Consider the following 144,179-nt stretch of genomic DNA (forward strand, 5'->3'; position numbering starts at 1 on the left):
TTTACTTAAAAAAATATTTTCTTTTGGCCATGCCACAGGGATGTGTGATCTTAGTTCCCTGACCAGGGATCGAACCCAGGCCCCCTGCATTGGAAGCCTGGAGCCTTAACCGCTGGACCACCAGGAAAGTCTCTACTCATGTGTGATTAATGAATGGTGAGACTCAGTAGCCAACACTTTAACCAAGTGATCAAACTCGGCATCAGTAATCATGGTCCAACCTGACACTTTGGCCTCCTGATTTGCTACCATATGAAAAACACATCATCTATAAAATATTCTTGCTAAAAAATGTTTAACTTTAGTCATATCAAGCCTCTAGGCTAACTTCCAGTTTATAGGAAATACAGGGGCTAAAGGAACAGTTAAATGACACTAGGACAAATCAATCAGACAAATCTAGAATGAAGGACATTGTATAAAACAACTGTCCTGTGATTTTCCAACAGGGATTGTCATCGCAAAATGAAAGGTACAAGGACTGTTTTAGATTAAGGGAGACTATGTAGGCTTAAACCAGTGGCAATGCATGAAGGTCAATTGAATGCTTGTTCAAAAAAAAAAAATTCAAAACAAAACTATAAAAAACATTCTTGGGACAATTTGAGAAACTTTAGATTCTAGATGTTGTTATGGTGTGGCAATGGGTTTAAAGGACATTATTCTAACTGTAGGAGATACATGCTAAAATGCTTAGGGGGAAAGTTGTTCAGACACACACTTTCAAATGACACAGAAAAAAAACTATAGTTAAAATACATATGGCTAAATCTTAATAATTGTTGAATCTAGGTTGAGGGCATATAGGTGTTCATTGTATTATTCCTTCAACTTTTCTGTATATTTGAAAATGTTCATAATAAAATGTGCAGAAAACAACTGGTCTTGAAGGCCTTCATCTCAGTAACATTTTGGCTTAAATTGCAAGTAATTTTTATTTGAATATTGTATCTGAATATGTTAGGGATAAGAAACACTTGGTACCTTGTTATGATTTGATTTGACTCAATGTAGCTCCTTGTTGAGACTATCTGCCTGAAGCATTGAAACTGAATTCATTATAACTGAGAAGTGCAGATGCAGAAGTACAGACACACCAAACCTTATAAATCACTGTTGGTCAATTGATATTTCAGCTACCTTATGAATGTGTCTCTTGCTAAGAAAGGCATTCATATACATGTTGCTATTTCAGCAACAAAAAGTATCTATTGGAAAATTATGCTTTGTTTATTCAGCCAATATTTATTGACTTACTACTACATGTCCAGACCTGTGTTGGCCTAAGGGAAACAACAGTAAATGAAAGGGGGCCACGGCTGTTGAAGATCCACAGCCATTGACTTCCAAGTGCACAAGGACAGAAGTAGCCTCATTCATGCTAATGCAGAATTCTCTAAAGATTTTGCTTGTGTACACCCTAAAGAATTATTACCTTCATTTGTTGATAAAAATTTTTCATTGTATGTTTAAATGGCAGCAAAGATGTAATTCTGGCATAAAATTGATATTTTAAAATTGTTTCATCACTTTTTTTCAAAAATGGTCCTAGTAAGTATACTTTCTTTACAATCTTTGTCTGGTAATCCCATATCTGAAGTCTTTGTAGGATGGTTTCTGTTATCTGTACGTTCTTATTTGTATACATATATATATATATATATATATATATATATATATATATATATATCCCAGATATGGGATTACTATATTGTATCTTCCAGGTACTTAGGGGTCCCAGTAGTTCAGGATCATTTTGAACTAAATTTATTGCTTGAGATTATTTGGTTACTGGCGTGTCATGAGTTTGAGGTGCAATCCATGCCAGGGTTGGTTCGTGGGTATAATTTAATAAGGCTCAGCAAAACCAAATTTTCCTAAAAGTTTCAGAGAGGGGTCTACTTTTGGTTCACTATTCCTCCTGAGATCGCAGTTCTGGAGGCCCTGGGGGAGAATCCTGGTAGGTCTCTTAACAGATGTTTCACCATGGGCAGGCTCTGGGCTTTGACAGTTGTTATTCTTGCTCCAGGAAGCTGTCAAAATTCAGGTTCAAAGTTTGCCTGTAATCAGCAGAGCAAAAGCAACTGCCTTGTTCCATTTATATCCCGTCCTTAGATTCCGGCCTGCTAGTTGCTTTACCATTTTTGTCAACTCTTCAGTGGTTTTACAAATATGTTAATATTTTATCAAGTATTTTCAACTGTTGGTCTAAATAACCTAGCCTGCTATATTCTTGGAAAGGGAAGTAAACATCATCATTTTTCTCAATACTTTAAATGAGAAGCTCTTCTAACCTGAGGTTTCTGCCTGGACTTGAAGGCAACCATGAACTCCTGGAAACTGTATGCAACATTTTGTGTTTATGCAGTTTTTCTGGGAAAAAAGCCCACAGATTTTGTCAGATAGTCAAAGGTGCTAATGACTGAGACTCCCCAGATCTGAGAACCACTGCTTTATAGTTCCATTAGCACGTAGCAATTTTAATTTTAAAAAATGATTTCAGAATAATTTCAGACTCACAGAAGAGTTGCAAGTACAGTCCAAAAAAACTCCGATATTGCCTTTACCCAGATTCACCAACTTTTAACATCTCTCTCTCTCTCTCTCTCACACACACACACACACACAGTCTTTTTCTAAACCATTTCACTACAAGCTTCAGACCTGATTCTACACCACCCCTAAATACTCTAATGTGCATTTCCCTAAACAAGGACCTCCCAAGAAGTCAGAAAATCAACACCGATACAACGCTACCATTCAAAGAACCTATTCAAATTTTAGTTTTGCCAACTGTCCCGCAAATTTCTTTCTTAGTTTTCATGTCTAGGATTCCTTCATACATTGCATTTAGTTGTCATGTCTCTTTGGCCTCCTCCAACCTGGAATAGTTCCTCAGTCTTCTTCAGTCTTCTTCATGTCCTTGAGAGTTTACGAGAATACAGCCCTTATATTCCGTAGGCTGACACTCAACTTGATTCCACTGGATGCTGCCTCATGCCCAGACTCAGGCATGCATTCCTGACAAACTTCAATTTTCTCATTATGTCAATCTGTCCCATCACTGGTGATGTAGACCTTGATCATCTACTCATGTTGATGTTTTCACTGTAAAACTACTATTTTTCTTTTTAACTGTTGGAAAATGTTCCAATAATATGCTAAAATCCTGTTCCTCATTGAAACTTCACCCATTCTTAGCCTCCACTGACAACTCCAGTCTGAACCACTAACAGGTTGGTAAGTGATTTTCTGTTTATATCATTCCTTTTACATTTATTGGTTGGCATTATACTGCAAAGGAAGAGCTTTTTTCTCTCCCTACTGATTTATATCATGATGAGCTCATGGATTCCTATTTTACTTAATAGGTTATAATCTGTTAATGTAATATTTATTTTCATGCTCAAATTGTCCTCAGCATGGCCAACGGGAGCCTCTTTGAGCCAGTTTCTTTATCCTTTTAGCATGGCCCTATCACTTTTTGAGCCTTTCCTTAATTTCTGCACAAGATGTTCTAGGCTTATCTTGTAGTTTTCCTGCTTCAGCCCTAAAATCTGACATTTCTTCAGAGTCTTCGTTCCTCTTTTTTTCCCATATAAATATTTTTTGAAACTTTCGAACTTTATTATTTTTTAGAGCAGTTTAAGGTTCACAGCAAAAGTGAGAGGGAGGTACAGAGGTTTCCATATACCCCTACATAGGCTCCCCATTATTAACATCCCCCATGGTATATTTGCTATGATTGATAGACACGTCATAATCACCCAAAGTCCACAGTTTGCATTACAGTTCACTCTTGGTCTATTATTATGGATCATACAGTCTTGCTTCCTTTTAGTGGAGCATGGTATTAGAAACCAAAATCTGTATACTCAGTGTGCTCATAGCTACTGAGGTATCACTGCATGTCTATCATCTCAGAGGACAGAACTAGGAAATGTATATAACATACACATAATATTAAACATTATATATTTCCTAGCATATATATTTAATATCTGATATATATTATATATGATATTTATAGACATACATATATAGTTGAGCCTCGAATAACACTGGTTTGAACTGCATGGGTCCACTTATACTCAGATATTTTTTCAATAAATACGTACTACAGTACTACACCATCTGAGGTTGGTTGAATCCAAGGATGTGGAACCACAGATATGAGGGCTGACTATAAAGTTATACTCAGCTTTTCAACTGAGCAGTGGGTCAGTGCCTCTAATCCCCACATTTTTCAAGGGTCAACTATATATATTTCTATATTTGTTTACATTTTTAAAAATGAGTTCCTAATGATACCTATATTTCCAATCCAACACCTCAGGGTTCTTTCTAGCCTTCCCATTTTCCATATTAGTATTTTCTCCAACAGTGGGAAATCTGGTCATCATTATTCAACATAATCAATTGTCGAACCACACCAGTCTTCTCTCTCTGCCACCCGCATGCCTCTCCCTTCAGCATCCATGTTCTTGCCCACATTACTGTTGTGTCTCATAGCAGGAAGGGAGGAGAAATGGAATAGAAAAATGGAAGGGAAGGGAAGATGAGATGAGAGGGAAAGGAAGATAGGAAGGAAGGAAAGAGTTTAATGTTAAGATAATGCCATAAACTGCCTTCAATTATTTATAGACGTTAATGTTAAGCTTATAGTAAGGCACTTTACTTAATTATCATACGTATACTTGGTCAGCAGCAATTCTGTGCAACTTCTGTGCAACTGTTGCAAAGCCTTGGGCTTCTATCTAAACATGGGCTCATGGTAAAAAGTTGAGAGTTTAGTGGCAGTGTTAAGAGTGTGGCTGCAAATGGCAAACAGGTGAGGTTTAACAATTAGAGGTCTGAAGATAAAGACAGACCTGTGCTTTAATTTTGGTTCCTCTTCTACATATGGCCAAAAGCAAGTTACTTATTAGCTGTCTCAGATTCTTCATCTGTGAAATGGCTACAATATTTGCTTTGCAAGATTGCTATTAACGTTCATTGGACATAATAGGGAGTTAGGTTAATTACTGTTATTGTTAGTTTGAGTTAGTGCTCAAAAAATTATACTGTTGTCTTCCCACACATCCCCTGTTGCTCCTTTGATTGTTATATGGAAATCCAGAATTATTAAGCTATAGTATCCTCATGGCACAGTGCACACACACACACACAGAGGCTGGAACCACATGTATGCTATACCTTTAAGTGTCTCTTTTGATCAAAATGACTTTTTCTCAGGTTGAAATTCTGTATGAATTCTAACTGGTTTCCTTGGATAAAAGTGTGGCAAATAAAAATATTTCTATATAATCTTGGTGTCCTTGTTTGAAAACAAAGAGAATTCTAATTATAATGCATATCTATTGTTTTGTCTTCCCTTTTCTTGTGGGAAATGTTCTTTCTGCACTTCCGTAATGTAGTTCAATGGCGGTGTACACGTTATGTTCTTACAGACCCTCATCATTTGGTTCAGGGATGGGCACTTAGCTGGACCAATGAACTGTCCTTCCCCAGGAATTGTTGAGACCAAAGATCATTGCCTTCAGCCTGTCTGATGGTGAGGCTGAAGATATGACCTTGAGAGCTAACAGGGGCCTTGTCCCCAGCCATGTGGAGGAAGCTGGTGGAACAACAAGAAGCTGATGTGCAGAGAGAAGCAGAGCAGAGGGATGGGGGCAGAGAGGGGACTCTGGTTCCAGCAATTCCTGGGGCCCACTGGACCACTACCCTTGTCACAGTTTGTTCATGTCGACAGTCCATTCCTCCCTTTTGTCTACTAGCTTAGTTGGTAACCAAGAGAGGTCTGACTGCCTTATGTATCTCAAAGGGTTTGTTGTGAGGACCAATGCCCGGCACATAGTAGGGATTCAACACATATTGGTTGCTTACTCTTAGGTTTAACCTCCAAATGAAAAATGAAAAAGGTTGGGGCAATTCTCAACTCTAGAAGTAACCTTCCTTTGAGCATCACAAAGGAAGACACAGAAAGACAAAACGAGGGAGCCCTCCACCCACACCGCATACACCCACATCCCTCCAATCCTAACCCAGGTCTACTGCCTGGAGGTTCACATACCTGCCCGGAAAGACCATCAGCACTTCATTCAGTAAATCTCGAAGTCTACCTCTCAGAATCCTTCCTGCTTTTGCTGTACAACCCCTGAGGCTGGGTCTGGTGGTCCTGAACTGTGACCCTGGTCTGAGTTGAGTGGTCTGCCACAGGCCTTACAGGGGATGTGAGTGCTCTGTCCTGTTGGGCGGGAGGGGTGGGGACTGGGGTATGAGCCTCCTTCAGATTCCATTCCTTGGGAGATAATATAGTCTAAACATATTTAAGAAAAAGCTTAAATATGCTCAGTTCTCAAGGTCAGCCCTTGAAATCAGCGGGCCTCCATTTTTGTTTTTTTTTTACTATCTTAACCTGACTTTCGGCAACTCAGGTTATTTATTTATTTATTATTTATTATTTTTTAATTTTGGCTGTGTTGGGTCTTCATTTCTGTGTGAGGGCTTTCTCCAGTTGCGGCAAGCAGGGGCCACTCTTCATCGCGGTGCGCGGGCCTCTCACTATCGCGGCCTCTCTTGTTGCGGAGCACAGGGTCCAGACGTGCAGGCTCAGTAGTTATGGCTCACGGGGCCTAGTTGCTCTGCGGCATGTGAGATCTTCCCAGACCAAGGCTCAAACCCGTGTCCCCTGCATTGGCAGGCAGATTCTCAACCACTGCGCCACGAGGGAAGCCCGGGTCTCCATTATTGTGTCAAGACTTTGAATTCTCTCCTACCTCGGGTAACATGAGTGACACTGGTCAAATCAGTGACATCAGTCCTCAAGGGCTGCTCTCTCTACAGAGGATTCCACTTCGTTATTTTTATTCTAAGTCTCATTCTGATTGATGAGGCTTGGGGGAGGGCGTCTTCCCAACTCCTTCACTCACACAGATGGAAAAGAGATTGCTAGCATTCCTGAATGTATCATGTATCTAATCTATATGCAAGTCATCTGCATATTCTTTAAAATAGATTTCCTTGGGATTAGAGACACCATTAGTTCTACTCAGGCGATTCTAAAAGTGGTGACCTTTCTAACTTGTTATTTTCTACATAGTTCTTCATTTAGACAAAAAGCCAGGGATTAAAGTGAGGAAAGGTGCTGTACTGATGGAAGCAGAGCTCAGTCCGAAGCAATTTAGCTCCGTCCAGATAAGCGTCCGACACGCAGTGTTATCAAGCCCTGTCTGTATCTGAACCGATTTCCCTTAGAGGAGAGTGTTGCAGCCTCCAGCCTAAGCAGGTTATTGAAGCAGTCCTTCCAGTCAAATGAAGAAGTTTCCCCGGGAGGGAGTGTGGTAGAGTTAGAGCTTGCCTTTTTAATTTCAGTGATATTTCAGTACTTCCTCAAAACGTGCATCAGAAGTGCCCGCGTGGGGAACAAAAATGCGTATCCCTGGGCCGACTCCAAACACGCGGCACCAGAATCTCGGGGCGGGAGGGAGGGGGACGCCGAACTTGTATTTTCACAGGCGCCCAGGTAACTAACTCTTCAGCTCTGAGACCCGCTTTTGTCTGCACCGTGCCCGGCCGGCGCTGGGCTCGCCACCTCGCCGTCAGGCGCTCGCTCCCGCTGCTCTCCCCCCTCAGCTCTGCGCCTTCTTTGTTGCCTCCCTCGGGGTCATTAGAACTCAGCTCCTTCTAAGGTTTCAGCCCCATTGCCCCGCGCAGCCCGCGGGACAAAGCCCGTGCGGCCCGCCACCCGCGAGAATTGCCACCCGCTGTCCGCGAGGGGCGCCGCAACGTCCCCACGGCCGCCACCCACCGAGCCAAGGAGCCACGGCCGCCGCGGCCGCCGACGGAAGTGACGGCACCTGTCGTTGACGCGCCCCGCCCCTTCCGCCTCCGCGCCCCACCCAGGCCTCTCCCCTCCGCCCTCCCCGCCCCTCCCCCTCCCCTCCCTCGCCCGCTTTCTGTCAGCCTTTCTCCCTCTCCCTGTCCCCCTCTCTCCTTCCTCTAGCTTCCTCTTTCGCACCTGAGCAACGCACCTGCCCGGGCCCGGCTCCGCTCCCTCCTCCCTTCCCCCCGCCCCGGCCGGAAGGCTCCGGCCTCCGCCGCGGGAGCTTGGCGGCTGCGTCACCGCCGCCCCCCCTCGCCGCCCCAGACAAGATGGACACCGCCGAGGAAGGTAAGTCGGCGGCGCCCGCGCCCTTGCTCTGGCGACCGGGTTCGGGCCGGGCCCGCGCCCAGTCCGCGGCGCTCGAGGCAGGCGGCGGGCGGAGCGGCGGGGGCGCCTCGGCTTGGGGCGGGCGCGTGGGGACGGCGGCGCGACCCGGCGGGCGGGATGAGGCGCCCGGGCCGTTTGCCCGCCGAGCGGCGGGCTCGAGGGGCGGCAGGGAGCAGGAGGTGACCCCTTGGCGCCCCCGGCCGTTTCTCGCCCGCGCGCGCGCGCGCGGAGCGCAGGACCCCTACCCGGGCCGGGGGCGTCGGGCTGCGGTGGCCGCGGCCGGCGTGGCTCCCCGCCCCCTCTGTCCCGCCAGTCCCGGGTGGGGGGGGGGGGACGGCGCCGTGGTCGCTGCACGAAGTCTGGGGGCGTTTTCCACGCCCTTTCCCACTCGGTTTTGTCTTTCTTTATGTCGCTTTGCCCCTCGCTCTCCGGGCCCGACCCTTTCACGATAAAACTTCTTTGTTGACTGAAACTTCGCGAAAAATACCCCGCCAGGTGACGGCCTGGTGGAGTGAACTGACTCCGTATTTAAAAACCTTGCCCTCTGCTTGCGTGGCCCCTAGTTGTTTGTTTACTAAGCGAGGCAGAGGCAGGGCCACCGGGGTTATTCGAAGCAGGAAGGCTCTTTGTTTCGGTGTAGTTTATTTTGTGCTTAGTCTCTGGCACCAATAAGCAGAGTTTTGTGTGTCTGTTTTGCTTTGTGAGTGCGTGTGTTTTGGATGTGGCTGTTCTGGAACAAGCTGACTCTTGTGAACTGAATACAGAAGTGAAGACATAACTGAACATCTGTGACTATTGAAACGCATTTGCTGATCCCGCGAAGGTAGTTAGGTTGTTTTTAAGCAGTTTTATCTTTTTGGAGTTTATCGAATAATTTCGTGAGTCTATAGAGGAAGTTCCTAATCGCTTTCCTGTTGTTGCGGTTATCGGTGAAGATACATTTATGCTTTGGGTTTATTATGTGGGGATATGATAAGCGTCTTGCAACCTTACAGGTTGTGATTTTGATGATTTTAGATGAAGATCGTTGGGGACTATCGTGGTGTGCAGTAATGGGTGATGAAAAGTTTGATGTCTGTATATGTGATGCGTGGAGGGGATCAATTTATCATTTTTTTTAAAGAAGTCTTTCTTTGGATAGGAAGAACCTCAACTGTAATGATATTTGCATGTTATACTTGACAGTTTACAAAGCATAGTTACATGCCTTCACATTTGATCTAAGATCCCTATGGAGTAGGAAGGTATTATCTTTTATAGGTGTGGAAGTTAGTTAGTTTAGTTATTTTAATAGTTTGTCCAAGTTTCACACCCTAGTAAGAGAAAGATTTGAACCTAGGTATCCTGATTACACAGTTTTCCTTTCATTATGGCTCAGTTGTTTTTATTATGTGCTGTGAGTGAAAGGTAATCACCACAGGAGACTCCTTTGGAAAAAATAGTAAAGTGAAACTGCTGAGGAGGTTAGGAATTACTTTCTTTTGACAGGTGGTCCTAGTGTGTAAATTTCCATCTACATCCATACATCCTTTTGGATTCAAATTTTAATGACTCAGTCTAGTAATGCATGTGTTTATTGATTTATCAATTGATATATACTGGCATGTTTTATTAAATTCCCATTCTTTGAGCTTAGGCACTTAGTAATTGCATACACTTATGGTATGATAGTGGAGATTCATGAATTGCAGAATCGCAAAGCTGGAATCATGAAAGAAATATTTTCTGAGTGCTTCTAGTGCACTGCCCACCCCCCTCAGTCAGGGTGAGGTACAAATGATATTTATTTACTGACTTGAACACTGTTCTCTATTGAAATAACTGACACTTACTGAGGACTTGATGGACGGCATGTACTTCACTAAACATTTTATACACATCTCATTTAACTCTCCTAAGACTGTTAAGTAGGCACCATTCCCTTTTTACAGATGAGGAAACTGAGGGTTAGTATGGTTAAATAACTTGCCCAAGGTCATACAGGTAACAGATGTCAGAGGCAAGATTCCAACTCAGGTCTGTCAGACTCCGTGGTTAAATTTATAAGTGGATACCCAGTGTCCAGTGTTGAGATGACTGTATTTTTGTCACTCCCTTTATAAGAGGAATCATCTACATAATTTGACAAAGCTTTACTTTGCATTTGTTTTATGACACTGTTAGTCATGAAATGAAAGTGAATTTTAATACTGCTAATGCCTAATTTTGCAAAATTCCAAATTGGAAGTCTTCTGAAATTTTCAAAGTTAATGTAAATTTAACTTGAAAAAATGCTGGAAGGAAAGGGAGGATTACAGAAGATTTCAGGATAAAATGACAAAGTGAAGACACCGAAAAGCTTGGAAACTTCTGTTTGCTAAATGAGTTATTACAGGTTATTTCTTCAATTAAAAAATGCAATTAGGTTTTTGATTATAAAAGAAACTTTTTTTTTTTGGTAGGAGACTTGGAAAATATGGCTAAATATAAAGAAAATAAAAATTTTTAAAATCTTTAAATTTTATCACTTGTTAAAAACACTGATGATGTTGTTTACTTATCTGTTTTTTAATATGTTAATCTGAGCAAACAGAAATCTGAAATACCAACCTGCAAAGAGATTGTTAAGCTCTTCCATCTCTTAAAAATTGCCTGTTGCTTTCCTCTAATGGTACCATATATGATGTTACCATATATGATGTTAGAATGCTCAGAATGCTTCATATTTGTAGTAAACAAGACTGAATTCTATTAGAAAATTGGTTGTTTGCCAGATGGATTTTGACCCTTCATATTTTGTGTTTGCTAGGTATTAAAGATCTCTAAAGTGTTCAGTGTATTGTTTTATTTTTGTAAAATCAACAGTTCTATAATCCATTCTCATAATACAGCCATGCCTTGTTTTATTGTGTTCATTTTATTGAGCTTTGCAGATATTAATTTGTTTTTACAAATTGAGAGTTTGTGGCAACCCTGCATTGAGTAAGTCTGTAGGTGCCATTTTTCCTGAAGCATTTGCTCACTTCATGTCTCTGTGTCACATCTTAGTAATTCTTTTAAATATTTCAGATTTTTTCATTATTATTATATTTGTTATGGTGATCTGTGATTTACTGTTGTAATTGTTTTGGGACACCATGAACTGTGCCCACAAAGACAGTGAACTTAATAGATAAATGTGTGTATTCTCACTGCCCCACCAACTTCTGTTCCTGTCTCTTTTTTTCTCCTTGGGGCCTCCCTATTCCCTGAGGCTCAACAATATTTAAATTAGGCCATTTAATAACTGTAATGATCTCTAAGTATTCAAGTGAAAGGAAGAGTCTCATGTCTCTCACTTTAAATCAAAAGTTAGAGATAAGTAAGATTAGTGAGGAAAGCATGTTGAAATCCGAGATAGGCTGAAAGCTAGGCCTCTTGCACCAGTTAGCCAAGTTGTGAATGTAAGGGAAAAGTTCTTGAGGAAAGTTAAAAGTGTTCCTGCAGTGAACACATGGATGATAAGAAACAGCCATATTGCTTATATAGAGAAAGTTTTAGTTGTCTGGAGAGAAGATCAAACCAGCCACAACAGTCCCTAAAGCCAAAGCCTAATCCAGAGCAAGGCTCTAACTCTCTTCAGTTCTGAGAAGGCTGAGAAAGTTGAGGAACCTGCACAAGAAAAGTTTAAAGCTAGCAGAGCTTGGTTCATGAGGTTTAAGGAAAGAAGTTGTCTCCATAACACCAAAGTGCAAAGTGAAGGAGCAAATACTGACGTAGAAGCTGCAGCAAGTTATCCAGAAGATCCAGCTGAGATAATTCTTGGTGGTCACACTGAAAAACAGATTTTCGGTGTAGATGAAACAGCCTTATATTTGAAGCAGATGCCACCTAGGACTTTCAGAGCTAGAGAGGAGACGTCAATGCCTGGCTTCAGACCTTCAAAGGACAGGCTGATTCTTGCTGGAGCTAATGTAGCTAGTGACTTGAAGCTGAAGCCATTGCTCATTTACCATTCCAAAAATCCTAGGGTGCTTAAGAATTATTTTTAATCTACTCTGCCTGTGTTCGGTAGATGGAACAACAAAGCCTAGATGACAGCACATCTGTTTACAACATGGTTTACTGAATATCTTAAACCCACTGTTGAGACCTACTGCTCAGAAAAAAAGAAGGTTCCTTTCAAAATATTATTGCTTATTGACAATGTACCTGGTCACCCAAGAGCTGTGATGGAGATGTACAACAAGATGAGTGTTGTTTTCATGCCTGCAAACACAACACCCATTCTGTAGCCCATGGATCAAGAAGTAATTTCAACTTTCAAGTCTTATTATTTAGGAAATGCATTTCATAAGGCCATAGCTGCCATAGATAATGATTCCTCTGATGGATCTGGACAAAGTAAATTGAAAACATTCTGGAAAGGATTCACCATGCTAGATGCCATTAAGAACATTTGTGATTCTAACACAACATTGTAAATCAACTATACTTTAATAAAAAAAATAAAATTTAAAAAAAGAACATTTGTAATTCATGGGAAGAGGCAAAAATGTCAACATTAATAGGGGTTTGGAAGTTGCTTCCAACTGTCATGGATGATTTTGAGGGGTTCAGGACTTCAGTGGAGGAAGTAACTGCAGATGTGGTATAAATAGCAAGAAAAATAGAAGTGGAGCCTGGAGATGTGACTGAATTCTGTAATCTCATGATAAAATTTTAACAGATGAGGAGTTGCTTTTTATGGATGAGCAAAGAAAGTGGTTTCTTGAGACAGAATCTGCTCCTAGTGAAGATGAAATGAAAAGTTGTTCAAATGACAACAAAGCATTTAGAATATGATGTAAACTTAGTTGGTAAGGCAGGGGCAGGGTGTAAGAGGATTGACTCCGATTTTGAAAGAAGTTCTGTTAGGTAAACTGCTCTGTATCATCAAATATTTGAACTTCAGAGCTTGAGGAGATCTTAGATCTTCCTCATTTTATCGACTAGGAATCTGATCCTGCAAAGCACTGATATTTTTCAGTTTAAAAAAAAAAATCTGTTCTTTGCTCAAGGATATACATTTTTTAAAAGTAAAAGCACTGCAACATTGGAGTAAATGTTGCAAGTATTGATGTATGAAACTCTCATTAAGATATTAAACGTTTTGCCATAGTAGGGTGCTCTCATTTCAGCCCAGTGATATATAGAGCTGATGTTTTTCATTTTTCTAAATTACTGCTCACAGTAGCAGAATGTAGTATAAAATCTTAGCAACCTATTTTTATGGACTGCCAAAACAATTGTTCTTTATGCTTTATGAGTCATATTCATTGGGAAGGGATGAAGCTGAACTTTATCATAGTTGATCATGTTCTATATCTATTATGGTAAAACCTTGAGGTGACTTAGATTTGGAAGTAATGAGTTAAAAGGATAGGAAGTTGTCAGAACCAGACAGCTAGTTACTGTCTTTCTAGAACCACATGGTCTTTCATCTCTGCTTCCAGTAATGCCTGCTTCATTCTTCTTGCCACAGATCAACTTTCACTGCTTTGGCATGCTTACGGGCAAGCATACATGCACTTATTTGACAAGTGTTTATTGAGCACTTGTTAACTAGCTAGGCAATATTTTATGCACTTGGGCTAGGCTGGTAACAAAATAGACAAAATCCCTTCTTTCATAGAACCTACATTCTTGTTTTTGGCTTGGTAGAGGAGGAGGGGAGGACAGAAAATAAACATGTAGTAAATTATGTGGCATGATGAGATGGTTATACGTGCTGTGGAGAACAGTTAGTTGGGAGGGAACAAGATGGGTGAGAAAAGGATGAGATGAAGGTGGATTACAAAGGGGCATGAGTTAATTTTGGTGGTGATGGATATGTTCATTATCTTGATTGTGGTGACAGTTTTACCAGTGTCAAGCGTATCAGGTGATAACCTCTAAGTAAGCGTATTTTATTGCATGTCCATTATTCCTCAGTAAAACTGTTTTTTAAAATCCATTGTCTTTTACTCATGCATGGCTTTGTAACCTCATGTATTGATTATTTGGTAGCTGTTGGATCAAGTTATGCAAATCTTCCAAATCTTGACACATTTTCCTGTGTAACATAAAAGTCACATTCATTAATGTCACCACGTATCTCAAAAAGGCTTTAGGTATTGGAGAAGCTGTCGTTCTTATTGTGGTGGATGTAGGTTTTCTAAAATCCTAATATTTGCTTGAAAGTTTTATTTTTGTCAGTGGCAGCAAATATTGTCAGTGTTTTCCTTGGTTCTTAGGCTCACTTCATTCTTTTGTGACACAATGCCTGCCGAATACCCAAATCTGTCTGAATAACTGTTGTTTGTCATTTTGTTGTTGTTTTGTTTTTTTCCATAGTAAAAATGGTGTTTCGTGGGGGGTGGGGGTGGGGGTGGGGAAGCAGTTAGTTCAGCTGGTAACTCCAAAGAGTAATACAAGTGCTTTTTCTTGAGACAAACACTGCTGTTGAGCCTGAGTCCAGGAGTGAGTCCACACTCTCTGTATTTTTCACCTAAAATTTCCACTTGGTTCTTCTTTGAATCTTCTTTTTCCTTGGCACTTTGGATCCAGTGAGGAGACAGAAAACACAGTAACTTAACTAGAGGAAGTTGAAAGAATTGTTAACCTATGATTAGAATAATTATATAATTATAAAGTTGTAAGGACTACTGTAAAGTGTACTGTGGGCCTGAGGGAAAATGCCCAAGTAAGGACAGACTGGGGAGGGGTGAGGGCCCCTCCTCACAGCTGTGGTTCAGACCTCATTGGAGAAGTATGGAGTTGTCCAAGCCAGAGCTAGTCCACAGTTTCTGGGTGAGCAGGAAACAACCCTCCAGGGTGGATGCAGGAGGCTCAAGGTTGATGGGTAGGCATGCAGACAGAGTTAGGGTACCACTGTGGGCTCAAGGCCTGGAGTGTGTTGAGCTGTTATCAGTAGGGCTGTGAGAAGTTGGGTACTAAAGCAAACCTACTGACAGGGCAGCGGGAGCAAGGAGGGCTCCAGTCCTCCTGTGTGGTCCCTTCAGCACCCTCTACCGACAAATTTATTTTTAAAAACTCTTTAAAAGAGTCCAATCTCTTATCAGTGAACAGGTGGTACTGAAGGATAAATTTGGACCTGAGAGGAAATATTCAGTACATTGATACTTGGCACACTCCTGCTAAAACTTGGGAGTTATTGCCTGTGCTGCTGAATTTGCATTTGCCCACTGCTGGCAAAATCCTCACCACGAACTCTAACTACTGCAGGAGTCCACAGTACCTGCAGTTAGTTGCCACTGCTGTTTTTAGAGCCAGAAGTAGGAAATGGCTTTACACCTTCCCACCATCTTATGATCCCACAGAAGAGCTTCTCATTGAAAGCATGTAACTCAAGCCTAGTCAGCAAGGCAGATGTAGTTTTCAGGCTTCCAGGAGCAATAGTATAGGTGAATGTTAGTTTTGTAATGATCAGTAATCTGGAGAGATAAGAAATAACTAAGCTTTGGGATATATGGAGAATTGGGATATATGGAGAATTGGAATTTAAATGTATGCTTTCAAGGCCTAATTACCAAATCCATGGTAAAAAAAAAATAGGTATACTTTCACAGTCAAAATGGAAGTGTTTTTCACAGAATTTTAGCAGTTAAAATTTTCTTGTAATTGTAAAAGTAGCAATGAAACAGTAGAAACTTTGGGAAAACGGGAAGGAAATCACGCATGTTCTCATCTAACCAATATAATGGCTATCATTTTTTGTATTTTCTGTTTTAGGCTGTTTTGTGTTTTTTCCCTAGTTCTAAGGACAGTGTGTATTCATTTTTTTATTCCTGCTTTGTTTACTTAACATTATGCAGATTTCCATATTGTCATATAACTGTTAATATTTGCTATTTTTAAGGGACTATAGACATTTGTGTAGTAAATGTACCACAATTTATGTAGCCACACTTCTGGTTTTAGCTATATAGGTTATCCACAGATATTTTGAATAATACTTCTTAATAATGTATTTTCAATATTTGTTTACTGTAATCGTAGCTACTAATTATAAAATTTTTGTTAATCAGCTATTAAAAATCCTTTGTTACTGCAACCAGGTGAATCAAGGTCAACATTAACAGTCATAAAAATCATGTTGATAATGTACCGTTCCTATTCTGTGACGAAATGGCACTTTACCTATGTGATTTTCCTCCCCAGAACCCATAGCCCCACTCTAATCATGAGCAAAAACATCAAACCAATTCTGGGGACTTCCCTGGTGGTGCAGTGGTTAAGAATCTGCCTGCCAATGCAGGGGACAGGGGTTCGAGCCCTGGTCTGGAAGGATCCCATATGCCACGGAGCAACTGTGCCTGTGAGCCACAACTACTGAGCCCACGAGCCACAACTACTGAAGCCTGCGTGCCTGGAGCCCGTGCTCCGCAACAAAGATAAACCACCGCAATGAGAAGCCTGCACACCACAACAAAGAGTAACCCCTGCTCACCGCAACTAGAGAAAGCCCTCGTGCAGCAACGAAGATGCAATGCACACAAAAAATAAATTAATTTAAAAAAAAATCAAAGTCATCAAAAACAAGGAAAGTGTGAGACACTGCCAGAGCCAAGAGACGACTAAGGAGACGTGACAACTAAATGTAATGTGGATTCTGGAACAGAAAATGACATTAGGTAAAGATCAAGGAAATCTGAATAAACCGTTGATTTTAGTTAATGATAGTGTGTCATTATGGCTTCATTAAGTGTAGTAGAACTACCATCCTAATGTAGGATGTTAATAAGAGGGGATACTGGGTACTGTGTACGGGGGAGCATTGTACTGTCTCCTCACATTTTCTGTAAGTGTAATCTGTTCTAAAAAATAAAGTGTGTTAAACCCTTTGTTTATTAAATTATCACTACAGCAGAAGGAAAGTGGAAACATTTTGAAACCTTACGTGAAACAATTTTCAGGATAGACAGTGGCTTAAGAGTTAAGATGTACCCAAAGCTTTAAGAGTTGTTTTGCATTTTTTCTCATAGTAGATACTTAGAATATATTTGGTGAACTGGATTTTTGGCTAAGAAAACTAACGGATGGGCTAGCCTTGAATGGGTGTTGACTTCCACAGCTGGCACCAACTTGATAACCTCTCACACTATTGGGTGTTCCCCCTCCCTTTCATCTCATGGGCTGTCTCCATATTCAGTCACTAAGGACTTGAAGGTTTCATTCAAAAAAAACTTTACTGAGCTAGGTACTGTGCTAGGAACTTCTAAAAGGTATGCTTTGTGAAGATATTAAGTATTCAAATAAAGCAACAAAAGTTGCCATAGGAGTTAACAGAAGAAATTTACCCTTGAAAACCAGGAAGAGCTTTGCGTTATTGTTCTAGGTAAGTTTGCATTCATAACCAGCAGAGTGCATTGATTTTACTTTGGCCTGAGCAAGATTTGTAATTTTACTGCATGTAAATTTGGTGGAGCCTTACTCCACCACAGAACATTATTTCATTTTTAGTGAAGGGCCTCAGGCTGCACCTTTTGTAGACTGCACTCTCCTTTTGTACCCTTGGCCTTGTTATTCTCTTGAGGTTTTGGGTAGTGGGATTGATCCTAGTAAACAAAATAGATTATTTTTTCTTTGACTCCCCCCCCCTTTTCTCCATTGAGGCATTTTATTTGCACATTGTTATATACTCCTAGGAAAAAAAATTACAGGATTTCTCTCCTATGTGTTTTTGTCTTGTTTCTTCATGGTTGTCCTGCCAGCTGAGGTTGTCAGTACAGTGAAACCAAGCTAGAAGAATGGAAGTAGGTTATTTTGACATTTTCCTAGATTTTTGAGTTGCACTTCAAATCTGGGCCTGATCACTCCATGCTTGTTTAACTTGCCTTTGAGGTTCACAATAATTTTCCCAGCTCTGTGATCATCAGTGATTTGAAATTTGGCAATGTAAGCATGCTTCATCATTACAATTAGAAACCAGATGATTTTGAAGCATAGCCTGACAAGAACCTGGCATTTGTCTCTCTTTTCAGCATTGTTAATGCTCTTGAGAGCATCAGCCAGGTCATTCATGCACACCATTGCGGTAGCACGGAAAGATGGTGAAAAGAGTTTTCTTTGACTTTCTGTGTTGGTGGTGGTTGTGCTTGTTTTAGTTTTTGTTTTGTGAAGCAGCTAAGATCTTTTATAAAACAGGATAGGCTAATTTATGTCTTAGTCACAAAATTCCCCCAAACCTGAGCAACAGAAGGTTGCTTTAAGTTTCTCACTGACATCACCTCCAGTGTGGCTGGGGAGAGATTCTCCTGCTAATAATGCTGGTCACTTGGAGATCTAGATTGGAGACCATGGCTTAGCACATGATTCCACAATTGTTCAGGCAAGAAAATGCAGTGTGATGGATTGTGTTTATTGGTGCCCAAAGACTTCTATCCAGAAGTGATGGCACATCACTATAACTCATATTTCATTGACTAAAGCAAGTCACATGTTCAGGTATAATTTCAGAGGTGACAGGGAAGTGCAGTACTGCCACATACCCAGAAAGTAGAATGCCAAAAATATTTGATGACCAATGCTGATGATTTCCACAGTCTCTAGCAACATTAATTCCTACCTGGTCGGATGAAATAAATGTGCTCATTGGGGTATATTTCAATCTACAACTTCATTAGAACACATTTTAGAGAGGGAACTAATTTTTTTTCATGTCGTTACCTTTTCTCATTTGTTCTTTTTCTCTATGTCTGTTTAGACACTAGTACTGTAGAAAACTTGATTTTATTAAAATTAAAGTGTATTTAAAGTCTTCCTTATTTAATGTCTCTGAGTTTTTGACAAGTGCATATAGTCATGTAGCCACCACAATCAAAATATAGAATAGTTCTTTCACTCCCCAAAATAACTTCGTGTCTTTTTATGGTCAGCTCCACCCCCAGACCTGGCAACCACTGATCTGTTTCTGTCTGTATAGTTTTGTTTTTTCCAGAATGTCATAAGTGGAATTAAACAGTATGTAGCTGTTTGAGTCTGGCTTCTTTCAGCTTAACATAATGCATTTAAGATATAGTCACATTGTTGCCTGTATCAGCAGTTTGTTCATTTTTATTGCTGAGTAGTATTCTATTGTAGGGATGTGCCACAGTTATCCATTCCCCAGTTGTGGAATGCTTGGGTTGGTTGTTTCCGGTCTGGGAGAATTATGAATGAAATTCACATAGGTTTTTGTGCAAACATAAGTTTTCATTTTACTAGGTTAATACCTAGGAATAGGATTGCTGGATGTATGGTAAGAGTATATATGTTTTTATTTTTGTTATTTTAATAGGTATGTAGTGGTAATCTTACTGTGGTTTAAGCTTTGTTGTTAATGTAAAATTTACATAACAAAATTTACCATTCTAACCATTTTTAAGTGTCTGATTCAGTGGCATTAAATATAAGCACATTGTTGTACAGTCATCAGCATCTTAACTTTGTTTTTAATTTGCATTTCCTTAATGAGTCAGCATTGTTTCCATTTGTAGACCTTCTTTGCTGAAGTATCTGTTCAAATCCTTTGCTGAATTTTTTTGGACTATCTTCTTATTGTTAAGAGCGAATTAGTAAGCTGGACGAAGAATTTGAATAGATAGTTCACAAAGAGAACATGGCAAAATGTGGAAATATCCAGCTTCACTAGTAATAAAACTACTTCTTACTTAGCTGTTGTACTAGTTAGTTTTACCCTTATATTTCAGTAATGTGTTTCATTAGAGGGAGCAAATCTACTGTTCAAAAGGAAGAAAATTATAAATTTGGAGCGGTAGATAGTAGATATATATAAGATATTGACATTAAATTATGAAAAAATAAAACATTCAAGGAAACTTGATCACATAAACAGGTTGTGTATGATAACGTCAAAAAGTTGTCTTTTGGAATTGGGGGTTAGGTTTTAAATCCTCATTTCCTTATTAACTTGCTTGATAATATAGTTGGGCTAGGATTAGAAATAGAGTTTGCTAATCTTAAGTCTACTCCCCACTTGTTCTTGACTGTTAGAGGTGATGGTAGGGTCGAATTTTTTTCTTGTACTGTTTGGCTGGGGTACAGCAGTAGTTACTGTCTCAAGTTTTCTGTCTTGCTGAGTTGCCCTTCCCTGGTCCTTTGGCTAGAGAGAGAGCAAGCTTTTGGGGGGAATTTTTTTTGTCTGTTCTCATTGGTGTTTCTACCTTGCCAGCTTCTCCACCTCAGCCTCCAGTCCAGGATACTTGAGGCAAAACACAAATCCAGAGAACTCACTGCCTTGTGGTTCCTTGGCGTCCCAGCTTCTTTTGCTGATCTGCCTTCTCTTCACCTTTTAGAGTCTTCTTATGTTTGTTTTGTATTATAATATCCGGGGTTTTTAGCTGTCCTTGGCAGGAGGAGTAGGCAGAAAACTCCTACTATTTCATCTTGGTGTAGAATCTTCATTCGTCTTTTAGTCTTTATTGCTGCCTTTCTCTAGAGCGAACCTTTATCCTTATTTTCTAAATGATATGTGTTTTACATGTTTCTGAATTTTTTTACATGTGGAATTATATAGGAGTAGGTACTCTTTGTGTCTGGGGTTCTTTATCACTCAACATCATTTTGTGAGATAAATCCAAATTGTGGTTTGTGGTTTTGGTTGGTTTATTGTTTTTGCCATGAAGTATTAAATTATGTGAATATACCAAAATTTATTTATCCAAATTTATTTGCCAAATTTAGGCAATTCGGGTGGTTTCCATTTTGGAGGCATTATTATGAATAGAGCTGCTATGAACATTCTTGTACATGTCTTTGAACATAAGTATATAGGAAACTATTAATTTTAAGTAAGATATTAGCAAAATACTACAGAAATATATACAGTTGATCCTTCAGCAACTGGTTTGAGCTACTTGGGTCCACTTATATGCGGATCTTTTCCAGTACTTATATGGTGTTGGCCCCTGTCCCATTCGTGGGTGTCACATCTGTAAATTCAACCAACTGCAGATCAGAATTTTCATCTGAATTTGCTTGAATCCGTGGATGTGGACAGAACCTGCAGATGTGGAGGGCCAACTATGAGACTTGAGTGCCCTGGAGTTTTGGGATACATGGGGGCTCTTGGAAGCAATCCATCCATGGATGCCTAGGTACACCTGCACTATAGGCAACATACACTTATAAAATAAGGAAAGAACTTCTTTCCCCCAACCCTGATCCCCACAACGTAGCAACTGTTAATAGTTTCTTATGTATTCTTCCAGAATAAATGTTTAACTATGACCTTTATATACCTGTGCCTTGTTTCAGATTTTTCTCCTGGAATATAGATTGGCAGGGAAGAACCTTCCATTGCTTCTACTCCATACGCACGGACTAGCTAAGGAAATTGAGTTGAGGATATAGAGCAATGGCAGTTGCAGCCTATCTCTTAGGTAGCTTTTCCTGACCTCCATTTCCCTGATAAGGAGTGGATAAGCCACACCGAATCAGGTGTGGCTCAGGGCCTGCTAAACAGCTGAGTGTTTGCCTTGAAGAGTTTTATAGCTGAGGCTTATCACCATTCTGGTTGATTTATAGCAACAATCTTTGCCTTTCCATTTAGGGAAATATTTATACATAAAGTACTCTTGAGCAAAACTCAGTCACAACTTCATCATGTGGGGAAACACAAGAGTCAGTACTGCAAAAGAGATTTGTGATGTTGTTTCTCGGACCAGATTCTGTATTAGAGTCATTTAGATGAAATGGTTTTAATAGAAATGGGTTGTGGGTTGCATAGCAGTAGGCTTTTAGGAATGTTGAGGCAGATTATTTAGATCTTATTTTGCTTTCTTTCCCTGATGAAGATATAGCCAGTGAAAGTTTTAACACATTTTGAAAAACATGGTCAGTGCAATAGGAAAATTGCTAACATGAGTTTTCACATTTGTGTGTGTATGTTAAATAAACCACATGCAAAGACCTCCTGCTAAAGAACTTCACTGATAAGATTGGACTTGGTGGGCTTCCCTGGTGGCACAGTGGTTAAGAATCCGCCTGCCAGTGCAGGGGACACGGGTTTGAGCCCTGGTCTGGGAAGATCCCACATGCCGCCAAGCAACTAAGCCTGTGCGCCACAACTACTGAGGCTGTGCTCTAGAGCCCGTGCTCCCTAGCAAGAGAAGCCGCCGCAATGAGAAGCCCGTGCACTGCAACAGAGAGTAGCCCCCACTCACCGCAGCTAGAGAAAGACAGTGTGCAGCAACAAAGACCCAACGCAGCCATAAATAAATAAATAAACAAACAAACAAATAGGACTTGGTAGTGTTAGTAAAGTGAAAGTTCAGCTATGATATTTACAAATTGCATGTTAACCTTTGATTGTTTTTTTTAAAGTTTCATTATACAAAATTTCAAACTCTCACAAATAGATTAATGTAATAAACTTCCGTATAACCAGCATCTGGATTCAACAGATACAAGCATATGGTTGATAATTCTTTTATCTCAATTCTTTTATCTCTTGCCTCCCCACACTTCTGCTGGATTGTTTTAAAGGAAATCCCAGATACGATATCTTTTCATCCATGAATACTTACGTATTCTAAGAGATAATTTTTTTTAAACAAATAACCACAATACCAGTATCATACTTACTGTCTTTATCCTCCAAGTTTTAAAGTAACAATCAATATTATTACTATTAACATGATGATTACTGAATTCTCTTTAGGATTTCTTTATAGTTCCTTCTGTCTTTGGATATAGCCTACTTGAGGATATATTACCATGTTTTAAAGTCTAAAGTAATTATTTTCTGTGATTAAGCTTGATATACACAGGTTCATTTGATTTGTTTTTGGTTTATTTTGCATTTTGATTATTATATGATTTCCACTTTTATTATTATGTAAAAGATATCCATGTAAAACAAAGTGATTCAGAAGTCTAATGTTCCCTTCCCTTTTCCTTTTATAATCAGTGGAGCTTGTGAAGTCCCTGATACAATAATGATAATTGTATGCATATGTGTATTTTGAGAGAGCCATAGTTATTCTCTGATTTTTTTCAGATGTTCTGTGAGCAAAATCTATCTATCTCTCAGCATACCTAAACATACCACTACGATAGAGCAGTGGTTCTCAAACTCTTTTGGTCTCAGGATCCCTGTAAATTCTTCTAAAAGATTCAGAAGAGCTTTTAATTGCCGTATAAGAGAATAAAAAAATTTAGAAATATTTATTCACTTAACACACTCATTATGTGTTAATATAAAATTTTTTTCATGAAAATAACTGTATATTCCAAACCCAAAATATTGGTGAGAAGAGTGGATTTGTTTTATATTTACATACCTCTTAAATGTCTCGTTTAATGGGAGGCAGCTGCATTCAAACAGGTGTCTCATGTAGCCTCTGGAAAACTCCACTGTACACTGGCAAGACAATGAGAGTAAAACACTATTAGTGTTATGGTGAAAATAGTTTTGACCTTGCAGGGCAAGGTGAGTCCAGTCCTGTACTTTAGACTGTCGAGCAGAGCTCTGGGCCTTGATTTAGATTTGTTGTGTTTGCTTAGTTTTCTGTTTATTGGTTCGTCCTTCAGAAGGATGGAGTCTTCTGAAGATCAGTGTCTGGTCGTATTCACGTGTTTCTCTGTCCTGCTAGTGGAAGTGCTGTCTCTCCAGTCCCACCCAACCCCACCTTCCCCTCGCGGCCGTGCTATGGGAGTGTGGGGAGACGTTGTGTCTCTTGCGGGTGGGCACATCCCTCAGCCTCCCGCTGTGATGTCCTTGCCGCGGCTCCCTGCGCCACACAGGGCTAGGTCACCTTGTGGGGCTGGTCCCTGTCTAGGAGGCACCCGGCTGGCATCGGCCGATCAGCCGTTCACACCCATGTTGATACTGTTTCCGGTGTTTGTTCCTGCATCCCGCTAGCCCAGGTGTGCCCACAAAGGCTGTCCCTGCCCCACCCCAGTCCATCGCCGCATAACTTGTGGCTGACCAGTCATCATGTTGGTGGAGGGTGACGTGGTGACCCTCATTCGTGTAAGCCCAGTGGTGTCTCTTGCCGCTTTCCTCTGCACTGTGTCTTGCTTACGGGACACCTCTTGCCGCGCTTTGGCTACTGCGCCCTACTTTCTACTCCCGCAGCTGCCTGAGAGCTGGCCGGGGAGACAGGATGAGGGGGAAACCACTTTGCCCTATGACTGCAGCTGCCTCCCCACACTCGCACTCAAACCCACCCTGAGTGGTTGATCCTGCCGTAGCACATGCCTGTCGCTAAAGTTAATCCACGGCCGTCTAAGCACTCTGGCTTAGACACCCTGATGTTGAGAATGACTTTGAGCGCTTATTTGGCTCCTACCTGCAGAACTGTGGTAATTCTAGAACTAATCCATGCCCATGGGCATCAGCAGCTCTGCTCTGATGATTCTAGATGACCAGGATTGCACGTTCTGTGGCCCTATTAGGGAGCCATTTTGCGTACCATGGCAACCACCGTGACTGGGAATTCGGGTGATGGGAAATCTGGATTCGATTCCATACAGGAAGCCTGGTAATCGACTACTCCAACCTAGGAAGGTAACAGATTTGCCACTCACGACCTGAGGGTGGGGAGGCAGTGATGAAAAACAACACTGGACACTTTCGAGGTCTGGTAATCGGAATGAGTCCACTTAAAATCCTTTAAGGCAGATCTGTTGTGTGGCAAATCTGGTACTGGCAGCTGAGGTAATCCCCAGCTTCAGTGGCAGGGTATTGAATTCGGTGCAGTTAAAATGCTGTGTGATCTGCCGTGCGGGTCTGCGGATGGGGAGCCGCCGTTCCTATCCCTACCCCCTACCTCTCAGTGCCCTCCTGGCTTCTAGCCGAGTCTCCGTGGGCTGAAGTGTGCACTTGAAGAAATTAAAGTACTCCAAGCAGGCGCGAGCTGCCTGCACACTGCTGCTGGAAATCCTGGAATGGGAGCATGGTTCTGTTTTATTTGTGTTGGAATTTGATTGTGGAGGCCCATTAGACGGGATGGCTGGGTTGCTCATACTGCACCGCTAGAGCTCAAAGTCTTAGATTGATGTAAGACTGACCAGAGTGAAAGCTTTTGCCATGGATGTTTTCATTACTTAAGGATGAAGGTGAAAATGGGAGGTTTGAAGAGATTCTGATCCCATGTTGTCTGACCATAAACAATGCCAACTGCCCTCGTTATTTCCGGTAATGTGCCGGCAGCTTATTGCTGGCAGCTTACGGGAAACTGAAGTCCTTCGGATGGTGGTAGCTGGAGTGTCTGGTTCCAGAGCTGAAATTTGAAGGCACAGCGGTGTGGTCTGCGCTTAATTTGACTCAAGCTGGACAACCCTACGCGACTCCATCACAGACAGGATTGGCACTTTGATAGCTCTTACGTGGGTGGTGGTGCATGGCCTTTCTGTGGTGCTGGAGTGATTTGTCTGGCTCCTTGATAACCGGGGAGACTAGTGCGCTCACCACTTAGGTTACCCCCAGTGCTTGATATCCCTAACTTCGACAAATATTGCTTAGCCACCCAGGATTGAGCAATCACAAGTCTGTGACGCTCTTAAGGGGCTGTAACTGCGCCACGCTTCTCAGCATGTGCGTATCCCAGTCTGACAGGTGCTGGGGATTCATTATTAAATCCATTAGTGCTGGGCTCTGGGTTGCAGTTATTCCTCATTAATGAGGAATTCCCTGTAAGAGAGTAGATCAGAAGCTTGCATTAAGTCCCTGCCCGTTGTTCATACTGCCCATCGCCCCTCAGATTGCCCACTTGGGGTTGGCATTTGGTCTTGGTGGATTGCTGAGAAGATGGTCTAAATGAAAATCGCAACCAGGTATCGGTAGGTGGTCCTGCAGAAAGACCGCGTTAAGGACCGAGCAAGCGAGCTTGAGGGATAACTTTCGGCCATCTGTATCTCACCCGCCACCCCAGGCAAGACTGACGCTAGTGCCATGAGAATCACTTGGGGCGGGGGTGGAGGGAGTGAAGGAAGAGCTGCTGCCCTTGGGTGGCCGACCCGTAGCCCTGAGCTTCCGTAGTTTCTGCTTAAGATGGTCTCTGGCTCGCCTCTCTCTGGCCTTCGTGGTCTTGGGGTGCCCCCTCCACACGCTATTGTGTGTGTGTCTGTTCCTGTCTGTCTCTCCCTCTAGGGCCGCTCTGCTGTTTTGATGTGTTTTTGTGAAATTTAAACTTCACAAAAAGGACCAGACTTAGGACTTTAGACTTTAAACTGTTAGGACAGGAATGGTGAAGTGATTTTGCATATTTCTATCTATAATCTGTTAGTTATGAGAAAGTACAGTTTCAAGTAAACCACAGTTTCCGTTATTTTCAATTTTGATTTATTTACAGAGCTCTCATACAAAGGGACAGTTGACCTTTTATATAATAGAAAATTTTTAAGTTTCAGATATACTAGATTATCATCCTGTTCACACTTTTTAGTTTTCCATGATGTTGATTAATGTTTTACCTAGTGATAGAGTCTTGCTTTAGCATGCAGTATTTTAGTTTTTGGTGGCCTATTATTTTTTTAAAAGTTATAACCAAAGATAATTCAATTTTTCTTTTTCATTAATAGACATATGTAGAGTGTGTCGGTCAGAAGGAACACCTGAGAAACCTCTTTATCATCCTTGTGTGTGTACTGGCAGTATTAAGTTTATCCATCAAGAATGGTGAGTCATCCTTTTAGAAAATTTTTATGTCTGAGCTTTTCTGTCATCTATATAAGGGATACTGTTTCAGTGAACTTTCTCTGTAACTAGTTATTTCTTTAAAATATTTTTTGTGAAAATTTGGAAATTACCCATATTTCTTATTACCATGCCATGTCATTTTGGTATATTGTCTTTCAGATGCACGTGAGTACCCATTTGTTTATTTCTACCATGGAGAGCTTATGTTTGTGGGAAGTGTTATGGTGTTGTAGTTTTGCTTGGCATGATTATAGTTTACATTTAGGAAATGCTTTGTGTAAGGTAATAACTCAGTGCTTGTATACATTTTAACTCATTTAATCCTTACAACAAAACTGCAAGGTGGAGTATGATTATGATTTTATGATTATTCAGATGAGGGAACTGAAGCATTGAAAGGTTAAGTAACTTGTTCTATGTCACACAGCCAGCCAATTAGTGATAGACCTAGCCACCAGGTAGCAGTATCCTTAGACCAATATTAGAACTGATGTTGATGCTTGGAGGTTCTTCTATATTCAGTTATCTTTGAGGACGTTACAATTTACTTTGATTAGTTAATTGTTCAGTTAATTGAAACTGCTTTTTAATAGAGGAAATACATGTCATTTTTATCTTTATCTGTTATAATTCTGTACTCTTAGAGGGCATTAATGATAAAAAGTTTAGGACTTTCTAAATTTAAAATTGTAAAAGTTCTGTGATATGTAAAATTTTAGTAAAGCAATATTAGTTTTCAATGAAACCTTAAAAGTTTTTTTGTTATAAACACTATACTTATGAATGTATTTGTAATTGCAGCTTAGTTCAGTGGCTGAAACACAGTCGAAAAGAATACTGTGAATTATGCAAGCACAGATTTGCTTTCACACCAAGTAAGTTCTTTCGAAGTTTTCACTGCATTTCTAGGTTATAACTGGCCACATAAAGGTGTTTAAACAGTTTTAAAGCAACTGTGTTCAGCTTAATTTGTCTTTTATGGTAATAGAAAGTATTGCTATAACATTTTGGAAAATATTTTTAAAAACTACACGTCAGCTTTTAATACACCACACGTCAGCTTTTAACACACCACACGCACGTGATTTAATTTGTGGGATATTTCTTTTTTTTTTAGACAAGTTCAAACGTGTACAAAGGTATAATGAGCCTGTATGTATCCATCACTCAGTTTCATCCATTTTCAACTCATAGCCTTTACATGTCATTCCCTATGCTCTTGTTCTCACCTCTCCATCCTTATTAAAGCAAATCCCATCATTTATGATTTCATCTGTACATATTTTAGCATGTATCTCTAAAGAGTAATGGTTTTTTAAAAAAAATACAGCTATAATATCATTATTTACCCAGAAAAACTATTGATGCCTTGAATTTGTCAAATATCCCATCCGTGTTCAAATTTGGGACATCTTTTGAGTTTAAATTATGTTGGTTGGAATAATAATAAAGACAAATACTAAAGACAAATAATAAAGACAACTCACTTTTTTAAAATAAGACTTTTTAAGCTCAGTATTTTGTAGGCTTTGGTAAATGTTTTGCAGATCTTTAAAATTCTAATTGTATTTATAACCCCTTTACCTATTGATTGATACTTAATATTGTTCATCTTAAATAAGTAGAGGTTTATACTGGCAGGTTATCAATAATTTGAAGCACATTTTCATTCTCAGATCCTAGTATATTGCTCTCCCCTCCCAGAGATTTTTTTATGCTTTAGTTTTTGTTTGTTTTAAGCATCTTGAGCTGCTGAGTGTAAATTCTGTAAATTATTGTTAGTTTTACCTTGTCTTTATGTGATGAGTGTATATAATTAAAATCATTACAGTTTCACTTTTGAAGCTTTGTATTCATAGTGCTCAAAAAATGTCAATTCTGTTATTTTGTAATCTTTAATTTTCTGTAGGGCATAAAAACTGTACAGCTTAAGGTTTATTGCAAACTGCAAGACTAAATAATTGAATATCTTCATGAAGTTCGATTGATAAGAAATACTCATGTGAGCTTCTTTATTCTGAGGCCAATAAAAGCTTGTGTTTGTACCTTTTAGTTTTCATTTGACATCATGTGCTCTGTTTATCTTTTTCAAAAACTCTGTTTTCTGGTTTAATGACTTGCTCCTGTATATCAAAAATCCTCTAAAGTACTGATCTTTGTGGGTATGTTGTAAAAAGTTGCTGTTTGTTACTTGTTCACTCCTTTGTGTCTGTAGCTGTGAACAGTTTTGTAATAGTGCTCTCATAAATTTCACATCACTGATTTTAAAACTTTATTTATCATAGCTCTTTGTTTTGGCCTTACTGGAGAAAGAGGCCTTTGTTCCTTCTGTATGTTTTTTCGGAGAAACCTGTGGTAGAGCAGTGGTTTTCACTGGAACCGTTTACAAAAGAAATCTTTCTAAAATGTGTGTACATAGGTTCTGGTACCAATTCCAACATGTGTGTGGGGTGGTTTTCCCTACATCAGTGAGCAGTTCTGCAGGACACCAGCTGGGCGTCCTACAGTTTAACCCACTTCTCATACTGTCTGCTCCAAGATAGCATTCCATTCCACAGGTTGAGGGCTCCGTCCTTAAAGGACTGGCGTCCCTCAACCCCCTGCAGATGCTAGTCGCAAACCCAGGCTGTTACTTTTGCTTTTGCCTTTCTGACCAACTGACTTTAAATCAGGGGTTCCCAGTGACCCCTTCATTGATTTAATTTGCTAGAGTGGCTCATAGAACTCAGAGAAACATTTTACTTATTAGATCGTCAGTTTATTATCAGGAACAGCCAGATTGAAGAGATGCATAAGGTAGGGTATGTGGGAAGGGAAACTGCACCATTTTCCCCAGATCTACTTGTTTTCACCAGAGGGAAGCTCTCTGAACCTGAGGCCTTACGGGTTTTTATGAAGGCCTCATTACATAGGCTTGATTGATTAAATCGTTGACTGTTGGCCATTGGTTCTACCTTCAGTCCCTCGCTCCTCCCCAGAGGTCTGAAGGGTGGAACTGAAAATTCCAACCCTCTAATTACTTGGTTGGCTCCCTTGGAAAACCCGTGCCATACTCTTTCTCCCCACCCCTGCCCCAGACAGGTTCAAAAGTCATCTCATTAACATAACAAAAGACACCTTTATGGCTTACGTTGCATAGAAAATTCCTAGAGTTTCAGGAGCTGTGAGCCAGGAACTGTGGACGAAGACCAAATGTATATGAGAAATATATTTTGGTCATTTGAATGACCAGATATGTATTTCTTATAAATCACAATATGACCTGTGGCAGAACCTCTTTTTCTGAGTATTGAACCACACTTTGCAGAGAAGTGGGAAGACCTTAATTTACCATTTGGGATGTTGATTATTGTGCTAAAATGGGGTGGGGAGTGGCTAACAGACGTCAGCGGGCTGTTGGCTCTTACAGGAAGTGGCTCTGCTGCAGATTGTTGTGCATTTTGAGTGCTATTTCTGAGACTGGCATGGGGGAGGGTTCTTTCTTGATGACATCTGTCAGCTTCACCTTTTGCTCCTTTTTGCTTTATGTGATCTTTTATAATTTGAGAAACCAGATAATTATAGTGTTTGAATGCTGAAATATGTGTAAATTAGCATTACATAAAGTTCCTGGCTATGAGTGAGGGATGTGTACTTCTCTTGAATATTTTTTCCTGCTCAGAGGCCTGTTTCATTGGCTTCTACATTTCTTATGTGATTTGCTCTCATAAATGACTTCTGGGTAAATGTAGTATTTTATTGCAATTATTTGATTCATTTTTCTTATAGGAAAAAATATTTAAGTGCAATTGCAAATGTTGAAAGTTAAGATAGTGCTACCTGCCTAGAATATAACCTATTTGAATCTTCATGAAATTATGTGAACGTTTTCCCCTTATAGTTTATTCCCCAGATATGCCTTCGCGGCTTCCAATCCAAGACATATTTGCTGGACTGGTTACAAGTATTGGCACTGCAATACGATATTGGTTTCATTATACACTTGTGGCCTTTGCATGGTTGGGAGTTGTTCCTCTTACAGCATGTGAGTATTCATTCTTCTGTGGCTGGAGTTATTTAAACATTGCACAACTATTTAATATTATAAAGTAATATGGCATCATAGTTTTGTTCGAATGATACTTAATTATTTGATATTATAATGTCATGTATTAGGAAAACCTCATTTAAGAAATATTATTCAGCTGAATAAAAACCATTTTTTAACAGGTCAGTTTCTTGAATGAATGTGGGAAAGAAAAACACAGCATACAGAGGCTAATAATGAAAGTTCATGAAAGAATTGAAAAAGCAAAATCAAACCATAATTAGAAGGAAATTGAATTTTATTCCTTGAAGTTTATTAGAGCTTTCAAGGATGACAAAAGATGGGTTCTTTTGAGATTTTTTTTTATCCCCTTTTAAAAAACACATATCTAATGGTGCTGAATAATTGGGAAGCGTGTCTTTCAAATATAGGAGGCTCTTTGGGAGATTGGTATACTAACTCTTAGTTGATTCTTTTTAGGTTCTTTGTGTTCTTAAAGACATGGAAAGGGGTCGATAGTATATGGTGCCAGAGTATATAGATAGGATTCTTTAAAGTTAGCCACAAACAATATTTTTAAATAAGTATAATAATATCCTCATGTCTCCTTAAAATAAAGTAAAATAAACTCGATCAGTTATAAAAATGAAAATCTTACGAAAGTAGCAGAATAGGTACTATTCACTTGAAGAGTGAATTAGTGAGCTAGAAGATTGAGCAAAGAGTTCTCCAGGATGTAACTCAGAGACAGGAAGTTGCAAGTATGAGGGAAAAAATTTGAGAGATGGAGGCTACATCCGATTGTTTCAGTATCTGTCTAGTAAGTAGTTCCAGAGGGTAAAAGAGATTGAAAGAGAGAGAACTGACTGTGATAAAGGAAAAAGACAATCCTAGACACATTGTGAAGTTTTCCAATGCTGAATAGGGTGGTATATAGATGTTATGCTTTCAGATTATCCTACAAAATCATGAAAATCAGACTGGCATCAGACTTAAAGTCAGCAACATTGAATGTTAGAAGACAGCAGAATAGTCAACACATGGCAAAATTTTTGAACCCAAAATCTTATTATTCTCAGATAGAAGGACAAAATACAGACATTTCAATAGATGCAAGGACTTAGAAAGCTTACTACCTCAAATCATTTATGAAAAAAGTGTTTGAGAATATATTTTACTAAAACGAGCAAGGAATCAAAGACAGGGAAAGGTGTGAGCTCCAGAGAAAAAGAAACAAGTGCTTCTTATAGCTAAATCATAATTGTTGTTAGTCTACAATAATTAATAATTTTTTAGGTATCAATTGGAAACTAAAATTCTAGATGATCTTAACGAGAGAAATTGTGAGGGGAGGATAGAATTGAGAGCTTTTTAGGTTGTCTTATTTGTGGTGAAATTATAGATGCTTTAGATAAAACAGGAAAATACAGTGTAATTATGCATTAAAAATACAGGAGTAACCAAGTAGAGTCCAGAACTGGCAAAGGTGATAAACAGCAAAGGTGCCACTGTTGCTGTTCAGGGGAGGAAAGATGGTCTTTTCAATAAATGGTACAGCATCAGCTGGACGGGCATGTGGAGCAAGTGACCCATACCATTACCGCCCACCTGACACAAGTTAACTTTAGATGGTCGTAAACCTGAATGTGAACATTAAAACCAAAAAACTGCTAAAAGAAAGTATAGGCGAACAACCATAAAAGAAAATACTGAGAAATTTGACTTAATTAAAATTAAGAACTTTAATTCATGCTCAGATAGCTTTGAGAGAGAAAGGCAAGCTACAGAGTGAGAGACGGTATTTGCAATACACATATCCAGCAAAGGACTTGTATCCAGGATATATAAAGAACTATATAAATCAGTAAGAAAAAGGAAGACAGGCCAATTAAAAAGTAGAACAGCAGATTTGAACAGGTGTTTCTGGAAAGAAGATTAAATAGCCAATACACACGTGAAAAGGTGCTCAGTATCATTAGTCACCAGGGAAATGCACAAGAAGATGCTGCTATGTACTCAGAAGAATGGCTGAAATTAAAAGAAAAGACAGTGCCAAATCCTCCTTAGGATGTGGAGCATCTGCAACATGCATACATTGATAGTAAGAGTATTATAGTATAGCCACTTTGGGAAGCTGTTTGATGTTATCTATCAGTGGTAAATATTATAAATACCTTATGATCCAGTAGTTCTGTTTCTGGGGATGTTGCTAACAGGAATAAGGACCTTGTGTCCACTAAAAGACGTGTGTAATGGTGTCGTCACTGCAGCTTTGATAATAGTAGTTTAAAACTGGAACCAACCAAACAACTATCAGCAGTAGAATGGATACAGTGTGGCTTATCCCTATAATGGAATACTACGTAGTGGTGAAAAAGGAGCTGGCTGACGCAACATAGAATAACATGGATAAACTTCACTTCTTTGAGAAAAAGAAGCCAGGCACAAAAGAGTATGGATTGTGGGATTGCATTTATGTGAAATTTTAAAATAGGCCAAATTGATCTATGATGATAGAGATCACAATAGTGGTTACCTTTTGCTGGAGATATTGACTGAAAAGGGTCTTGAAGGAGCCTTCTGGGGAGCTAGAAATGTTGAGAATCTTATCTGGCTGACAGTTACTCGGATATATACAAATATAAAAATTCACCCAGACACACTTAATATTTATGTAAATTTTATCTTAATAAAAAAGTAACAAAACTTAAATTTAAGTAACTGTTAGGAGAATAGAAATAAGATGATGAGTTTTCATCCTAGGGAGTGGGAATAGGTAGCAGTGAGTAAAATTTGTAAAGTCTGACAAAAGACAGGAAAGACAAGAAGGGAGGGCTGAGGAAGGGGAGTAAAAGAGAAGAAAAGATAAGATTGCAATATCTGTGATCATAGGGTGTAGATAGAGCCTCATAACTGTGTATGTATAAAAGTGTTCCGCTACAAGAGATAAGTACGAAACAGCCCAGGTTAATGCTAGAGGGATTTGTTAACAAAGGCTGACAAAACGCAGGAACAGTATTCGCCAGCCAGATATTATTCAAGATGAAACACTTTAAATGAGGAACAGCATTTTATTTCATATTAATAAAAGGCATAGTCCACTAAGAAAACTTAAGAATTTCTATGCACCAGCAAACAGGACTTAGAAATATGTAAAACATTCATAGTTATAGTGGAAGACTAACACTTCTCTGAAATCAGTAGATCAAGTAGTCAAAAATTAAGTAAGGACTTTGAGGATTTAAGTAACAGGTAACAAGCTTGATTTCTGTTCTGAATTGTTTACACACACACAATTAAAATCTAAATTATGTCACCCACTACACATTCTGTAACTTCTTTCTTTAAGTTAGCAATGTACCCGTGGCTGTCTTTTCCTGTAGCAATGTGTTGAGCTACCTTATTTTTAAGCACGCTAGTAAGGAGGACTTTAATTTATGAGTCTGTTTTCTTATCTACAGACAATTGGCTGTTTGTCACTTTTACTTGTTACAAGCATACTTGCTTTGAATGTTTTATACATATATGTAAGTAATTCCTGTCACAGAAAATCTTTTCCTGTCTTTCCATTTTGACTTGGCATTTGAGAACAGCCATTGAAGTCACTAAATTTTTGGTACAAGGCTATATAGGAAATGCTTAAACTAATACACAAGTACTGGTTTGAAAGAAAACCTCAGCTTTTGGGCCTCATTTCCAAATCTGTTTCTGCCTTTTCTGACTAAGAGGATGAGGGGATGGCTGTGTATTTGCCCTTACTTCATCTTTTCCCTTCATGGCCAGATTTAAGATTTTGTCCTTTTGAGGACCCTTGAATCTGTTTGTCAAAAATTGGTTGTTAGTTTGCTTCATAGCATTGAAGCATGTACTCTACTGAAAAGTCCTCAGTGTCAAAAATGTGTATCCCCAAAACTTTATTTTCATGAGCAGACTCAATGAATTTTAGAATTCTAGGTTAAAGAAAATACTCTGTATTATAATTTTGGAGATCTTTTCTTGAGATTGGTCCCCCCGCCCCCTTCAAACATCTAAGCTCATTTAATAAAAACAAGTAAGTAAATCTAGAGAGAATCAAAACTTTAAACATTGTGTAACATTTATTCTTTACTGTCACTAGTTTTAATGCTTGACTTTTTTTTTTTTAACTTTAGTATTATGAGGCTCAACCTTGCAAAGACTAAATGTTTATTTCAGTGGCATTCGCAGTGTTCCACTTTATCTGTTTAGTTGAGCGACTGTATGAGTTACGATGAGAGTTGTGACTGTATACCTTCATGCCCTTTCTTGGTAGGTCGCATCTACAAGTGCTTGTTTACTGGCTCTGTGAGCTCCCTGCTGACACTGCCACTAGACATGCTGTCCACGTAAGTATTGAACCTCGTGGTGGTGGAAGGCTGCACATTGTGAATGGTGCTCATTTTTTCTTCTGCATACTTGTGTTTGTTGTAATTTGAAAAGTCCTTCTATTCCAAGGACAAATAATACCTTATGTTTGTTACCTATTCTAAAGTTACAGCTACAGTGGAAGTAGCTGACATATATAAATGATGTTTTAAAACATACCCATCTTAAAGGACAGTTTGGTAACGGTGGGACAGCTAGTTAAATAAGCTGTCGTGTAGTGCAAGAAATGTACTGTTCCATATAGTGATACGCTGGGCGTTCATTTAAACATGTGTTTAAACAACACAGACATTTGAGTCGAATTTCTTTTTAAAATGTTTTTTGTGATTGTTAGGAGATGGACTGTAAAAACTTGTTCACTGTGGTGGTTTTACTGTATTTTAATTTGACATAAAGCTTTGTAATTGCGGTTTCTTGGGAAAGACATATATGTGTTTTCAAAATTATTGATGTTAGAAATGCTGTAAATGATAAACTGTATCAAGATCATTAGAATATTAAGCTTGCAAAAGATTGCACCTCTGTTTGCTAAAATCTTCTTTTGTACCCAATTGACCTTAGGTTTCTGATCCCTATGTCAGTAAGGGCAAAGAACAATATAAGACTGTCTTTTAGGACAGAAGCATGCGGAATATATTATAAAAATAAGCCAAATGGCAATAGAAGAGAGCAGGAGAGCATGTTACATTTCTGATAGAAAAGAAATCGAGGAGGTCTTTTAAGTCTCTTTTGTCTGCATCATTATTTTGAATCGTGGCTGAAAATACTTAGAAATATTAGATGTGTTTGCAACTTGTTTTTCCTGCTTGCTAGTTTTACCTTTTTTGGATAGAACAGGCAAGTTATTTAATTTATGTGTTTCTTTGGCAGTATAGGGAATAGATAAGATAAAAGGTTTTGAACTTGAACTTTATTTACATTACAACAGCTTTCGAAGTAATGTTTATAAGTAGACAAGGATCTTGAAAATAGGGCACTAATGGCTGTGGCCCTCATAAAAAGGAGAAGCAGTAATTTGACACACTTGAGAATTTAGAAATAGTGTAATAAGGTAGCCCTTTGTATGAAAATATTGACTTTCTGTGAAATGATTCAGTGAAACAAATAGGACAGCGTTACTATTTTTGGACATCAGATTTTTATATCAGCCATCCAGAACACAGTCTTAGTATAGAGGCAAGAAAAATCAGTCTTGGCTGAAGTGTCATTCATATGTCTCCATGTATATGATGTAGCTCACCTCCGGCTTTCATTTAGGAATCGTATACGAAATAAACGCACATATTAGAAGTAGCGAGGGAGATCAGAAAAAAGCAAGGGGTGACTGCTAAGAGTGATGGAAGTTATATTTTAATATCTATGAACGAATAAAAGAACCGTTCTAAACAGGGCAGTCTTGTTCCATTTAGTGTGAGGCTAGAGTTGTATTTATCATTGTAATTTTTGAGAGAGCAGTGTAGCAGCCAGTCAGTATCTCAGTTGTTTAGAAGAGGTGACTTGAGGTCCCATCTGTGCTGTTCAGTAAAGTGGGGGTGTGTTACTTCTTTAATGGTTTCTGTTTTAAGTGGCTAAATATGTTAATGTTTACCAAAGCTTAAATTGGTAGGCTTTGGCTTTGTGAAAAACAGGTGTTTATGGAAGCCATGTCAGTGAAAATTTAGTATTTTAGTCTCAAGTAAGGCAGTATTTTACTTGCCTACCACCTTTACTTCTTGTTGGCGGAACCATTAAACATCTGGTTTTTTGGCAAGTGTGATCACTTAGGTGATGCAAAGATGTAGCTGGTTGTAACAGAAGGAACCCTGACATTGGAATTTAAAAGTTGCTGCATCTGCAACTTTTTGGTGACCTTGGGCAAATCACTGGACAGTTCTGAACCCCTGTTTCCTCATCTGTAAAATGAGGAAGATCATGCCTCAGGGATTTGGGCGGGCTGTTCAAAGATTAAATTCACAAATACATGTAAAAACTATATGTATTTTGAGCACTATGTTAATACATAGCAAAATTATCACCAAAACTCAGAGCTGTTGCTTGCCTTATGTTGGCAGGCTCTCCTTTTCTCTGTGACCTGATTGGTTAGTGGGCCACACCTGAGTTGCCTTCATGAGCTTCCTCATTGACATGGGAAGAATGCTGAAAGCTTGGTGGGAATAGTGGAAAGAAATTGTAAGCGTGGGTTGCTTTTATAATCTCATGCTGCCTTTTAGAATTTGAAGAATTGAGCCAGTTTTTCTGAAAGCACTTATAAGTAAATCACTTATTTTTTCTGAGTAATGTTTCATTTTTCTCTATAGAATCCATTTTCTGAAATTTTACTTAAAATTTCTTAATATCTTAGCAGCTGCTACATATTCTGTAGCTCAGTTCCTCAGCATCTCTAGGCACAGTCTATCAGTTAACTATTGCTGCAAAACATGCTGTCCCTAAAACTTAGTGGCTTAAAACAACAAACATTTTATTTGCTCATAATTCTGGGAGTTAGCAGTTTGGGCTGGGCTCAGCTGATCCATTTATCTGTTGGGCTCGCCTCCATTATGCATATGTGTCACTGGGGTTGGGTAGTCTAAGATGGGGTACCTTGGCTCTTCCATATGGCTTCTCATCTTCAGAAGGCTAGTGGGGCTTCTTTACATGGTGGCCTCAGGGCAGCATTCTAAAGGGGTGAGAGTGGAAGCTTACCTGAAAGCTCTCTTCTAGGCTTTAGAACTCAGGAAATTCGCTTCTGGTCCAGACAGTTCACAAATCAGCCCAGATTCAAGGTGTGAGGGAAAAGGAAAGGATTCTACAGTTTGTCACCATTTAAAAATCTACAATAAACTCTACAATAAGCAGTTGCTGTTCTTATTGCTGATGACAAGGAAGGAGTAGAGAAGGGGGTATTTTAGTCCCAACCTATCAAAATTTTAATGGTCTGGAGGGGTCCTTAGCAAGGGGGTGATTAGTATTCCTCTTTTGATTAAGGTATATTCCAGATAACATCTGAGGGCCACATTAGTTCAGTTTGGAGCTACCAGGCCGAGGTCTCCCAAATTGACCCTTCCTTAAGTTCTCCATGGAGGGAAAAATGTCTATTATGGTGGTGAATTTTCCAAAGGCTACCAAGATTCTTGAGTTACCTTTGAATTACTCTGAAATCAGACATAGACCAGGGAAGGATATGCTCCTTCAGAGAGGAAAAGAACAAAGAGGTCTTCAGTATTATTATACTGCGTGTATTTTCATGTGAACCATACTTGATCTGTCTGGATTTGTTGAGAAACTAATACTTTTGGTGTATTTGCAGTTGGCATCAAAATTTAATCTGCGTTCTAAATGAGGCATTTGTAAAATGTACCACAGGCTCCTTTGCCTCACGCATTGTGTACTGTGTATTTCTCAGCCTTCCTTTATGTTGTCTTTAGGCCTTTCTAGAGGCCCTTCTCCACCTTTCTGATTTGCTGATTCTGTTCATTTACATGGGTTTAAGTATCAGCTAACTAAGTTGGTTCAACTTGTGTATAAAATAAGGATGAGGATATTCTTAGTAAGGGTTGGACAGAGTCATGTATCTTTAGGAAATTACATGTATTTAATACTTGACCTTTGTCAAGTATTTGGCTACTTTCAGTTTTTTGCTTGCTGCCTTCCTTTTTCTCAGCTATGTTCAAAGAGAGGCTGGATAGCCAATTTATATAGTTCTGATGTTATTCTTTGCTTTCTATAATATGAACACATATAATACAAATATATAAATAAACATGTTTGGCCAGCTTATAAGATAGATAAATTGCCACCATCCTCAGAAATAATTCTTTTTGAGAGACTGATTTTTCCCCAGAAAGTTATGACTGACTTTTCTTGTTCTTTCTGAGATTTTTATGTAAAATGAATGTTGTTACCTTTGGTTTCTTAATTTTAAGTGTTCTTTGGAGTAATTCTATGTACTTTTTTTTTTTTTTTAATAGGGACAATTTGTTGGCGGATTGTTTGCAGGGTTGTTTTGTGGTGACGTGCACATTGTGTGCGTTCATCAGCCTGGTGTGGCTGCGAGAGCAGATAGTCCACGGGGGAGCCCCGATCTGGCTGGAGCATGCTGCTCCGCCCTTCAACGCTGCTGGGCATCACCAAAATGAGGTAGCTCCCTCTATCCCCAAATTCATTTTATTTGGGTAGGACATAAGAATTATTGTCACCCTCTAAGACCCAAACCCTTGACTCCCGTGTCCCTCATTGCAAAGCAGGACAGTGACAACGTTTGGGAGAAGATTAAAGGAGATGTGAAAAATCAAAAGAGTGCTGTTGTTACTTTGCCTCTTAGTTTTCTAGCAAGACTGGGAACAGTACTGGGGGTATACTGCATGCTCTTTCATTCCCTTTGCCTGGGTTAACAGCTTACCGCCGGCCTGGCAGTTAATATACAAACCTCCTGCGTGGGCTTCTGACGTGCTGCATAACATTAAGCAAGCCCCCTTACCCTCTTTGTTCATTAGTTTCTTCATGTGTAAAATGCCTCACCTTTGTTGCTTTTAGTAGAAACATTACCAAAAGTAGAAAAATTGGAGTACTGTTGATAACAGTCTTGTACAGTTTTACTTTTTATTTATGAGATGACATGCTTAGATACAAGAGTGTCTGCTAGAGACATTAAGAAGAGGAAGATATGATAAATGATTTTTATTATCTTGTTTACTGAGAAATTATAGGGCTGAAAATGTAAAAAAGAACCCAAACTGGCTACTCACAATACAAAAACAATTTGCCCTTTGTAAAATTTTATTATGAAAAAATTGACTATAAAATTCAAAATAATACTTAACGATACTTAACGACTTAATTTTTCAATTAAGGACCTTTGGCTTTTTTTAGTGTGAAGATTGATTTCATCAAATTCTGCCATACCCTTTTTTCTACAGAATTAAGAGTACAACTTCGCCTTTGAAAACCACACATATGAAAAATGGGACTATTAAGCAAGTTTTTACCTAGTGTTAATACTTTCATCATTGTACCTCATATTTTGAAGCATTTTAATACAGTTCTTTTAGAATCTTCATTAACTCCATAGGATTTCAGTGTTTTAATTAACTACAACTAGGTCTTTGCATTTGGTAGGTAGCAGAATTCAGGAAGAGCCAGAGAAGGGTGCGTGTGGAAACTGATAAAGTTCATATGGACAGGCTTACCCTCCTGAGCAGAAATGAGAAACCTTTCCTCAAGTGTGAACTGAGAATTAAGTTATAAATCAGTATGTGTGTAAACAGATACATAAATATATTTTCATCCCTGAAGTGGTCAGTAAAGACAAGAGATGCCTTATAAAGAAGGATTACGGAATGATGTATTCAAGATAGCCAGATTTGTTAACCTGTTTCCTGTAATGCTTTGTGAAATGTTCATCTCTAAATTATATTGAATGAATATGTACACTGTTAAATGAGTTTATGTTCTTATATACCAAGTTGATCCAAATTCAGATACATTTAGAAGAAATGCCCTTGAGAGGTGGGGTTTTTCTGGAATTTTAATAGAGTTTGTGTCTGTTTGCTAGTTTTGTTTTTTTTTAGAAGGGAGGGTGCTATTTGAAAATAGAGCAAAACTGAGGCAAGTTAGCCAAATTTCTGGTCTCCTCTGTTATTTTAGGCTCCAGCAGGAGGAAATGGTGCTGAAAATGTTGCCCCCGACCAGCCTGCTAACCCACCAGCTGAGAACGCAGTGGTGGGGGAAAACCCTGCAGCCCAGGATGACCAGGCAGAAGAGGAGGAGGAGGAGAATGAGGAGGAGGACGACGCGGGCGGGGAAGATGCAGCTGATGCCAACAATGGGGCACAGGGTAATGGCCGCCGGCCTGTGCTCAGCCTTCCTTCACGACCATGAGTCCATTCCCAGCTCACCTTGGGGAGCATTGGAGTTTTCAAAATTTAATGGGTTTGAAGTTCTGTTTCTAACCTGTTTTTACTTTATTTTGGCAGACTTGCATTTATGGATATACATATGCATACTTTTTTTTTTTTCTATGAAGCAGGGCACATTTTGAGTTTTACAGTTGTACTTTAGGGACTCCCCTAGTGGTTCAGTGGTTAAGACTCCGAGCTTCCACTGCAGGGGGCATGGGTTCAATCCCTCTTTGGGGAACTAAGATCCCACAGTGCCGCATGGTGCGGCCATAAAATAAAATAAGATTAGATGAGATAAAATAAAATTCTACTTTACACAGGACTTTTTATAGGATGGATGGGAAGAAATTATTTGTAAGTTGGAATAGATCCTGTTTTTTTAAAATGGAACTTGATACAGTTTTATCTTATTCCTTTGCCATTTTTATTGAGTCAGTACAACTTTTATTATCAAAGAAGAATTCTTGAAGTGTACTCTGCAGGCCAGATAGCACCCAAAGAAACCAGTTTCTCATTTTCTGGCAGTATAACTCCAGAGTGGTAAAGAACTTCTGAGACCAGCCTGCCAGTCAGCTGTCAGTAGTTTCACCACCTTCTTTTCTTTCCTCTGGCCCCAGAGTTTTCCTGTCAAGCGCTGCACTGTCTCTGGGTCCACTTATCACTGCTGATACCTGAGTGTTTCTTGTGTGCCAGGCACTCAAACACCAGGTCCCTGCCGTCATGGAGTTTCTGGTCTAGTGACGAAGTAGAAATATCCAAGTGAACAAGTTTGTCATTACACATTGTGGTAAATGTGCACGTTGCTCTGAGGATGCTACTGAGGAGAGACCTATTTTAAATAAGGTTCCGCAGGTAGCTCAGAGTAAGTGATATTGGAGCTGAGACGTGAAGGATGAAAAGAAGCCAGTTGTGTAATGGGAGCAGGGGGCCTTTGCAGGGAGAGGTGGGTATATGTTCAAAGGCTCTGGGACTGTGGCTCCTGTACCCTAGTGCTGACCCTTGTTTCCTTCTGTTTGTCTAATGCAGTAGGCCCTGCCTGGTCTTCCTTCTTCCATTCTTGCTCCACATAGTGTTTGTACTGCTCTCTGCCCTTAAAATCTGTCAGTGATCTCCCCATTATGTTAAAGAACAAAACAGAATTCAGGCTTCACATTCCTCTTGTATGATCTGATCCCTGTCTGTCTGTCATACTGCATCTTCTGCCACCCTCTCCTCCTCACCCAGAGAATTCTAGTCCCCTGGCTTCTTCACTTTTCTCAAATCCACCATATTCATTCTTGATTTAGAGCTGTTGAATGCCTCTGTTTCACATAACCCTGCTTATTTTCTTTCTAGCACTTATCACAATCTAGAATCATCTTATTTTATATGTTGTATTTATTTATGTTTTTTAAAAATTGCCTAACAAGCAAATACTCAGTTTGGAAATATTTTAAGTGTGGTTTACCTTCTCAACAACAGTTATAAAACACCAAATTAAAAGAGTATATTTATTTATAATTCAAGTTCTATCAGTAATCTCTAAACTACAATTATATTTCCAGACGACATGAACTGGAATGCTTTAGAGTGGGACCGAGCTGCAGAAGAGCTTACATGGGAAAGAGTGAGTAAGACTTCTTTCTATCAAGTATCCTAGTGTTTTAATCCTAATGTATATCTTAAAGTTGACCATATTTAGATGTATACACTAATTTTCCAGTTACATTTAATGAAAACAATTACCAGAACTTTAATTTCTAGGGAAAATTAAGTAATGTATTATTTGTGATGAAAATATTAAAAATATTATGATAAAGGTCTATTGATACCTTTTTCTATCTTCTGGCCTTTAATACAAACCTTGCTCCACTTACAAAATCTTTAACTTGAAATTGTGGACTTTTGAAAATGAAGTAACAATTTAAATTTAAGTATTATTCTGATGCTTCAGTTGACAAAGTAATACTGTTGTATCATGAAATCTTGACTGGCTCCATATCTACTGAGTTGAAACCCAAGATAGAAAATTTTAACTTTATAATCATATAATTTGGATTAAAAGAAGATACAAAATATAAAACTCCCAAGAACAGAAGTTTTTCACTCTCTGAAAATGATAGGCTGTATTGGAAAGTAGTGGGTAAATATTATGTTTAAAAATATTAAAAGGAAAATGAGCTTTTTTCATAAATAGAATAAAAAATCCTGTTGCATCTTAAATTAATGCATATTATTTATTTTAGATGCTAGGACTTGATGGATCACTCGTTTTTCTGGTAAGTAAAGCTAATCTTTTTTTTTTTTAATTAATTTATTTTTTGCTGCGTTGGATCTTCATTGCTGTGCGTGGGCTTTTTCTAGTTGCGGCGGCAGGGGCTGCTCTTCGTTGCAGTGCGTGGACTTCTCACTGCGGTGGCTTCTCTGGTTGCGGAGCATGGGCTCTAGGCCTGAGGGCTTCAGTAGTTGTGGCACACAGGCTCAGTAGTTGTGGCTCATGGGCTCTAGAGCGCAGGCTCAGTAGTTGTGGCACACGGGCTTAGTTGCTCTGCGGCATGTGGGATCTTCCCGGACCAGGGCTCGAACCCGCATCCCCTGCATTGGCAGGCAGATTCTTAACCACTGCGCCACCAGGGAAGTGCAAGCTAATCTTTTTTAATAACAGAATTGCGACTTAATTATTTGTCTTAGTGATTCAGTGATTTCAGGTTTACAGTATGTTCTGGCTTTTTATATTAAAGGTCAGAATGCCCTGTGATTTTTGATTACTTAATATGTTGAAGAAAGTCTGTTTTGTGCATTGAAAATAACTGGCAAAGCATAAAGGTAATATTATTTACAAAGGAAATTATTAAACATATTTGATTTTTAGAAAATGAAATTCAAAGTTGATGGTAGTTAAGAATACTTGGCTTTCTTTTAAAGTCCCACCTTATGGGACTTCCCTGGTGGCGCCGTGGTTAAGAATCCACCTGCCATTGCAGGGGACACAGGTTCAATCCCTGGTCCGGGAAGATCCCATGTGCCGTGGAGCAACTAAGCCCGTGCGCCACAACTACTGAGCCTGTGCTCTAGAGTCCATGAGCCACAACTACTGAGCCCGTGTGCCACAACTACTGAAGCCTGCACGCCTAGAGCCCATACTCCGCAACAAGAGAAGCCCGCGCACCACAACGAAGAGTAGCCCCCGCTCACCACAACTAGAGAAAGCCCTCACACAGCAACGAAGACCCAATGCAGCCAAAAATAAATAAATAAAATAAATAATAAAAATTTTTTAAAAATGATTAAAAAAAAAGTCCCACCTTGCAATGTTTAATGCCAGAACTGGTGAAAACAGCGCAGTTTTACACTATTCACAGAGAGAACCCCCTGTTTGTTGTGCCTCTCCTATCTTTACCTTAATAATAAAGAGTACAACTGTAAGGTGAAGAACAGTTCTTTAATTAACTTGTTCTTTAAGGAGAAATGATGCTCTTCTCAGGTTCTGTAATACAAAATCACTTGCCATTTGGGATTTTTAAATAGCTTTAGGTATCAAGATGACTTTGGCTGCAGGTAGCCAAACCCCAGCTGACCAAACCAGTAACACAGGAGGAAGTCCAGAGGCAGGATGGGCTTCAGGTGTGCTTGATCCAGGGGCTCAGCAATGTCATTGAAGAGTCAGATAATTTCCATCTGTCTCCTCTGCTTTCCACAGTGTTGGCTTCCTCTTCAGGCTGGCTCCTCAGGCCAGAATAGGAAGTTGAGGTTAGTAGTGTGAGGATTTTGAGGAATGTATTTGATGATAATTCACAGATTAGTAAGAATGTGATATTAGTGAGCTCGTATTCAAGGCTTGAGTATGGTCAGTGTAGAGGGTATTATTTGGCTGTATACTCATTTCTGTACTTTATCAGTCCCTCATAGATGAGTGATAGAAGTCGTTGAGGCAGTGGTGTTAATTCAAATCCATTCTAATTTTTAGAAAAAAACCACAGGATGACTTCATGCATTTGTTACAAATTATTTAATATGTACCATGTGCCAGCTGTGATAGTTACTGGATGATTCAGAAATGAATGAAATAGGGTACCTGTTCTCAAAGACTCTTTATAGTTTAGTAGAGAGAAATGAACATGTAAACAAGGAACTTTAGGTAAAGACTGACAAACAGTGTGTATAGGACACGAGAGGCATAGAAGAGGGCTTAGTCAGGCCTTTCTTAGTAGAGGGGAGTTGTCAGCAGGGAATTTTTATAGAAGATAACTAGAGGTTGAGGCACAAAAGATATTGAGGATAAGGACAGTTTGGGAGCCCTTAAGGCAGAGAAGCTGAAAAATTCAAGTGATATGAGCCCACATGCTAAGTAGGAATGTACAGTAGTAGTCCTCTCTTAAACAGACTTATCATCCTCTTGCCACTTGGATTTGTGGCAAATTGGGAACCTGATTAGAATAATCTTTCTAAAAAGAAAATCTTACCGTGTTAAGATTCATGAAAATATTCCTCCATGGCCCCCTTGGAAGGATCATTTAACTTGATTGTAGGGGGAGGTAGTGGGCCTGGGCAAACAGGCTTGGGTGTCCCGATAGTGTGGAGCGTGACTGAGCACATGCGGAGGAATAGATGGGTGGGCCTCATGTTGGAGGCGGTAGTACATAAGCGTGGAGTGTGGACAGGTGAGAGCGCATATTCTGAGACTTGAACAAAGAAAGCCATGGGGACAGAAGGGACCAGAGAAGATCAAGTGACCTTAAGGCATGAGAACACACTGGTCACTGAAAGAAGTGCTGTGCAGTTTACATTGATGTGTTGTTCAGAAGTAATGTGGTTTTCAAATTTTTCTGTACTTAGAATTTTTTAGTGTCATATGACTTAAACCTGGCGATTATTTATGAGAATCTGTATAGTTTGTGATAGATTATTAATTTCTGAAGAGGAAATGTTTATGGATTGATTTCTTTGATTTTTTTTTCATGTGGACATTATGAACTTTAAGTTTCATTAGGTTTAGTTTTATGAGCTGTCTAATGAAAAATGAAGTTACACATAATTTCTGAACAAAATCTCAAAATTATAGTAAAAATATCAGTCTTATAACTAAATAAATGGATTAAACATAAATAGGAGATGAATATGTTTTATTAATGCTCTTTTCCTTTAGGAACATGTCTTCTGGGTGGTGTCTTTAAACACACTGTTCATTCTTGTTTTTGGTAAGTGGCGTTTATGCTTTTATTTATGGTATTATGGTAGGAGTTTAGTTTTCTAGGAGTCTTGTTACAGGTTTTGTTTTGTTTTTAAACTTAGGAATATATGAAACAGTTTTAGACAGTCATCTGGTATAGGAAGACACCAGGTATACAGTTACTTTCTTTCCTAAGCAACATTGACTACGGTTATTTACCAACTTTGCTTCTGTTGCGCACTTCTGTCTCTCTTTGTAGAAGCCAATTTTAGACTGACTTGAGACTATATAATATTCCACATCTGGAATTAATTTCGTGCTGATTATCTGTGTGTTCTTCCCTATGGCAGAAGATCTTGTTTTCATCTGTTAAAATCCTGACCAAGGCCTTACCAGAGACCTTGGCTTGGGATCTGTCGCAGAGATGGATATAGGCTTGAGGAAAGTGTAATTCCCCTCAGAACCAGATTCCAGCAAAGTTTACTTCCAAACACTTTAACAACTGTAGCTATGCGGATTCTGTGACAACACTAAGAGTCCCTCCCATTGGGAGTCATGAGAGTAAGGAAGGCAGGGTTGAGATGTAGCTGACAGGTTTTTCTGCTTTGGGGAAAGGTAAGGGAAACAGTTGAGTAAACCAAGATTTTAGAATTCAGTTCCTCAAGGTGGAGTCTGATAGAATTGGGTTATTGTTAGACTGTACTATTGGTGTCTCATAGAGAGACCTCAGGCCGCAGATCTCTGTATAGGGAATATCTTTGAGAAATTCCTTCCTTAGTGCATATGAATTACTCCTAAGAAGGAGGACTATTTTCCAAGTTTCTTCCACCAAATTCCAAGTTATTTGCTCTGTGTTAGGGACTAGAAAGCAGTGTTTTCATCAGGAAACAGTTGTCTTCAATAGGAAGCCATGTGGTCAAAGAAGAGACTGAATAAATAGATCAAGGATGAGACAAAAAAAATTGTTTTCTGAATATTATCTATAAAAGAGCAAAAGAAATTTATCTGTATCTTGTTGAAACACAATATCTTTTAAAAGTTCCATTCATTCTTAATTTTTAGTAGATATTTAAGATGGTGCAAATTAACAGGAAGCCCATTCTTTGTTGTTTTCCCTTGCATATGGGGGTGAAAATGTGTCTGCAGATTATTCTGCATTTGTTTCTCATTATGTAAAATAATTGATATATAGAGTGTGAAACTCTTGATTTTGACCAAATTTTCTTTGAGAGGAAAAAATGATCTATATAGACTTTAGTCTTTGTTCTTGCAAGAAAAACTTAGTGCTAAATTAATGTTTAAAGGAATAAGTCACCTTTAAAGCATGAATTATAGAAATAAGAACTTTTGTTTATATAAAGCAAATCTCAACTAAGTAAATTTTTCTAATCCAACTTCCTAAGCTTATACTATGAAAAAAATTTTTTTTGTCTTAGTATGCACATTATACTTAGGATCTTTTGAAATGAAACATGAAGTTTTCCTCTTTTTAGGAAAACTTCCTCTTTTTTTCAGGAATATGCTTTTCCTTTTAGATGAACATAGTCATTGGGATTAAGCAACACTCATGTTTCTTTCCTACTTGGGTTGCTTTACTGCAGTTTCCACTGGCATTCTTGGACCTTTGTGGTCATGTATTATACTTTGCAGAAATAAAACCTTACAGTGCTGCTGTCTCAGTAGAAGGGAACAATCCTAAGAAACTGATCTTAATTTCAGGGTACCTATCTAGTAGTTTCTGTGTAATGGGATAGAAATTGATTGTTAAAATTGGTGCTTTAGGTTAATATTTATATATATAAATAGAGTTGAAATTTGAAAGTTTGCCTTTCCCAAGGGCCTGCTTGAGTTGTCCTCAGAGTTGGGTGTGAGAATAAAATAGGAAAAATTCTGCATATAGTTATTTCGCACGCTTTAAAATTTGCCTGTGCTTCATAATACACATAATGTATTAATAAAATAGTATATGTGTATAATTTATAAAGAAATTCAAGTGTATTGGGAATACCTGTTAAAAAAATTTTCTATTTATGAATACTTGGTCAAAAAGGTTTGGCAGCCAGATCCCTGTAGATTCACTCTGACTTTTGTCTTTATGATTGAGTCTCCCTTTCACCTTTCCTAATAATCTGTACTGTTCCGTTATTTTTGCCATAAAAAAGGTAATTAAATTTTATTAACTGAGAATGAATTACAGTTATATTAACATGGAAAGAAAGACTTGAGGAAAAGAGACTATCAAAATTCTTAATATGAACATTTTAAGGCTATTTTCTTTTTCTTTTAAACATCTTTATTGGAATATAATTGGTTTACATTGTTGTGTTAGTTTCTACTTTATAACAAAGTGAATCAGCTATACATATACATATATCCCCATATCTCCTCTCTCTTGCATCTCCCTCCCACCCTCCCTATCCCACCTTCTAGGTGGACACAAAGCACCGAGCTGATCTCCCTATGCTATGTGGCTGCTTCCCACTAGCTATTTTACATTTGGTAGTGTGTATATGTCCATGCCACTCTCTCACTTCATCCCAGCTTACCCTTCCCCCTCCCCGGTTCCTCAAGTCTATTCTCTACATCTGCGTCTTTATTCCTGTCTTAAGGCTATTTTCTTATTTAACCAGAATATCATGACACTTTACAAAATTACCAGAATTTAATATTACCTAATAATAGATCATATTAAAAATTCTAGATTGTCTCCTTAAATATCATTTTATAGTTGCTTTGTTTGAATGAGAATTCAAATAAGGTCTACCTGTTACCTTTTTTTTTCAGTTTTGGAAAAAAAATTCATTGAATTGCACTAAAGTTCATCTGTTTTTAAAACAGAGCTGAGAATAGTCAAGGAGATTTTGAAAGAAGTATATTGAGGGAGGTTTACCTTACTCAGATATTGAAATTGTTTTAAACCTACAGTAATTAAAAAAATTTTTTTTTATTGTTTTATAATTTTTAAAGGTTACTTTCCATTTACAGTTACTACAAAATATTGGCTGTATTCCCCTTGTTGTACAGTAGTACATCCTTGAGCCTGTCTTACACCTGGTAGTTTACTGTTACTTTTGGTTCTTAAGTCTTAAGTTTTTCTGATCTAGAATATTTTTTATTTGCTCCCCTCATCTACCCCTACCCTATTTTGCCATTGATTTGTTGATGACACTAGGTCAGCTGTCTTCTACATGTCTCACTTTCTACTTTCTTCCGATGACGTCCTGTTGATTCTGTTACCTTGTTCCTTTGTCTCCATATTTCTTTTAAACTGGAAGTTAAATCTGAGGCCTGATTAGATTCAGGTTCAGTACTTCTGGGACAGAATTTTCACTGGTCATGCTTTGCCTATTATTATGACATATCAGGAGGTACATGATGTCTGGTTATCCACCTTTGTCTGTGGTTCAGGTGATAGTATCTTGAAGCCTCTATTGTTAGGTTTCATTTTTCCCTTTAAACATCAGAAAGTAATCTGTGGGAGGTGGTATTTTAGTATTATGCAGATATCTAGTGTTCCATCAGCATTTTACCGAATATGTTTATTATCCATTGATACTTGCCTGAATTAATTTATTTTTATTAGGCATTACAAAATGGTGATTTTCAAATTCTGTCATTTTTATGCATTTATTGGCTGGCTTTTCTGTAAAGAAGAGCTTGATCTTATCAGCTAGAACTATTTACTTAACCTGAATTTGTTTGTTTGGAAGAAGCAGGACAGATGTGCAGTTTTTTTCCTTAAATTATTAGTTTTCAGGATAAGGAATTGATGTTCTAACAACTTTCCTTAGTGATAAAAGTGTTTTCTATTATGTTGCTTTTTTCCTTTTGTGGTTTTTGTTTTTGGCTTTCCCTTTTTTGAGTATTATGAACTCATGAATTTGTATGTATTCAGTGTGTTTTCATCAGTTTTTTGTTTGTTTGTTTGTTTTTTGGATGCTCATATCTTCTTCACTGTATGTATTCAGTGTGTTTTCATCAGTTTTGGGATTTTTTTGTGGTTTTTTTTTTGGATGCTCATATCTTCTTCTCTTCCCACAGGCCTGTGAGACTGTTTTCACAATAGTTCTTGTGTCCTTTCACCATGAGTTTATTAGGAGCTTGGTAACTTTTTTGTTCTCCGGTTGTAGAGAATGTCACAGACAGTACTTTTTTTTTTTTTTTTTTTTTTTTTTTTTAGTGGTACGCGGGCCTCTCACTGCTGCGGCCTCTCCCGTTGCGGAGCACAGGCTCCGGACGTGCAGGCTCAGCGGCCATGGCTCACGGGCCCAGCCGCTCCACGGCATGTGGGATCCTCCCGGACCGGGGCACGAACCCGCGTCCCCTGCATTGGCAGGCGGACTCCCAACCACTGCGCCACCAGGGAAGCCCGACAGTACATTTTTGGTTCTGAGATCTTGCATTTCTCCAAGAAGCCGTTGTTCCTTTTAGTGGGGTTGGTAGTAAGAGTGTTCGTTGTTTTGATTTTGAAGTTTTCATTGAGTTTTCCCCCCCTTTTAGCATTTTGCCCGTACCACATTGGCCACTTCTCCCTTGTTGGTTTGGGATTTGAAGAACACGTGAGTATGATACTTTTGCAAACTTAATTTTATTAATTACCCCAAATTTGATATATGTTGACTAAGTAATAATATTGTAAAGAGTTACTTCATTTCTCAGTCTGCCTTATACAAAGGAATAGTTATCCAGCATCATCTCGTTCACCTCTTCTAAGCCAGAAGTGGCCTAAGACATAGTAGGACATGTTGCCAGCTGTGGAAGATGTTCTCTGAGCACCATGATGCACTGTCTTCCTTCCCGTTGGGCAGGCCAGAGACATACTGTGGGAAAGTTTTCTTACAGGCTGATTTTTGACCTGCTCTGTTAGCCTATGTGCTCCTTTCTCTCCCTTTTCCCTAGTTGCCCCATAGTGAATTCAGAAAGGTAATGATATATTAATTTTTTAAAATGTTGATCTGTGTTGGAATGATGGACTGTGGTGTTTTCTAAAGAAATTTGCTTTAATTTTGACATTTTATTGCGGGTTTTCAAAATTAGATAAATATTTGGATGGACAACTACTACTATTTTGGGGGGTCCCCAGAAATATTTAGTCTTTTAAGAAAAGCTGACATAGCTGGAATATTCTGGTCAATTTGTATATGTGAATCCTGAGAGATCACATTCTGAAGTTTCTGAAATGGCAAAGAGACATGTTCTGATATTTAATAGAGATCTCCAAATTCTCACTAGTTAAATGCAAGAACTTGGAAAGTTCAGATAAATGCTTTGATAAATTTTGACTTTATAAACTATCATCACTTGCTACCTGAAATTCAGGAACCAAAAGGTGATGGTATCTTGGGCAGTATATGTCACTATCCAAACTCTTAACTCTTTGAAAGTTGATAATGAAACAGATTTGGCGAGCAAGGGAAACTGAAACATTGTGGTTAGGAGATAGGGTGGCTAAGATGTACCTTGGCCAGAGGACGGCTTGGACTCTGTGCTGCTCTTTTCAGTGCTCAGCCTTTAGCAGGTCCACTTCAGAATGGACTGAAGTGCAGATGGTTACAACTTTTTTCTTATTTTTGTAAAATTTAATTCACTCTACTCTTATTATTTTGTCTGTTTGAGTGAAGTGTTATTTTTTCATTTTACCTCATCTTTTCGTAATAAATAGCAGTCCATGGGAGAATCTGGTTTGCAGAGGTGTCATCCAGAGGGGATTTTATAGTTGTTTTTTAGTTACAAATTCCTGAGATAGTTCACATTTAGTCTACTTGGATTGTTTAATAAACATTGTTAAACTGGGGTGTAGGCCATGTGGTGAAATTACATTTTGTTTATTTATTTTCTTATTTCTAGGTCCAAGCATCCCATTTTGAAGGCCTAATCACGACCATAGTTGGGTATATACTTCTAGCAATAACACTGATAATTTGTCATGTATCCTTTAATGAACCAGCTTAGTGTTCAGTAATGTTATTGTGCTTACCCAAGGGTTGTTCTTATTAATGACAAAACTATTTCTCTCTACTTGTCTTTTTAGTAGAAGTTGTAGGTATTTGTAGTGAGGATGAGAGCAGAAAAAATATGGAATAAATTCTCTCTGTCAAATAATATTAACTTAACCTAAATAGTTACCTGTTTCACTGTATCCTTTTTTTAATTAAAAAAAATTTTTTATTGAAGTATAGTTGATTTACAATGTGTTCATTTCTGCTGTACAGCAGTGATTCAGTTATACATATGTATACATTCTTTTTTTAAATATTCTTTTCCATTATGGTTTATCATAGGATATTGAATATGTTTCTCTGTGCTATATACAGTAGGACCTTGTTTTTCTGTATCTTTCTTTAAATGTTCAGGTTTTCCTTGACTACATGCTGTAGGGCTTGGCAACTCTTGTTAAATTTCATAGGTCTCGTCGCTTGCTGGGAGTCTGCTATATTGTTGTGAAGGTAATTCCTGTTATAACTTAAGACTGGAAATGATTTCTCCCATTTGAGTGATGTTGATGACCTTTGTTTTTACTTAAGGTCTCTTTGCTAGTGGTGGTAGAAATTGGAGTGTTCCCTCTCATTTGTGGCTGGTGGCTGGATATTTGTTCCCTGGTGAGTTTATTATTCATTGTCATACAATCTGATAATTTAAAGGCTTTTTAAAAAGTGGTCTTTAGGGTGTGTTCCTTTAATGTAAAGTCAATATTTGATAATAGTTTGTTTTTTCGGAGAATGTATCATTGTAGAGTCTTAATGTTGCTAATTTTTCCTGAATAACTGATTTTTGTGAGGCTCTGTGCACATTTCTGATGTTAGAGTATTTTGACTGGAACCTTCCTGATAACCAGTGGAGAGTTCTTTTCCTCGTTTAACTCTTTTGAGTTTTATGAAGATGCCAAGACGTTGTGTATAAAAAGAGTAATTCGAGGGAGGTCCTGGTGGTCTATTGGTTAGGACTGGGTGCTTTCACTGCTGTGGCCTGAGTTCAGTCCTTGGTTGGGGAACTCCCGCAGGCAGCACCATGCAGTGCAAAAAAAAAAAACCGAAAAAGAGTAATCTGAAAAGAAGACTGCTTTTGTAATAATTAATTCACCCTAACCATTTGTTTTAACTAAAGTGTTTAGTCTTGATTAAAATCTTTAATGACTGTCAGTGATCATCAGTTTTTTCTTTTCTTTTTTAATTAATTAATTTACTTTTGGCTGCATTGGGTCTTCGTTGCTGCACGTGGGCTTTCTCTAGTTGCAGAGAGCAGTGCTACTCTTGGTTGTGGTGCGTGGGCTTCTCATTGTGGTGGCTTCTCTTGTTGCACAGCACAAGAGGGTGGGCTTCAGTAGTTGTGGCACGTGGGCTCAGTAGTTGCAGAGCACAGTCTCCGTCCATAGTTGTGGCGCACAGGTTTAGTTACTCTGTGGCATGTGGGATCTTCCCGGACCAGGGATCGAACCCATGTCCCCTGCATTGGCAGGCGGTTTCTTAACCACTGTGCCACCAGGGAAGTCCACTTTTTTACTTTTCAAAAAAATTTAAATGTAGAAAAGCTGCCTTTGGTTCTGAAGTAACATTTTCTCCCATACCTTACTATTAAAACTTGTCATGAATTCATACCTGTAACCAAGAAAGCAAAGTATTATGTTAACCAAAAATGGTTCTTTCACAATAGCAATATTGGTAAAGTTCTTATTCACCAACTGGTTTATCAGTATTGCCTCTGTAAAATTTCTGAAGTGTCATATACGTCTTTGAAATGGTATCCAACCTATATCATTTGTATTTCTGTGATACGATGAAATGGCTTTAAGAGAACTGTAATTCTAGAAACATCAGAACCTACATGCATAGTGATTCATTCACTTCGTAGAATATGAAGATATTAATTCAGCAGATGTAAGCAGTACAAATCTCTCTCGTGTACTGTTTTGATTTAGGAAATGTTTGATGCTACTCTGAAAGATCGAGAACTGAGCTTTCAGTCGGCTCCAGGTACTACCATGTTTCTGCATTGGCTGGTGGGAATGGTATATGTGTTCTACTTTGCCTCCTTCATTCTGTTACTGAGAGAGGTAAGTTCTACAGGGAAGTTCCAACACTGTACATTTACGAAAAGGACTTTTGCCTTAACCATAAGTCCTGCCTTAAAGGCTATGATGGTTTCCTAGCTAAATCATTTTCTCTGTTATTTTATTCTAAGAGGGAACAGCTAATAGCCTAGTTTGGCTCAATTGCTTTAAACTGTTTTTTAGTAATTTGTCTCAAAAATTGACAAGTTTTATTATTTCTGTCTAATTAGTTTTGAGTTTGAAAGAGGAATAGACTGAGGGATAAAAATTAAATTAAAACACTTGTTTTACTTGGTATTTTAACCATCCTCAAATACATATTCTTGGAACTTTATGTGATGTGAGCCTGTCTTGGACTTCATCCAGGGACATTTAATGCTGGAAATACCCAAAGGGTATGGTTTTGCAGGATCAAATATGTAAAGTGGTCTTGAAGCAGACACCTAAAGTATAGAATTATAGTGAGGGTCCTTTATGATTCTGGTTCACTCACCAGATGGGTACTTTTACTAATCCTGTTTTCAGAATGCAGTCCTTACTGATTCGGGGGCAGTGAAAATAGGGTCAGTATTTGACTAGTATACATCTCATGCTTAGTCATCTGCTACAAAATGAAGTATAAAACTTGAGTAATTCTGATAAGTGTACTTTCCTCTGTGCATTCTTTCCCCAAATAGTACTGCATGCTCACTCTGTGCCAGACACTGTGATGTATGCTGGGGTAATAGTGAGAAACAGAGACACAGTCTCCACTCTCCTTGATTTTTGCATCCTGGGAAGGGATACAGCCATGGAACAAGTCAGCTTACTCCATTGAGAGTGGTGATGGAGATATGCAGGGCCCAAAGGAGCAGGCTGACGACTAATCCAGTGTGAATGGAACACAGAAGCACAAACGCTTAATGCAGTTCTTGGTTACTTTGCTCTTTGAGAGATTTGAGGAGCTGGGGATGAGCCTGGGGGCCAAAATATTCTCCTGAATCATATAGTATAAGTTCAGTAAATTCTGTTTGCAAACAAAGCTTGTATCCTTGTTTTGAAATTAGTGATTGAGACTACATTAATAATGTGTTTTTTAATTGTAATTATACCTGACCTTTAAATTGCGTTGTTCAGTGATTATTTTATACTGAATTTTTTCATTTTATCAATGTGGTGGTTTTTTGTTGATACAGAATTCTAGTATTTTAGAGTTAGATTGAACCTTAAAGCTCACATATCATAACCCCTTTGTTTGGAAGGTGGAGAAATAGAATTTGGGCAGATGAGATGCTTTTTATACAGGGTAGCTCAGTGAGTGTGAGCCACCCAGAACTAATCCCCAGACCCATTCATTGCCCATCGCCCATAGCCTTTAGGGTTGATGCTTCCTACTGAGCAAGGGGGAAAGATGTAGATGGTAAAATGAAGATACTGAGAAACTGAAAGTTTTTTAATTAATGTAACTCCTTTCGGGAAGTGTGAGACTGAAATCACATCTTCCGTTTAGGACACTTATAAATTGTAACCTAATCCTTTCCAGATTATACAATATAGTGATAATTTTTATAAAAATACTTATTTTTCGAGACTTCCCTGGCGGTCCAGTGGTTAAGACTCTGTGCCGCCACTGCAGGAGGCATAGGTTCTATCCCTGATGAGGGAACTAAGATCCCTCTTGCCACGTGGCGAGGCCAAAAAACCAAACAAACAAAACTTATTTTTCATCTTGGAGATCTAGATTTCTTGACAAATTGTACTTAAATTTTTCCACTGAATGGTTAAAAGCATCAAAGGACATCAAACACAGGATAGTTTTAATAAAGATTCTGATTTAGGAATTTCTTTTCCCAGGAAAACTATATGAATTTTCTAGGGCCCATTTTATAAGATGCCAAAATAATTTTAAGAGCTTATTTCTCTATTAATGTTTTAGCTCATATGCAGAGCCTGAAGACATTGGTAAGTATTTATAGCATTTAAAATATATTTGCAGGTACTTCGACCTGGTGTCTTATGGTTTCTAAGGAATTTGAATGATCCAGATTTTAATCCAGTACAAGAAATGATTCACTTGCCTATTTATAGGCATCTCCGAAGATTTATTTTGTCAGTGGTAAGCATACTTTTTTTTGTTTTTGAAGTAAAATGGGCTACCCTTTAGATTTTTTTTTTTTTTTTTGGTCAGGAGGACTGGTAGAGTAGATTGAATTAAGTTTATCTAAGCCTGTGGAAGTTGGTTATCAAATAGCTGTTTTATTGGTTACTTTGATAAAAATAAAATGTAAGTAAAGAAAAATGCCTTTTGGTTCTTTAGTAGTATAATTGATTGCCAAATTATGGGTCTCTGAATTACATTTAATTTGCATTGAAGCAATGGAGACTTGTTAATAGCTTCTAAATTAAACTCTTAACAGAAGCAACTCAAAGTTTCTTCCCTGCCTGGAAGAAGAAATTACCTAGTTAAATCTAAGTTTTTCCAAGATAAAATTCTAAAAGCAATGATGTGTGTTCTTTGGAAACTTTTGTAGCCATTAGTATGGGTCATGTCTTATTGTTACAGGTGGTTTATTAAGATGCAGGCAATTTTGATCCTTCATTATGAGTTTCTAGCTCTCTTTTCACATACCATGCAGTGATTATCCTTTGTGGCTCCTGTTTGAGCCTTCGTGTCCTAGAGAGAGAGAGGAGCAGCTGTCCCAGGTATGCAGTCTCCACATAGAGTGAGCCAAGTATAGTGTGCTGAATGAGAACACTCAGTGGCCTGGGCGCGTATAGACTTGGATGGTGTGTTGGATGTGTACGTTCAGAAGTCTGCCTGTCTCTCAGATTTACAGTGATTACAGCGGTCCCCTGCCCTTTTTCTTGCTGCAGATTGTCTTTGGCTCCATTGTACTCCTGATGCTTTGGCTACCTATACGGATAATTAAGAGTCTGCTGCCTAATTTTCTTCCGTACAATGTCATGCTCTATAGGTAAGTTGTTGAAATTCGGAAGCTTTACTAATTTAACTCTGGTAGGGATTTGATATTCAGAGTACCTTTATTTAAAACATTCATTTCTTACAGATATTAGAAATCATCTGATAACTAAATTTTGCCATGTTCTAAATCACATAATTGTTAGTTTAGCAGTTACATGTTCCAAAGAAGGACTGACTTTTCTGCAAATGAAGTGTGCCTTTGATTAGCATTGTAATGTTTAACATTCCTAATGAGAGATACCTAGTAGCATCATCTTTGTATGAAAAGCACATCATAAGTAATGTAGCCATAGATATACATTTAATTGTAGATTAAAATAGGCTGTATGGCTTATAAATGGAAAATCTTTTTTTGATTTAAAGACTTAAGTAACCTGGAAACCTAGTCTCCACCATTCCTCCTATAATCCCTTTTTCAGTGATTTGCCTCATCCCTTCCATCACCTAAATATGCCAGGCAAATTGGATTTCTTCCTCAAATTTACTTGTAATTTGTCTTTAAATCTTGTCAGTTCTAATTCTTTTTACAGTCTCTTGTCTAATTCAATGTGATTTACCACTTAATACCTTAGTTTAGGCCTTCCTGTTTTTTTCCCATTTATAATCCATCCTTAACACACCTGCCTCTTCCTCCATAATGTACACGATAATATCTGGGTCATTTAGAATGACATCCAAGGCTCGGCATCTCACACTGCCTTTCGAGCATCTTGTCCAGCATTGTCTGACTTGAATTCTCCTCTCCAGCCACGCTCAGCCTCCATTGAGTCTCCCCATAAATGCCTAGCTGCTCCTGGTCTTTCCCTCTCTGTTTGGAATGACATTCTTCCCCATGTTTGCCTGGCATGCTTCTGCGGTCTTTTCGTCAAAATCCAAATCGAGGTTTTATTCTGAGTTTTTCCCTACCTAGAGAAAGTCGGTTCTCCCTCCTTATGTATTTGGGTCGTCACAGTGAGAACCGGGAAGCACGGTTTCTGGCTTTATATATTGTTGGCGTAGACCCATTTTTTGGTAGTTCTTTATACCTAGAATTTTAGCTAAGTTTTTGTAACAGTGTTTAGTCTGTTCTTCCACTCAGCAAAATTGAGGGCCCATTATATAACAGGTTCTTTTCTATGTACAAGGGATGTAACAGTGAACAAAACAGAATCAAGAAAAATCTGTGCCCTTGTGGAGCTTATATTTCACTTGGGGAGACAGCCAATAAAATAGATAAAATACATAATATGTCAAAGGGTCGTAAGTGCTATGGGAAAATACGAAGCAAGGAAGTGACTAGTGAGGACCTGAGGAGGTGACAGGTGAGGAAGGCCCTGAAGGAGGAGGGGATGAGGGAGGGAGCCATGTGAACCCCTGAAGGCAGAGTGTCCTTGCAGGGGAGGTGGGCACATGCAGTGGCCTGAGGTCTGTTTGAGGAGCAGCAGGGAGACCAGTTTGGCTGCAGTAAAAGGAGGAGAAAAGTAGTTGGCTGTGAGGTCAGAGAGGTCATGGAAAGCCAGGTCCTAGAGAGCCTTGTAAGCCATTGTAAGTAAGCATTTTGGCTTTAACTTGAGTGATTTGGGGGGTTCTTGGAAAGGTTGAGCTGAAGAGTGGTCTGACAGAAGTTTCACAGGAATCACTCTGGAGGCTGTGACAAGAGCCAGGGTTGGGACGGCCAGGGCCGGAGCAGGAGGGCAGCTAGGGGTAATGCCGTGATCCCCGTGGGAGGCGACGGTGGCTGAGAGGGAGGAAGTGGCAGTGGAGTCATGAGAAGTGGTTAGATTCAGGGTATCAGGGTATAGTCAGTAGGATTCTCTGGCTTGTTTGAATGTTGGGTGAAGAAAGGCAGTCAGGGATCTAAGTATCTGTCCTGAGCACCTGGAAGGATGGAGTTGCCATTTACTAGGATGAGGAAGATTGCGGAAGAGCAGGATTTAAGGGGAAGAGTGGGAATTTGATATTGAACATGATCAACTTAAGATGTCTTGTGTGTACTGTGAAACGTTGAGTTGGCACTTTGGATGTATAAGTTAGGAATTAGGGAAGATGTCTGAGCAGTATATAGAAATTTACAGAAAGGTGCTATTCGAAGCCCCAGGAGGTCGCATTCAGCGTGTCTCGGAAAGGTGTTCATGGAGAAAGTGTTCTGAGGAGCAGTGAGCGACCAGTTGTGTAATACGCTACTAAGCCGGCACATGAGGTGAGGACCAAGACCTGACCGCCACTTTAACAACACGAAGGTCATTGCAACCCTTGTCGGGAGCAGTTTTTGGTTGAGGGATGTTCCTTGTTCTTCAAGGAAGAATGGATATGAGGTGATAAAGACAGTGAGTTCATTTGACTCTTCAAGAAGTTTTGCTGTCATTCCATTAAATGTCTAATATGATGTCTAACAGTTATAAGGGAAAATCGAATTCACATTGTAAAATATGGCTTTTCGTAACTCTCAGTGATGCTCCAGTGAGTGAACTGTCCCTTGAGCTGCTTCTGCTTCAAGTTGTCTTACCAGCGTTACTTGAACAGGGACACACGCGGCAGTGGCTGAAGGGACTGGTGCGAGCGTGGACTGTTACTGCTGGATACTTGCTGTAAGTACAGGCAGGTGACTCGTACGTGTGTCATTTGTGTCAGTTTAATAACCTTTCTGAAAAAGTATGCCCCACTCAGGAAAAGTTAGTTTTAATAAGAGACAATTTAGTGTTATCTGCAGGTGTATTGTTTAAAGCTTATTAAAGTTTTAAATTTTTCTTATTTTTCTAATCATTGTGTATCCTTTTATGGAGAAATGTGTACATGTTTTTACCCTCTCACAGAGGGTTGCTGCTGGCCCAGGTTCTTTCATTTCATTACACAGGGTAAAAATAAAATACTTTTCAGTGCATTAAAAACAAACCAAGTTACCCTTATTTTAGAAGTCCTAACCTGATAAGTGAGCTAGCTCTTCTCAGATTTGGTTTCTCAGTCATTTAGTCAGCAGGATGCATTTAAGTTTTTTCAAGCTTCATATATTATATACTTATTTAGAAGTTTAATCTCGGTAGTTTAAACATTTTTTCAGAAAATATGTGGCATCCTGTAGATACCTTAATGTGAAATATAGGCATACTTTCTTTTATTGTGCTTCACAGATACTGTATTTTTTACAAATTGAAGGTTTGTGGCAACCTTGCATTGTCAGATAATTGTTAGCATTTTTTAGCAATAAAGTATTTTTAAATTAAGGCATATACATTGTTTTTAAAGACATAATGCTACTGCACACTTAATAAATGACAGTATAGTATAAACATAACTTTTGTATGCACTCGGAAACCACAAAACTTGATTGCAATGCAATACTGGCTTTATTGCAGTGGTCTGCAACTAGATCCACAGTATCTCCAAGGGATGCCTATATGCATTTGGTTGTATTTGAACATTTATCCTTCTCTAACAGCTCAGTGCCCTACCGTGAGCCCTCTCCTTCCCCCCATCTCATTTGTGCCTTAACTGATTTGTGGCTTGATATTTTAGTCGAGCTGCGTGTCACAGCAGACACAGTAGTCATCTACAGAGAAAAAAAGAAGTTGATAGTTTTTTCTCTAAAATTCTTCACGTAGAGTATCTTGGACATTGCACATTTTTTTTTTTTTTCAGTTACTGATTCTTCTCAGATACTGGCTGAAGAAAACGTAAAATAGATTGAATGGGTATTTTGTAGGCTAATTAACTTTATGTTTGGGAAGGTCTAATTTAAAGCACGCAGCAACATTTAGAGCTGATTGAGATAATAGCAGTGCTGTGCATAGATTCTACTCATACATTTTCTCCCCTAAGTAATAATTATCAAGAAAGTAAGTCTCGCGTCTCACGTCTTCTGTTTTATTCTGATCTGAGGTGAGCATTTTCACTGATGCAATTTTTACACAGGGATCTTCATTCCTATTTGTTGGGAGACCAGGAAGAAAATGAGAACAGTGCAAACCAACAAGCTAACAATAACCAGCACGCTCGAAATAACAACGCCCTCCCCGTGGTGGGGGAGGGCCTGCATGCAGCCCACCAAGCCATCCTCCAGCAGGGCGGGCCTGTTGGCTTCCAGCCTTACCGCCGGCCCCCGCATTTCCCACTCAGGGTAGGTGCTGCCCCGACTTAGCAGGGATCGAGCTTTCCAGCTTCTGTTGAGGAGTTTTTCTGCTGTTATCGGCGCTGTTAGTATATGGTCCTCTGTGTAGATGCATCTTGCAGTCTTCCTGACAAGAACCCACATTTTAGGCCTCTCATTCTGCAACACATAATATATGTAAATGTCGGATAAGCTGATGGAATTTTAGATGTAAGCCGTGGAGTTGGGAGTCCATGTGCTGTTGGTCCCTGCTGTTGGAAAGGAACAAGATAGAAGACCCTAGATCAAATAAGAAGTTGCCATTCCTGATTCATTTCACCTGTGTGTCAGGAACTGGAGGGGGTATTTTAGTGTTTTCCTCTCTTTAATCCTTGTAGTATTAATCCCAATGCTGCAAGGTATGAGTAGTAATCTCTTGTTTACATCTGATAAAACTGAAGACCAGATTAGTTAAGGAAGTACTTGGCTCAGCAAGACTTACCCCAAACTTCACCAAAACTGTTCCTGTCAAGGGTCACTAGTGACCTTCATGGGGTTAGATTCAATGGCCAGGTGTTAGTCCTCACGTCACCTGCTATATTAGTAGCGTGTCATATGATTGCTCACTTCTTGCTCCGCAAAACACTTTTTTGAAATTTGTTCAGGAAGCTTCGTGGAGGAGGAGTTGATACCTTTAAGTCTTTAAAGTTTGGGGTCAGGCAGATTAAAAAATGGGAAGTGGGAAGGGCATTCCAGCCCTGTGTCAGGACAAGAGGCAGGTTAGCCATGGTAGGTATGGAACCTGCAGGGAGGTGAATGTGTGGAGTGGGGGGTGGGAGGTGCAGGCGAGTTGCAAGAGCTGGGGAGGGAGCTCTCAGAGATGGGGGTGGAGCTGTGAGACTTGAGGCTTTCGGATTGACAAAAGGTATTTTCTAAGCAGAAGGTACTTCTGGCCTAGATTAGAGAGAGAATCACTAAGGGATTTCTCTGGCAGCGAAAGCTGACCAAGGCTCCAGCCCCCTCTCGGAGTGTTATCATCGTCAGTGCTTTCCAGTCTTCCTGCTGGAGCTCTGCCCTTTGGGCTTAGTCAGTCAGGTCAAGGCAAGCAGCACCCTGTCTTTCTGTCCGGGGTAGCCACTTCCCTCTTGTCTCAGTGTATTTCCTTTTTATCTGCACTTCTCAGTATAGGAGCCACCAGCTATAGCTACAACGGCTGTTTACTTTTAAACTTAATTAAAAATAAATACAGTTTGTAAATATGTGGTGTGATGGATGTGTTAATTACCTTGATGGTGGGAATCCCTTCACGGTGTATACATATATCAAGTCACATTGAACACTTTAAATATATTACAGTTTTATTTGTCATTTATACCTCAATGAAACTGAAAAAAGAAAAGAAGGTACATTTCTTGTAGACAACACACACACTCAAAGTAAGTAGAATTTAAAATTCCGTTACTCATTCATGGTGACCCCATGTCAAGTGCTTAGTGGCCACTTGTGCCAGTGGTTCCTGTGTCGGGCAGTGCAGGAGTAGACATGTCCATTATCATAGAAAGTTCTAATTGGATAGCACTGTTAGGGAATAAGCTTTCCTTTCATGAGAAGTTGTTTTTGAGAATTTGATAAAAATAAGCAAATATTGTTAGTTTTAATTAATAGTGGGGGAAAATTTAAGCTGATTATGTTTTTTTGTTTGTTTGTTTTGGTTTTTTTTGCGGTACGCGGGCCTCTCACTGTTGTGGCCTCTCCCGTTGCGGAGCACAGGCTCCGGACGCGCAGGCTCAGCGGCCATGGCTCACAGGCCCAGCCGCTCTGCGGCATGTGGGATCTTCCCAGACCGGGGCACGAACCCGTGTCCCCTGCATCGGCAGGTGGACTCTCAACCACTGTGCCACCAGGGAAGCCCTAAGCTGATTATGTTTTATTTTTGTGCTCTCTGATTCAAAATATATTGGTACTTGCTGATGTATCTGATTATATGAAAGTGGGCACAGTTTCCTTTCGGCCAAAATTATAGTTAATATTACCTAAAATGAAAATTTCCTTTTTATGTGAAATGGAAGGGATCCTGGAAATACAAATATAGGCAGATCGTTTTTTACTGGGAGAATTATGTTGATTCTTTGAGGAGTGTCATAAAATGCATTGAGCACAGATGAATTCTGTTTATGCACTGCTGTGTTTTGCCTTGCAGATATTTTTGTTGATTGTCTTCATGTGTATAACCTTACTGATCGCCAGCCTCATCTGCCTTACTCTACCAGGTATGAGGTTATCCTAGCTCTCTGCTAATGACATCATGAAAAGATGCTTTGTTTTAAAAGGGTATGTCTTGCTGACATGTGATCTTCCATCACATATAAACTTGAAGTAGTTATCCCCATTTTTATTGAATATGGGATACTGTTCTCTATAGGGCTCTGCGTTTCATTGGACTCATTTGTATCGGAGCAGAGGGGGACAGAGTCAATATACAATTTATGATTAATTTTTGGAAGTAAAGTACTTGTGGTCACTCATTTTATATAGACGTTTTCTTATTGCAGTGTGGGTTCTCAAAAAGTTGTCTGGGATTTGCTTCAAAGCGTTCTGGGGGTGGGGAAGTAGGCAAAACTATAGAAGATGTTAAGATTGGCTGTGAATTGATAATTTTTGAAACTGGGTGATTGAGTACAAAGGATTTTATTATAGAATTTTCTCTGCCTGGGTATATGTTGAAATTTTTCATGAACTTTTTTTTATAAAAAATTTTTCAGCATTTTAAAATAAAAATGTATGCATAAAAAAAAAGTCATCTGTGTGGCTTAAGTCATTTTTTTCAAGCTAGTGTTTTGATGTTAATTATGTTTGCCTTCATTATGTAGTTATCTTTCCAATCCACTGCATGCTATTGCTAGAGACCTTTATGAAGCCAGGCTATTTCCCTTTATCACCTGGTAATCATAAGTACTAATCGCTAAATTTCAGCTAAACAGGGTTTCTTCATCTAACAAGTAAGAAGCTGTCGATGAATATAGTAGTTTGTCATCTTCTGCAGAGGTCAGGGGTAGATGGGGGTGGAGTCCAAAGCCAGTGACAAAGTGTCAGAAACAACTTGCTGCCCCCTCCCCCCGCCGCCTCCTAGCTAGTGTTATAGCAAGCCAGAAGATTCTGAATCATACTGATACGTGTTAGCCACTTAAATAATCAAGTGAAGATAATTTTCAGGTCTTATCAAGCCTGTACATGTTATTGAGTTAGTGTCTTGATTATAGCACTAACTCAGTATAACTTTATAAATCAAATTTGTATTAAATACTTGAGTTTTCCCATGAGGGCTAAGGCTGGGGAAGAGCAGCTAGTTAATTTCAAGTGAGGTTTCTTAAAAAAAAAAGAATAGTTTCTAATTTGTAAGAGTTGTGATTCACCTTAAACTGGTAAAAATAAAGTTGTGTTGTTTTTCACTGTTTCTGCACAATGATTTTTGACCGTGAGAACTTTGCTCTTAAGTTCACTACTCAGACCTCAGCTGTTAAAAAGACAAAGTCTAGTTAACTATTGGGTGCAGTGTAGTAAACATTGTTGAGAAAACTCAGCTTTTGAACTTTGGACAGCTTTACATTTGTGATTTTTATGTTCCATTTTCATGTTTTTATCAGAAATAGTAAAAAGTTAACAAAAGAAGGAAACCTAGTTTTAGTGCTTGAATTTGGCAATACAGGTACATTAATTTCGTTAAAGATTGTTAAGTAAATATTTCCCTGTTAATCCAGTCCCACCATCTAGTGGAAGGAATGCAGTTATGTTTAATCATAGAAATGCTTTTGTCATAGTACACATTTAAGGTGGTGAGGATGCTGTTTTCCCCATAGGTTACTTTATTGTAGCTGCATTTTAGCTAATGTTAAGTTACTGCAAACTAGAAACTAACCCTGACCTCTCAAAAACACTTTAGAAGTATGTGAAGTATGGAATGAAAAGCAGCCTTTAAATTTTTTTTTTCTATTTTATTTTTGGCTGCGTTGCATCTTCATTGTTACGCACAGGCTTTTCTCTAGTTGTGGCGAGGGGGGGGCTACTCTTCGTTGCGGTGCGCAGGCTTCTCATTGTGGTGGCCTCTCTTGTTGCAGAGCACGGGTTCCAGTAGTTGTGCCACATGGGCTCTAGAGCACAGGCTCAGTAGTTGTGGTGCATAGGCTTAGTTGCTCCGCGGCATGTGGGATCTTCCCGGACCAGGGCTCGAACCTGTGTCCCCTGCATTGGCAGGCGGATTCCCAACCACTGTGCCACCAGGGAAGCCTTAAATTTTTAAAAACCAACCGAAAAAGAACAACAAAGAATCTTGGAGTAGAAATATGTATATATAGAATGCTAGACGTTTTTACTGAATTATCAGTGGTATTTTTATATCTTTAACATGCACGTGTGTTTATTTCATGTAGATAAATACTTAACATGTATTTGTCTTCAAAAAATGAGTTATCTTCATATCCAAGCTGTCTGTGAGATTGCAAAGAAGTGTGTAACGTTATCAGCACTGTGGCTTGTAAACCTGACTGTTGGGGTGGTTTAGCTTGACTGGAGGCAGTGTGCGTCCGCGGTCAAGAGCATGAGCTCTGTCCTGTAGACAGGAGTTCACATTCAGCCTCCGCCCTTGTGTGACCTTGCTTGGGCAAGGTTCTGTTGCTGAGCCTCGGTTTCTTAGTCTTCAGAGTGGAGGTCATTGCTGCTTGCAGGGTTGTTGGGAGGATTAATGAGAAAATGTATGGAACATGTTCAGCACAGCCACTAGCTCCTTTTAGACATTGAAAGGTAACAGGTAAGTACTGTATTAAGGAGAAAAAGACACTGGAAATGGAGTCTTCCTTTTTTCTCCAGCCTTATTAAGATAAGTAACCATGTAAAGAAAGTTACTATATAAATGATCTTGACTGGTAGTTAGATTTTTGTGGGTACATTGTGGAGTTTATTTGTAATAACTCTTTGTGTGAGGCAGTCCCTTAGACAACTTTCACATGTTTCCTAAGTTTCATTATATTTAGATCTTAATTTTTTTCCTAAGAAAAACTAGTGTGGTATTTTGTTAATGTGCCCACTTCTGATTAAATAAGCTTAGTTTTCTATCTTAATGAATGACCCAATTGAAAGAAAGTTACTCTAAATTATTTGTAATGTTCCTAAATGTTAAAAGTATTGACAACACAAATAATAGAAAGTAAATTTTCCATTTTTGGCCTGTTATGTGCATAATGATTTCATTTGATAATACAGACAATAAAAATAACACCCCCCTCAAGTGGTTTCAGTCCCCAAAGAACAAGTAATTGGCCTGGCAAGTCAGAATGCATGTCACAGGAGAGCTCATCCCCAGTGACTTACTGTGGTCTGGTTGTATCTTAGTCAAATAATTACATTCTTTTGAATTTGGGGGGTTTTGTTTTTATTTTGTTGGTTTGCTTTTAACAAAGACACTGATATATCAAAATATGATGTCTCTTTAATAATGACTTAAAATGACTAAAATTTTTGAAAATACTAGTAGTACAACATTGACATCAAGATTAGAGTTCTCTTTACATGACTACATGTGTAATATATCAGCTTTTCTATTTTCAGTATTTGCTGGCCGTTGGTTAATGTCATTTTGGACGGGGACTGCCAAAATCCATGAGCTCTACACAGCTGCTTGTGGTCTCTATGTTTGTTGGCTAACCATCAGGGCGGTGACAGTGCTGGTGGCATGGATGCCACAGGGACGCAGAGTGATCTTCCAGAAGGTTAAGGAGTGGTCCCTTATGGTAGGTTTTCCTAATACAGACTGATCTTGTCTGACAGGAGTAGTGAATATTTTTCCAGTAATTTCTTTTAATCTTTTCACTTTTGTTTCTTCACTGTGTTGATAGAGTCAAGAGAGTTGAGTTTTTTGAATTAGAAAGAGTGTTCCTTTAAGACAGTAGTTTTCTGGTTCATTCTGAGAAATATAGTCAGATGTATTTGAGGGTTAAAAGAAAATCATGCTATTAAATGATCCGGTAAGGCCCTTGAGTAATAAGATATTCTGTAGAAATTAAAATCAATTTGTTTAAGTAGAAATTTCCTTTAATGATATTTTTTCTAAAATCTGATTGAAAAAAGATTTTTTAATACATCAAATGTTGACTTCAGGATTAAGTCAGTGTTTTTCACATAAATGGGAAATTGTGTGGTAATTTACTGATTGATCATAATGTTGGCTATGACTGGTAAATATGTTGAGGTCACTGCTTTATGCCTTTTCATTTGTATAATTAACTCTGGTTTTGTATCTGAATTTATATCTTGATTTCACTGAAAGTTTAATAGCTGTTTAATATTAATGTTGAAAGAAAAACATAGGAGATTCATTGTATATTAAGAATGGAGGGAGTTGATTGCTGTGTAATCCATAAGATGAGACACTTACCTATATTTAAAATACAGAAACTAGCTAGTACCACTTTTCATTTGATATTCTTCCATATCATGTTGCCATGTGAAGAAGTAGGTACTGCCTCAATGCACACCATTTTTAATCTCTTGCTGTTGAAATGAATGTGCTTACTGAGGCTCCCTTAAGAAAAAGGGACATCAAGGCCACTTTAAAAACTGATTTCTTTGTCAGGATTTCATAGTGGCTCTTGCATGTTATCTCTTCTCTTTGTGTCTACTTTATTTTCATTTTGCCACTTTGTCCAAATTCTAGAGCTGTGTTAATAGAATAGCCCTGTGGCTAATGGCTACCATATTGCACAACACAGATACAGGACATTTCTGTCATCATAGTAAGCTCTGTTGGACTGTACTGTTTTCAGGGGAGCTAATTTGATCAACTTGGTAATTACCTTAACTGGGGTTATGCAGAGCCCTTCAACTATACCAGTCCATCTCAGGGGTCACAGATCAGCCTGTGGGTGGACCACCACTGGATCAGGGGCCTGGGACAACCAGTAGCTTTTCATGGACAAACAAAAGCCTACTCCTGAGACTGAGATTGAGAAAAGCAGCAAAGCCACCTGATTAATATATGTAATAAAATGAATTTCCTATAATTTTGTAGCAGTAATGCATAGTAATTTCATGTTTTTGTTATAGCTTGAGTTTTTATAGTTACACATTCAGATTTCATTTAAACGTGTAACATAAAATGTAAGTTGTTTAAGGTATATATTCGTTCTGTTAGGCATCAGGTCAAAGAAGAGTAAATTTCCACATGAGATAAAGAGCTTGGCTTAAAAGTCATAGAGTCTCTAATGACAAGGCTTTTCATTCCCTGATAGATAATGAAGACCGTGATAGTTGCAGTGCTGCTGGCTGGAGTCGTCCCGCTTCTTCTGGGGCTTCTGTTTGAGCTGGTTATTGTTGCCCCCCTGAGGGTTCCTTTGGATCAGACTCCTCTTTTTTACCCATGGCAGGTAAGTGTGTATCTTTTGCTCATGATATTTCTTTATGTATTTGGAATCAGAAAAATTCTTAATTGTTTAAAGTGATTTTAAGCAGTTTGTTTAGGAAGATTCCTTACTTTTTTCTATTGTAGGAACTCATAAAATCGATTAGATAATGCATTTTAGCTTTTGAAATATGCAGGTCATGCAACACCTTTAAAATACCTTACTTTATAGGTTTAAAATGTCACTATAGGCTTCACCAGTGTGTAAAGATACAAACTAATGTGTTGAACTTTTCACTTTTAGGTAGGGTGAGATACCTTGCTCCTTTTGGCTTTGAGACTCGAAGTAATAACTTACCCTTTTGAAAAATTGCAGCATTTTTTCCCACAAAGTCACAGGCTTATTAAAAAGAGCATTCTGAGGGAACCTATGCAGGTCACAGCAAAGGCCTTAAAATGCTCACAGAAAAAGAAATTTAACTTTTCTGTCATACTTAGAGCCTGAAGTTAATGTCATAGACCTCAAGTTTTTAAGAGATGTTAGGAGAAAGAGCTAGGTATTGACTTCAGTCATTCAAAGGCTTTTCAGCCTTGTTTTAAAAATCTCCTTTTAGTAGATTATGATGAATTTTTCAGAAATGAAAATTGTCCTCTACTTTCCAGATGAAGAACCCCCATAAACTTCATCTAACAGCAAATATTTACTTGAATTCTTTAATGTACATCCAAACCCTGTACTGTATAACTGAGATGGAAATGAGACTAATGCAGGAACTTCTTGGGGACCTTAAAGGCTGGTGGGAAAGATGGTTACTGTGCTGTGATTGGGGCAAGCACAAGAAGCACTGCATCGTGTGGGAGAGGCATCTACCCAGCTTGGGGGCTTCAGGTGCGGTCTTCTGCAGGAGATAATGTCTAGGACAGCACGATAGAGTGCGGAGGAGTGGGTGAGAAAGGAAGAAGTGTATTCCAGGAGGGAGCGAGTGGGCAGACTTTGAAGTGAGACAGAGCATACGACATAGGGGACCTCCTCTCATCCGGTGTGCTCATAGATTAGAATCAGAGTGAAAAGGAGCAAGAAAGGGGAATCGTTAAGCATATATGACGCCTTTCTGTAGGAGCTGCATTGCAGTGTAGTCTAATAGCATCAGTGATTGAAGTAAGGCTGTTTTTCACAGAATAATGCCCGCAATAAAGGTAGAAGAATTAACAATTAATTAGGAAAGTTACTGTTTTGCAATAATTAACAAAATAATTGATTCTAAGGATTGTCAATGGATTCTGAACCTATCAGGTGAAAGTCGATGGTTCTTTAGCTACTGTGCTGCAATAGCAAGTTACCTTGCAGCTCCAGCTTACCGGCATAAAACAACCATTTATTTTGTCCACAGAATCTGTGGATCAGATATTAAGACAGGGTATATTGGCTTGTGTCTGTTTCATGTTATCTGGAGTCTCATCTGGGAAGGCTCAGTGGCTGAGTGTGATCTGACAGCCTTATTAGCTGGCATCATTTGGAGACGTCATCACTCATGTGTGAGAGTTGGTGCTGGTTATTGGTTGCACCGTATCTGGGCTATTGGCTGGAGCCCCTGGATGTACTTGAGCTTTTTTACAGCTTGGTAGCCTCAAGGCACTTGGGCTTCTTACAAACAAGGCAGACTTGCATCACTTTTTATGACCTTTTCTCAGAAGTCCTGCAGCGTTGCTCTTCACTACATTCTGCTGGGTATGAGCAAGTCACAGTTTGGCCTGGATTTAAGGGAAGGGGATATAGACCCCTACCACTCCACGGGAGAAGGATTTGCAGTCATGTTTTGATGCCACTACAGTGCAGAAGTGGTTGTTTGCATGGTGACAAAGTGTCACCTTACAGATTACTTGCTACCTCAGAGGGAAACACAACTTTATAGGGGAGGGGTCAGGCAGATGCTACCGTAACCCAAGAGATCACTGCAGATGTGGCAAACAGATGGCATACGCCTCCTGAGGTTGTGCAGTACGCGGCACTGAAAACGAGCAAAACAGCCCCTGGGGTCCAGGAGCTAGGCCTCCTGCTGAATGTGAACAATTGACAGAACATCAGCATCACACAAGGCCACTCTGTGACCAAGATGGATCAAGACAAACTCAAGACCCCTCCATAATCATGTCTGAACGCAGGCAAAACATGAGTATTGTTCAAACCACAAAAATGCCCCAACATGCCAGTACCCTGGCTGACATGATTGGCTGCTCCTTTGTTTGCTACTACAGTTTGATTAGCCTCAGCCTGTCCCTTCTTCTGGATAAGATTTATTAAGATACCCAATTATAGATTACCTGTACTTTCTACTTAGCATCTGGAATAGAGCAAAGCCCTGCTTCCTTAAATCCTCCCCAAATCACCTCACACAAGCCAGGAAACTGTAATAAGCCTTTTCTAACACTCTTACTAAGGGCTCCAACTTCCCCATACTGTTTGTTCTCCCTCACTGCATTGAGTAGTGATGCAGCTTGTTCACTTATACCTGTGTTCCTGGTGGTCTTGACAGTGCCCAACATTGTGACCTTGGAGAATTATTTGAAATTATTCAATTTTAAGAATGCTTATATGTTATGACTCATCAGTTTTCACTTTTCAGAATATCCTGCAAAGAAACATTTACATGTGTGCAGGAGACATGAACAGGGTTCTTCTATTATATAATTTTTTACCATGTCAAAAATATTAGAAGCAACCCAGATGTCCATCAATAGAGAATGACTAAATAAAATGTGATATATCTTTGCTTTTGAATCCAGTGCCGCAGTTAAAAAGAAGGAAGTAGAGCTGTGTATTTCTTCGCTTGTTTGTATTTTTGTTTTGCTATATGTTTTGATATAGATAGCTCTCAGACGTGGTTTTTTTTTTTTTTTTTTTTTGCGGTACGCGAGCCTCTCACTGTTATGGCCTCTCCCGTTGGGAAGCACAGGCTCCGGACGCACAGGCTCAGCGGCCATGGCTCACGGGCCCAGCCGCTCCCAGGCATGTGGGATCTTCCCGGACTGGGGCACGAACCCGTGTCCCCTGCATCAGCAGGCAGACTCTCAACCACTGCGCCACCAGGGAAGCCCTCACGTGTTTTTGAGTAGGGGAAAAACACAACTTGCAAACAGAGTGTGCAGCATGGTATCCTTAATATTCTGGATAAAATCCCAAAGTTTGAGAGAACAGCTTGCTTTTTGTCCATCCCTGACTCGAAGCTGCTTGCCTTTCCTGCGTCAAGTGACTACAGACCTATGGGAGGCTGGACTCTTTTTTAATTCTAGCAGAGGAGCTAGTGTGGTATGTCTTCTTTTGTGGGAAAGGACTGGAAAGCAGTGGATCTTGAAAGAGCTGGAACCTCAGTGATCTGTGGACCTCCTCAGGTGAACATTAACCTCACTTGGGTGCCTTCTGGACTCCCAAAGGCCAAGAGAAAGCTGAGTTGGTGGTTGAATCTTCCCTGCTTGTGAGCCTGGAAAGATAGAGAAAAAAGCAAGGAGGATTTCTCCATGTTCTTATTTGGGAATTGTTGGCTTGCTATCCCAGAGGTCTAACAGGCTAAAGATCCTTTTGCAGCCCTTTAGGATATTCTCAATCCGAGCCTCTGAACCACATTGAGCCAACAGAGAAAAATAACACATGTTTTATGTAAGGGGGGCCCAGCAGCCACAGAAAGGAAGGCCAGGCAGAGCCATCAGAACACATGCCCGGTGATGGAGAACTGCTTGCAGAGCCGTGAGCATCCAAATAGAAGAATAAAAACACAGGGGTATGTGGGCATGCACACACAATAGCAGCCATAAAACAGAGTGAAATCGTCGTGATGTTACATAGCGTGGATTTCAAACAAATTCAGTAAATGAATTAAAGATGTGGCTAGTCAGATTGGAGGCCTGGAAGACTGATGCACAGAGCAAAACTGAAGAATAGGAAATTGAGGGGAGAGGAAGAGTCTTGGAGGTTACACCCAGGAGACTTAATATAGCCATAATAAGGGTTCTGCAATGCAAAAATATGAGGCAACATTGAAACAAAAATAGGAGACAGCATTGAAACAAAAATAGACATTTTTAACTAAATTGAAGAAAGAACTGATCTGTAGGTTGAAGGACATCATCAGGTTTGGTGAAAAGAAAATTGATGAGAAAAATGCATATTTGGGCACATCTTGGTAAAATTTCTGAATTAAATCACAAGCTTCAAAAAAAAGCATACTAGCAGTGGACTTTGCAGCACTGAAACCATAAGGTAGAAGGGCATTTAGAGACCATTGAGATAAAAGGGACAAAACCCAACCTTCCTATACCTAGAAAAAACGTCATTCACCCATTCGTCTGTCAGGATGAAGAGTGATATTTGAGATTATGCAAGAATTCAGTGCATGCATCAGCCTCCCACCCTATTTGAAGATGTTTTGGAAGACCAACCAACCAAACCAGAAAATCGGAACAGAACAGTATGAGCCAAATCCATATAAAACTGATACACATATTTCCTTTGGGACATACATGTATAGACATAGATCGGTGCATAAGGAAACAAACGTGGAAGGTACATACCAAATGTTAGCAGTGGTTATTGCTGGGGAGGGATCAGGATTTGGGCTGGTGGTCACAGAGGACTCCAGCCTTCTCTGGAAAGGTTTCAGTTTAATGTAAGAATAGATTTAAATGTTACTTGATACTTTTAAAACATACATGTATATATATATTTTTAAGATAAACAGAACCAGTTATGAAGGACGTTGTGTGCTGTGTTCAGGGTTGTAAGCACGGAGGTCTCCTTAAATGATCTGACTTGCACTTTAAGAGATCACTTAGGCAGTGGGAGTGGTGATCCCTTTGGCTGCCTGGTGGATAGTGAGGTGGGCAGGCCAGAGGCACAGCGGGGAGCTTGGCGTGACTGGGGAGGTCCTAGTAACAGCTCAGCAGAACTGCGAGCACACCCGGCTGGAAGCGCTCTGAGCCTTCAGGAGCCCAACTGGAAAAACAGCCCAAGGATGGTTTGATGAAATAAAGTCAGGGCACTGTTTTATTTATTTGCTTGTTCAGATCTCCATTAAACACTTTTCTTAGTTCTCTTGGGAAAATAATGTAGTTGTTTTTTTTTTTTTTTTTTTTTTTGAAAGACACAAGAATGAGTTTTGATAGAAACATTGAACTTGAGCTGTTGGGGAAAAAATTCCCTGGATTTTCCAGCGTATTTATTCTTCTGTGAAATCGTTACTAATCCAACAGAGTTTTTGTTTTGAAGTTAATAATGCAAGAAATAGCCTCTGTGCTGGGTTTATTGTTAAAAACAAACAAAAATCTGTTAAATGATTTTTATTATCCTAGGATTGGGCACTTGGAGTCCTGCATGCCAAAATCATTGCAGCTATAACATTGATGGGTCCTCAGTGGTGGCTGAAAACTGTAATTGAGCAGGTAAGCAAGTTTGGCTTATGGGACTCTTATTTTCCACGTTCCCACTTTTCTAAGTTTTATACATTTTCTTTAATGAGCATATGTAACTTTTTTTTTTTCTTTAAGGAGAAAGGCAGTTTACTCTTACACCATGAATTTTCATCAGCTACTCTTATCACTTCCCTTATCTGAAAGTTAACCAGTAGCTTAAAGTGCCTAGAACCCTGACTAAAGTAAAGGCAAAATTTAGCATATGTGCTTTTTTTTAGAGCAGGAGTTCTGATGAAGGCTTGGTAGTCAGTTTTGTAAGCCTGTAGTAAGGAAAAGAGGTTATTGTTCAAGGCAATAAATAAAGAAAATGGCAGGAAAAAAATAGATTTAAAAAAGCAGAGCTCTTTGGGAATATTTTAGCTATGTAACACCTAAGACAGTTTTGTGTTATGGAGCTATCATATAATGTGGTCATTGAGGTGATCACCTTGAAAAAAATAGATGGTACTTCTGTACTTTGGTAATAAGGCTAGGAAGTAGGATAATTCATTTTAGGAAGATTTCTTCCAAAGTAACCAACATAGTAGATTTTGGTACTTATTTCTTTTAAGTTTTAGTTACCTAAAGAATGGACTTATGGACAACCCTCTTGTCCTTAGGGCAGCATCAAATTAATAAGGTGTTACAGTTTTGTAGCACTGAAGGTATACCTCCTTTTGATGTATAGGAAATACAGTAGTTCTCAGCCCAGTATGCACAAGAAACTCACCCAACAATTTCTGTACTTGGAGATTTGTGAGGGTGGGGAGAGCCAGGGAATTGGTGTGTGTTTGCATGCATCTCTCAAGTGCGGGCTGATTCTGAAGTGAGATGGATTGCGGGCTGCGTGGCAGCATGTCCATTCACGATAGGAGTACAGACCAGTCCACTCTAGAGTTTCCAGATGAGACTCTGACCCTTGTGGAGAATAAGCATGAAGTTACACCTGGGGGCTGTGAAACACTGTTGATCTCTATAATATTTTGCTCTCTGATGCATTCTTTCTCATACATGTGTCTAAGTTTAAGTAAAATGATTGAGAAACACCGGGATGCCTTGCTGCATTAATTTAAATGCATTTGGGTTAAAAGGATTTTGGTGGGCCAGAGGGGACCTGTGGAGCGGTAAGCCTGTTGTCATTCACCTTGAAATGCTCTGGCCCACTTCTGAGGGACCTGGGGATTGGAGTTGCACCACACTGTGTGACTATGGGCCAGGAGAGGTTGAAGTGCTGGGGGAAAAACACAAACAACGCTCTGCTGTTTCGTCCCCTTCTGTATACCATCTTTATTTTCCATTATTCCCAAGATTTCCCCACTTCCATCCATTCTTTCCTCTGCAGTCCTATCCCGTAGAACTTTCTAGATGAGATGAAATATTTTAGAAATTCTTAAATTTAAAAAAAATTCACTGTAGAATTCTTTCATACTAAATTGTTCCATAAAATACCTTTCGATTTGTTGAAATTTAATTTATACAGGCTTTTTAGAAACATGCTTCCTGTTTATAATGTTTTCTTATATTCAGATAAAATGAATGCAATCTTGAGTAGTAACACAGGTCACTCTTAAACAATTTATGTATGAAGTTACTTCAAGTTGTGTAGTCTTCAACTAATATTATTGGATGCCATCTGGTATCGTATAGCACAAGGCTAGTGTAATTATTATTCTAGATTAGCATCTTATTATTTCATCTCTTAGCAGAGTTAACTGCAAAGTGTAAGGAAGTAAATGCATTTCTTTAAAAACTTATGGATACCATACTTATGTTTGTGTTCCAGAATTTGCCTTGACTTCTGAAAAAATAACAAGTTTGAATCTTTTGGGCTGGTAGATCCAGCTCCCTGTGCTTGAATTCAGCAGATTGCTCTGTTAACCTGGAGGAATTTGTCTTGTATCCTTATTCTCATTTTTTACCTCTATGTTTCAGGTTTACGCAAATGGCATCCGGAACATTGACCTTCAGTATATCATTCGGAAACTGGCAGCGCCAGTGATCTCTGTGCTCTTGCTTTCCCTGTGTGTACCTTATGTCATCGCGTCCGGCGTCGTTCCTTTACTTGGTGGGTAATGCTGGCTGAGGGCTTCAGAGAGCACCTTTATTCACATCATTACATTCTTGTCACTTATGGTATCAAAGGTTGCCTGGCTCCAAATGCTTTATTGTAAATATAAATCCAGCTAAAACAGTGATTTTAAAAGATGGTTTTTCTTAGATTTCACTAGTTAGGGCAAGATGAGGATCATAAAACGCTTTGGTACAGTTTTTTTCCCTAGGCAGGTGAGAAAGTATTGACATTTAAAAAAATATCCTTTAGCGTAAAAGAAAAACCAAAGAGGAGAAGCTAATTTGTGACACTTTAACATCTAGATATTATCAGCTATGTACTGAAGAATCCTCACACGACCTTAAAGCCAGCAATGTGTTCAGAATTATAAGCACAAAGTTTTCCCCTCCAAATCTTTTGCTTCTATTGAATTCCCTCTGTCAGTTACTAGCATTATCATCCAACAAGGTGTATAAGTCAGAAACCTTGAAGGTCATCCGTGTCACCTGAGGCTCTCTGCTCTTCATACTCAGCTGGGTTCCAAGTGCCTCTGATCTGACCTCTGGAACCCATTCTCTCATCTTTGGAGCCCTTGCCTGCAGCTCACGTTGAGATGAACATCAGCTCTCACCTTAACCTCAACCTCAGCAGCCTCTCGTCTGGTTGCCTTGTTTTGAACTCTACATCGCTAATTCATTCTCCACACTGCGGCCACGATGACCTTTCAGAAGAATAAATCTCGTTCATACCTTTTTGGTGAACATCCTTTTGTTGGTTCCTCTGTGCCTTTAGAACACAGTCCAGCTCCTCGGGATAGTTCACGAGGCTCTTCCTCTAGCTGGGGCTGGCTCCAGCTTGACGGCACTCCTTGCCTCACTCCACTTCATACAGGATGAGTTTCAGTTAAGCGCCCCTCCCCTCTTCTTAGGAAAAGGACATACTTTCATTCCACTGTCAGCCTTTATACACTTAGAGTTTTTCTTTTTTGGTTTTCCAGGTGTTACTGCGGAAATGCAAAATTTGGTCCACCGGCGGATTTATCCATTTTTACTGATGGTCGTGGTGTTGATGGGAATCTTGTCCTTCCAGGTCCGCCAGTTTAAGCGCCTTTATGAACATATTAAAAATGACAAGTAAGTCTAGACTTCATTTGTCTAGCTGCTTTTTGTTAAGATGTCTCATTTCTTAATTATTGTGTCTATTGTGATAAATCACAGGAGGGAAAAGTGCTCAGATTCTGGACGTATTTTGAGGTAGAATTGACAGGATTTGCTAACAGATTGGATGTAGAATGTGAAAAAGGGGGTTATCAGGACTTGGTTGGGTCAAGCAACTGGAAATACAGAGTTGTCATCTACGGAGATGAAAAAGACTGGGAGAAACCGGTTTGGGGAGGAAGAGTTCTTAATGTCCATTTGGAATAATTTTCAGTCTGTTTTCAAATGTTTTGGTCTGACAATATATTAAATAGTTTTAGATAAAAATAAGAAGCCTGCTTTAGGAATTAGCAGTGCCTGCCTAAGCCCTTCTTGCAGCCAAGGGCCATTGGGTTACTCTGACCATTGCTGAGAGAAGCTGTGAGGTTACTGCAGAAGCGTTGTGGCGCCCTCTGTTTTGAGGAAACTCTGCGACCTGACCTCTGAGAAATTGAGAACAGCCAAGGAAAACACCTTCTGGGGTAGCAGCCATTTGACCCTCCATGTCCTAATGGAAGGCTGAGTCCTCTTCTGCTTTAATGGCGCCTCACAGGAAGTAAGTTTGTAACTACCCATCCTGGTTTGCCCGGGAGAGTCCCAGTTTACACAGGCTGCCTGCGTGTCATTACTAACAGCGCCCCCTTTTACTCGTGAGTGCCGGCTTTGGGCGACAGATTATATGGTCACCTCATTTACTCTGAGGGCTCTTTAAGAGTAATATGTTTAAGAATGAAATTTAGAGAGTGTTCAGGGCTTCTCCAAAGCACTTACTGATGGTAATAAACACTAGAAGGCTTAGGCAGGCTGAGTATTAAGTTCTGTCAACCACGAAAGAATGGGGAGGGGCTTTCAGCGATGAAAGCCCTTTTCCCTCACTTCGCTTGTTTTGGCGGCACAGTCAGTCCGGCACCAGCGCAAAAGAGACACACCCTTGGGAGCTGCCTGCAGCCCAGTGCACTCTATTATCTTTCCCCACCGTTGCTTCGTTGCTTCGTGCAGAAAACCGTTGAACTCGGGCTCGACAGAGGGCGTGTCTTGTTCACCATTATACATCCACAGTGTATCTGCCACAGGGCTTGATCCCGAGGAGGTGCCAAGTGTGCGTGTGTGCGTGTGCGCTGTGGGCATGAGAGGCTGCTGGGGTAATAGAACTGGCTATGGGTTCAGAGTCTCGTTTTTCTGCCCCTGAGTTACTTTTCGGTTTGGGGCAAGTTTACCTTCCTTTTCTCTCTGTGCTTGCTATCTTGATGTGGTTTGTGATTACATGTGTGTCAGGTAGTGCCATGTGTATTATCATGTCAGATATTGCTCAGTTGTCATTGTTCAAAGAGTTTACAAATTCCTCACAAGTTGAAAAAACACCGGTTGGTTGGGGGACAGTGGGATAAGGAATGATTAACTTCAGGAAGAGAATCAAGAAGACAAAAAGAAAAGGGGTGAAACAGTGAGCTTGTGATGAAGAAGCAGTAGGGTTAGTGGAATGTTTTAAAAAGTGAAATGTTAAGCTTCTTGGCGTAAATTGCCAGAGTACCTCATGAGACCTGTTTGTCAACAGAAAAGTGATAGATGAAAGTCAGGGTGGAGGAAGTCACGGGGAAAAATAAAAGTTGCCACACGGAGCCCTCCACACATGCCAGGCCTTTGTTACCGAGGCTTTTGCCTGCTTTCTGTTTCTTACAGCAATCATAGGACTATTGTTCTCATTTTATTGAAGAGCAAACTGAGCCTCAGAGACCCCAGCTCCCTGGCAGCCCTGTCACGTGCTGGCCTCACTCTCCTCCTCTTACACAGATGTGTAAAGTCCTGCCGGGCACGTCTTGGTCTGCACTGCTGCCTCCAAGTGGGTCCCCGTGCCCGCTTGAAACCATCACCCACACCGCCCCCGCCCCCCGCAGCTTGTTGCCATCAGCGTTGTCACCCACTGTTCTCCCGGGTCAGTCTCCAGGCCCTTCGCCCACGGTCACTGCAGCCCACCACTACTGCTCCCCCCAGCTCCTGCTGGCATCATGGGGACGCTGTGTCCTGGTGGAGGACCTCCAGCCCTGTCATCCCATCCACAGGCACTTCTGTCTCCGTTTCTGCAGTCCTGCTCCCTTTGCCATCACCTCTCATAGGTTAGGAGCACTTAATACTCTTTCTTGGACCATAACCTCGTACCTTCTGTCAGTCACTTGCATACAGTCATTTCTGTGCCCTCTTCCTTTGACCTCCTTGAAATCTTTGTCCTTTGATTTCTCCTTTTCTTTAGAACTAGAGCTTTTCAGGTTTTACTCTCCTCCCTACCCAGCTTTCTGATTATCATATTTCCAGTCCATTTCTTCAGATCTGTCCACTTACCTGTTTTGTAAAATATGATCCATAACAGATAAATCCCCTGAATAAGTTTCTTCTACCTTACCTACCTCTGGCCTCCAAGAGTCAGTTTATGAGGGCCCCTCACCTATGGACCAGAGCCTGTACTCCACTGCATAGCATCTGAGGCCTTCTGACATGTGCTGCTCTCATGTCTTCCCATAAATCCATACCTTTGCTATGAGATGCCTGCTTTTGTGCTGTTTGCCAGTATTCATTCTAGACTCCCCTTCTACCTACCTAACTACTGAAGGGTTTTAAGTGGGAGTGAAGTGATCTGATTTACATTTTAAAAAATGTATCACTGGCTGCTCTAAGGAAGAATGTTTTAGTAAGTAAGATCACATAAGAGAGTAACCACCCTGTTTTTAACAACCTAGGTACCTTGTGGGCCAACGCCTCGTGAACTATGAACGGAAATCTGGCAAACAAGGCACATCTCCGCCGCCTCCACAGTCATCCCAAGAATAAAGTGGTTGTCTCAACTACGTTGACCTTCCCCCGCCTTTACGTGTCCTTTTTTGTGGACTTCTCTCTGGAGATTTTCCCCAGTGATCTCTCAGCGTTGTTTTTAAGTTAAGGGTATTTGACTTGGGTTTTCAGCATTCAGCAAGCAGCAGTGCGAGGCTCTGCTGCCCTTCCTGCATCTTCTGACATCATTGCTGTCTGAGGTCTGTATATGTGTAAATAGAAGTTCCGGGATACCCTAAAACCTTGGATTAAACAGAATGTGCATTGTACATCTTTAAACAAAATGTATATTAATTTATTAAATCTAGTTGTCACTTTATTTTGGACCTGCTGTGATCTTGACAGGAAATGTGCCACAGAGCCATAGTGCAGAGGCAAGACTTCTTAATGACGTCTTTTGGAATGCAATGTCCTGGTGTTCCTAGCAGTTCTTATTAAGTGAACTGTACATTCTGTCTTGGCTGTTCAGACCTTACCAAGAACATAAAAGGAAATAAGTAGAAATCAACAGTGGAGTGTCTGTGGTAAGAAAACATGAACTTGTGCTTCACTGTCAATCGTTTTTGGAAGTTATTTTGTATAACACCAAAGCTGTTGTACATTTTCTACTGCCTGATTTTTTTTCATGTGTCTGTGTTTGTAATATTGTATAGTATCTTGTGCTAGGTGAGGAAATTATTTTTAATTTTGATAATTTAATATTCCTAGTGATCAGCATCAGGAGTTGGGTTTTGTGTTTGTTAGGGACGTGTCTATACTTAGAGAAAAGAAGAAGTCCAAAAGAAGATTTTTCCTTAGATCCTCCAGCCCCCTTTTCCCACACACAGCTGTCTTTTCGTCAGCAGTGGCCAAAGTCATGGAAGATCATAAATCTTACAGGATAACATCACCAGTGATACTGCATCTTCCTGGAATAAGGACATACTGAAATGTTTTGTCAAATGTAGATGGGATTTGTGGTCTTAGATTGACAGCGTTAGAGAAGACGGGTTAGAACCCCTGGTCCTGCTGGTTAGTGCATCATTGGGTGAGGATTAGGGGCAGTGCATTTCTCCAAAGTTTCCAGAGCTTTTTGTTTACAGAATAAAACTATAAATAAAACCAACTTGATTTTATTTGACCAGAAGGAAGCTGACTGAGCTGGCCTTTTAACATAGGAGTACAGAATGTATTTCATTGGAAACGTGCTGTAAAAATCTCGGAAAGCAGAACACTTAGAAACTTGGTTTTCCTTCATAACCAAAGCTTCAAGTTAGAAGTTTAGAGAAATAGAATGGTTGGGCATGTGATCCAGGTTTTTAATGGTGATGGTATATGGTAAGGGTAGTATTTGTTTTTGAATGATAACTTAGTTCTCAGAGAAAATGGACAGCATAGATCTTAAGAAACCATAAAAGAATTTCCATATAGTATTAAAACCCATAGGCTTAAATCTGAGAATTTTTAAAATATGAGAGTCAGCCAAACATAAGTTACCAAAAGCAACACGTTCTGGTTGTTTTATATTTCAACAGTTTTTCCTGAAGTGGTAAGTGATTACTTTAAAACATCAGTATCAAAAAAAAAAAAAAAAAAAAAAACTCGACATAGGATTCAGTGTTACAGTTTTTCGCAGTTTGTAGTAGCCCTTTCTCATATTTGAAATAAGGCCTTTGCTAGCCCTACCTTTACTTAGAAATTTAGTCCTACTGTAAAAATTAGGAGCATTTTAAACATAATGCCACCTGTCATGGTGTATGTCTATATCAATTGTTCTCTTTGGGACAAAAATATTATCAAATTGGGCATATAACTTGATCGTGTTAATTTAAGTTTCTTTTTTAATTTTTCAGAGAATTTGTAGATCTTGATATAAAGTTATTGGAACACACTTATCTGTTTTACCAGAAAGAGATCTAGGCAGATATCACAAAAGATTAAAAACTGTTATTCTACAAAATTTTAAGTGAATCTTATCAGATATTTTGTAAAAAAAAAAAAAAACCAAAAAACAACATATAATATACATATATATATGTGTGTGTGTGTGAATATATATATATATATATATATATATATATATATATATATATATATATATATATATATATGAATGGCCAAAAAGTTGCCCTCCATTTCACTGGCAGATAACTTTATCTTGTCTTACTTAAGGATTTCCCCTGGTTTTTCAGTTGTGCTTTGTCCTGTTTTTTTCAATAAGGTGAATACTTTCATAAGGAAAGCATTTGCTGGCATACTATTTACTTGGGTAGCATCAAGATTTTATTATTAACCAATAGTCTTATAAATATTTAAAACTTCTAGTTCAGAAAGTGCTAGTATTGCTGCCCTTCTTCATGTAGAATTAAAAAAATAATAATAGTGTAGTTTTGCTTCATTTTACATTGGGCTAAGACTGTCTTCAAGGAATTTAATTAGGAAAGAAGACCTTTTTGTTTTATTTTTACTATTTATAAATTGAAGACAAATCAACATTTGGGGTTAGTTTTACATGACCAGTTATCAAATGGTCATAGTATGAAGTATGCAGTTGTTCATTATTAGCAAATTCTGTTTGATTTTTAAACTATTAAGTACTAATAGTTGAGATGAACACTGAAGAAAAATGCCAATGTGAAGTTTGTGTATAGCTAGCCTTAAAAACCTCCATGTTTTTAGGTGATTTTTTTCCTGTTCTCTGGAGAAACAGTGGAGATTGGACATCTCAATTCCAGATGTAAATGAAAAGTAATTTTTATTTCAGCATTTAATATAACTGTTATTACTGTGGATTCTTGTCTTGTGTTTTTTCTTTCCCTTATTCAAGTAATAGAGAAGAACCTTTTCTCAGATGATTTGATCTTAGATGATATGTCCTTTCTGTATTGGCAAAATGCTACTATTAAAGTGTAATTCTTGAATTTAGGTTGAATTGATGACTTTTTAAAACAAAACAGTGAAGCACTGGACATTGCTACATTGTATTGCATTTGCAAACACACACACACACACACACACTCTCACACACACTCACTCACTCTGAAGAATGTTGCACCAGTATCAGAACACTGGCACTTTTTTAAACGTTGCAAGTGAGCTACTTACTCTCATTTTCAGGATTGAGTATTTTAAAGCTCTCTACTTACTGTGATAAGTTTTTTATATTGTAAAATTAAATGATTATGTTTAAAATACTCCTTTAGAATGTTACCTATTCAGTTGCCATCAAGAAGAAAACAAATGTCTTACTACAAAGGTATTACTGAAGCCTCACTTGTGGAGATTCTCTAACTTCCTTGTATCTACTTAATTAACGTGCCCCTCAATCAGATGTTTTCCTTTCAGTCCATTACTGCCCTGTGTCATTTTTTTAATCAATAAAACAGCCATCACGAGTAAGGGCTTCTTTCAGGTAATCCCCAACAATATCTTTGGCATTTAATACAACATAAAGATAAGACAGGATACATCTGTTTTCATTCCCATCTATTTTGTATGAGTGCCTCATTTTGTAGTCATGAAATTAATATAGTACCTTAAATGAAAATGTAATGACCATAAGGCCTAGAAATGACTGTTGTAGAAGCTCAATGAATAGAACATTTACTTAGTTGGGATGTTAGTTTTCTATTAAATACCTTAGATACCCAGACCAACTTTATGTGTATATATTCTAAAGTGCTCCCTTTTTTATGTGGTTGTTTGTTGCCTTCTGAGTTGAGAGAAAAATTGAATAAAAACGTTAGTTGTAGCCTAGTTTTTTTGGTTTATTTTTGCTTTGTTGCAAGATTGCTTCAGAATTATGAAATGTGCATTATTAGTTGGCACAGGCAGATAATCCAGATCGTTAAAAGTATAATAATTATGGAAGAAAAAACTCAAGTTACATATGATTATAGCCCCTCCGTTCTAAGTAGGAACTTGAAAGTATAGTTGCAGAAGACACGCCTTCCCCCTCTCTCCCTCCACTGTGGTTACAGCCCATCCTCACTGGGAAGAGCGAAGCCCTTCTTCTTGTGCCACAGGCAGGATGCCACCCAGCTCTGCGCCTCCACTGCAAGATCTGAGTGTAAAGTTTCACCAGGTTGTCTTTTAGGTGGAGATTTGGATAGAGTAAAAGTCCACTTCACATACTGATCATATGTATCAGAGAAAAAGGAAAGGGTTGCTTGAGGTTTTTAAAGTGCCCTTTGTGAAGAGATCCTTTTGTTTCTAATTTTTGTTTCTAGGTTCAAAACTTTTTCTATGATTTTTTTAAAATCATTTATGCATTTTTATTTATTTCAAATGCAGTGGTGGTAGGTGAAATGCTATTTGATCCATAGGGCATGTGTAATCTGTGAAGTTGAACTTTATTGCAAAGGAAATTGTACAGTGAAATCTCAGAAAGTGGCCATGAATTCCCTTCTCCTACTGTGCAGTTTGCAGCCACTCTTGTTGCGAACAGAGCCAACATCACGAGTGAAATGAGGGTCTGAGGAGGTGAATTCTCCCCAGCCCCACTCTCATTTTTTTTTGGTGTCTCTTTTGTTTCCAGCACTGTACTTAGTACTGTAGTAGAATGAGGTATAGGGTCTGCCTTCAAGGAGCCCAGTTAGAATGGAAAAGAACAAAAAAATGAGCAGAAGTTTCCATTGTAGGTAGGAGTCAAATGCCACAAGGAACACAGAAAGGACTCACCTTGGGCGAGGCTGTGATGACCTGGTGGCGCTCAAGTCCTGTTTTGTGTATACAGGCACCCCTCCCACACACCCACACCACAGTTCCTCTTTCACCCTCTTGCAGTCTACTTCTGCTCAGTCCCACATGGCATACACCTGTCTGTATATCAACAGCAGTAACCCACTTTACGTTGTCTAATCGTCATTTTGAAATTTCTTCCTTTACATATGTAACAGTGCCATGTCTTTCTGCTTCTCCATGTTTGTTCAGTAACTTTTCTTTAGGACAAGAAGCTTCATACACGAGAACCCCACTCATTCACTCCTTTCTTTGCTTAAATGGAGCAATCCCTTCTGCTAGCTGCACAAATCCAAAGGTGTGATGGAGCAGAATAGAGAGTCCAGAAATAGACCTACATGTATACAGATAGCTGCTTTTTGACAAAGGTGCAGAAGTCAAACAAATAGTGCTGGAGTAATTGGACGTCCAGATACAAGATTAAAAACTGATCCATATCTCAACAGTTGTAAAAATTAACTCATGGATTAGAGTCCTAAATGTTAAAACCCCAAACTATATAACTTCTAGAAGAAGACCAAGGGGAAAATATTCAACCTTGGGTTGTAACCCCAAAAGCACAATCCATAGAAGAAAAATTTGATGAATTGGGCTTTATCAAAATTGAGACCGTCTGCTCTTTGAAATACAGTGTTTAGAGAAACACAGACAAGCCATGGAGTGGCAGAAAATATTTACAGAATATTTCTGATAAAATGCATTCGGAATAAAGAAGTCTCTAAACTCAGTAGTAAGAAAACCTATTTGCCCATTTTAAAAATGGGCAAAATATTTAACACACTTCACTGAAGAGGAGATACATATATATATATATATATATGGCAAATTACATGAGAAGATGTTCAACAGAATTAGCCATAAGTAAAATGCAAATTAAAACCACAATGAGATGCCCGTTCATACCTATGAGAATAGCTAACACTAAAAATACCATACCACGTGGTGGGGAGGATGTGGAGAAACCGGAACTCGCCCCGCTGGAGGGAATGTAAAATGGTACAGCTGCTTTGGGAAATAGCTGGGCAGTTCTTAAAAGGTTAAAATCTGTTTACTTACCACTCCTAGGTCTTCACCAAAAGAAAACGTGTAAGTCCGTATGAAGACTTAAACACGTGCGTGTTCATAGTAGCTTTATTTGTACTAACCCAAAGCTGGAAACAATCCTCGTGCCCATCAACTGATGAATGGATAAATGATTATCCATATAATGAGATACTGCTCAGCAACAGAAAGCAGTTCACTATCCGTATATACAGCTTGGGCAAATCTCAAAATGATGATGCTGAGTGGAAGTAGACAAAAAGTGTACTGTGTGCTTTTCATTTATATAGAATTCTAGAAAATACAGAGTAACCTACAGCAATCTAGAAAGCAGATCATTGCAGGTAGGGGTTGGCAAGGAGGGACGTGGGGGGATTTCACAGGCATGTGAAGAGACGGGGCGGAGAGGACGCATGTGTGTGACGGATGTGTTCACTATCTTGATGGAGTTCTGGTTTGACATGTCAGGGTGTACCAAACTGTACAGTTTAAATTTGTGCAATTTACTGAATGTTAATTACACCTCAATTTTAAAAAGTATTATGTTCATATACTGTCTTTGACCATTTCACACCTTCCTCTTCCTCAAAGTGCCACCTTCTCCGCCTTCCTGACTTTTGGCTGATGATTTTTATTCCTATTTCACTTAGAAGATAGAAGCAATCAGAACAGAACTTTTCACAAGTTCACACCCTCTGCCCCATCACCCCCTGTGTTTATTGTGCTCCAGGCAGCCTCCCCTTTTCCACAACAGGTCAAACCTCAGGGCCTTTGCATTTGCTGTTTGCCATGCCTTAATATTCTTCCTCCAAGCTCTCCCCAACCTCCTCGTTTCTATACTAAAATGTCTTTCTTAGGGAGGCTTATCTGAAATTGTAGCTACTTGGGCATTCCTGTCTCCTGCTGTATTTTTCTCTTTCGTATTAACTTACTGTACAGTTTACCTATCTTGTTTGTATTTGCATGTTTTTCCCTCACTTGAATGTAAGCTCCAGAGATTGAAAAAAAAAAAAACTATTTGGGGATTACTACTGTATTCCAGGACAGTCCTGGGACATATTGGGCGTTCTATAAATATTGTTGGGTAAGTAAATAAATGAATCAGAATAATGTATATATGGTTAAAATAAAACCTGAAAGCCATCCTCCAGAGGTGAGCACTGTCAGTAGCTTGGTGTTTGCTTCCAGACTGTGCTCTGCATAAGCATTCGTTCACTGATGCTCTTATCAACACGGGTGGTACGTGCCCTGGGCTGCTCTGCAGGTGGCTTCTTTCACTTTATATTTCTGAGCATCTTTTTATGTCAGTACATAAGTAGCTATCCCATTTAAAACTTTTAGCTGTATTGTATTCCATTGTGTGGATAAGATTATGATTTAAGTTTTATGAAAGGCAATTGGTTAACCCATTTTATTACATGCTATAGTAAACATTTTTGTCCATATTACTTTACTAGTATTTCTGTAGGATAAATTCCTAGAATTAAGACTGCTAAATCATCAAACATATTTAAAGTGCCAAATTGCCCCCAAATGTAATAATTAACACTCCTCTCATCAGTGTATGAGATTCCTCGTTTCCCCATATCGTCATCAACATTAAATAGTGCCTATTTTCAGTTTTGCTAATGCTGTTAACTTGGAAACGTGTGTGTCTTCATTTGGTAGGTAAGTTGCCCAGTAGAGAAGTTGTGTTTGGGGGTTGATACCTCTAGGGAAGGAAGGAGGGCTTGTCACTGGCCCCTCCTGAAGACAGCTCATTCTAGTTCTTCACCTTCGTGTCGAGAGGGGAGGTGGGTCTCAGGGCCTGTTTCATTAAGTGTGGGTGTTAAGGGCAGCTGCAGCAGCCAGCCAGGAGACCCCTAAACTAGGTAGGATTCACACCTTGTACGCTGCCCTGGTCAGCATCCACCAGAATGGAACAGTTTCTCCTACCCCTGGACCCAAAACTATTGTATCGGAAAAGGTAGCTTATTTTCTCCTAGACCCGATTAGATTGGCTCAACCGTCCTATCTTACTTAGGAAAACAAGTTAAATAGAATCTTCTTTTAGCTGGAAACTGCCCACTGTCTAAACTCTTAAGCGGCTTTTGAACTGCCAGTGAGTTCACTAAGTGGTGCCGATTGGGCCACGGGAACAGCGCTTGCGAAGGCGTCGAGGTCAGACACGTCTAGGACAGACACGTCAGTCTGGGAAGGCAGGGGCCAGATTCCTTCAGGGAGGCCCGTGCTGCGCGCACACACCAGCCTCCAGGACTTTAATGGCTTCCTACCTTGGAGTCTACGAGGCATCTCGCTCCAGAGCTTCACGGAGGCCATGCCAAGGAAAGGGGGGGGGGGGTCCTTTGGGAATTCGCCGCTCACATTTGGCAGTGGGAAATCTATCAAAAGGCCCTTTCCTAAGGGAAATGTTCCGCTCGTGCAGCTGTGAGCTATCTGTTAAAGCAGAGGGGGCGCCGAAGCCACACTGCTCAGGCGCGTTCCGCCCCCTCCTCCAGCACCGGCCTGAGGCCGGCTTCGGCTCGGGTCCTGTGCGCGTGCGCGACGCCAGAGTAGCAGGGCCCGCGCGTGTCTCGGTTGCCTGGATACCGCTGCGAAGCAGTAGCTGCGGCTTGCGCTCCAGTTGCCGTGTCGCGGCTGTTGCTAGAACTGGCGGTCGGTCCTTATTTTACGAGGAGCCCGAGAAGGAGCGGGTAAGAGCCCACGTCGGCCGTCCGCGCCTCACGAAGCCGGCCTCTCGGCCCGCCCCCAAACCTAGGATTCCGGCCGGGCCCTGGCCCCGGCCCCACCCCAAACCCGGGGAAAGGCGGGCGGCCAGGCCTGGCCCAGTTTAAACCTGGAACCCCGACCTGGTTCAGGATCCCGGACCTCGGTCCCGCCCTAAACCCCCGTCCTCCCCCAGGCTCCAAACTCCGGACCCGGGACCCCGGGCCCTGAGCCCCGTGGCCGTCGCGTCTCCCCCGCGCCCCAGGCTGACCAACCCTCCCTTTCTCGCCCCGCAGCACACCTTGATTCTTCCCAGCTTGGTCCTGGTCTGCGGAGAGCGATGCCTCTTCCCGACACCATGTTCTGCGCGCAGCAGATCCACATTCCCCCGGAACTGCCGGACATCCTGAAGCAGTTCACCAAGGCTGCGATCCGCACCCAGCCCGCCGACGTGCTGCAGTGGTCCGCGGGGTAAGCGCCCCAGGGCCAGCGCCTGGGAGAGCCGGCCCGTCCCCGTGCCCAGTCGTGCCTAGTGAATCCTTCCTGGACCAGTGGTCCAACGCTCGGGACACTTAGGGTACCGGCAAAACTTTCACTTTAGCATTGGTGGTATCTACACCTTAAAGTATCATCTAGGAAACATCATGGTTTTATTGACCACGAGACCAGAAATTACTGCAAAGTGCTCATTTATCTACAAAGCAATGACAGCTCCATTGTTGGAGAGTGGTATTTATGCAGGTAGACTAAAATTTATAAAACAGTTACACTGGGTAAAAAGTTTCTGCATTGTGTTACAAAGTCAAACTATCACAGTTTCTTTATTTGTGAAATGATTTTTACAAGGAGGAATCTTATGATTATGTTCCTTGTCTTCAGAGAACCCTCCAGGATTAGGTACCTGTTGAGTTTATTGGAACCAGAAGGTCTGGTTCACATTGGGGTAACCATCCCAAGGCTGCTATAAGGTCACACTCTGCCCAGCTTAGTTCACAACACATGAATCTTCGCAGTTTCTTGCAGCAAACATTCTAACCATTTCCAGGAACAGACATTAATACTTTAAAAGTCACAACTCAACAGACCTTAGAACCATTAAAATAAACCCTGTTGATTTTATAGGAAGGCTCTTTGTCCTTTTTCAGTAAACAAATTCAGACTCGGAAACTCAATTTTGTGGTCCCAAGAATCAGTATAAATTTAACTTAATATTTTTTAGTAACTAGCCCGTCAAATTTTGCTGACCTTCCCTAAACCGTGTGACCAAAGTGAATTAGTTTCCTATGACTGCTGTTAACAGATAACCACCAAACATGTTGGCTTAAAACAAGAAACGTTTATTCTCTTACAGTTCTGGAAGCCAAAAGTCCAAAATCAGTTTCCCCAGGCTACAGTCAAGATATTGGTGGGACTTTGCTCTCTCTGGAGGTTCTAGGGAGAGTCTGATCCCTCCCCTTGCCTTTTCCAGCTTCTAGAGCTGCATTCCTTGCATTGTTTGGCTCCTGGCATACCTCCATCGCCAATACTGGCATCCTCACATCTACCTCTGCCTCCCTCTTCTAGGGACACTTGTGATTGCATTTAGGAACCATCCTGATAAGCCAGGATGATTTTCCCATCTCAAAATCCTCACTCGGGCTTCCCTGGTGGTGCAGTGGTTGAGAGTCCGCCTGCCGATGCAGGGGACACGGGTTCGTGCCCCGGTCCGGGAAGATCCCACATGCCGCGGAGCGGCTGGGCCCGTGAGCCATGGCCGCTGAGCCTGCGTGTCCGGAGCCTGTGCTCCGCAACGGGAGAGGAGGCCACAACAGTGAGAGGCCCGCGTACCAGAAAAAAAAAATCCTCACTCAATATCTGCAAACTCCCTGTTACCGTGTAAAAGAAGATCCACAGCTTCCAGGATTAGGATGAGGATGTCTTTGGGGCCCTTACTGCACCTGCCACCAGAGGCTACTGGTTAATCCAGCACTTTGCCTTCTGACAAATGCTTCTGTCTATTGCTTCTGAAAGACTCTCTCAAGGTTCTTGCCCAAAATTGTGGCCTCTAGTATTAACCATTATTCAAGCCTAAATAAGAGATACAACTGATTCATAAGAGTTTATTTGTTCTCTACCAAATATTCCAAGATTTAATCTTTTTTTTTCTTGGAACATTACATTTGGTAACACTTTAGAGACAACTATTTTAAGCTTCACTTTAATTTAAAAGGCTTAATCGAGAAATTTCTGAATGTTCCATGCAGCTAATTACTCTTAAGAGCAGTTTTGGAGTTTAGGAGAAAAAGCAAGCATTAGTCATGTGTCCCAACTCTCTCAGAACAGAATCTGTTAGGGAGAGATGTCATCCAGAAGAGGGTGAATTGGTCTTTGAAAGATTTCGTAGTGATTGGGGTTAAGACAAGGCAGAAGAGGAAACAGCGTATAACATGAGGGCCACGACAGGAAGGGAAAAGCAGCGGAAAGCAAAGCAGAAAGCCAGGGTGCGTCTGGAAGAGACTGCTGTGGAAGGTTCCAGCACGCATTCAGGGGAGGGTTCTTCTCAGATGAGCCTCACCCCCAGCCTCTGCCACGACGCAGCGGCTAATTGGCTGTACATGATGATGTCATTGAGTCCTGAAGGCTTGTGCTCACGTGCGCCTTATACTCGAGGGCATGTGACACAAGTTGGCCTGGCCACTCAGGCAGGCTTCCTTCACCTCAGCTCTATGGCTGCTTTGGAGTGACATCTCTTTGGGGGGCGTGGGGCTGTCCTGTGGATTAGAGGGTTCTTGGCGGCCTGCTGACCTGCCCCCACCAGGTGCCAGAAGCACCATCCACCCCAACTTGTGGCAACCAGAAGTGTCTCCAGACGCTGCCAGTGCCTTCCTGGGGAAGGGGCGCTGCGCTAGAGGCTGGGCCGAGCCTGGTGATTCGTTTGACGCGTGGTGAGGAGTAAAGTCCGCAAAATCGTTGAAAACCCTAATTCGGAACATGGCAAAGTGAAGCACCCCCTCAACCTGGCCCTGTAGGTCTTGAGGTCCATGTTTGTCTAACTGCCTGCCTTTTAGCTTTCTCTCAGACTATTAAATTCACAAAATATGACTGGACTTGTCCTAAAAGCGTGAAAACAAAGTCAAATTTGAGGGGTGGAGAGAGAAGAAGGGGATGAGATATAACATTTCTGTTAGCCTAACAAATACCTATTTATCTACATTTTGTTACATCAGAGATGTCTCTATTTACTCATATCTTTTTTAAAAATTTTATTGGAGTAGAACTGATTTACAGTGTTGTGTTAGTTTCGGCTGTACAGCAAAGTGATTCTATCCATTCTTTTTCAGATTCTTTACCCATATAGGTTATTACAGAATATTGAGCCGAGTTCCCTGTGCTCTACAGTAGGTCCTTGTTGGTTATCTGTTTTACATAGAGTAGTGTGTATGTTAATCCCAAGCTCCTAGTTTATCTCCCCACCCACCATTTCCCCTTTGGTAGCCATCATTACTCATATCTTTTATTTTTATTTCTTTTTCGGTACACAGGCCTCTCACTGTTGTGGCCTCTCCCGTTGCGGAGCACAGGCTCCGGACGTGCAGGCTCAGCGGCCGTGGCTCACGGGCCCAGCCGCTCCGCGGCATGTGGGATTTTCCCAGACCGGGGCACGAACCCGTGTCCGCTGCATCGGCAGGCGGACTGTCAACCACTGCGCCACCAGGGAAGCCCTACTCATATCTTTTAAGTTATTACCTGTGGCCGTGGATGATTTAGTGTTTTGTTTTCCTGGATATGTCATTTCTTTGATGGAGGTAAAGTCATGGGGGCAGCAAATGATGTGGCTTCAGCCGCCGGCCCCGGCTGACACGTGCCCAAGGGGAGTGAGTTTCACAGAAGGACCCTGCCTGGCACCCTGCCCCCCTCCAGCCAGAGCCCAGGTGTACACCCCCTCCTGACTTGTTGCCCCAAACTGTCTCTGTGCCCCAGCTTATTCCCAGTTTAAGCAGTAATATCCGTGTCCCAGAAAGGAACAATTAAGGGAAAAAAATACTAAAAAACAAACAAACAAAAAAAACAGGCAGGAAAAGTGAAGGGTAGGGGGAGGTCCGCACCTGACTTAGCCAAACAGTGATTTCCCTGCTCCGGGTGCCTTAGAGCTGAATAGGCGCAGAGATGCTTGAAATCAAGCCCCTCAAAAAGCAAGGCCAAGACCCTCAACTGTCAAAGTGGCATGACGGACCATGACCTTGCACTCGGGTCATGCGGGGCCCCGACCTCCACATCCCCTGGCAGTCTCAGGACTCTGATGGCGTTCGCTGGATAAGTGTAGCACCTGTTACCAGGGCCCTGAGACCGGGGCTGCCATTGTCCATGCGGTGCAGATAGAGAAACTGAGGCACGGGTGGAGGTGAAGTCGGAGAGCTGAGTGGAGGAGCCGGGACAGGAGCTGGGCCAGGGCACCCAGCACTGTCCTCCCTCGTCACTGTCGCCCTCTGGGTTCATTGACAGAAGTACATGAATTCAGGGGCTGGTTGTGTGCTGATGAGCCTTCAGAGATGTCTGTCGTTGTTAGGTATTTTTCAGCTTTGTCAAGAGGAGATCCACTTCCTGTAAAAGACAGAATCGAAATACCCATGGCTACTCAGAAAACAGACACAGGCCTGACTCAAGGACTCCTTAAAGTTTTGCACAAGCAGGTATAAGAGTTTGCTATCAGTCAGCTGAACTTGAGATAAAACGCCACAGAAAGCTCCGTGCAAGCCCCGCCTTCCCTGCAGTAAACCTTCAAGGTTTATTCAAAGAAGGAATCTTGGATTCAGGGCCTTTCTCTGGTTTAAAGAACCCAAGATAGCTACTCATGATTATATAGAAATATAATTTCTTTTAAATACCGAATTCAGATGCAAGAGGCTGCTAGACTAAGAAAAATATCTGAAAATATGAAATTTTAGACATGGGAGTTGCAAGATCCTTCTTGAAATATGTGTTTGTAAAAACTATGCTAACATGATAATCCGACACCTTCTTCATCTGAAAGACAGATTGCCCTCAGGCGTCTGGCTTCCAGCCCTCCTGAGAGCCCTCGAGACCCACCATCTCACTTGGAAAGTTCATAGAAAGTATATTTTATCTGAATGATTGGGCTGTGTTGCTAAAACAACCTCAGTGGTATAACCCTGAGTTTTAAAGCGACTCGTCCCCATTCTACATCTCGAAGTCCTGTGTTCCTGTTCGGGGTGCAGTGACTTCTGGAAACGAGATTTTCCCATTTCTAGTTTTTCTAGATTTTTCCCATGTCTAGTTTAAGGGAAAACGAATAATCACTGCAAGGGGTAGTTTGGGAAAAGACATGCTAAAGTTGCTCAAACCTCTTTCACGCAGAATATTGCTAGCAGATCACAGGAGTTACCAGTTTTCATGAAGTTGTCTAAAAGAGTAGAAGGAATAAATTTATTTTCAGTGTTGAGATTTACCCCATTTAACTGTTAGCATGTTTCAGGGTTGGATTTTATTTGATTTATTGGAGTTTTATTTGTATTGTGAAGTATTTCAGGCAGACAATAGAGAATCATGTACGCCATGTCTGTGTGCCCATTTTATTAAGTCATAACATTATGCCATGTTTGTTTCCCAGTCCTTTTTTCTCTTGAGAAGTAACTTGTTGCCAGTCTCTAGTTCCCAGCCCCCTTCTCTGCCTGTGCATCCCCTGTCCCCAGACACACACATCCCCCCCTCCCCTCCCCAGGGCTAATGGTGCAGTGAATTCAGAGTTCATATTTGAAAGGGGATGGGTGCTCTGTTTAAGTCTTCAAGAGCGTTCTATTACTTCTTGGGGCTTTTAAACTTAACGTAGATTGTGTCATGCTGTGTTTTCTAAACAGTGTAGCCACAAGGAATATGTGGAATTAGCAGATCTTGAGCAGAAATGGAAAAATCTGTGCCTGCCGGTAGAAAAATTCAGAGCTCTCTTGCAGTTGGATCCTTGCGAAGACAAAATCGAGGAGATAAAATTTTTAGCGCTTGGATGCAGCATGCTTGGTGGGGTACGTACCTATAAGTAGCATATTAATAATTCTGTGTGCTCATAGGCCTGGCTTAAAAATGATTTAGGTGTTTCAGTAACCGAAGCAACACTTTCATTACTTTAGTAATCTTGTCTTAGAAAAGCAATTTTTTTCAGATGTTTATTGTATTTTAGGCTTATAGTTACTTTAGTTTACAGAAGTTAAGTACTTATGAATGCCTCAATTCAAAAGATGTTAACAGTAGACAAACCATACAGATACTGTTAAAATGTGTTTAGTTTTTAGAAGAGAATGCATCAGTGACTTTTATTAAACTACATGTCACTTGGTAAATGATATTATGTTGCCCTCATCTGTGCAAAGAGGCATAAGATTATTTTCTATTTTAGTTAAAATCTGTTATTAGTAACTAATACTGTAGATACCTTGCTGATGTTAAAAAGTATAACTCATACAACTTAGGAATGAAGACACAGGGAATTCCCTGGTGGTCCAGTGGTTAAGACTCCGCGCTTCCACTGCAGGGTGCATGGGTTTGATCCCTGGTTGGGGAGCTATGATCATCCCACAAGCCAGGTGGCTCGGCCAAAAAAAAAAAAAAAAAAGACGACGAAGAAGAAAAAGGAATGAAGACACAGACGTCCCTTAAGGGAGGTGGGTGTGGTAGGGAGGGGGTGGAAGTCTAGAATCTCTCCTTAGCCTTAGTATTTGAGTCACCCTGTGAGACACACGGGTCAAGTGCAGGGAAAGTTACCACTTTAAGTTTGTGAAGAAAGGGGTTGAGAAAAGAGAGCTAGCTCCCTTTACTGCAGAGACGAGCAAAGTTTGCTACCCTCTCCCTTCAGTCTTTGGACCCCAGAGCACGTAACTGGCTAACTCTTAGTCCTCACTTCATGGGGTGCCCTCGTCTCGGGTCCACGCATCAGCCTCCTTAATTCTGTTTTAACTTTTAAGAATTACTTTACGTAACACTACCTTGCGTGACCACTAACACAACTAAACCACTAACACAACTAACCTCCAACCTGTCCCCCTGCCGCCCACACCTGAAGCATCAGCTCCCCTGATCTCACGCTTCCCATTGATCCCATATGGACCCCAAGAAATACATCATTTAGTTGGTTTTAACTTTATGTTGTTACTAATCTTCTGGAACTTTTTTTCACTGCCAAGTAGATTTCTCTTTATTCATCTGTATCATTACAGACGCTGTGGTTCATTCATCTCCTCTGCTGTGTGAATATAGTGCAATTTACTGGTTCTGTTAGTGGTCCCAGCGAGAACCTCTGAAACCCCAGTAAAGTCGGGTGTTAGGCTAGTCGCTTCCTTTTGCTGTGTACCTGCCCACACGTGGTGTTTCCGGTCAGCCATAGAGAAAGCGGTCAGCCCTGGGCTGGACACCTCAGACCAAGTTCCCTCCTCTAGGCTCAGAGGCCACCAGGGAGAATCCCAGCGGGGTTTCATTGGAGGAAATTTTTTTTAAAATAAATTTATTTATTTTTGGCTGCATTGGGTCTTCGTTGCTGCGCACGGGCTTTCTCTAGTTGCAGCGGTCGGGGGCTACTCTTCGTTGTGGTGCGCGGGCTTCTCAGAGCGGTGGCTTCTCTTGTTGTGGAGCATGGGCTCTAGGTGCGCGGGCTTCAGTAGTTGTGGCACACGGGCTCAGTAGTTGTGACGCACGGGCTTAGTTGCTCTGCAGCATGTAGGATGTTCCCGGACCAGGGCTTGAACCCGTGTCCCCTGCACTGGCAGGCTGATTCTCAACCACTGTGCCACCAGGGAAGCCCTATTGGAGGAAATTTTATGTTGCTTTGTTCATCTGGAACTCTGGAAGCAAGATTTTAATAATATAAAATTAATAACTAATATTTGATTTTATGGTTTGCTCCTCTAAACTTAGTTGTGAAATTTAGATTTTTATAATGATGAGAAATTAGACTATTTCATATTTGGGGATCCATCTTTGTAATTTCTACCTCCCTACTCAGGAGAATCAGCCATTAGATTTCAAACCAAACCAAGCCTGTTTTGTAAGATAAGACCTCTTACTGTGTGTGGGGTGTGACACTAGATGGAGACATTTGTTAAGGATGGAGCTTCCTTTCTGAAGTGACTGCTGGGGAAGGGACAGGGAAACAGCACACACACGCTTCTCTATTCTTCCTATAACGTGTCACTTATCCCCGTCAGCCAGTGTGGGACCCTGGCCTGTCCCCTGAGGAAGCCACCTCTGCCAGGAGTCTTTGCTGTTGGCCTTTGACTCTCTCCTGGTGCCAGTGGCCCCCTTCTCACTGTGGAAAGCGGGGAACCTTTCATACTTTCATATCCAGGCGAAGTTCGCAGCCTGAGATGCCAGCTCTGCCCTGGCCTGCCCACCCCCGTACCCCGAGTGCAGGGCTGACAGCCGTGCTCTGGGTCCACGGGGGCCAGGAGGAGCCAGGCCCAAGGCGGCACTTGTTTTGTTGATGCACCGAGTGCCCGCATTGGCGGGGTAGCTTGGAGATGCCCCCGGAGCACAGTGCTGTGACTTCTGGGAGACGCTTCTTCATCTAATTTGGCATCTTAGCATTTGTCTTTACGCTTAAAAAAGAAAACCTTCACAAAGGAGCAGATGAAGAAGTGAAGCGAGGTGAGGAGGACGCTTTCGTGGGTCACTGCTGTCCACCTCGTCGCACACAGGACTTCTGTGAAATTGGACGCTGGTTGCTCTGCCTGGACGTGTCGTAGCGACTCCTGCTGCCCCGCCCACTCCACGGCGTCTCACGGCTTGTGGCTCTTCAGTTGCTCTTCGGAGCCACTCTAGTCAGATGAACCGAGTTCTCTGCAAAGATTGGAACCTCAGATGTCTGAGCCACGCGCGTCGTTCACCCTCTGTTCCTTCCAGGGACGTCTGTCAGTGTGGCTTTTTGTGGGCCTCGCCCTGAGTGCCGAGCGTCCCGACAGCCCCTGCCCGTGGAGGGACGTCTGGTACATCATCGAAGCCCCGAGCGCTGCTCTGGTTCTCACATCGACGCTTCAGACGGGGTGGGGGAGCGTCGGGGGCCGGCCGTGTCTGTGGGCACCTCTCCCTTGCCGGGCGAAGCGAAAACAAGTCTGTGTTGTGACCTTCACCTTAGGTTTCTGCAGCCCCATCAGGGGTCCTAAGCATTTAAGAGGTGGATCAACATTTGTCATCTGTTTTTTTAAGTATGGACATCTTTTTTGTAATGTAAAAACTTGTGGCCCAAGTCCCTATTGCACCCACACACGACTGACAAAGCCCGTAATGACAAACTACCCACCTGCCTCTGGTTCGGGTTTGAAAAGCCGTTGCACTTCATTCACGAGAGCATCCCTCCGTGTGTACAGCTGCCAACATATGCGCGTGTCACGTAATTTCCCATCAGAACGTACTGCTTACGAACGGCCAGCGTTTCTAGGGTTCTTACCAGGTGCGGGAATGTTCGGAGCCCTTTGTCTGTTTTCTCTTTTGTCCTCCCAGCAGCCCTTGGAGGAGAGTCCTGTTCTCCGAATCGCAGGGTGGCGAGCTGTGGGCAGAGGCTCGGCGCCTCAGGTGGAGGTGGTCGGGCAGGATTCGGACTCAGACCACGGGCTCCGGAGGTGCCGCCACCGGTAGACGCGGGGGATGGAGGGGCCCCTGAGGATACCCCTGTAGCCCAGGGAGTGCGCCGCCCTCAGGTTGGGACACCGTGTCAGAGAGTAACATCTCCTAGGCCTTCCCATTGATACCGTTTTACGTCCTCACGTGATCCGCACCCCAGAAATCTTTGTGTCAGCCTCCCAACAGCTCTGGCTCTGGACCAGCTGCAGTCTGGCCGCTCTGCCCGCACGCGCCACAGAGACTTCTGCTGCCCCGTCCACTCCACGGCGTCCACTCCGCCTGTTGGGTCAGCTGTCTGTGACTCGTCGAGATGCCCTGTGCGCTGCAGGCAGCACCTGGCTCGCTCTCGGCCGCTCTCCCCAGGGCCCCCAGTTCAGGGTCCCGCTGGGCCTCTCGAGTCCATTCTGAGACGCCCACCCCTGCGGCCAGTGCAGAGATATGGCCCTGATGTGAGTGCAGGCGTCCAGCCGCAGGCACATTTAGGAACTGCCTCTGCTGACCAAGCAGCTGGTCGTGGGCCCCCGGGCTCGCTGCCCCACAGGCTGAGCGTCTCCTCTGTGGGGAAGCAGGGGTGGGGTTGGCGGATGCTGGGCCTGGTAGCCCCTCCGTCCCTTCAGCCTGATGGACTGGCTTCACTCCAGCACCATGTCCGGCCAACTGGAGAATGTGTGTCTCCCTGCGGCACCGGCCGTAATCCCCAGGACCACGTTGTAAATTAGGAAAGCTGCGAGGATAAGGAAACAAAAAGGGTCGCAGGCTTTTTAGTTTTTGTTTTTAACATCTTGATTGGAGTATAATTGCTTTACATTTTTGTGTTAGTTTCTGCTGTATAACAAAGTGAATCAGCTATACGTATACATATATCACCATATATCCTTCATCTTACGTCTCCCTCCCACCCTCCCTATCCCACCCCTCTAGGTGGTTACAAAGCACCGAGCTGATCTCCCTGTGCTATGCGGCTGCTTCCCACTAGCTATCTGTTTTACGTTTGGTAGTATATATAAGTCCATGCCACTCTCTCACTTCGTCCCAGCTTACCCTTCCCCCTCCCCGTGTCCTCAGGTCCATTCTCTACATCTGAGTCTTTATTCCTGTCATGCCCCTAGGTTCTTCAGAACCTTTTTTTTTTTTTTTTTCAGATTCCATGTATATGTGTTAGCTTATAGTATTTGTTTTTCTCTTTCTGACTTACTTCACTCTGTATGACAGACTCTAGGTCCATCCACCTCACTACAGATAACTCAATTTCGTTTCTTTTTATGGGGAGTAATATTCCATTGTATATACGTGCCACATCTTCTTTATCCATTCATCTGTCGATGGACACTCATGTTGCTTCCATGTCCTGGCTATTGTAAAGACAGCTGCAATGAACATTGTGGTACATGACTCTTTTGGAATTATGGTTTTCTCAGGGTATATGCCCAGTAGTGGGATTGCTGGGTCATAGGGTAGTTCTATTTTTAGTTTTTTAAGGAAACTCCATACTGTTTTCCATAGTGGCTGTGTCAATTTACATTCCCACTGACAGTGCAAGAGGGTTCACTTTTCTCCACACCCTCTCCAGCATTTATTGTTTGTAGATTTTTTGATGATGGCCTTTCTGATTGGTGTGAGGTGATACCTCGTGGTAGTTTTGGTTTGCATTTCTCTAATGATTAGTGATGTTGAGTGTCCTTTCATGTGTTTCTTGGCAATCTGTATATCTTCTTTAGAAAAATGTCTATTTAGGTCTTCTGCCCATTTTTGGATTGGGTTGTTTTTTTTTTTTTTGATATTGAGCTCATGAGCTGCTTGTATATTTTGGAGATTAATCCTTTGTCAGTTGCTTCATTTGCAAATATTTTCTCCCATTCTGAGGGCTGTCTTTTCGTCTTGTTTATGGTTTCCTTTGCTGTGCAAAAGCTTTTAAGTTTCATTAGGTCCCATTTGTTTATTTCCATTTCTCTAGGAGGTGGGTCAAAAAGGGTCTTGCTGTGATTTATGTCATAGTGTTCTGCCTATGTTTTCCTCTGAGAGCTTTATAGTGTCTGGCCTTACATTTAGGTGTTTAATCCATTTTGAGTTTATTTTTGTCTGTGGTGTTAGGGAGTGTTCTAATTTCATTCTTTTACATGTAGCTGTCCAGTTTTCCCAGCACCACTTATTGAAGAGGCTGTCTTTTCTCCATTGTATATTCTTGCCTCCTTTATCAAAGGTAAGGTGACCATATGTGTGTGGGTTTACCTCTGGGCTTTCTATCCTGTTCCATCGATCTGTATTTCTGTTTCTGTGCCAGTACCATACTGTCTTGATTACTGTAGCTTTGTAGCATAGTTTGAAGTCAGGGAGCCTGATTCCTCGAGCTCTGTTTTTCTTTCTCACGATTGATTTGGCTATTTGGGGTCTTTTGCGTTTCCATACAAGTTGTGAATTTTTTTGTTCTAGTTCTGTGAAAAATGCCAGTGGTAGTTTGATAGGGATTGCATTGAATCTGTAGATTGCTTTTGGTAGTAGAGTCATTTTCACAGTATTGATTCTTCCAGTCCAAGAACATGGTATATCTCTCCATCTGTTTGTATCATCTTTAATTTCTTTCATCAGTGTCTTATAGTTTTCTGCATATAGGTCTTTTGTCTCCCTAGGTAGGTTTATTCCTAGGTATTTTATTCTTTTTGTTGCAGTGGTAAATGGGAGTGTTTCCTTAATTTCTCTTTCAGATTTTTCATCATTAGTGTATAGGAATGCAGGAGATTTCTGTCCATTAATCTTGTATCCTGCAACTTTACCAAATTCACTGATTAGCTCTAGTAGTTTTCTGGTAGTATCTTTAGGGTTCTCTATGTATAGTATCATGTCATCTGCAAACAGTGACAGCTTTACTTCTTCTTTTCTAGTTTGGATTCCTTTTATTTCTTTTTCTTCTCTGATTGCCGTGGCTAAATCTTCCAAAACTATGTTGAATAAGAGTGGTGAGAGTGGGCAACCTTGTCTTGTTCCCGATCTTAGTGGAAATGGTTTCAGTTTTTCACCATTGAGAACGATGTTGGCCCTGGGTTTGTCATAAAAGGCCTTTATTATGTTGAGGTAAGTTGCTTCTATGCCTCCTTTCTGGAGAGTTTTTATCATAAATGGGTGTTGAAAGCTTTTTCTGCATCTATTGAGATGATCATATGGTTTTTCTCCTTCAATTTGTTAATATGGTGTATCACGTTGATTGATTTGTGTATACTGAAGAATCCTTGCATTCCTGGGGTAAACCCCACTTGATCATGGTGTTTGATCCTTTTAATGTGCTGCTGGATTCTGTTTGCTAGTATTTTATTGAGGATTTTTACATCTATGTTCATCAGTGATATTGGCCTGTAGTTTTCTTTTTTTGTAACATCTTTGTCTGGTTTTGGTATCAGGGTGATGGTGGCCTCATAGAATGAGTTTGGGAGTGTCTCTCCCTCTGCTATATTTTGGAAGATTTTGAGAAGGATAGGTGTTAGCTCTTCTCTAAATGTTTGATAGAATTCTCCTGTGAAGCCATCTGGTCCTGGGCTTTTGTTTGTTGGAAGATTTTTAATCACAGTTTCAATTTCAATGCTTGTGATTAGTCTGTTTATATTTTCTATTTCTTCCTGGTTCAGTCTCGGAAGGTTGTGCTTTTCTAAGAATTTGTCCATTTCTTCCAGGTTGTCCATTTTATTGGCATAGAGTTGCTTGTGGTATCTCATGATCCTTTGTATTTCTGCAGTGTCAGTTACTTCCCCTTTTTCATTTTAATTCTGTGTTGTAGGCTTTTTAAAACTGAGATTTGGAATCAGTGCCGCTGTGTGACCCTGAGCTCAGGCCACAGGGCAGGAGAGAGACCCCCATGGTCCTGACTCTGTTCAAAGGGTCAGTCAGGATATTGTCCACATTGCTATTTTCCTGCAGCTAAAAGGGACATGGTGGGAGCTGTGAGGTGGCTCATGGTGTCGTCACGAGAGCAGCTGTAATTCTGAAACTGGAAAAACCCACGGAACTGGCACTGGAGATGCTCAGGAGGCCGCAGCGCCCGTGTTTCTCACGCGTCTCCACTTGGATTTGAGATCCGGCTCAGGCGTGCACTCTGGGCTGCAGACAGTGCAGCCACCTCCTCCTGGACGAATTTCCAACCAGGGAATAATGGGCAGGCGGTTGGAGAAGGGGGCGCTGGCCAGGGAGGGGTCCGTCCTTGTGGCTGGTGAGCCAGTAGCCTGACAGCGCACAACCCTTGGAAGTGAGAAATCTGTTGTAGGAAACAAAGTCCCCAAACCAGGCAAGGTGCCTCATGAATCCTTTAGGGTGTAAAAATTGCTGCAAATCTTTTTGCCAGAAACATCAACACTGGTAATGTCATCTCGCCTTTGCAGAGGGAAGTGATGCCAGAACACTCTGATGTGTTTTTTCCTTAAATAGCTCTTCCTCGGAAGCGCTGGAACATCAGTCACCCAGCGCTCCTGTGCAGGCTCCTCGCCAGCTACCTCCCCCCACCGCCCCAGGTCCCACCCTCGCGACGACTGCCCTCCGCTGTGTGGGCTAAAACAGCAGCATCTAATGTAGCAATGCGTCCCTGAGACGTTTCAAGCAAGGAGCCAGTAAAATACACAATTTTGTTTTCACCAAGTCCTCCCGCAGGACAGCCTATCGGGGGCCTGGCGTGGGCAGTTTTCCTTGGAGAAATGAATGCCGTCATTTTTCTAACTAGAGCATCGTTCTGCCCGCAGAGTTGGGCTAACGTCAGGACTGCGCCATTGCCCCAGCCCCACCCCAGTGCATTCTGTCTCAGCAGGGCTGTCGGTCGGGGTGGGGCATGGCTGGTAGCTTTGCAGACGCCCCGAGTCCCAGCTGATGGCGATGGGGGAGATGTGCTCCTATGGTCCAGCCGAATGCCTGGAACCCAGGCACGTGTAAGCCCTGTCACTCGCTCCCCGAGCCAGCCCAGTGACTGTTGGCGGTGGTGGAATGTGGTGGTCACGGCCAAGCTCAGGAGGTTGGCTGCCTGCGTCCCGTCCCAGCTGGCTTACCTGGGACAAGTTAGCCTCTCTGGGCCCCCTTGGCCTCATCTCATGAGGTTACCGTAACGAGTAAATGAGATGCCAAGTCAGGCTCTCAGAGGGTCCCTGGGACGTGGAGGGTGCCAGCCATTCGCAACTTCTGTGCAAGAACCTCATTTCAGTCCCCCTGCCTTTCCTCTCCTGCTGCCGGAAGCACAGGTGATTTTTCTCTGATATTGACCATGAGAACCTGGTCCAGCTCCTGGCGCTCGAAGAAGCAAGCTGCTGTGTTGTAAGAGGACCTCAGGGAGACCCCCGTGTCGGGAACTGCAGGCAGCCTTTCAGAGCTCAGGGGGGTCTCCGGCCAACAGCCAGTAAGAGTCCAGCCCCGTTCCAGTCCTACAGCCCCAGGGAGTGAGTTCTGCCCTTCCCTAAGGGCGGCTGCAAGTGGATCCCTCACCAGTCGAGCCTCTGGATGAGAACCAAACCCTTGCTGCCACCCGATTGGAGCCTCACAGAGGGCCCGGCGAAGCAGTGCCGAGGCTCCTGACCCGCAGACACTGAGAGGGAATGAATGTGTGGTTTAAAATTTACACAGAGCTGGCTCCGGCCCTTTGCGTGTCCCTGAGGCCATGGGATGTACTTCCCCCACAGTCACTGTTCTGGTCAAGCAGGTCTGCGTGCGACTTTCCCTAAACCTGCACCTTTCCCCTGGGGACTGTCCTCTGTAGCCATCCCACCGGTTTTTTCTTGCTGTTTCTCCTTGTGAGTGCAGCCCAGATTCATTCCCATGGGAGCTTCTCTGGAGGGTTCTAGTCTGTCTCCTAGGCTTGCTGTCTGAGCTCTGTCCTCCCTACAGTGGCAGCTGCTCGATGTTAGTGCCACCAGGGATGTCCCAACTCATTCCCATTTTTTAAAAAAAATTTTTAATTCTTTTATTTTTTTCCTCATTAGATTTTTTTCTATTAAGGTATAGTTGATTTACAGTGTTGTGTTAATTTCTGCTGTAAGAGTCATTCCCATTTAACATAAGATAAAACCTGGGGGCTTCCCTGGTGGCACAGTGGTTGAGAATCCGCCTGCCAATGCAGGAGACACGGGTTCAATCCTTGGTCCAAGAAGATCCCACATGCTACGGAGCAACTAAGCCCGTGCACCACAAGTACTGAGCCTGCGCTCTAGAGCCCGTGAGCCACAACTGCTGAGCCCATGTGCCACAACTACTGAAGCCCGCATGCCAAGAGCCCATGCTCCGCAATGAGAGAAGCCACTGCAATGAGAAGCCCGCACACTGCAATGAAGAGTAGCCCCCACTCGCCACAACTAGAGAAGGCCTGCGTGCAGCAACGAAGACCCAATGCAGCCAAAAATAAATAAATAAAATAATTAACTCTATTTAAAAAATAAATAAATAAAATAAAATCTGGGAATCAAATTTTTTTCAGGCCAATTACAATACATCTCGATCAACCCTTTTCTTTTTCTTTCTTAAGGCAATTATAAATTCCCCTAGTTCTTAATTCACACCGAGAGGATGTACTTTTGAGAGAACTTCTGTAAAATGTACTCAGGTGTTTATTCTGCTGCTGTCTTTCCTTTCAGTTTAGTGAATCCCGGTAGTAACCGTTTCTCCACCTGGTTTGTGGTGTTTCTAGTCATTGAACACTGCCATGAAGCACCTGTGTGAGATCCTGACTGCTGACCCCGAGGGGGGACCTGCGCGCATTCCCTTTGAGACTTTCTCCTACGTCTACCGTTACCTGTCGGGACTCGACTGGGATATATCTGCATCAGACACGGAGTCCTACCTCTCCTCTCTGAAGAACAGCATGTAAGTGCTCGAGGGCCCAGGAACGCAGGTGTCTCGGTGGCGGGACGACTTCTTTCTTCCCATTCTTCTCTGCTCTCAGATAACGTGGTACCCACGAATCCGGCCTTTTGTAGAAGGGAAGGCGGCACACGCTGTGCCCCGAGGTGTCACTCAGTGATGCTGAGGATACCCGGGCCTCGGGAGGCTGTGCCGGTCTCTGCAGACTTCAGAGGGAGACAACTTATCTCGTCCTTAAGAAACATGTATCCAAAACGCATCTTGATTCTTAAACACGGGATGTCACATGGTTTAAAACCGGGGCATGTTCAAAAGTAAGAATACATTTCTCAACAATGAAACACCGAATGGGTCCCTGCAGGTGGAGGGCGTGAGTGAGGAGAGACCCCGTGCCCTCTGCCCTCCCCCGCCCCGTGCTGTGCTGCCTGTGTGTGGGGGAGGGGGACGCGGGGGAAGGGCCACCCCTCTACGGCGGGGGGACTCGGGGGGAGGGCCTCCCCTCTAAGGGGGGCGACGCAGGGGAAAGGGCCGCCCCTCTAATGGGGGAGACGCGGGGGGAGGGCCATCCCTCTGGGCGGGGGGACGCGGGGGAAGAGCCGCCCCTCTAACGGGGGGGGGACGCGGGGGGAGGGCCGCCCCTCTAAGGGTGGTGACGGTGCTGCTTCAGGCAAGCCAAGAGGGAGGAGGAGGCCCTGTGATGAAAGGGCAGCGCCCCAGGCTGCCAGGCCTCCCAGTGCCGCCAGGCCTCCCAGTGCCGCCTCTGTGCCGGGATGTAGTCGGGGGTTCAGATCACGAGAGAGCCAGCGCTGGGAGCTGGTGACGGTGACAGCTCCGCCGCCTGGCCCCTGAGAGCCCACGCCCGGCAGGCCCATCACAACCTCCCAGGCTCGGTGCCCTCCACCGTCCCCAACCGCCCACGTCTGGGGTGCCCCGGAGCTGACCTCTCAGCCCTCCCTGTCCCTTCCTCCCCTCCTCCCTTCAGAAGCGCACCCCCTTGAGGACCCGCCACAGGACTGGGCCTCCAGACCCCGTCCTCCCATTTTTCCTCCCTCTGGTCCGTCATCCACCGACGTGGCAACCTCTCCCCTCCCCCTCGAAGCTGCGGCGCCTCGGTCTCTCTCCGCCTCTCCACACACCTGCGGCCGGCCCCGCACTCTGACCTCTCAGACCTCCGTCTGGCGGCCGCGGTTCCTTCATCCTCCTGGGCCTCCCCGTCTCCCCAGACACCACGACTCCCTGGCCCTCTCCTCGCCCGTCCCAGGGGAATCTGCCCGCTGCCAGCGGTCGCCCCTCCCTGATCCTCCTCTTTCCTGAGCCCCGCCGCCCCGTGCCGCCCGCTCGTGCCGCCCGCTCACCGAGGACGAGCCCGAGGGGGGGCCTGGCGTCCTGCTAAAGCCGTCTGACCTGGGGACCGCCCCCTGCCCCTGCTGCCGTCCCCGACCAGGCCCCAGAGCGGCTCACACTCACGCACTGACCAGAGCCCTCCTGTCCCCCTCCCTGTGGCCAGCCTCCGAGCCCGGCCCTCCGTTCCCCTCTCCTGTCCCCTCCCGCGGGGACCCCAGCCCCTCCTGGCACGCGGCCCCTGTCTGGCCGCTGACCTCCACACTCGGATGTCACAGCGCCCGCTCGCCCTCTCCTCGGCCGTGTAGGTGGGTCCGGTGCACACGTCAGGCTTATTAACACGTCCCAACAGAACTCCATATCTCCCGGACCTTCCCCTCCGCAGTTCTGCTTCCCCGCTTGTGGACCGCGTCACCGTCCCCCCACTAGGTCAGGACAAGACGTGGGTGACTCTCGACGGAAGCCCCTTCCCCCCGACCCCTCCCCCCGGGACCCGCTGCTGCCCCTGGTTCTGGCCCCACCGGTTCTCCCGCCTGCACCTCCCCAGCTCGGCCGTTCCCCACACGGCGGCCACCGTCCCCGGGAATGATGACTCGAGTCACGTCCCCGCCACGCCTTCCCGGCCTCTCGCGCCCAGGGGCTGATTCCTGCCCGACCCGCCACCGTTTGCCTGGTGAGCGCTGCCTGTGCGTCTCTCCCGCCCGCGGCGCTTCAGCCACACGCCGCCCTGGGTTTGGAGAAGACAAAGCTTGCCCCGACTCCAGGCCTCTGCCCTGGCCTCAGACACCCTGCCCATCTGCACAGCTGCCGAGGGTCCTCAGCTCAGCAAGGCCTCCCCTAAGGGGCCCTGCCCATGAGGCAGCACCTTCCGCCCTGGGTCCCACCGTGAAGCCGTCTTCCGTGCTGTGCGTGGAGCACAGCCATGCGGCGGGTTCAGCAGCCTGGGGTGGCGTCTGCACGCGGAGCGGTGCTGGGGGGACATCGGTGACTGCACCCCACGGGTGGTGGAGATGGCGGGACACGGGAGCCTCTAAGGAGTTCGGGTTATGTCTGGTGGCACTAGGGATCCATAGAAGGTCTTAGGGAGAGTGGTGGTGAATTTTGGTTAGAAGACCCCTTGAGCAGCAGATGTAAGGGGACTAGCTAGGAGGTTTCTGCGAAGGTCTGGAAAAGAGCTGACAAAGAAGCGAGAGGCTTTTTAGTGCTGCTTGGATTTGGGTGGCTGACTGGAGGTGAGGAGTGAGGGGAGAGAGCCTTCCAGGATGCCCAAGTGGCTCCCGCCCGGGTGGATGTTTGTGTCTCTCCCAGGAAGGACCTGGGGGCGGCAGTACTTGTGAGTTGATGGGCCTGTGGCGGGGTCGGGGCGGGGGGTGCTGCAGGACATGTCAGGGAGCTCAGACCCAGGCTGGGATCCTCCCAGGGGGACGCCGGGCATCCCAGTATGAGGAGAGCACCAAGGGTGGGGCAGCGGGAGTCCAGCCTTTTTGAGGTGGGGGCAGTGAGTAAGGAGGACCTGAAGCAGGAAGAGTGAAGCGGGGGAAGTGACGCCAGGAAAGGCTTGGGGGAGGGGGCGGGCAGTGAGGGGCCTTGTCCAGAGCGGCAGACCCCAAAGCTGTCCCTTACGCTGGCCACAGAGGTCACTGTGCCCCTGGCACCGGTGATTTCCGAGGAGTGATGGGGACAGAGGAGCTGAAGTGTGGCCTCCAGCTACCCACGCGGGTACAGCTCACACTCCCAGGAACGGGGAGGTAGGCTTGACCTCCACAGGGAGGGGCTGAAGGTAAAAAGAAGGGCATTTAACTGCCGGCTGGGAGGTCGGGGTTTATAACCTGGTGTTTGAAAATACAGACAATAACGGGATTCCCCTGCTCCGGAGCAGAGGATGGTCCAATCCCCATCCTCTCGGCCCGTTGCCAAGCGGCCACAGTGGGAGGCTCTCCCACAGGTGTGGTTCCCCTGGGCCCGTAAGAGATGGTTCCTTTTTACGGTAAAATATATTTTAGAACCGCTAACTTGTGTTCCTTTTACTTTTAAATATGAGCCCTCAAGACAGCTCTAATTTTCCCACTGATGTGGGAAATCAGCATTGTTACAGTTCAGTGTTTTTACATCTACTAAGTTGCTAGTAGAAACTTACTAATGTTCACCATCTTTTATAGATAAAAAATCAAAAGATATACTCATCAGTGCCAAAGTTTCATAGACTTAAGACAGTCCTTTGAGTTTTACTGGACCAATGCTTAAAATAGAAAGATACTTTTGTTATACTAGTGACTAAAATTTGAGTTGTCAATAAAGAAAAAACTGCAAACATAGTACTGAGTTTTTCACCTAGAAAGATATGTGCGTTTTTTGTAAAAGAGTGCTTTATTTTTAGAGGTAAGAATTACTGATTTGAGACCATAAATTATCAATTTTTTAAGGTAAAACTTATAAATTATACTGTATTCCATAAAAATTGTATTGTGTGCAGTAAGAAATTACTAATAAGTGTCTTTATCTGTTTCCAATTTAGAGACTCTAGAAAGGATGGCATGATAGGACTTGCAGATTTTCTTCGTTCTAAAAAGGAAAATGTAGAAAACCTCGAAAAGAAAACTCAGAAGACATAGGCCATTAATACAGAGAAGAACACATTTTAATGTCAAAATAGTGTTTTTTAAAATCTTGGCATCAAATACAACTTGTCATTAACCACATGCATATGTAGTGTGAGTTTTTCTTTTAATGGAATGTGACCAGTGCATCATGGGGCCCTATTTAATGATTATTCTTCACCGTGTTCTCCTAAGAACCTTAATGCAAAACATTCACAGCAGTGAAATGATCTGAGTAAAACAATGTTTGGATGCTGCAGAGTAGGAAGGGGAATGGGCAGTTTAAAGTCAGCTGTATCTCTTCTTCTTTCAAAACTCCTGAGCGTCAGGAAGGCAGATGCCCCCTGCTCCCTGGCAGCCACACCTAAGGCTCCCTGGGAGAAGAGTCTTCCGCTGAAGCTGGGTCTTCTCTGTGACAGGAGGGCCTGAAGGACTCACTGGCTGGAAGCGCATCCGTGGCTGGGAAGCAAACTGGACCATCAACTTGGACCAGCACTTGGTCCACTGGACAGAGATAAGCCTTGAGATCCTTTATTTGCTCTCTTGATACAAAGTCCTCAAAATGACAGTGTCAATGAATACATCTCAGGTTAGTTTTCTGAGAACTTGGGAATGTTTCCTCTCTGCAGATTTGTTACCATGCTAGTAAATTTTATCGGTGTTCAAAGACTTGTGAAAACCCAAAGTTAGGAGATGCAGTTGTTATCTAAAGAAGTGTGTCATTTTTTGCACTGAAAGGTGTGAAGTATATTTTTCATCTGGACACTAAGCTACTGTATTTGAGATGATCGTTTTCCTGGACTTACAGTCACCCTTGCAGTGAACAGACGATATAGAGAGACTATTCATAAAATTACAAGAAACTTTTCAGAGTTGGAGTTTTAAGAGCTTTTGCAATTTTTGAGTTGCTTTAAACCTTCTCAAAGTTTAATTTCCCCAAAGAATTTAAGTATTTTTCTCCTTCTAATCATAAAGCCTCCATGCACGGGGGTAAGTGGAAAGACACCTTAGGTTTTGTATGAGTGCAGTGGTAAGTCGTGTGGAGTGACCAGATGTGTGCAGGGGAAGCACTGCAGCAGGAAGGGGTGTGCAAAGGAAGACACAGAAACGGTACTTGGCCATCCCGTGCACCTGACACAGACCCGACAAAGGCGCAGAGGGTTTTGTGTTTTTTTAAGCCAGACAGTCAACCACCTCAGGAGGCACATGTGAGGCAGAGAGCACAGGACACTTGCATGTGACAAAGAGAAGAGATGTTGGCCTGCTATCAGGGGACAGAAAAGGGACAACTTAATATGATGGATGGATTCATAGCCGCTCTTCAGAGGGCACCACGAACGGAGGGAGGACTTGGGAGAGGCTCCCCACCCGAACTGGGGGCGGGGGGCGGCTCTGGAGAGTGACCTGCCTGCGGGGTTTGCAGGGACTGAGCTGCCTGGAGTATCACTGGGCCCACTGGAGGTCGGCAGGGTACCTGGGTGAACAAACTTCTAGACTGCCGTCCAAGTTGGGTGTGGAACTGACAAGGAACGTTGAGGTATAAAGGCCACAAAGTAGCATCCTCAGGGGATATTGTTCCAACGAACCCTTTCTGAGGAAGCTGCTAGAGAGTTTCAGACAGAGAGATTGGGGAGGTCAACGTAAGGACCAGTGTATGCGGAATGTATACTTCTCCGTAGAACGGAGACTAAATGATGGTGATAAAGGATGTGCTATCGTGTATAATGGCTGTGCATGCTGACAACACAGGGACATAACATCTATCGAATATCGGAGACTGGGGGGTCTATATGACAAGAATCAGCTTACTGTCTGATTGTCATATAATTATTAACCAGAAGTAAACCAACATTCATATCAGATATCTGGGGGATGGAGAGGGAAGAAGAGTTTTCTAGCCAATTTCAATACTGATCATTGTAGAGAACCAACACACATAGCCTGAAAAGAAAAGACTAAGGATATTATCTAGAGATACGTACAGTAATCATTACAGCAGAAATACAAGCCTTCCTAAATACCAATATAAATAGACAGGTGGGTAGGTAAAAAGAGAGAACCTCTGAAAGCTGAACCAAAAAATAAAAAATGTTTACGTCTAGGAGGGAGGCTGGGAGGGAACAGATGGAGGAGGCTTGAAGCTGGTCTTCTCTGAAAGTCCCTTTTTGTTGATTTTGGAATCCTGTACGTATTTTACATAATTATAAAACAAAATTACATTTTAAAAAATCCCTGAAAATTGAAAGTAAAATGAAACCAATGAACTTGGCTGTGTATCAAGTCGGTGGTGTAACCACAGGAACTATTCCAAGTGACTTTACAACAAGTCACTTGAACATTCCTAGTGGGATAGACAGTAACAAACAAAAGTTACAAAACAGTTAAAAATCCCAAATTGTTTTCAGTGATCAGCGTTGGTAGTAATGGGATAAGTGAGTATTTCGGTGTCAGTAAGAACCCGGATTTTTGTCCAGGAATGGAGGAATGAAGAAAGAAAGATAAGGTTAAGTCAAAATCCTGTGGTCCTGAGTTAGAACTGGAGCATCTGTATGAAATCACCATCCCTGTCCACTGGAAAGGCCTAGAAGCAGGGATGCATCCAGTCATCGGGGAGTACACCTAACAGCCAGGTGTGGTCCTTAAATCCCTCTATCCATGGAAAGGAGCTGGGGCTCCTTGAAGCAGAACTGATCCGGGTCTTGGGTAGGGAATGTTCAAGGTGAAGCCCAGAACAAAGTGTCATACTAGCAACAAGCTGTAATGGACTTTCGGGTTCGTGTCAAAAGTCAGGTTGAATGAACTTCCGCTTGCCCAGCTCTTCAGGGATCCACCCCTATGACCGTCCTCCAGCAATACAGAAGATTCCTTGCCGCTCTGGCTGCCCCCCCGGGGTTACACCATTTTCTCCATTTCCCTCTAAAAATGTGCTCTCTGGAGTGGGCCATGAGTCTCTAAACAGACTCCACGTCAGAGAGGAGAGGGCCCCTCCTGTACGGTCGCTCCCCAGGAGCCAGGCCTGCTGCTTCCCAGAGGACCCTGCCACCTGGCCCAGCGGGAAGGCAGGTGCTCAGCCATCAGAAAGTCACCAAGTTGGCCTCTCAGAGCTGCTTAAACAAGGTGCTCTTCTAGGGGCCTAAGGACCAAGAGCGGGCCCCTCCCAAGCTTACAGGGGCAGGGCCCATGACTACTTTGGGGCCTGTTTGCTAACAAGTGTCTGTCCATTGGGCAGAATTGGGGGTGAGACTTGCTTTCACTGTAACTGTCTAGTCGGGGGGGGGGCTACGGGGGGACATAGAGCCCGCACCTCCTCTTGTTGCTGGAGGCCACCCCCCTTCACCAAGAGAGACTCATCAGATTGCTGACCAGCCAAACTGGCTTAGGTCAAGAAGATACATTTGGGTGGAATTTTATAAGACTGAGAATAGATGAATATTGCCGTAAATAAACTTGCTAATGGGGACATCTGAACTCAAAAGACATAAATCAGGGGATACTGTTTCACCTTACCAAAAAATCATGTGTTAACACAACACTGTAAAGCAATTATACTCCAATAAAGATGTTAAAAAAAAATCATGTGTTTCAGTAATGAAAGAGAATGAAGTGGGTAAATGGATAAACTATGGTACATCAGACAATGGAATATTATTCAGCTCTAAAAAGAAATGAGCTATTAAGCCATGAAAAGACATGAAGGAACATTAAGTGCATATCACTAAGTGAGAGAAGCCTATCTGCAAAGGCTACATGCTGTATGTGGGACATTCTGGAAGAGGCAAACTACGGAGACACTAAAAACATCAGTGGCTGCCGGCGGGGCGGGGAGCAGGGGGGCGGCGATGAACTGGTGGAGCACAGAGGATCTGTAGGGCAGTGAGAATCCTCTGTATGTTACTATAATGATGGCTACACGTCCAAACCCATAGACTGTACACCACCAAGAGTGGCTCTAAGGTAAGCTGTAGCCTCTGGGAGATAAGGATGTGTCAGTGGAACAAACGGACCTTGGTGGGGACGTCAGTGGTGGAGGAGGCGTGCGTCTGTGCAGGGCGCACACGGAATGAAGTACTGACTCCTGCTGCAGCGTGGGTGCCCATAAACCATCCTGCTGGCGAATAGGCTCTGGGGTTTGTCCCTGGTCTTAAAAAGCAGATCTTTCTTAAGAATGACTTTGTCGTGGAACTGGCAATGGCGTTCCCTCAAAAAATTTTCAGTCCCCGAAATCGTTTTGGTCAGTTAAGGCTCTGTCAGGGCCCTAAAGTTCAAACAAAAAGAACTTGACCCAGAAATATGAACTTGCCTTTGTCTAGTTGATGCCACCTGACACATAGGTCATCTGCTGGGGGCAGGGGCTGGGGGTGGGGGGAAGTTTTGCGACCAAAATGCAAGTTCTGTTTCTGAGGGTAAAGGAACATCTCAATAGCCAGACCCAAGCTGGGTTTCCAGAATGTTCTTTAGAGTTGACTCTGGATCAGCAGAGTTGAAGGTGGATATCCCTCTAACGATGGTCCATAGGATGTCCCAGCAAAGGATACTGAAGCCGATCCCACACCCGGACGATGGTGCTGTGTCCCTGTCCCTCCGCCATCAGGCTGTAGGGTCTTCCTCTGGGTCACTCTCAGCCTGGCTCCAGCCCCTCAGAGGCTGGGCCCCTCGGTTGCCTGCCGCCGCTGGGGTCCCAAGTGCCCAGAAAGGCTGGGCCCCATCAAGGTGGAGGGTGAACTAACTTTGCCATTAACAAAGCATAAGGGGAAGCTACTTTTCTGTCCCATTTTTGTTGAGAGCCTCAAGTACCACGTTCCAGCACCTCATCCAGCCACGTGCTGCTGGGCATCCACTCTGGACGGTGTACTCCTCGGTGCCCAGCTTCCTGGAGTCCAGACAGCAGGCCTCAGCTCATTTCCTGTCCTCGGGCTGATGTGGACTCTTAACTATGGTACAGCTGAATCAGCGTTATTCTCCTTCATGCCCTGCAGTTATTTCTTTTTTTAAAACAGCCATAGGAAGGTTAGCTTTCAATCAGATTGTTAAAGGTCTTTGGAGGGTTCACTCAGATGGTTTAATTAATAACCACAAGCTTCGTTGCAAGTACGGTTGCGTGTTGGATACAATAAACTCTTCAAGTGACTGGAATTTTTGAACTAAGGAGCTCTAGACAGAGAAGGAGCCTGGGCTGGGGTCCAGGAGGGCCCGGATCCTGAGGGCTGAGGAGGCAGATGGCCCCGCCTGCATTCAGCCCCTCGAGAGACAGAGAAGATGTTTCCAATTAAAGTCACTTAGAAAAGAGACTTTGGCAATGATGGAGACGCAGCATTCAGAAAAGAACAACAATCCCTGGCATTTGTGAGCTGTGGGTTTGCAAAAAATCTGCTCTCCCTGGATTTCAACGGAGTGGCTTGGGGGAAAACAGGATTGGAAAAGCCTCAGATTCCAATCAGCCCAAGGTGACTCTGGCCTTAGGACTTCCAAACTGTCCCACTGCAGTGCATGTCCCTGTAGTGCAACCGGCGAACCACTTGGTTTTCAACCTATTTGTCGGCTTCTGTATTTTTCACCTTTAAACTGGGTTTGCTTTGGTTTGGTTTTCTTTCGGGTGGTATTCATGATGTATAAGAAAGAGAAAAGGTGGAAGTAGAGATGATTCTGGAAATAGGCCATCACCTGGCAGGATGGAGTTTCCAGGCCGTTGCGCAGGACCAGTGATTTTGTTCTTAAAATGATTTAGCTTCAGGAGTTCCCTGGTTGCCTAGTGGTTAGGACTCTGGGCTTTCACTGCCATGGCCTGGGTTCAATCCCTGGTCTCAGAACTGAGATTCTGCAAGCTGTGCAGCGTGGCCAAAAAAAAAAAGAAAAGATTTAACTACAACTCACTCATTTAACTTACTTAAGATTAGCTGTTTACTTCCTGGCAGTCACTGACATACTTGTGAATTCTTGTAACGTGAGAAGATCTAGCTTTACAAATGGTTTTCAAATGTAGCGAGAATTTGATGTATACTCAATTTAACAATTAATGAAGAGTGAATATATAAATTAATCATTTGCTGAGTTTGATTTTTCTATTTCCATAATTGCAGCCTCTAACTTTTTTCAAGACTTAAATGTTTTCAAAGGTCCTTGAAACCCTGGTTACCTGAGGCTCTGTGCCTCAGCGTCTGGAATGAAAGCGGTTCAGACACTCCCTAAGGAACATCCCAACTCCATTATGTCACTCTGCAGAATTCATTCTCCTTGGTTATCAAAGTGGATTCTCTCCAGAAGCCCATGAGGTGGGCTGCAAAAACATAAATAACCCCTTTTCTAGGGGACTGAGCCCTAGGACTCAGAGGCCAGGGTCATCCCAGGTCCTCCTTCTGTCCCCCTCTCTCAGGCCCCTGTCTCTCTCAACTTTTCCCACATCAACCAGCATTTCTAATATCTGCCCCACTTCCCTGGAGCTGGCTTTCCATGAGGTCAGAAGACCCAACAGGAAAAGTAACTGAAAAGTTTTCCCCAGAATGGCTGGGTCCTCCCAGAAGCCTCGTGGACAGCTGGTATGTAACCGCATTGAGATGGGGCAGGGGTCCCTTACTTTCCTGCGCTGAGATGGACGCACTGACCCGGGATGGAGCATGTCTCCCCTCTGGGCACACGTTCCACTCAGTTACCATCCCAAACCCAACCCGGGTTTGAATCAACGTGACCAGGATGGCCAGACAGGACATGAAGAACGCTGGCAAATGTTGTCCAGTGGGGCCTCAGGGACATTTGAGTTGGGGTAAAACCTGGCTTAGATGAGAAAGCATTTAACCAGCACCTACTAAGTGCTGGACACTGTGCTAACGGGTTGTTTTCACAGCTCAGTGAATTCTCACACCAACTGCAGGAAGTGGGTACTTACCATTGCCTGTGTTTTACAGGTGAGGACAGTACCTTGCCCAGGGTGACTCAGGTAGAAAGTGGCAGAGCTGTGGCTAAACCCTGGCAGTCTGACTTCAGAGTCTGGGGAGCCCCTACTCTAAATAAAAGGTGAAGGGGAATGTGGCTCTTGGGGAGGGGACAGTAATGGGGGGAGAATTCGTTTCTTGATTTTCTATTGGAAAAGTGTGTAGAGTGTGTCATCTGATAGGGTCACGCAAAGAGGGCTGGAGAGGAAGGCTTCACAGAAGACTGTTTACCAGTGCGGGGAGGGTTTAGGGGAACCCACAGGGAAGGGTGCAGGGCCCTGGGCCAGCCATGGTGGCGGCTTTATGTGGTAGAGGGGCAGCTGGGGGAATACATATCCCCTTCTCTATTTGCCTCCCACCCTCTGATCTTCTGCCAGGGCCTTAAGTTGGCCAAGCACAACCAGAAGCAGGGGCAAGAAAGGCCCCAGGCCACAGAAATCAGTGTCTCTGGCTCCGGAAAAGGGCAAAGCGAGGAGAGGAATGCGCAGGGTCGAAGAAGTGGAAAACATCCAGCACACGATCATTCGTGTGAAAAGCAGATGCGAGAGACTTGTATCTATGTCTCTATGCATTCATATGCTTGCTTATAGATGCATGAATTATTTTTGGAATGTTAACACACACAAAAGGCATTGGTAGAAACTTCTGAGAAGAAGTGGCCTACTTTCCATGGTGTAACTTTATGTACGGTTTGGTTTTTATCCCGTGTGTGTATTATATATTCAATCCATCCATCCACCAATCATTAACAAGAATTGATGTTTTGGGGCTTGGGATGCAGCCAGTAAGGGCATGCCTGTGACCTATGCTAGACCAATCATAACACCTCACCAGGCTACGGTGACTCGTGGAAGGCGTTGGCACATGACCCAAGCTCAGCCAATCAGAGCCTCCCATGAGCTTTTCATCCTGGAGCTGGGCGGGAGAGGTCCTTTTCCTTTCCTGTGGTTGCAGAGTCATCAGGAGGTGGTTCTAGAGCTGTAGGTGGTAATAGTAGCTAACAGTTACATGATACTTACATTCCGTTGAAACCTGCAAGTTACAGATGATAGACTCCATTTTTCATCCTCGAATGGCAGTTTCAGCTAGTTTAAACTAGTACACGCCAGGCCCTTCAGGAGAGGGGGCTCTGCAGGGCAGGTTCACCAGCATAGTGGGAATTTTGGAGCCGATTAGAATTCTGCCCACTTTACCTACACTGACTCATTTAATCTTCATAACAACACCCGCATAAAGTGGGTGTTACCGTTATTAACCTCCTCCTATGGGTGCGACGGCTGAGGAGGAGAGAGGCTGGACAGTTCGTGCGAGGCTGCAGAGGACTCTGGTGCTTCTCTGCCGGGCCCCAGTGTGGAGGAGCCTCTCTGCACTGGGGGCTGGGGTGCAGAGGACAGGCAGAGCGGCAGCATCCCAAGCGGTTCGGATCCCGGCCCTATGCCTCTCCAGGGGCACACCACCTCGGCTAGGCTCTCAGCTCCGTTAAACTCACCCATCAAGGCACCTGCCATGCTCCAGCAAGACCAAGGGGGATATCTGGTCTTTGCAACTGACATAGCCGGACTTCTAAATCAGTTTCCCCATGCAATCGGTTGAATAGTGGCCCTCCAAAAAGATATGTCCATGTCTTAACCCTGGAAGGTGTGAATGTGGCCTTGTTTGGCAAAAGGGCCTTTGCACATGTAGCTAAGAATCTTGAGATGAGATCATCCCCGGTTTAGGGTGGGCCCTAAATCCAACGACTGGGGTTTTTATAAGAGAAAGACAGAGGGAGATTTGAGACACAGGAGAGAAAGACCTGTGAAGACGGAGGCAGAGACTGGAGTGATGCAGCCACAAGCCAGGAACGCCTGGGGCCACCAGGAGCTGGGAGAGGTGAGGAAGGAACCCCCCAGAGCCTTTAGAGGGAGCACGGTCCTGCCAGCACTTTGACTGTAGACCTCCAGCTTCCAGAACTGTGAGAGGATAAATTATTGTTGTGTTAAGCCCCCCAGGGTACGGTTATTTGATACAACAGCCTTGGGAAGCTAATGTGCCCCATGACCTCTTTTCTTGCCAACTGTGTCCAGAGGGGGTGTCAGAAATGGAGCAGAGCTCTGGAATGGTCCAAAGCGAGATCTGGATTTGGTTTTCTACTGACCCCTGAAGAAAGCGGTCAGTAGACCCCTTTTTTTCTGCTGAAGAAAGCCCTTTAAGGATTCCAGAGGTGGAGAGGGGTTGAGGATAGGGGAAGTTGAAGAGTAGTGAGGGAATCTTGGCTCATTTAGAAGATCAGAGAGGTTTCTAGAATGGGGAGAAGCTAGATTTGCTCTAGATAATTTTCTGATTTTCTCAGACTTTCTATGAGTCTCCATGGCAGGCAGAATTCTGAGACGGCTTCCAAGATTCCCACCCCCACCCCCGTATGTACTCGCCGTATAATCTATAATCTCTGTATAGTCTCATGTCCTTGAGTGTGGGTAGACCTGTGAATACAATCGGATACTTATTCCCTTGGTTCTCTTACATTATATAAGACTCAGAGGTAGCTGACTAGAGAGAGATTCCCCTGCTGGCTTTCAGATGTTAGCTGTCATTACGAGAGGGCCAGGTGTTCAGGACCTGAGGGTGGCCTCTGGGAGTTGAGAGCGACCTCCTGTTGACAGCCAGTAAAGAACTGGGGATCTCAGCCCTATGACCGCAAGGAACTGAATTCTGTCAATGACCCTGATGGTTTGGAAGTGAGCCCCGAAGGGAGCCCCGCGCGTCAGACGAGACAGCGGCCTCAGCCCACACCTCGACGAGGTGTCTCTGCCAGGTGAGCAGAGACTCAGCCAGCCTGTGCTGGGACTCCCCATCCTCGAAACCAGCAAGATAATGAACGTGGACCGTTTGAAGCCACGACTTTGCCACCATGGGTGATGCGCAATAGAAAACGAATGCAGTTCCTGACCAAAGTTCCTCCCAATTATAAATGAATGAACGCTGCTGAGCCTTGATTTTGTGGGTTTTTTAAATGATCCCATATTAAAAATGGATGTATATTTTTAAGCTGTATTTTTAGATGAATCACACATTCGTTAAAAAAAAAAATTGAAAGTCTCTAAAGAAAATAGAAAAAAGATGAGCAAAAGATGATCCTTGCTTACTCATAAATGTGCTCGAAACGTCCATGGCAGTTGCCTGCTCATCACCCTCTGTGTGGCCGGCAGCTTCCCCCAAAGCCCCTCGGGTGGTTTCAGAGCAGGGAGATGTCTCCCATGAACAGCTTTCCCCGATTCCCCAGACGGCTCGTTTCTGGCAGGTTCTTCCAGCACAGAACCGCAGCCACTTTTCTGCCATTCCATCAGCCCCAGCCGCCGAGACCCGGATCTCAGCCCTGGCGGTGGGAAGGGGAACGCTTGTCCTTGAGTGCCCCGTCCCAGTGCTGGGAGTCACGAATGCTCCTTACACTTGCTATTCACATATTCTTTGGAGTTCTCTGTACTTCTCTCCAGCCAGTTGCTCATACCCAACCCTGTCATAGTGCCTGATTCTTATATTGCAGTTTACCTGTAGTTTGTAGATTCTTACATTGACTGACCCTGTCGTTTCTCTCTCCTGATTGGACCCAGACTGACGCACCGTCCCCCAGCAGCACGTGGGCACCATGTGCTAACAACTGGGTGGATTGATTCAGAGGCCTGAGGTGACAGGGTCCTGTCTCCAAAGAGCAAACATAATGCCCGTGTTAAGTGGACAGAGCACAGGGCTACAAATTAAGAGATTGGTTCCAGACCTGGTTCTGCAGCTAAGTGTGGGATTGGAGAAGGTGGGGAATCATCCAATCTCTCAGTTTCCTCCTCTGTCTCTGTGGCCTGAAGGTAGTGGGCTGCAGGGCCTCTGTGTTAGGGTAAAAGCTAAGCTGCCGTGACAAAGCGACTTAAAGAACGCAGACATTTATTCTCTCTCAAGTAAGTCCTTCCATGAGGGGTCCAAGGTGATAGGGCTGCTCTGCTCCACGGGAGTAGAGCTGCTCAGGGACCTGGGTTCTGTCCATCTTGTTGCTTCATCATCACTTAGGGAACCATCCTCATCTGCGTGTGTGCAGTTCCTGGGATGGTGGAGAGCGTGGGGGAGCGGACTCAGAAGTGTGCTGTCACCTCCATTTGCATCCCAGTGGGGTGTGCTTGGTCACATGACCATGCTGACCTGCACAGGAGGTTGGGAAGTGGAGCTTTCCAATGGAGCGGCCGTGGGTCCAGCCACAGCCCGATTACATGGAAGATGGGGGATGACCATCAATGCCCACCTCCTCTGTTCCAGCTCTTCCAGACTCCTCCACGTGTCACCCAGCCACTGACAGTGAAAGAGGGAAAACATCCTGTCCACACGGGAAATCCATGTCTCATCATTCTGTGTTGCTAATAAAGTCAAGATCTGTAGAGATTGCAAGAATGTCCTTTGTTACTGAAGAGTAAGGAAGTGGCAGGGGCGCCTAAAAAAACACTCCCGTGCGTCTGCTGGGGAATACTGACTTTTTTCCTCCAACGTAACAAATTAGAACCCAGCTGGTATCTGAGAAGTCTGAGCTAATGCTTCCTGGATCTGTCTGCATATGGAGCAATAATGAAAAGTGAAGGAAATGAAGAAAAGGGAAGAAAGTGATGAGCTTAAAGAACCCCCGTGTGTCAAGTAAAACGAAGGCTTGGGAATTTTTATTCATTTTACTCTGGGGTAGGATGGTATAGGATTTAGGGAGACTGAGGGTTAAAATGGAGACCTGAAAGTAACTTAACCCATCTCTAGCACTTCTCTGTGCCAGGCACTGTTCTAAGACCTTAGAGTGATAGTTCATCTAATCCTCACAATAATATTTTGTAATGAGAACTTGTTGCCCATTTTAGAGATGTGGAAATGAGCGCAGAGAGAGGAGAAATAACTCGCCCCAAATCACACAGCTAGGAAACAGTGGAGCTAGGATTTAAAGTTAGATAATTTGGCTCCAGAGTCCATGCCAGGGACCAGAAAACTTCTTCTGTAAAGCATCAGCTACTAAATTTTTTTTTTTTTTTTTGCGCTACGCGGGCCTCTCACTGTTGTGGCCTCTCCCGTTGCGGAGCACAGGCTCCCGACGTGCAGGCCCAGTGGCTCCGCGGCATGTGGGATCTTCCCCGACCGGGGCACGAACCTGTGTCCCCTGAATCGGCAGGCGGACTCTCAACCACTGCGCCACCAGGGAAGCCCCCAGCTAGTAAATATTTTAAGCCCTGCCAGTCACGTGGTCTCTGTCACAACTACTCAAGTCTGCTGCTGATGAGTGAAAGCTACCACAGACACGTAGAGACACATAAGCGTGGCCGTGTTCCAATAAGAATTCACCTGCGGACACTGTTGAATTTCATGTAATTTTCACATGTCACGAAATACTCTTCTTCTTTAATTTGCTTTCAGCTATTTATAAATGTAACAAGGATTCTTAGCTCAGGTGCTGTTTTGCCCCCCACTGGCCCGTGCAATTGACCTTGACCTACGGAATCGTAAAGACGTGAAGCATTTCCCGAGTGCTGGCAGCGCCAGGCACTGCGCAAAGGGCTTTCCGTGCCCTGTTCCACGAACTTGCTGCCTTCAGGGCAGCAGTGAGGAAGGACCCATTACCGTCTTTCATACTTTATACGTGAAGAAGGCGAAGAGTCCCTAGATAAGGCAGAAGAGGATGCGAAGCCTCTGAGGACCAGCATGGAGACCTGGTCACGGAGCGGCAGGAAGGGCTTGGACTGGCAGTCAAGGCACTCACAGGATCTGAAAACAATGGTGAAAAGTTCTCTTCATCAGTCTTGTTGGAATGGGAGGAAAGGGAGAGCATACATGCAGAAGAATGGGCAGCAGGGACACGTGCCTAATCGTCTCGATCATCTCCCATGGGAGGAAGGTACAGCTGAAGGAGGCGGTGGTCTGATGTGAGCGCTGGAGGACACATGGGACTTTCACTGACTGCTCAGATGAAGCTCCTCCTGCCACAGGTACAAGCAGAGATGTGTGTGCGAGGGTGGGCTGGCCGGACGGGATGGGCCGGCAGAGAGGACGGGCATCAAGCTGGCTTCGTGGCTGCCTTGTCTTGGTCCCCATAGCATTTGTTTCCTAGATGGATCAGCGGGGACCACAGGGGCCCTGAGCCTCCTCCAGGTGCCTGAGTGGCAGCCCCAGAGCATCCTCAAAGCCTCCATGAGCTCCCTTCTGGGCTTTCTGGCTCCCAGGTCCTGGTCCCCCTTCCTTGTTAGTTTCCTAGGGCTGATGTAACCAGTACCACAGTCTGGAGGGCTTAAAACAAATACAAGCAAATGTACAAATACAAACAAAATGTGTTTTCTCACGGTTCTGGAGGCAGGAAGTTCTAATCAATCTTGTGCTCCCAAGACTCTAGGGAAGAATCTTTCTTTGTCTCTTCCAGGGTCTGGTGGCTGCTGGCAGTCCCTGGGGTTCACTGGCTTTGTGGCTGCATCACTGCAGCCTCTGCACCCCTCTGCACACGGCCTTCCCCTCTGTGTGTATTAGTGTGTCTCCTTCTGTTCTCATTAGGACAGCAGTCACTGGTCACTCTACTCAAGGATGACCTCATCTTAACTAATCATTTCTGCCAAGACCCTATTTCCAAATAAGGTCACATTCAGAGGTTCTGGCTGGACGTGCATTTTGGGAGGGGACATTATTCAATTCACTACATTTCCTTACCCCCATATCGCTAGATTCTCATGTCTAAAAAAAGTATTAGTTGGAGAAAATAAGAAGAGTTTTTCCCCTTCTCGCAGGAGTGAGGAAAGATGGTAAAATGACTGTCAATTTTGGAAAGAATATGCAGTGCATTGGAAAGATGTGTGATGATGACGGTGATGATGTTTTCATATATTAGCAGCCTCCCGTCCTCACAGAGGCGTTAAGAAGATGAATGCCTTGGAAAGCTCCTGTGTTCTAGTGCTGTATTATTACTGTTATTATTATGATTATCCCACTGTTCCCATTTTTGAGGCGGCTGCTGTAATTATGGTAACCGGTTTGGATATTTTAGAAAGATATCACGAATGATTAAGCTATACATTAGTCACTTGGACTATGCAGTAGCTCTTCCAAGTTCCAGGAGTATAACTGGGTGGTGGTGAGGGATCTATAATTGTTACTCCCGTGTCATTCACAGAGAAATCGAGACCCACAGAGTTCAAAGACTTGCCCAAGTCCTTGGCGTGGTCAGCGTTAGACAACTCTGGAGCCCAGCACCCCCGTTGCAATGACCATCCTCTTTCAAATATTTTTATAGGCTTAGAATGGGGGTTCAGGGACTTCCCTGGTGGTCCAGTGGTTAAGACTCCACGCTCCCAACGCAGGGGGCATTGGTCGAGGAACTAAGATCCCGCATGCTGCATGGCGTGGCCAAAAAAATAAATAAATAGAAGAAAATAAACAGGAGAAAAGTTAAAAAAAAAAAGGAATTAAAAAAGTATTAGAAAAAGAATGGGGGTTCACCGCGGCTCACACGCCCCAAATTTTTCAGGGAGTGGCTTATAAACAGCCGTTTGGTCCAGTGCGCTTGGCAGAGATGCAAATGCAGGGAGGAGCCTCCAGAATTAACACCTTCTCTCTGGAAGCGGAAGAGAACAGGCAGGGCGGAGGAGGGCCCTTCATACCTGACTCCCTGGAAGCTTCAGAGAGCAGAGAGTCCACAAAGGCGGAGGAGCAGGCACTTTTGCTGGAAGGCTGCTTTGGGGACAGCCCTGTGACACTTCCCGGCCACTTTTGTCCGCCTTTCTTGCCTTGTGAATGTTTAAAATTTTCTTTTTTATTGAATGAAAGCTTCTTTAAATTCTACAGTGCTTTACAATTTTCAGATGCCTTGTGAATACTTCCTGGGGGCTGGGGTGGACCTCATCCTGAGCTGCTGCCCCACTGTTTCCCCCTGTTGAATGCAAGCCATGACTCTGCAGTTTACAGGCTGAGAGCTGTCAACTTTTTAAGAGAGCTCTAGGGAAAAAGAAAAATCCACGCTTGTGCCCGGGAGGTGCTAAAAATAGGAAATTCCTAGCTTCCTGAAGAGCAGATCAATGAATAAATAGGCCATAAACAAATATGGTTATTTCTGCCGGAAGTTTTCTTTTCTTTCAATTGTTCCCTGGAGCGACACAAACACAGATTGATAGGTTTGTTTTCATTAATTCAAAAAACATTTCTTGGACCCCATCTATGTGCAGGGTGATGCAGCAGCCGGATTTCTGAGAGGTTGGAGGTTGCCTGAGGCGAATCCTCCTGGGGATGTTAGGAGAGGATGGAGGTCAGGGCCATGCTGAGAACCCCCTCCTCTGTTCCAGAAAATTCCTAAGATCCTCTGGGAGTCCCAGCCTCCAGCACCCCACTGTGGTTGCTGAACTAATTCACACTTTGGAATTGAGGCTGTGTGTGCTGAGGTGGGCTGGGGGATAGCAGGACTCAACATGGGACAGGGTGGTGTAGGCGGTGGGCCTGAGAAAGTCCTCCGCGCCGCATCCTCCAGGCGCACCTGTAAACGTGGTCTTCGTGTTGGGTGTGTCCGTACAGCCTTGCCTCCAAGTGTGGTCCCAGTCTTGGCATCCCTGGGAGCTTGCAGAATCTCGTGCCTTTGCCCAGACCTCTGGGACCAGAGCTGCATTGTCACAAGCCCCCTGGGGGATGAGAGCCTGAGAGGACTTGCTCTGGAACTCCACAGCTGGGACTGGCAAATCCCCTCTGGCCTCAAACCTCCCTCCACCTTCTGGAGGAGCTGCAGAAGCCATCTCCTTTGCCTCCAGATCTTCTAGTTCTTCCTTCCAACACCACAGCTCTTAGGAAACCCATCGCACGCAGCGCAGGCCTGGGTCTTGTCAGGACTGTGAAGGGTCTGAGATTTTGCCTGCTTCCAGGCTCACAAGGCAGCCTGTCAGTTTCATGGAGGCTGCCAGATGACAGATGCCAGATGACACAAGAGTCCTGCGTCAGGGACAGAGGGCTTTATTACTCGTCGCGTAGCAAGGAGCACGAGATTGAAAAATAGAGGGTATTCATAGAATATCTGAGACAGAGCAAGGCCCACAGATGGGGAAACCACGGCCGTTGAAAAGACAGTTTGTTACGCACAGTTCCCAAGAGGAGGGGGCACACACCACACCTTGGGGGCCACACGGGGAGGCACCAGGGTTGATCGGGGCAGAGGGAGTGAGGGGAACATGGGCAGAAGCCTTTCCTCCAGAGGCAGGAACGAGTGAGGCAAGGCAGCAGCTTAGGATCGGCTGGCTTGAATAACTTCCATAGGCTCTGGGTGTAGGGGTGACCCTAGTGGTCTGGTGCCTGGGCCTGGGTGATTAGGGCAGGGGACAGTGGCCTGGTGCGTGAGGGCCCCATAAAAGGGGTGGTCAGGGTGTGGATTCTGGATTGGTTGGTTTGTATTTGAAAACCACACCCACAGGACAGTCACTTACCACATCTAGGAATTGGCTCTGCCTGGGAGGACACAGTCCCTCTGGGGTCAGCAAGGCCCCAGATGTCAAAGCATCAGACTCCTGAAAATATAAGACACCGTTAGTACAAGCTTAGTGTTGGCACTGGTTCTTCGTGGGTCCCACAGGGGCGACATGGAGGGCTCAGGGGATGCTGCCATGCAGTGGGTCTGCACCACAGCTGGGGGCCATGTGCTCAGGGAACGTGCATGTTTTATAATCGGCAGTAAAGAAGCACACCCAGCCTGTGCCCCAGGGGTGACATTATTTTACCAGACAATAACCAAGCCACCCTTTCTTCTGCAGGGAGACGCCTCCATCCTCCTACCCCTCCTGCAAGGCCGTTTGCTGTACAAACATCCTTGATGGATGGCCTGCAACAAAAAAGCAGTTTGTGCCTCTGGTCACAGGATGCAGGTACGTGAGAAATACCCTCTATCAGCTTATGCTCTCACCCTCCTTCAGTTCATTTCTTGTCAGGAAATACCCACTGAGCACCTACGGTATGCGGTGCACTTTCTTACTGTTGGAAGCACTGTTGTTGACAAGACAGATGAGGTCTCTGCTCTCAGGGGTTTAATTGAAGGAAGATGAGGGAAACAAGTGAACAGGAGACACAGAGCATGCGGAGAGTGATTCGTGCTGTGAAGGAAATGTGACGGGTGATGGGATGGAGTGGTCGGGAGTACAGTCTAGATTGGGCAGTGGGGAAGGCCTCGCTGGTGACTGCGAGCTTTCCTGAAGTCCAAGGATTCTCAGAGAGTGGTCCCCGGACCCGCAGCATTGGCATCACCTGGAAATACTCTCAAAAGGTAAGTTCCTGGGCTGCCCCAGACCTACTGAATCGGAGGCTCTGGGGGTGAGGCCAGCGCCCTGTGTTTACGTGCCCTCCAGGCATTGCGGTTCGCGCTCAAGTTGAGAACCACTGATACAAGCCTTCCTCCACACGGCAGCCTGGTGACGGTTTAAAGGCCTCATTGAGCCCGCGGCCAGGCCTGACCCGCTCTGGCTCCTGCCCACCCTTCAGGCCTCTTTCCTGCTGGGCTGGCCCTTCCTGTGCTCCAGGAAGTATGCCTCAGCCTCTGCCGTCACTCTCCCCCCAGGGATGCTCCGTCTCTGCAGCCAGATCTTTCCGACCCTTTGGGCTTCAGCTCAAATGTCTCTCCCAGAGAGGCCCACCCCGACCCCATCTACCTTGGACCCCACCGCCCCCCAGGCACTGTCCACATCACTGTCCTGCCTGTACCCTGCGCATCAGTTGCCAGGCCTCAGGCTTGCCTGTGTACTTCCCAAGTACTATCTTATTGGCCATCTCCGACAGGGTGTGTCAGATGTCTCCAGCACACAGGTCAGCCCCTGAGATTTGATACAGGAACAAATGAATGTTTCATCCTCCCTGTGACGCCCACATCCTTCACCCGTGAGCAATTCAGACGCTCTGAGTCTCCAGGTGAACACAGCGAACGTGGGTGAGTTGAGGGCCGAGTACCAACCCCTGCTCTCTGGGGCAGGAGGACCAAATCCTGCCCACCATCTGCTGTTATGAATAAAGTTTTATTGACACACAGTCACAGCCACTCATTCACATCGTCCTCTGGCAGCTTTCCTGCAGTGGCTGTGACAGAACTGGTATGGTTCTGGCAGCCAAAAATATTTGCTATATTTACAGAAAAAGTTTGCTGTCCCCTGTCCTGGGCCTTGGAGTCCTCTAGGGGAGCGAGGGTAGGGATGGAAGAGCAGGGATATCCACTTCCTCCCCGAGGGGGGACCCACGTCACTTCCGCCCGCATTTCACAGGCCCCACCCCTCTGCAAGTGTTGCTGGGAAACGCAGCACCTGGCCGGAAAGCGCCGTCTGGCAGTGTCCCTGCTCCTCGAACGAGGAAGTGTATTTGGAGCCACGCCTCTTCATCACGCTTCTGGTCCCTCCTTCCAAGACGAAAGGAACCGTCCCTCCGTTCTGAGCCCTCAGAGTAGACCTCACTCCCGCAGAACTAGCAGGTGGGTTTCAAGCACATCCAGCGCCTCCTCGGTCTTTAGAGATGCAGAAGCAGAGAGTCAGAGCAAGGAGGCGGGAGTCACCGAGGCCCCCCGGGAGCGTGGGTCGGAGGGCGCTGGGGGAGGCGAACAGAAACGCCAGCGATGAAAGTTGTGTTATTCATCCTTGTGGTAAACTGACACAAAACTGAGATTTTGCTCAACGTTTGCACAGTTCCGGAAAGACTTGGTTGCCAAAAATATTTTGTCTGCTCATTCAGCAGTTCTTGGGCTCTGCTCGGGGAATATGGGGCCTCCCTTTCCTCCAGAAAGCTGGGCTTCACCGGAAGCGCAGGGGCATGGGTGGCTGGACTGTCCAGCCTGCTGTGGTTCTGGCCGGGGACCCACCAGGGCCACGCGGCACCCAGACTCCTCCTGTGCTCGACAGCCTCCCGTGGAAACGAGCACTGCTCGCAGCTGTCGACTCTTCTGCACCAAAAAAGGCTTAAGAGCTCTTCCCGTGAGCTTCCAGTTACCCCTGAAATCAGTCGAAGTTTTGCCTTTCAGCGTCTCCTTGATTGCTTTTGCCAGTCATTCTGTAAATTGCACATTTGCTATGTGTAGGGTTTTTTTCCTTTTGTAAGATTTGAAACTGATGCTTCACCTTTCCTTTAGATATTAAAATTAAAAGTTCTAGAATTCCCTGCCCACGAAGGTCAGCCTGGTGTGGTAGTCAAGAGCACAGGTTTTAGAAGGTTAGAGCTGGATGTGAATCCAGGATCCTGGCAAGAATTCACGGTTTAATTCTCTGAATGCTGTTCCTATGTCCTCAAAACAGAGAAATAGGAATACCTGCTACAGGGTTGTTGTGAGGACTGACTAGATAATGGGGGCTCCGCAGAACCTGCCACCCAGCAGCGGCTGGTGAATAGTGGCTGTGGTTCCCCGCCCCCATCATGATGTCCTCCTCCCAGGTGCTGGTCTCCTGGCTCCACGACTGGGCAGCCCTGACTTCCTGGGGTTGTCTGTTACTTAAACCCCTGCTCAGGGGGACCATCCTCTCATGTACCTGCATGTCCAAACGCTCAGTTCCCTGTGGGTTCTGTGAAATGCCACCTTCCCTGGATCCTGGTGAGAGGTCACTGCCAGCTCCCCAGGGCACCCAGAGACCAGTTTGTTCTCAGTGCAGGCTGCCCCATTCGGACCTGGAGCTTGGGGTGCAGGACTCACCGTGCTGGCATCCCCAGAGCTCGAGGCACACAGAAGAAGTGGGTGCCCCTCACACCTGTGAAGATGGCCACTGTGAAAAAAGCAGAAAATAAGTGATGACGAGCATGTAGAGAAATTGGAATCCTTGGGCACTATTGGTGGGAATGTAAAATGGTGCAACCACCGTGGAAAATAGTTTCGTTGTTTCTCAAAAAAACAAACATAGAATTACTATATGATCCAGCAGCCCCACATCTGGGTATATACCCAGAAATACAGAAAGCAGGATCTCAAAGAGATATTTATGCACCCATGTTCTTTGCAGCGTTATTCACGACAGCCAGCAGGTGGAAGCAACCCAAGTGTCCATCAATGGATGAATGGTTAAACAAAATGTGGTCTCTCCATACGATGGAATGTCAGCCTTAAAAAAAAAAAAAAAGGACATTTTGACACAGGGTACAACATGGATGAACCTTGAGGACATTATACTAAGTGAAATGAGCCAGTGACAAAAGGGCAAATGAGACATGGTTCCACTTACATAAGGCCCCCTAGAGGAGTTCATAGAAACAGAAAATATAATGTGGTTGCCAGAGGTTGGGCGGGGTTGGGGGAATGGGAAGTTATTGTTTAATGGGTATAGAATTTCGGTTTGGGATGATGAAAAACAATTTCAGTTTTGGATAGTGGTGATGGCTGTAAAGCAGTGTGAATAGACTTAATGCTACTGCATAAACTGGACACTTAAAAATGGTTAAAATGGTCAATTTTATGAGTATTTTACCACAATTAAAAATCAAAACAAAACAAACCCCCTAAAAGGCAGACCTTTTCAAATGCTTCTTTTCTTTACTATAAAGTTACTCTTTCTGCTACATTAAAGACCCGCTTCAAAGGGGAAAAAAAAAGCAGCAGGTGTCACTTCCTGGACCTTTGGATAATATCAGTATTATGTACACCTCTTTCCCATAAACTCTGGGAATTTTTAAGTAGTTTATAGGAGCCCTTGGAATAGGAGATAAGATTTTTGAGGCACAGGGGCCCTGGACCTTACCAACTTGACTGCCAGGGCCCTCAGGGCATGAAAAAGCCTGGGGACGGTGGGTCCAGGAGGGCACAGGAAGGAATGGGGCATTGTAGTGGTTTGAATTGTTTCCCCTCAGAATTCAGGTTCACCTGGAAGCTGTGAATGTGCCATTATTTGGAAATAGGGTCTTTGCAGATATAATTAGTGAAGGATCTGGATTTGAACTCATGTTCCTCTAAGAAGAGGAGAGAACACAGAGAGACACACAGGGGAGAAGGTGATGTGAAGACAGACACAGAGATTGGAGTGATGCGGCCACAAGCCAAGGAACGCCTGGAGCCACGAGGAAGAGGCAGGAAGGATCCTCCCTGGAGCCTTCAGAGGGAGTGTGGCCCTGCTGACACTTGGATTTTGCACTTCTGGCCTCCAGAACTGTGAGAGAATAGATTCCTGCTGTTTTAAGCCAGCGGCTGCTACAGCAGCCCTAGGAGGCTAACACAGACACGCAGGCAGGCCGGGATCCTGGGGGAATAGGAAGGAATGAAGAGGGGAAGGGATGTAGTTACGGTCTCCTTGTTAGGAAATTCCAGCCTAACCCGTTGTGCAAGAAAAAGAATTTATTGGTTCCTGTACTTGAAACAACCAGCAGGTGTCAGCTTCAGAAGCGGCTGGATAGGGTCATTCAGAAAAAGTCACCTAGAACCTTCCTTTCTCCATCTCTTGACTTGGCTGGAGATTTTGGCAAGCTCAGGGGACCTGCCCATCCAGGCTGATCACAGCAGCGGGGAGCTGGGCCTTCTGAGTGCCCAGGCCGGGGTCCCACTCAACCCTTGGACCCACACAGGAACAGGGGGCCTCCCCAAGGAAGTTGGGGTGCAGAGAGGGATACAGACAGGCAAAAATAACAGACACGTGCGACCCAGAGGTCCTCTGCCTCTCTGCCACTGTGTCCCTGCTGATGGCAGCTCTTTCATCCAGGAGTGACAGCACAGGGTGTGGTTTTGAGTGTGCTCAGTGCGGCGGCATTCGGCTGAATGATCCAGCTGTGAAGAAGCAACATTCTAGATGTGCTGTCTGTTGCCGACTTCGGGAGTCCACCAGGGAAGGCCCCCTCCCTGCCTGACGCACTGATTCTGGGGTCCAGCGCTGTCCACTCAGATGACAATTTAATGATCTGCCTGGCCTCTCAGAGAGTAAAGCCAGATGGTCGGCACTGACTACTCAGACGTTAAATTTACTAAGTGACTCTGGCTTGGGGGATACAATCATCGGAGAGAAAAGTTATTGTGCAGAAGAAAATGCATCTTTTCACTTTTCAAAGGATCTTCCTCTGGGGCCGGGAGAGCATCCTGGAACCAATGCCGATGGCTTTGGACATCGCGACTGCCGCAGGTCTTAGGCCTGCTGAGCCCAGGAGATAAACCGAGGATTATGTCTGGAGAATGAGGACTTCGGTGCCCTGGGTCACCTGGCCGGAAGTAGGCTCTAAATTGCGGGTGGTGAGGGCGGATGGAATGAAGCAAACAGAATGGAGTCAGAGGGGTACTTTTTTCTATTTAGGGGACATCTCAGCAGATCTCAGCTGCTGGACAGCCAGCCCCAGGCATTTCCCATGTCAGGAGTGGGTGCCAGTGGTACCCACTAACCCCTCTGCTGAGAGACAGGGAACAGGGGGTGAAGAAATGACAGGAGAAGACGAGGAGAGGCGAGAGAAAGGAAGAGGAAGTGGGTGGGGAGAAGATGTAAATAATACAATTTAATCCTCTGAGATGCTTCCTGGAGGCCAGACACCATCCTAAATGCTTCATGGGCACCAGGATATAGGAGCTCCTGGCAGGCCCATGATGTAGGAGCCATGATTTACCCCTTTTTACAGATGTGGAGTCTGCAGCACAGAGGGGGTTTGTGGCCTTTCTGACTGTACGGTTGTACCCCCTTATCCACCGGGGTAAGTTCCAAGACCCCCAGTGGATGCCTGAAACTGTGGACAATCCCAAATCCTATAGGTACTAAGTTTTTTCCTATACATATGTATCTATCATAGAGTTTAATTTGTAAATTAGGCACAGTAAGAGATTAACAACAAGAAGTAATAATAAAATAGAACAATTAAAATAATATGCTATAGTGAAAGTTATGTGAATATGGTTTTTCTTTCTCTCCCTCTCTCAAAATACCTGATCATACAGATTTAATGCTTTTTCCATATTAACTAAGCATTTATGATGCACTGTGGCTGTAACTTTTGTAGCTTTAGATTCCACAGCAAAACTAGCAGGAATTTTTTTTTTTCCTTCACAATTTCACAGATGGAAGATACGCTCTTATCATAGATCTCAGCAACCTCAGCATATGATATTTTTTCTTTCCTAATTAAGTCAAGAAGTTTCACCTTTTCACTTAAAGGAAGCACTTTATGGTGTCTCTTTGGCATATCCAAATGGCAGCATCACTACCCTTGTACTCTGGGGCCATTATGAAGTCAAATAAGGGCTACTTTGAACACAAGCACTGCGATACCACGACAGTTGATCTGATAACTGAGACGGCTACTAAGTGACTAACAGGCGGGACACAGTGGACAAAGGGGCACTTCATGTTCCGGGCAGGACAGAGTGGGATGGCTCGAGATTTCAACATGCTACTCAGGTTGGCTCACAGTTTAAAACTTATGAATTGATTATTTCTGGAATTTTATATTTAATGTTTTTGGACTGTGGTTGACCACAGGTAACTGAAACTATGAAAAGTGAAACCTCGGCTAAGGGGGAACTAACTCTGTTTATGAACGTTCACTGACACAGAGTTGAAAAGCCACATGGAGTGGAGTGGAGTTTGGATGTCTGTCCACAGTACTTGCTAAGTATGTTCTATGATTCTGGAATCCACTTATCCCAGGCCTGCAAGGCCGAGTGTACCTCTAGGATGCTCACAGCCTAACGAGGGGAAACACAGATGCAAATTATTGCAGTGCAATGGGATGCTGCTGTTGTCCAGGTGCAGACACGGAAATATTGGGAGGAAGCAAAGGCCTGGAATTTCCCTGCAGGTGCCCACACCTTTGAAGAGGTCCGAGTGCAGGGGCTGAGTATCTATGGGAGTGAGTGACAGACCCGGATTAGACGGGGAGGGTCTCTCCATGCCAACGTGAGGTGTGCGACCCTGTCCCCTGGCATGGCAGCCATGGAAAGCTTTCAGGATGGGAATGCACTAGTTAGGACTTTTCAGCTGCAAAGGACAGAAACCAAATTCAAACTAGTTTAGGTGGGAAAAGGAACCAGGGGGACATGGCTCTAATGTCCTCAGAACTAGAAGGGGGCTTTGGCGTGGAGCCAGGAACCCCTCTTCAGTTCGACTCTGATCTAGGCTTCTCTGTGCCTGGCACAATTCCTTCCACTGCGGATGGGCATTCTCCACGTGGCAGGGAACCTCTGTAGGGCAGGGCACCACGAGGCAGGTGTATCCATGTGGTTGCGTCATGCGACAGGTACAGTCAGCCCTCTGTATACATGGGTTCTGCATCCACGGATTCAGCCAACCTTGGATCAAAAACTTTTTTTAATTATTTTTTAATTAATTAATTAATTTGGTTTTGGCGATGCTGCGCAGCTTGCAGGATCTTAGTTCCCTGACCAGGGCTTGAACTCGGGCCCCCAGCAGTGAAAGCACCGAGTCCTAACCACTGGACCGCCAGGTAAGTCCCCTCCCAAAAAAGAAAAAAAAAAAAAAAAATATATATATATATATATTTTTTTGCGGTACGTGGGCCTCTCACTGTTGTGGCCTCTCCTGTTGCGGAGCACAGGCTCCGGGCGCGCAGGCTCAGTGGCCATGGCTCACGGGCCCAGCCGCTCTGCGGCATGTGGGATCTTCCTGGACCGGGGCACGAACCCGTGTCCCCTGCATCAGCAGGCGGACTCTCAACCACTGCGCCACCAGGGAAGACCCCCCAAAATATTTTTTTTTAATTCCAGAAAGTTCCAAAAAGCAAAACTTGAATTTGCTGTGCACTGGCAACTATTTATCAATTCATAGCATGTACATTGAGTTAAGTGTTATAAGTAATCTAGAGGGGATTTAAAGTATACAGGAGGATGTGTGTAGGCTACATGCAAATACTACATCATTTTATACGAAGGACTTGAGCATCCCCTGATGTTGGTATCTGCTGTGGGTCCTGGAACCAGTCCCCTGCGGATACAGAGGGATGACTGTACCTCCGCGTGGCAGCGAGCTGTAAGGAAGTATCCTGGTGCAGTCGTACTCACTGACGTCATTCCAGTTTAGAAATCCCTCAAGAACAGAGAGAGACTGTTTCCCAGCTTCAGTATGAAAAGCCCCTGGGAAGAACTCAGGTCTGGTCTAGTTTCAGTCACATGACCAACATTGGACCAATCCTTGTGGCCAGAGGCACAGAGTACTTTACGGAGGCAGATATGAGTCATGTGATTACCATTTAACTTGGGTCATGTGACACGTGAAGGGAGGGAAGTGAGCCTGCCATGATTGGCTGCCCTCTGCCACAGGAGGAGACCTTTGCTGAAGGAAAGGGAGAAGATGCTGGTGGACAGACAACAGATGTTCTCGGCAGGCAGGTCCTGAATCTGATTGGTTTTAGAGATTACTGGGCACGTGGCCATGGGGAGGTGGAGCCTGCTGCTCTGAGAGCCTGGATGTGGGCTCGTCAGGAGAAGTGTCTTTCAGCTTGGTTAAACACAAGAGCACCTGCCCCACCTCTCTATAAGAATAACAACCCGGGCTTCCCTGGTGGCGCAGTGGTTGAGAATCTGCCTGCCAATGCAGGGGACACGGGTTCGAGCCCTGGTCTGGGAGGATCCCACATGCCATGGAGCAACTAGGCCCGTGAGCCACAACTACTGAGCCTGCGCGTCTGGAGCCTGTGCTCCGCAACAAGAGAGGCTGCGATAGTGAGAGGCCCGCGCACCGCGATGAAGAGTGGCCCCCCGCTCGCCACAACTAGAGAAAGCCCTCGCACAGGAACGAAGACCCAACACAGCCATAAATAAATAAATAAATAAATTTAAAAAGAATAACAACCCAAGCCAAGCTGTAGGATGTTATTTGAAATTCAAAATAGATTCTCAGGAAGATAAATAAACCAAGTGCCCACTGTTTTGCTTCCCAGCCACTCCCCTTCCCTAGGGAGTCAGGCAGCCACACTGTCCTGCTAGGAAGGAAAAGGCAGGAACTTGAATGGGGACGAGCTTTTGTGTTGGTGAGAAGGGACCATCCCAGAGGTGTTTAGACCCGTGCTTCTCTCACTGTAATGAGCCCAGGAATCCCCTGGGGATCACGTTAAAATGCAGATTCTGATCCAGGAGGTCTGGGGCAGGGCCCGAGATCCTGCTTCTCCAACGAGCTCACAGGTGATGGTGATGCTCTGGCTCCCACAGCCCGCTTAGAGCCGTGAGGACCAAAAGCGTAGACTCTTCGGAACGGGATGAGAATTGGATGAAGCTGTGAGCGGGCTGTCATGGAAACCACCAAGCCGGCCAGCTGGTGGCTCATCTCAGACAGGCAGAGTTGAGGTGCTGCAGCCATGCGGATGGACTGACCACCTCTGCCTGCACCAGTCTGAGCTCCCTGGGCCACTCAGACCCGCTCCTGGACAGACGGAGAACTTGGGAGAGCCAGCAGGGAAGGAGGATTAGAGCCTCGGGGGGAACCCCGTGTCCAGCCACAAGTCAGGACACCCCAGAGCCTCTTCCCAACAGCATGAAGGTGAGCCTTGGCTCGGAAGAGACGGTGGCGGAGAGGAGGGAGGGCTTTCCCAGCCCCAGGGAGGCTGTGTTCATTTCCCACGGCTGCTGCTCCAAGTGCCACAAACTGGGTGGCTCATGACAATAGATACAAGTTCTCTCACTGTTCTGGAGGCCAGAAATCTGAAATAAAGTGTCCGAGGGCTGATCTCTCTCCAGAGGCTCTGGGGGAGAGCCTGTCCTTGCCTGCTCCAGCTTCAGGTGGCCCCCTGCTTCCTGTTGGCCTGGCCCTCTGCCACCTGTCATCTGCCATGGCCAGGCCCCCAGGTGGTGACCCTCTTTCATCCTTGACACTCACAACACCCTTCCTATCCTGTGTCTGAAAATGGGTGACCACTGTTGGAAATGGGGTGAAGGCAGGCATTAGACAAAGGGAACGTGATGACTAGGAACCTGCTTTTTGACAGAACCACTATTTTTTTGCGTGAAGCTTTTGATTTTATTATTTAATTTTATTATTTGATTTTATGGAGGTATAGTTGATTTACAATATTATATGTTTCAGGTGTACAACATAGTGATTCACAATTTTTAAAAGTTATACTCCAGTTATAGTTATTATAAAATATTGGCTATATTCCCAGTGCTGTGCAATATATACAGCATACAATATAATACAATATATCCTTATAGCTTATTTATTTGATACGTAATAGTTTGTACCTCTTAATCCCCTACCCTTATCTTGCCCTCCCCACTGGTAACCCCTAGTTTGTTCTCTATATCTGTGAGTCTGCTTCTTTTTGTTATATTCATTAGTTTGTTGTATTTTGTAGATTCCACATGTAAGTGATATCATATAGTGTTTGTCTTTCTCTGTCTGTTTTATGTCACTATGCATAATACCCCCCAAGTCCATCCATGTTGTTTCAAATGGTGAAATTTCCTTTTTCATGGCTGAGTAATATTCCATCGCATATCTATATACCACATCTTCTTTATCCATTCATCTATTGATGAACACATAGGTTGCTTCCATATCTTGGAAATTGTAAATAATGCTGCTATGACTATTGGGGTGCATATATCTTTTCAAATTAGTGTTTTTGTTTTCTTCAGATAAATACCTGGGAGTGAAATTGCTGGATCATATGGTAGTTCTGTTTTTGGTTTTTTGAGCACCCTCCATACTGTTTTCCACAGTGGCTGCACCAGTTACTTTCCCACCAACGGTGTAGGAGTGTTTCCTTTCTCTACATCCTCACCAGCATTTGTTATCTGTGGTCTGTTTGATAATGGCCAATGGACAGGTGTGAGATGATGTCCCATTGTGGTTTTGATTTGCATTCCCCTGATGATTAGCAGTGCTGAACATCTTTTCATGTGCCTGTTGGCCATCTGTATGTCTTCTTTGGAAGAATATCTATTTAGTTCTTCTGCCCATCCTTTAATCAGGTTGGGTTTTTTTTTTATGTTGAATTGTAAGAGCTATTTATATATTTTGGACTTTAACCACTTATGGGTCATTTCATTCGCAAGTATTTTCTCCCATTCAGTAGGTCTGACAGAAGCACTTTGGAGCAGCTCCAGGCTCTCCCCTGTGCTGCTGTCCTTGCTTGAACCCGTGCTGGGACCGTCCTAAGGAGCTGTCTTAGAACCACGCGGCAATGCGCACGAGGAAGCCAGGAATGTCACGTGGTGGCCACAGTGTGGATTTACCTCCTCAAATGGAACTGAGTTTGGTCACCACCTCAATCACCTGACTCGGTTCTGATTGACTTTTGGCTGTTTCCAAAAATCAACTCCAGACTGGGAAGGTGAAGGCTTTCCTTTATGAAGACGTGTAGACAGTGGTCACATTCCCCTGACCGCTCACCTCAGGGCTACCGCTTCTGACATATCAGCTTTGTCCTGCGCAGTCTGTGGCTTAGAAATGGAGGAAATTGCATTTCCTTTGGGTTAATGCCTTTCTCTTATTTTATGGTCTCACCTGAAAGTAGCCCATCCTGAGAGAGGCAAAGGAAGTTTTATCCCCAGGCATGGGCTAAATTCCTGGTTCTTCTTCCAGCAGAAATGATCCAAACTTTCCCACCGAGCTTCCCCTCCGCTGTGTTTCTTGAGTCGCCACACCTGCAGGCGCCCAGTTATTAGATCTTTTTCATCAAAGAGCCGGTGAAAAATGCGCCTGTTTCTGTCCTATTTTTGTATTTTACTAATCCCTACTTCTGCTCTCTTCTTTCTCCATTGTTGGGTTTTGTTGGGTTTTGTACCTGAATTAAGTGTAAGAGGAGAGGGACATTTTATACGTTGCCTGAAATCATAATAAATGAAAAAAAATAAATAAATGGTCTTTACTGAGGTCATCAAATGATGGAAAGAAGACATTTGGATGGCAGCCCAGCACGAGTTCCTAGGACTTTTTGTATTAAGTTCCTGTGTCCTGCCCCTGTCCTCTCTGGACCTCATTTCCCCATCAGCAAATAAAGGCTTTAGGTTGGAGCAAACAGTCTCAAACTTGAACATGTACTTGACTCACCTGGGCCTGGTTAAAATGCAGATTCTGATTCATAGGTCCTGGGCGGGGCCTGAGATTCTGAAGGTCTAACCGGCTCCCAGGGCATAACCATCCAAGGACCACACTTTGCTCCAAGCCCTGGAACTTGCCGAATATGCAGAATCTCAGGCACACCCCAACCTCCTGACTCAGAACTTGCATTTCCCCCAGATCCCTGGACCATCTGAATGCACATGAGAACGTGGGGCACTGTGCTTCATCTCAGAGCGGGGAGCTGGCTGCACACAGGCATCGCTGAAAATCCTGGGGTCCTGATTTAATTGGTGGGAGTGGCCTGGTCATCAGGAACTGTCCCAGCTCCCAGGTGACTCTGATGCACAGTACTGCTTGAGGACCACTGGATTGGAAAGTCCTTAGGTTCCAACCACGATGCCATCGATTTTATTCAGGTGATTCTGCTGAGCCACATGAGGCCAGGAAAGGCACCTGAGCAGCGCAGAAGTGTCTATGGGATGCTGCTCCTGAATTGTCCTGGCTCCCTCAAAACGCGACCTGGCTGATAGCAGATAAAGGGCCAACCCTTGGCAGCATAATGAGATACACATGCACTCAAACTCCCCCGTTTCCTCTGTCTGTGCTTCCCTTCAACCTTCAGGGGTCCAGGAACCCTTACCCTGTGCTCCAGCCTGACCTCATGAAACCCCCTAGAAGGAGAGGCTCTCACATCATCTATTTATTTACACCAGAGTGAAAGTAAGTCAGTAGTTTTCTCTCTTCTGGGGCATCCGCATTTTATTGTCTCTAATTGCAGAATGAAGGAGGGCAGACTGGGGCAAGTGGGCTCTGGAATCCAGGTGGGATTCACAGCTCAGATGATGACGAGTTAAGTGGTCCTGAGTATGTCACATCAACCCAGCAAGAGTCAGTGTCCTTGTGAATAATGCCAACCTCATGGCTTTGGGGGGGAGGGACTGAGCGGATAGTAGGTCCTTAGGAATATCTGCTTCCTTCAGTCCCCATCACTGCTTTAGACTCGTTCTGGCTTCAGAGCACCGGAAGCAGGTGTCCTGGCAGGAAACAAGGTTTGCTGAAACCATTTTTCTGAGAGAGAAACAAGGGCTAGATTGATTCCCGGCAGCAAACACATTAATCATGGGAATGAACTTTGAGGATGGGAGTGTCTTAATTCAGAAGACTGCGTCAACCTATAGCATCTTTTTTTTTTTTTTGAAGAGTTTAATTTCTGGTGTTATAACCACTGTTTCCAAGCAAAACCTTTGCGGGTCCACAGTGAATGCTTTCCTTACTATGTTATAGAGCTACTGAGCGAGATGAGTCTGGAAACTTTGAGGGCAGTGGTACTCAACCCGGGTGATGTGGGTTTGTCTGGAGACATTTTTGGCTGCCTCACTGGAAGAAGAAGCAGTTTTGGCATGTGGTGGGTGGAGACAGGGATGCTACAAGGCACAGGACAGCCCCACCGCGAAGAATTTTCCAGTCCAAAAGGTCGACAGTGCTGAGAACCCTACTATAGACCCAGGGCAAGGTGCTTATATTTGTTTGTTTATATCTGCTCTTGTAGCCATTCAATCAGGAATTATTCAATCAGGACGGATCTCTGAGACTCCACAGGCCCCTGAAAGCTTAACAGAGATGCACGGGGATGTCGACTGACCACGTGGGAGGGCCCCAGCAATGCCCTGGGTGACCAACAGCTCGTGCTCTCAGGCAGTGGTCTTCAGAAAGGGTGCACACACCCTAGAGGCTGGGCAACAGTCATGGTATAGAAGGAAAATATTAGAACTTTCTTTGATTAGGGTTCGGACAAGCTCTAGGCTCTCCCACCCCCTCCTGCCCCACGCTGTCCCCCTAAGCATTCAAGACAAGGAGGCTGCTCCAAACGGACCAGCTCAGAGGAGCCCCAGGAGGCCTTGTTGGCGGGGGAAGTGAGGTGCAGGACGGGGCCTGTGGGGCTCCCGCTGAGCAAGCAGTGGGGGGGGAGCAGCAGAGTGTGTCCTTCCCAGGATGCCCGGGAAACTGGGATGGCAGGTGACTCCGGAGATGGAGGAGGGGCTTGGAAACAAGTCACAGGTGGACAGGAAGTGGAGATGAATCTGTGCTCAGAGTATGTGTGCGACAGAGAGAGAGAGAGAGAGGGAGAGAGAAAGAGAACGATGCCTCCATGATGACAGCCTCTGCCTGTCAGTCCAGCCCAGCAGGTCAGGAGATGGTCCTGCATCCTGCTCCAGGCCGGCGTTTTCCCCTCTTTGTCTAAGCAGATCGGTGAAGGTTGATTTTGTTAACTGATGCCCCCGTCTTGAAGACACACCACCGGAAGGTTGCTAGATAGAGTACAGGACGTCCAGTCAAATTTGAATTCTAGATAAACGATATTATGCTTAATATAAGTATATCTCAAATATTGTATGGGGCCTACACAAAAGTTATTCATTGTTGAGCTGAAATTCCCATTTAACAGGGCATCCTGCATTTCTAGCTGCTAAATCTCCTCCACCCGCCTTACCCACAAGGCCTCCCCGCCAGGCTGCCCAAGCCCCAGACACGCCAACAAGGCAAGAGGGAAGAATGGTGCCTGGATGAGCGGCTGGTGTCTGCGCAGTCTCTGGGGGCCTGGCATAGTAGCTGTGTCAGGTCTGCCCACTGAAGCCACAGGCGTGGGAGTGGCCTGTGGTCTGGTGGGAACCACAGCATCTGTTTAGTTCAGGGCTGAGAGGTGCTTGCTATTTCCCTTCCAGTTTTCCAGTCTCTGTCGAGTGGGAAACATGGCTTCATCCTGAAGAGGACAAGCCTGGAACACAAACGATCTGATTTCCAGCTGCAGAAAAAGACACATGATGGTGATGACACAGGTGTCTAATCACTTATCCACCATTCTGAAATCCAAAAAGCCCTAAAAAGATGTTTTTGGTGAGTTTGGAGACACAACCCATATTTGGAGGCAAAACTGATCTGAACCAGTGTGGGATTACGTTTAGCTTTTCTTTATCCCCCGTGGTGTGAATAGTGCCACCTGTTTATCATCAGGCATGATCCCATCCCTCTGAGGGTGATAAATGAGGTTCAGGGTATGCCCCATCTACCTGAGGCCCCCCCAAAGTGAATGCCAAAAACCCCAAAGTACATCGTTGGATAAAGGATTGTACAACTGTAACAGCAGATATATTCTGAGCGCTCAGACTGTGGGAGCACCATGCTAAATGCTTTATACATCCTCTCTCATCTAATCCCTACCATCCCCGAAATGGATACATTTATTTTCACTTTTGGCAAACTTTAAAAAAAATTAAAGTATAATATCTGCACGAAAAACACAATCAAGTGCACAGCTGGAAGAATTATTACAAAGTGAGCACATGCCTGTGAAACCACCGCTCAGCTACATCCATCACCTGCCCCCCAGAGCCCTCCCATGCCCCACCGCGGTTATAACCCAACAAAGGTGACAGCTATCCATCCATCATCAAAGATTCATTTGTCAAGTTTAAAAAAATGCTGTTATTTATTGAGCAATTACTATGAGCCAAGAACTATACTTATACTGGTTCTCACATTGATTCTATCAGAGTGAGAGTAACTCCGATAATTTCATTCTGCAAGTGAAAAGAAACCAGAGCTCAGAGATGTTTGTCCCTAAATAATTGTGCTAGTAGTTAATAGAGATAAGGTACATTTTGCTTAATTAAACTTTCCGTGGAGCATAATATTTTTACAAAAAATGTATGTCTTTAGAAAAGTGCATATCTTGTGAATTCAGCTCAATGAATTTCACAAACTGACCACACCCTTGCAACCAGCACCGAGACGGAGAAACAGAACGTCATCAGAAACAGAAATAGCTCCCCCAGTCCCACAGGCCCCTGGCGCTCCCACCAAGGGTAACCACTCTCCTGACCCTGACACCTTTGCCTGGCTTTGAACTGTATATAAATGGAATGAAACTGTATGTTCTCTTCGGTGTCTGAGTTTTCCTGCTGACATTAAGTTCATGAGGTCTCTCTGTATTGCTGTGTGAGGCTGGTGTGTACTGCTTTTTACTGCTGAGAATTCCATGGATTGAGGCCACCACCATTTAGTCACCCACCCCCACTGGTGGTTACTGGGGATGTTGTCAAGTCTTGGCAATTAGCAATAGTGCTGCTGTCTAAACCCCGGCACCTGTGTCTGGTGAACACACGCACACATTTCTGTTCAGCATGATCTTGGAGTGGGTTTGGGAATCACAGAGTGAGTCTGTATTTAGCCTTTTAAAAACTTTCAAAACAGTTTTCCAAAATGGTACCAAGTATACTTTTATACCGTTATACTTTTATAACGTTTTACCGTTACCTATATTACACCCCCTCAATGCAAACCCAATATGTTAAGGTACAGGTTTTAGCAAAAATAATTCATATGGGGTGCTTTGGGTTGCACTGTGTTCCCTCCAGCCTGCTGCTGAATTCATATGTTGAAATCCTAACCCCCAGTACCTCAGAGTGTGGCGTAATCAATAGGGTCGCTGCAGATGTAATTAGTGAATCTGAGTTCACACTGGATAGAGTGGGCCTTAATGCAATACGGCTGGTGTCCTTATACAAAGTGGAAACTTGGACACAGGTACACAGGCCATGAGAAGTTTGGGGTGATGCATCCCCAAGCCCAGGAACGCCAAAGATCGCCAGTAAACCCCCCGAAGCCAGAAGAGAGGCCTGGAGCAGATTCTCAGGAGGAATCAACACCGCCGACACCTTGATCTTGGCCTTCTAGCCTCAAGAACTGTGAGACACTAAATTTCTGTTGTCTCAGCCACTCAGTCTATAGTACTTTATTACTGCAGCCCTAGCAAACTAGTACATGGAGTGATTAGTCCCTTTTAGAAAGACGCCTGTTTGGTAAAGAATGCTCATCACAGCCTCCTCGAGGTAGCCTGATTAGCTATTGTGCTTACAATATGTTTTGCCTTTTAATTTGATTCAGGAAGCCATGTAATGCATAATTTGTTATATTTCTGAATGCTTGAAGTGAATGTAAGACATGACTAGGATGATAATGGAAAGTGAGCTGATTCTGGTCAGCAAGCCTCGATACACGTGGCCTGGGCTGATAAGTGGGCACCCACCCTCTGGGCCAGGCTCTAGGATTAGCAGATGAGTGTGTCTGGCCTTTCAGGGTGCTCATCTACCAGGCCGCCTTCTCCCTCTCACCCCTCGGCACAGACCCCTCGGAGGATGGCCATCTTCAAGGGTGATTAGGCCTCGGCTGGTAGCCGTGTTTTCCCTTAGCGGAGCGCTTGTCTGCCCTGAAGTCTCCCAGCAACCTGACCCCAGGGGGGTTTCTCTGGAAGGTTGAGAGGAGGAGGGATCTCTTCCCTGGGGTCCGAGCTCACATCCTCCCTCTGGAAGCACAGACTTGGGATGCTCTCTTCCTCAGAGTGCATGGCCCAGAACTGAGCTAAAAATAGTGCAATTTCTTAAAATCACGCAACCCTGTGATTACAGGGTGTGTTAGTTTCCTGTGGCTGCCGTAACAAAGTGCCACAGTCTGGGGGTCTTAAAACAGCAGACGTTTTTTTTTCTGACACAGTTCTGGAGGTGAGAAGTCCCAAACTGACAGAGACACACTCCCTCTGCAGTCTCCTGGGAAGGGTCCTCCCTTCCCTCTGCGAATCCTGGTGGCTGCCAGCAGTCCTTGGTGCTCCTTGATTTAAGCCACATCACTGCAATCTCTGCTTTTGTTTTCACAAAGCCTTCTCCTCTGTGTGTGTGTCTCTGTGTCCAAATTTTTCCTCTTTTCATAAGGACACCACCCTCACCCAGGATGACATCAACTAACTGGATCCCATCTGCAAAGACCCTATTTCCAAATAAGGTCCCATTCAAGGTTCCGAGTAGGCCTGAATCTGGGGAGACACCATTCAACCCTGTACACAGAATACTCCCTGCTTTGAAGTAAACTTTTTGCTCTGTTAAATGTGCTTTTTTTTTTTATGGCCAAACCACAAGGCTTGCAGAATCTTTCAGTTCCCTGACCAGGGGTTGAACCCGGGCCACAGTGAAAGCACCAAGGGAATTCCCTATATCTGCTACATTTAGGAATCTCTTGCTCCAGTGCCTTGAACTTGGATAGTTTAGAAATTCAGAGAACATTTGCGTATCAGAGTGACCGCTGTCTGCTAGTGGCTTTACGTCGTGTGAGTCTATTTCTCACTCATGTGAAGTTCGGAATGAATGACCCTGATGAACAG

General features: G+C 43.2%; 2 protein-coding genes and 1 pseudogene across 6 annotated transcripts; 2 read left to right on the forward strand and 1 right to left on the reverse strand.

Annotated features, from left to right (window-relative positions):
* Positions 1-7,941: 7,941 nt before the first annotated feature.
* Positions 7,942-84,017, forward strand: MARCHF6 (membrane associated ring-CH-type finger 6). 2 transcript variants are annotated; one of them, XM_060295654.2, is made up of 27 exons: positions 7,942-8,173; positions 16,373-16,845; positions 26,741-26,837; positions 27,660-27,733; positions 30,739-30,882; positions 35,177-35,249; positions 39,237-39,405; positions 40,912-41,101; positions 42,710-42,771; positions 43,391-43,423; positions 46,291-46,342; positions 50,815-50,873; positions 52,162-52,242; positions 52,692-52,760; positions 52,839-52,913; positions 54,230-54,364; positions 56,337-56,456; positions 57,215-57,315; positions 59,753-59,890; positions 61,212-61,416; positions 63,587-63,656; positions 66,988-67,169; positions 68,667-68,801; positions 74,120-74,209; positions 76,151-76,283; positions 77,266-77,401; positions 80,197-84,017. In XM_060295654.2, the coding sequence occupies exons 2-27, from the start codon at positions 16,815-16,817 to the stop codon at positions 80,285-80,287; spliced, it is 2,745 nt and encodes a 914-aa protein (XP_060151637.1). In that variant the 5' UTR covers positions 7,942-8,173; positions 16,373-16,814; the 3' UTR covers positions 80,288-84,017. The 2 variants fall into 2 exon arrangements, with proteins under 2 accessions (XP_060151637.1, XP_030712431.1); XM_030856571.3 differs by lacking the exon at positions 16,373-16,845.
* Positions 17,856-18,244, reverse strand: LOC132597055 (small ribosomal subunit protein uS8-like; annotated as a pseudogene).
* A 4,584-nt stretch (positions 84,018-88,601) lies between the features above and the next one.
* ROPN1L (rhophilin associated tail protein 1 like) lies at positions 88,602-109,743 on the forward strand. Of its 4 annotated transcripts, none has more exons than XM_060295388.1 (6): positions 88,602-88,740; positions 89,050-89,224; positions 93,300-93,423; positions 94,609-94,770; positions 104,997-105,172; positions 109,527-109,743. In XM_060295388.1, exons 2-6 carry the CDS (start codon positions 89,094-89,096, stop codon positions 109,534-109,536), a joined length of 603 nt encoding a protein of 200 aa, XP_060151371.1. In that variant the 5' UTR covers positions 88,602-88,740; positions 89,050-89,093; the 3' UTR covers positions 109,537-109,743. The 4 variants fall into 4 exon arrangements, with proteins under 4 accessions (XP_060151371.1, XP_030712432.1, XP_060151372.1 ...); XM_030856572.2 differs by lacking the exon at positions 109,527-109,743 and adding an exon at positions 109,026-109,200; XM_060295389.1 differs by lacking the exon at positions 109,527-109,743 and adding an exon at positions 105,252-105,539.
* The last annotated feature ends 34,436 nt before the right edge of the window (positions 109,744-144,179 follow it).

This window comes from Globicephala melas, chromosome 3 (assembly GCF_963455315.2).
Source record: "Globicephala melas chromosome 3, mGloMel1.2, whole genome shotgun sequence".
NCBI classification, from domain to species: Eukaryota; Metazoa; Chordata; class Mammalia; order Artiodactyla; family Delphinidae; genus Globicephala; species Globicephala melas.

Excerpts from the sequence above, each read along its gene's own strand:
- MARCHF6 (XM_060295654.2), top strand. The coding sequence starts at position 16,815 with ATGTGGATTCTGGAACAGAAAATGACATTAG. Across the intron at positions 50,874-52,161 it reads GTTTGGGATTTGAAGAACAC|GTCCAAGCATCCCATTTTGA; the intron begins GTGAGTATGATA and ends TCTTATTTCTAG. Across the intron at positions 52,914-54,229 it reads GGCTGGATATTTGTTCCCTG|GAAATGTTTGATGCTACTCT; the intron begins GTGAGTTTATTA and ends GTTTTGATTTAG.
- ROPN1L (XM_030856572.2), top strand. The coding sequence starts at position 89,094 with ATGCCTCTTCCCGACACCATGTTCTGCGCGCAGCAGATCCACATTCCC. Across the intron at positions 93,424-94,608 it reads TTAAAGTTTTGCACAAGCAG|TGTAGCCACAAGGAATATGT; the intron begins GTATAAGAGTTT and ends TTTTCTAAACAG. Across the intron at positions 105,173-109,025 it reads TCCTCTCTGAAGAACAGCAT|AGACTCTAGAAAGGATGGCA; the intron begins GTAAGTGCTCGA and ends TTTCCAATTTAG.